Raw genomic sequence first — 144179 nt, forward strand, 5'->3', positions numbered from 1 at the left:
ACAGTGATTCTGCTCCTTCCTCCTGGGCCATGTTCAGAAGGTGGTGGGGGGATGAGTGTTCAGACCAGACCCCTGGGCTCTCACTTGTGAGATGCCTCAGGGGTCCGTCCTCTCCCCCATGCTTTGTAACATCTACATGAAGCCGCTGGGAGAGATCATCAGGGGGTTTGGGCTGGGTGTTCATCAGTATGTGGATGATACCCAGCTCTACCTCTCTTTTAAATCAGAACCAGTGAAGGTGGTGAAGGTCCTGTATGAGTGTCTGGAGGCGGTTGGAGGATGGATGGCGGCTAACAGATTGAGGTTGAATCCTGACAAGACAGAAGTACTGTACTTGGGGGACAGGGGGCGGGTGTGGAGATCTCCCTGGTCTTGAATGTGGTAACTGTGCCTCTGAAAGACCAGGAGGGCAGCCTGGGAGTTATTTTGGACTCACAGCTGTCCATGAAGGTGCAGGTGAATTCTGTGTCCAGAGCAACTCTCTACCAGCTCCAACTGGTATGCAGGCTGAAATCCTACCTGCCCGTGAGAAAAAAATAAAATTTTAGATTGAAACTGAGTTTTGATGACTCAACCATAGCTGTCAAGTGTCCCTTATTTGAAGGGACAGTCCCTTATTCCAGCGCCATGTCCCGCTGCTGTCCCTTATTGATATGTCCCTTAAACGTACCTTAAATGATGTCCCTTAAATTTCAAAGGAAGCAGCTCCTCTCCCTCCCTCCCTGCCAGCCAGGGAGGAGGGAGGCTCCAACTGTGTTGCTTGGCTGTGTTGCTCACCCAATAAGAAGTCTAAGAACGACTGGAGGGTGGAGCTTGCATGCCTTGTGTGGGGCTAGTTAATGCAAGCTGAGGGGTTTTTTGAATGCTGGGCACCATTTTGTTGCACGTGCTGCTGAAACTTTGCAGTGCAAAGCCAGGCTGGGTAGCCATCTTAAGTTGAGGCTGCATAGGCCTTGTGGTGCATGTGATTCAGATTCTATTCAGTTGAACCTCTGGTTACAAAGTTGGTTGGACAGTGTTCTCGAAGCTACCAGCATGAGTTTGACCAGACTGCAGGAGGACAGGAAGACTGGAGTGCTTGGAACAGGTGAGGCTGCAGGTCCCCTTTTTTGGATGCTGGACCCTTATTTTCAAGGCTGCTGGTCCCTTATTTTCAAATCTGTAAGTTGACAGCTATGGACTCAACAAGTGTACAAAACATTTCCCCCCTTGCTTCCTGAAAGCCCAGCTCACCCTGGGACTCGTCTTGATGGGTTAGAACTGCAGAGGTAATAACTTTATAGTTTGTGGCTATTAGAGGCAGAATCTTAGTGTGATGTGTAGCATTTTGTAAGTTAGAAGATACTCTATGAATGCTGTAAACTGCCGAGAGTGGCTGGGGGAACAGAGCCAGATGGGCAGGGCATAAATAATGAAATAAATAATTATTATTATTATTATTATTATTATTATTATTATTATTATTATTATTATTATTATTATTATTGGAGCACTGAAGACAGAAGGGTTCCTTCACTTTAAAGACACTTCAGTATATGTTGATATTTTTGGTTTTTTGAGATTTTACATTTTATTGCATTGTAATGCATTTAGGTATAAAATTAATTTTTATTTTATTGTAGTTTCTGAGTTTTCTATACCACTAGGAGACTCTTTTTAGTATTAAGAGATATAAAATAATAATTAATAAATAAACAAATTCACACCAAGGCTTTATTTCTTTATTTGTCTGTTGTTTAGAAACTTTACATAGTAACCTTAATCTGAGGAGGGTTTCCAACATAGTAACATAGTATACAACATATTATACTTAAACAATATTACATACCTAAGTCTATTTCATAGTCATAAGCACTACATAAGTATATGTAGTTAGTGATTGAACACTATATGTAATAAACCAAGCACCAAAAATAACAGTGGCCAATAAGTCACATTCACAACAATAAACTCCTCAATTCACCCCCTAAAAATAGTACTGCTTGTCTGCTCATCTCAGGTGTAAATATCTACATCATTAATTGCAACCCTCTCACAGGATTAAAGAACTGAAGCCTAGGAATTAGAATAAAGATAAATGGGCTGGAATCATGTCTTGACTTGAGTATTTCCTTCTTGCAGAGCCACCGAGGCTCTTGAATGGGCTGGAGTGCCCAAACCTTGGTGTAGCTGAATCAAAAGTTTCTAAGGGTTCAAATGCCATCAGGTGTTACGATGAGGAGACTCAGTGCATTGAGTTTGTTCTTGTTCATAGTAAGTAGAACTGCCTTGCAATGAGTGGGAGGGGAAAAACAGGTGTGTGTGTGTGTGTGTGTTACTATTTCATTCTGTTTGTGGCTTCCTTCCAGAAAATAGATTATTGTGCCTTTGGGGGAAAGTTTCTTTTTCCTAAAAACATAACTCACCTCAAATCACATTTGCTTTGTATGTATATAGATGAGTATGTATATTTACGGGGTGGGGGTTTGAGAAGGTGAGAGAAATAGTCTGTTTGTTAAATTACAGGTAAAAATTTATTAAAAGAGTGTTTTCACCAGTCTTTAAAAGAAGTAAAATTAGCCATGGAGACTTGATCTGGAAAGCAATATCAATGAAGATGAGCCCTTGCCCCAGAAGAAGAAAAAATCGACTTTTTTCTTTCTAACTTTTAAACACCTCTCTCATATTCATTTCATGTGGTAATTTTCAGATGCTTTCTATACTTGCTCAACATAGTTGTTAAAAATTAAGGTGCTCCTATTTTTTCTTTTGCACACACACATACACACACACACACACACACCGGTTGCTACCAAGATGCTCATCTGACCTTGTCTCTTTTTCTTTACTAGACAACAGTGAAGTTCCTGATAAGGTCGTCAGAGGCTGTGCATCACCAACTTTTTGTAAACTGGCTAAGACATCAGTGCTTAACAAGTACTTTTCAGGCAAGATAACACGAGCACGATGCGGTGAAACTCTAGTTTCACCAAACCAACTCAGCTTTTAAGGGTAGTTAGGAGAGAGCAATGTCTTCTTCAATTTGGATTCCACTATTTTCTGCAACAGTGGAAGTGGTGGTTGCTTTTCTGAACATGGAAGTCCAGAGCAACTGGTATTCACAGTACTCCTGAGGCTTCTATTTGGTGAATGGGATGCAGGGAATAGAAAACTAAAGTAGAAATGTGGGTCTTTGGCTCATCAAAACATGGGATATGTGTAAAAAATTCCTTTGTTCATAATCAAAATAAATTGGTGAAGCAAATCAAAACTGTGCTGTGTGTCTTCATTTATCAAATTAAGAATATTTGGTGGCAGTGGTGATGAAGGGCACTGTTTTTAGAATGAAAAACAATGGGTAATTATGAGTTATCTTATTGATTTAGGAAATGTATATTCCAGTCCATATTTCAAAGAAATCTGAGTGGCTTTCAATAACGTAAATCTGGAATTCCAAGACTGGAATTATACATTCATTCTTATTTATAGAGAAGTTTCAAATATCGGAGACCTGCTGATGGTCATAATCTCCTCAGTTGGGCAACCTTAGAATACACACACAGTATATAACACTTTTATTTGGGTGGATAGTATTAGGATCAAAATATTTGAAGTCCCTACAACTCTTGAAACAAGCCAATTAGAAAGATCTGGAATATATTAGCTAATAAAAATAAATTCATTTTCACATGCTAAATCCTACTTCAATAATGTGCGGAGAGGAATGGTAATATGGAAAAAACTATGTGATAATGGGTGTAATGGTTGGGTCTCTCCCATAGAAGCGAGACAACTCTGGCAGTAATTAACTCAGGTTTATTGCTCAAAACACACAAATCACTCTGGAGCTCAGTCACTCAGTGTCTGCTTCCAAATCAGCTGTTGCTGAGTCTGAGTTCCGCCCCTTCCTATTCCCACATTTAAAGCCCCACTTTCGCTTCCTTTCCTGTTCACACCTCTCATTAATTCTTGTGCACCTACGCATCATGGGATGGGATATTTCCGGTGGCCCTTCCTCTGAGTCCGAGCTTAAACTGTCTTCCCCCTTGAACTCCCCTCTTCTTCTTGTTCTCGGAGCTTAGGCTTCTACTGCAACTAGGCTGCTCCTCCCTCGTTCTGCATTCCTACATAATTACCTCCTACACTCTCCCCCTCTCCACACTCTCCCCCTCTGTCAGCAATGGGATGCAGCTGACAATGGGTGTCTTGACCTTGGACCAACTGATAGATGAGGAAGACTTCTATACGTACAATACATACATCAAATACCATCTATCAGAGGTGGTCCAATGCCAATACTTGCAGCTACAACATATTTTAGTAACTTCGTTTGGTCTGACTACCTTCACAGCATCTGAGACACTTGAAATTTGGAGCAATTGGATAATTAATTTGAAAATCAGTCTGATATGCAGAGTTTAAGAAATGATTGGAATAAAGAATTGGAATGCTCACTATTACCTAGATAGTGGGAAAATTTCTTGGCTTCAGTATCATATCAATGGATCTTAATCTAAGAATCTAATCTAAGAATCTTAATCTAAGAATTATACAACAGAAAATCCTTCTTAGAATCTATTGGTCTCCCTTGCATTTGTATAAGAAAAGTCTATCTAATGTATCTCTTGGTTGGAGATGTATGATTGACAATGCTTCTTTGAAACACATGCTTTTACTGTGTCCTACACTTACTAAGTTTTGGGAGAAAGTGCTGGACACAAGCACTTTCTCCCAAAGAAACTACTCAAAAAATTAAGATTTTCAGAAGCGACTATGCTCTTGAACTATATACCCATTGTATGGAAATTGAAAACAAGAAAGCAAAAATGGATTGTATGGATGAAATTTATAGCATACATAGAGAAGAACTGTACACAAATAAAGACACTCACAGGATTGAAACAGACCTCATAATGTTTATTAAAAACCATTTGGTCGGACTTTGAGAATTGAAACAATATAATACAACAATAAAGGTTGTACATTAATAAAACTTAGACATTTTTATTTTATAGTATTAAGTTCACATAGAATGTAAATATAACAAATGTGTAAAGATAACAGAGAAACCAGAAGAAGGAGGAAGGGAAGTACAAGCTTGATAGATAAAGGTTAAAAGAAATAAGATATGTATTATGATTGTGAAACTTGTAAAACTTGTAAAACCAATAAAGATCATTTTAAAAAAAGGATTCTATGTGCCCTAATGGTGGCCAAGAGACTGATACTCTGGAAGAGCAGAGATAGATTCCCCTCAATCAATGGCTGGACAACATGACAACATTGGTAACATATGAACGGACAGCTTATAGATTTTCTTTGGATAAATTCAATGATATTTGGATTGAGTTTACACAGAATATATTAGGCTACTGACAGTTATATGTGCATTAGGATAATGAAAATATACACATTTGTATATTAACACATGGTAATGTTACAGTATTTTTTCTTTTTCTTTTTTTTTCTTCTCACTCACTTTTTCACTTCTTTTTCTATACCATCCAACATTTCTTGGTGGGAAAGCAGGACAAATACACCTTGCACCCCATCACCTGATATCCTTGCTCTTTCTCCCAGCCCCCCGCTGCCCTAAATTGCCCTAAGTTGCACTTTCTCATCCCTGACCCACCCTAATCCTTCGCAGCCGCCGCCGCCACCTTACCTTCACCAGCTGTCTCTCCGCCATCACCTCCACCATGGCTAGGCCTTGGCCATAGGTCTTCTCGTGAGGAGGTCATGGCTGCAGCTGCCCCGGCCACCCACGAGAAGAAGGAGGAGGTGAGGTAGCAGAAGCGGGTCATTTAAACAGAAGCAGGGGGCATCTGTTCATCTGCGAAGTCCTGCTCAGTTTGGGACAGTTGAGTGGTATGCACTACTGTGAGATTATAAGAGTCTCATGTTCTACCAACTGAGCTATCCCATTGCTTGAGAATTTTCTCCTGGTCAAGTACAAATGTTATTACAGGAAACACAAAAGCACAGAAATCTTTGAATTTATGTATTACATTTAAGGAAGCCTGAGGGGAAAAGGAAACCCCAAATAAATAAAGGAACTAACTATATATGTATAGGTAAAGGTAAAGGACCCCTGGACGGTTAGGTCCAGTCAAAGGCTCATCTCGCTTTCAGGCTGAGGGACCCGTCATTTGGCCCCAGACAGTTTTCCGGATCATGTGGCCAGCATGACTAAACCATGACTATCCAGTATCAAAAACTGGCAGTGATCTACCACACTCTCCCATTGTCATTCTTCAACTTAAACCCTTAAACCCAGCCCTTTCTCTCTCTGAGGAGCCAGCGCACAGGGCTGTGTTCAATTGATTCAGGGTTTGGGACATGATTTCTGACAGATTTTTCTTCTTTAACCAACTTAGCATTTTTAGTCAGTGACGTGATTTCAATTTTCTCTACTTTGGGGCAATAAATCCTTTCAAACCAACAAAAAAAGTGTTCTATGTCTTTATCCCTCTGTTCCACTGAGGAAAATTCCTCACTTCTCTGTAGTGTGGGCAACTCTGCCCCAAGCTGCATCTTCCTCAGTTTGAGAAGTAACATTTCTTTTTCTTGTTTGCTTTCTTTCACCCTGATTCTAGCTTCTTTTTCTCTTTCCATTTCTTTTGCCTGAATTCTAACTAACTGAATTTCCTTTTCTGTATCCACCTTTATTTTCACGAGTACATTTTTTAACTTCAGCATTTCTATCTCATGACTAAGAATCCCCATAGAAGTTTTTCTCTCAGTTTGCACTTCTGCCTGACTATCACCACTCACTTCAGGAGTTTTAGGGGGGAGGGAATCCCTCACAAAATATGAACATGTTGTGGTAAATGATTTTCCTTATGGGTTTTCATTTTGGATCACGGCACTGCCACCAATTAATATGTAGTGGATCCCACTGCTAGCCACCAATTAATAATGTGGTGGACTCACCCCACTAACTGCCCCCTTATTAAACATAGAGCCCACACTTCAATGTGTGCCAATTACACCAAGTTTTACAGTTGACATGAGCTATCATGTGGGGGAGTTGTGTGAGGGAAAACTTAGTGATTAGAGTCTCAGGCAGGAGTTGATTAAACAAACAAGAAAACAATGAGAACTTTATGAAACAAAGTGGATCGGGAAAGGTGTTCTTTCAGGTTGAAGTTAACTTATTTATTTTAACTAACTATAAGATGTCTTAGGTTTAAACACAGTGTTATGGTCACAGCTTCTTTTAACCTCTCTTTACTCAAAATCAATTGCCCACTCTCTCAGCAATCGCACACTCCAAATAGCATAACAGACCCAGGGGATCCCCTCACCGTTGTTTACGGGGTTGGGAGTCTTCTGCACCTAACATAACTCTTCCCTCCTGGCTATACTGAGACCCAGGTAGCCTGCATTCCCACAGATTCTACCTCTCCTGGTTCAGTCACAACCCTCTCAGAACACTCCTGTCTATATACAGTATCTTTCCCAGACCCTCAACACGTTCTCCCTATCCAAGCTGCAAGACTCTGTCCTCTTACTATGGATAGACTCCTCAGTGTGGCTATCTAACTTAACTCAGAACCAGTTTTCCCTCAGTCAAATCCTATCCTACTCCCTATCTCTCCTCTTAAGTCAAGCCATATCTCTTCTCAAATCCAGCCCAATCTAACACTCTCCCTCAGAAACTGCCCCTTTTATTCTCTCTCACAAAGTACTGCTCCACCCTCCTCTGGCTAGCCGTCAAGGTAGCAAATCAGAGAGGGGCTCCAGCGCTTTGGTGGAGTTTCTGAGGAACTGCATCACCAAGACTCTGGTCTGGCTCTGCTGTCCATCATAGAGGGATAGGTGGGGAAATTAAAGGAACCAGGGAAGGCGAAGAAGGGAAGTCATAAATGATTGGCTTATTTAAAGAAATATATGTATGGGGAAATGTGAGTGTGGTTTTGAAAAATGTAACATTGAAAAATATAAGTAAAATTAAACAGGAGAGAGAGAGAGAGAGAGAGAGAGAGAGAGAGAGAGAGAGAGAGGTTGAGAAGGAACTTCTGTTAACAGAGAGTTGGTCCATAGGTGGAGTAAAGCGAGATCAAGACTCATCGTGGTATTTGAACAGAGGGTGGGTGGGTCTGGGAGGAGGAGTTTGACTCAAATATTGCCAAGAAAATTTGTTGTGGGAGAAAAGAACCAGAGAACTTAGCAAAAGGATTTGAAGGATGTGGTGAAAATCTTGACATCTGAAAGACCTCAATTTTTTTCTATTCAGACTGAAGCCTCCAACAAGGGAAAGAGAAAAATATTTCCCCTTGCAGTGCAGTGCTTTACACCTGAAAGTGAAGTGATGAACAAAATGATTGCTTTGCTGGAACATCCCAATGAATCTGAAGAATGAATTGTGGATTGCATACTTCACTCTTTTGAAAGACCTGGAGTGTACTTGGATCAAGTTTGTAGTTACACAGATAGCTTCCAATATATTTTGGGGGCGGGGAGGGGGAGGGTAGTGGTGGTTATGAATGTAATATATTCTATATTTGACAAAGATCAACCCAGAACACAGTTTTTATTTGCCACACCAATTTATTTTGATTATGAACAAAGGACAACCCACATACCATATTATCATGAGCCAGAGCCCCCAAGCCCCACATTTCTACTTTAGCTTCTCTATCCCCTGCATCCCATTCACCATCCACTAAATGTTAGATAGAGGACTCAAGAGTCCTGTGAATCCCATTCACTCTGCACTCCCACCATCAGGCAAGCAACCTCCACCTCCACTGATGCTGAAAATAGTGGGATCCAAAAGGAAGAACACATTGTTCTCTCCTAACTACCCTTCAAAGTTGAGCTGCTCTGAGAAAGCAGAGGATCGTGGCATTTTGCTTGTGTTAAAGTGCCTGAAAATTTATACTGTGGCCTGATTTCATGGCCAACGCACAAAAATCTGGTGTTGCACAGCCTTTGATGAGATCAGCAGAACTGAACGGTCATCTAGAAAAGAGAAAGAATCATGGTCATATGAGCACCTGGGTGGTAATGGGTGTGCATTTGTGTGTGAACTCTCGAGAGATATTTTAACTGTATCATGCAAGGATAGAAAGTATGTCAGAAACACATCATGAAATGAATATGACACAGAAGGATAAATTTAGGGGAGAAATCCATTTTTTTTTTTTAATGGGAAGGTACCCCAATGCTCACAAATTTTGCATTCAGTTCTGGGCTCCATGGCTGCTTAGATATCTTCAGAAGGCTAGTTAAAATACTATTTTAAAAACAGTTTTCACGTAATTTAACCATTATATCATTCATCTCTGTCTTCTCATACACCACCTCCAGAAACCCATAGCTTCATCTATATACATTGATCACAAAGGGGATTTTGACATAGTAATATTTTCACAGGAGGGGAGAAGCTTCCCAACCTCCAATATGCACACAGGAGGCTGGCCCAGCACTCCTCCTCAGTCTTTCGTCATACACCCAACCTGCATAACCTCTGAGTGTCCCAATCTGCCACAGACAGCCCCAGAATTACAGAAGCTATCTCGCTTTCTGATTTGATCCCAGAATGCCCCAGTTTTCCTTTTTCCTGCACTCTGCATATCAGACAATAATTAAGAAAGCTCTCTCTATGTGGGTGGGTGGGTCTAAGTGCAGAAATGGAGTCCTGTTTATACTGAATATATAATACCTGCACCAAATGATGAAAATGGTGAAGTTGGCATTCAAAGCCCTTCCTATCATTTTGAAGGAAAATGTCACCAATCTACTTTAGATTCTTCAACAGCCAGCCACTTTTTAGGAAAAGCATGGGGTGTTTATTCCTTTATTTTAAATGGAGCCTTACATTGTCTATTAAGAAATAAGGCCTGCAGTATTCAATGGAGCTTACTCCCACGTAAATGGGTAAAGATTGGGCAGTCTTACACTGCAACCCTAAGAATTTTTACTCAAATGTAAGTCCCACTTGGTTCAATAGGATTTACTCTCTGGTATGTTTCTGATCATTCTCACAGTTTCTATTATTATTTATTATTATTGCTATCATCATCATCATTGACTGCTTCCGCCACAGAATCCAAACAGATGTGACCAGAAAACACCATTGCTTACAACAAAATCTAAACCATGCTGAAAGGAGAGCCATAGATAATCTCAGAAACAACCCAGACATTATAATTAAAGAAGCAGACAAAGGTGGAGCTGTCGTCATCATGAACAAAACTGACTACATTCAGGAGGCTCACAGACAACTTTCCAATACCGCCTTTTACACAAAATTGGACTCAGACCCCACACAAGAATACAAGAAAGAACTGAACAAGATTGTTAAGGAGCTACCCCCACACATCCAAGAACAGATCCTCACCAACACACCAACAGAACCTCGACCAGGAACTTTCTATCTTCTACCTAAAATACACAAACCAGGAAATCCAGGACGCCCCATCATTTCAGGTATTGGCACTATTACAGTGGGTGTCTCCGGTTATATGGACTCTGTTCTGAAACCATATGCCATCAGTGCTCCCAGCTATGTACGTGACACCACAGATTTTCTGAGGAAAATACAATCTTTAAATAATCTTCCCAACAATACTATACTAGCTACTATGGATGTGGAATCTCCATATACCAACATCCCACACAACGATGGTTTACAAGCTATAAGGAACACCATTTCAGATAAAACCACAGTGGACCTTGCCACCAAACTCTGCCAATTTGTCCTTACCCACAACAACTTCAAATTTGGTGATGACCTGTTCCTTCAGATCAGCGGCACAGCAATGGGCACCCGCATGGCCCCACAGTATGCCAACATCTTCATGGCAGATTTAGAACAACGTTTCCTAAACTCCTACCCACTCAAACCTCTCTTGTACCTGCGATACATTGACGATATTTTTATCATCTGGTCACATGGTCAACAGACCCTGGACACCTTTCACCAGAAATTTAATGATTTTCACCCCCACAATCAACCTTACAATGAATCAATCTATGCAAGAAATACATTTTTTTCTACACTACTATAAAAATACAGGATGGGCGCATAGACACCACCTTATACCGTAAACCAACTGACCGACAAACATATCTACATTCCTCTAGCTACCATCCCAAACATCCCAAACAATCCATTGTATATAGCCAGGCACTACGTTACAGCCGCATCTGTTCCAATTCTACAGACAGAGACTCTCACCTAAGAGATCTACAGCAAACCTTTTCAGAACTAAAATACCCAGCAGATGAAGTTAGACAACAGATCAACAGAGCCAGACTTATACCCAGAGAGAACTTGCTGCAAGACAGACCCAAAAAAGAAAATAACAGAACACCTCTAGTCATCACATACAGCTCCCAAGTTAAAACAGTTCAACGCATCATCAGAGATCTACAACCTCTCCTGGACAATGACAGTTCTCTTTCTCAAGCTCTGGGAGGAAGACCTTTCATTGCCTACAGACAGCCACCCAATCTTAAACAACTCCTAACCCACAATAATACTACAACCAGACTTAACACGGACACTGGCACCAGAGCCTGCAATAAACCCAGATGCCAACTTTGTTGCCACATACACCTGGACAACACCATTACTGGCCCCAACAACATCACACATACCATCTCGGGACTATTCAATTGCTCATCGTCTAACATTGTGTATGCCATCAAATGCCAACAGTGTCCTTCAGCTCTCTATATTGGACAAACAGGCCAAACCTTACGCCAAAGAATAAACGGACATAAATCTGACATCAAGAATCACAAAACAGAGAAACCAGTAGGAGAACACTTCAATCTCCCAGGACATTCTATACAAGATCTCAAAGTAGCTGTTTTACTACAAAGAAATTTCAGAAATAGACTGGAAAGAGAAGCTGCTGAATTGCAACTCATTACCAAACTTAAAACCATGGAGAGACCTGGTTTGAACAAAGACATTGGATTCTTATCCCATTATACATGACTAAGCCATTTCTCACCTTCTCACCCCTTGCCTTTTCCTGTAAGACCTATTACAGTCGTTAAGAGTCGTCAACAGGCTCATCTCAGCTATCTGCCAATCTCCCATTCCCACCACCCTTCTGAGTAATACCCCTCCCCACCTTCTCACTATATAGAAGGATCTGGCAACTTCTGTTTCAGTGTATCTGATGAAGTGTGCATGCACACGAAAGCTCATACCAAGAACTAACTTATTTGGTCTTTAAGGTGCTACTGGAAGGAATTTTTTTATTTTGACTATGGCAGACCAACACGGCTACCTATCTGTAACTATCATCATCATTATCATCCAACTTTTTCTCTGACAGGGGCTCAAGGCAGCTTACATTTAAAATCTTATTTGATTCCGTTTATCTGTGGAAGGTGTACATTCTCCTTTTCCTTGCACATCTTTACAACTATCCTGTGAGGTAGGTTAGACTGAGAGGTTCTAATTGGTTAAAGTCTTAAGGTGATAGACGTATATTTGTAATGACATATTTGTGTGCAGCGAGATCAAACATGGGAGAAGATTCCTGATGTAGAATAGAACATCCCTATTTTCATCTGAGAAATGTGAGAGAGTATGAACCAGGCAAGCCATTCCATCCCTCCTACTCATTGACTGGTAGTGCTACTCACCATGAACAAAAACAAGCTCTATACACTGAGTCTCATCATTATAACACTCGGTGGTGTTTGAGCAATTGCAAAGTCCTGAGTCAGAAGCACAAAAGTTTGGGCACTGCAGTTGATTCCAGGCACGACTCGGCCCTGCCAAAAGCAACCAATAAATTAACACATGTATTGGGTTTCACAGTTGCACCTGAGATGAGTAGACAAGCAGGAGTATTTTGCAGTGGGAAAGTTGTGGAGTTTATTGCTGCCTTGTCAATGTGCTATTGCTGCTTTTTGTGCATTGCTGTTTGTGCATTATTGCTGGGAAGAGAAATAAATGTCCACGTGATGTACCAGTTGTTGATGACTTTGTGCCTGGTTGAGAACAGCTTGGCTCCAAGGGCATGGTGGTGAAACTGAGGTGGGAATAGACTGGAAGGCCATTTAGTGAAATTTCATAGAGTTCCAGAAAGGGAGTCCTCTACTTACAATTCCTGTTTTCTGACAGTGAGAGTGGGGTGGACTGGAAGGGGCACCTAGAAAGTTTGAGTAGAGTAAGCAGAAGATGAAGTGGAGTGGAGGGAAAGTATATGGAAGTTGAATATAAGATATTAGTTCAGCAAGCATGGTGTTTGGAAAGGATTTGTTATGTTAGCTTGTTCATGTTAGCTTTTGTGTTGTACCCCTCTCTGGTATTTATCCTTTATATAGAAAAAAAGGATGCCAGTACTCACCATGAAATCATTATAGGAAGTGCCACACTTCTATTTTTTTTTTTTAAAAAAATATGGTGCCGGTACTGCATACCCTTGAGTACCCCCAGGTTGCTCATTACACCTTATTATTGTTGTTATGAGGTTTTTTTGTGGGGGGGGGTAGACTGTATTCATAGACCCTTTTAACTGGAAGTGCCTTTGAAAGTACAAATTGGAGTGAGCCAGGAGGTCAGCTAGAATGATTTAAAACTGTCTTATGCCTGGGCCTACTGGCTCAGGCTTTCATTGGACTTTCACCCACCCCTGTGTCTGAATGGTCCAGCCTGAAGGTGCGTGGGGGGCAATACAGTACTACAGCCATTGACCATAAAATCAGGCAGTACCTGAGATCCCTTTTTGTTATATTCTACACACTTCCATTTTTTCATTTGGACTTATTTTGACTCAGGAAGCAGAAGTTTGTGTGAACCCCCAAAGGAGGCAAGGGCAGGAGGCAACAGGAAAAGCGTGTGTGTGTGTGTGTGTGTGTGTGTGTGTGTGTATGTGTGTGTGTGTGTGTGTGTGTGTGAGAGAGAGAGAGAGAGAGAGAGAGAGAGAGAGAGAGACAAACCCCAATTGTCTCAACATGGTATTCACCCAGTGTACTTTCTGAAGAAATGTGGTTCCGTAATATTTCATTTCATTTTTCATTTATTGAATTTATATACTGCCCTGAACCCAGAGGTCTCAGGACAGTTCACACTAAAAATGACAATATATAACATCAAAAATAGAAATAATCCAATAACCCCCCCCCCCCAAAAAAAGGAGACACATTTTATTTATTTATTTTTAAAATGATATTTATTGAGAATTTTAAAGTTACAAAGAAAAAAGAAGGAAAAAACAAGAGAAAGAGAAAAAGAAGGAAAGAAGTAGATAAAGGTAACAATTAAACAATACAAATCAATAAAAACCAAAGTCAAAAAAAAATTACAAAACACACAATACATCAAAAGCAAAAAGCAAAAATAAAAAAGGTTAAAAACAAATCCAATATTCCCAAATCCTTAACTTTCATTAACTTATTTCATCGACCTCCTCACACCTCCCTTTTTTGTATTCTAGTTGTTAATTATCTCAGCAAATCCTTTCCATCTTTCACAATATTCTGTCATTACCTTAATCTATTTTAACCTTATCTTACCATAAAAACCCTAAAACTTAAAACTTAAATCTTATATATACCAAATTCTTTTAACCATAACATATTCTTACATAATTCTTTTTAACATTTCTGCTAAAGCCAAATAATTTCATTCCAACATTTTTCTAATACTCATTAATTTTACGATACTTTTCTAAATAAATTTTTAAAACTTTCTTCTAATCTTCATCCATCGTCTCTTCTTCCTGGTCTCGGGTTTTGTCAGTCCTTTCTATTCCGTCCATCTAATCCATCAACCTGGTGTTCTTATGTCCGAGGCTCTTAAGTCTTTTCCATGTCCCTTCTGCAGATCTTCTTCTTGTTTATACTGCCCTTTACTTTGTTTTTTGTTGATCTTTTTCTTATTTTCTTTCCTTTCTCATTGGGGGGTAGGTCTCGGGAGGACTCCAATCCAAAAATATCTCCATCTTTCCTCAACAGATCAGCCCATTCCCCACAGTCCCATTCCCCAGTCAGCACTGTAATCCAGAAAGTATTTAAAAGCATGTTTCAAATTCCTTCCAAAATTAAGAGCCCTTACAACTCCAGAACCCCCTGGTCCACTCCAGATTCAAACTTCAAGAACAGCGGCTTATACTCCTGCAAGGCCTCGGATCTCTCCATTTGTGTTACTTGAGGGTCAACAGCAACCTCCTCCATTTTCTTCTGCACTTGCGCTTGCCCTGTCAAAACAGGTTCCTGGGCTGGTTCCTGAATAGTTTCTATATGGGTATTCGCCATTTGTCCAAAGTTTTTAACTGCAACAGTCATCAAATCCATCTTCTCATGCATCTGCTCCAGCAAAGCACTTGTCTTGCAAAAAGCAAGCACCAAGACTTCTTGTAAACACATTATTATTCAAGGTTAGAGTCTTGTCTCACGATCCTAATCTTACAGCTGTGAGATCCCCAGTTCAACTCCGGCAACAAATTAACAAGCTCCCTCTAGAGGAGACAATTTCTATTTGTATCCATCTTTTGAAAGCAGGACCAACAAAAGAAAATTACTTTCACTTTTCAAATACTTTGTTTCTTTTGATTGCAAGAAGCAACATTGGAGTCAATTTGTTTCTCTTTTTTTACTATCTGTCAAAAGACGTTCCATTCACAGTCGATGAACTTCCCCATAAATTTCTGTCTCTGACACCCCGTTCCCAGGTTTGAGACGGTGGAAATTTATCTTTCTTTACTCTCTCTCCTGCAGGCTTAAACAGTCAAAAATTCCCCCTCTTTTCTCCTGCTTCCAAGAGGGGTTTTGGTGGTAATAAATGAAGGAAATTTAGAACTTTATATACGACTTTCCAGACTTTAGCTTACAAAATTTTTGCTTCAATCTATTTACAAAAAATGGGAGGCAGACTTCCTGTTTAGAGCCTTCCCGCTTCAGTGCCAAATTAAAATGTTTCTTAATCCAATTTTCCGTTCTACTCACGGGTATTTGTTTAGAGTCCAATTGTCCACAGGAAAAGGTCAGCGCTCTCCGTCAACAGCTGTGCGGCTTCACTCCGTAAAAGTAGCGGTTGATTCAAAACACCGCGCCACTCACCCCACGTCACTTCGGATCCCCAAAAAAGGGCTTCCCTGCGAGTAGGGGAGGTGCTCCTGGTGTCAGCCGAATCCCACGTTCCCAGGCTTCCTCTGCCTGGGATTTTTAAAGGGTCTCCACCTTCGCCACGGTGGCAAGACCCAATTTTCACGGAGCAGGTTCCTCTCGGTCAGAGGAACTCCGCCATTGCTGATGGCGCTGACCCGGAAGTCAAAAGGAGATACATTTTAAAAGGTATAGGATGTTGATCTGTTAAGAAAAGGCCTGGTTAAAAAGGGACATTTTTTGCCTGGCACGTAAAGGTAATATTATTTAAAATAGTGAAACTGGTTTGGCTAAGGGGGGGATTCATTAAGTTTTGGGTTTTCTGGAATGAGTAGAGTAATATAGACCAGAGGTCGGCAATCTAAGGCCCAGGGACCAGATATGGCCCACAGGGGTTGTTTAACTGGCCCCCGAGCTGCCCCCGAACCCTGCCGCCCACTCAGCAAGTCCCCATGTGCTGTGCTAAACCGGCGCAGTGTGGCTCAGGGACTCACTTCTGCAGTGCTGCAGTGCTGCCAATAGGAAGTTGCAGACGCTTCCTCGGCGCCTCCTCGGTACCGGAAATAGTGTCTGCGCATGTGCATGTGTGCACAGACACCTCCTCCATGCCTCCTCGGCACTGGAAATAGCATCTGCGCATGCACACACATGCAGACACCTTCTCCACACCAGAACGTGCACACGCACACAGGCGATCTGGCCCGCGGAGAGATCTGTATGGGAGTGAAGCGGCCAAGGCTGCTTAAGCCTTGTCAACCCCGATATAGACCAAGGTTAGCCAACGAAGTGCGCTCAAATCACAATTCCCATCAACCATAGGTAGCATAACTAGCTGCCAAGGCAATGGGAGTTGTAGTTCAGCAACCTCTGGAGGACAGCACATTGGCTATTCTGATCAAGACCCATTTCAATCTCATCAGGCTCAGCTTTCGCTTGAACCACCTTTGTCATTTTCTTTGTAAATCACACTTTGCAGACAGTTTATAATGGAACTCAATGTTTCACACAGTTCCCCAGTAAGATTTCATCCAATTTCAACACTGAGCTTTGAATTCCAGTATAAAATTATAGGATGTCTAAGAAAGTAGGTAATCCCTATTTTCATCATTTCCCACCCCACACTGGACCAGATCTTCACCCCTGGAAGCCTAAGGCATCTCTTCTTAGCCAATAAATCCATGTCAGCCTCTTCCTCCATCAGTTGCCTGCTTTCTTGTTCTGACAGTTCCCTTGAATATTGTCTCCTGTTGGTTTTCCTTTCCCCAGTTGAGTGGGAAAGACTCTCCTCCCTGAAAGGGAGGGGAGGGGTTGTGGTCGGGGCCCGAGCTCCGGCTAGCAGGGGGTGTGGCACCCTGCCGCCCGCTCACCTGGCTGGCGCTCATGCCCCCTCGGTGGCCATCCAACCAGGGGCCACGGAGGGGGCGTGTTCAGCAGCATTTTGCTGCAGCGCCAGCCTTCCCCGGCCTCATTCTTCCTTCCTTCGCCCCTCGCGAGTCATCGGATCAGAGCCTCGCTGCATCTGAAGCCAGGGAAGTATTTGCGTTGCTTTTTCATTCGTTGCGATTAGGCTGAGCGCGTGCGTGGTCGGTTCGCATTTTAAATTTTTCTGCAGCATAGCTTGCTTGATCCCTGCTCGGGTGAAAGCCCACGTGTCCGCTCCCCCTCAGCCGGGCCGCTCTCTGCCACCCATCAGCTGACGCGCGCGCTCCATTTGCCTCGCTTGCTTTTGCTCCCAAACCTCGCGCACGTGCGTGGTCGGTTCGCATTTTAAATTTTAAATTTAAATTTTAAATTTTACAGTAGCATAGCTTGCTTGCTCCCTGCTCGGGCGAAAGCCCACGTGACCTCTCCCCCTCGGCCGGGCCGCTCTCTGCCGCCCATCAGCTGACGCGCGCGCTCCATTCCCCCTCGGCCGGGCCGCTCTCTGCCGCCCATCAGCTGACGCGCACGCTCCATTTGCATCGCTTGCTTTTGCTCCCAAACCTCGCGGCTGAGCGCTAGTCCTCCTACCGGCTGGAGAAGCGTTTTGGGAGGAGAGTCTTTTGGGCGTGATTGATCGAGGGGTATTGAGGAGGTTACTAGAACGTAACATCGCCAGGCACAGAGCAAATTAAAACAGCGGCCATGGGTTTATTCGGCAAGGTTGCCGCCTAGAGGCCTGCGTTTTGAGGCCCCACCCCCCCTCCGATTCCACGGCCTGGTGTGTGTGTCTTGCAGCCTCCTCCCCCTTCCATCCGATTTCCTTTTGCCTGGCTGGGTGCTTCCTTTTGCTGTCGTGTGCGTGTGTGTGTGTGCGTGTGTCTTCTTAGTTCTGCCTCCCTGTTTGGAGCCCCATTCCTGCTGGTAGTGCGTTTTTTGGAACAGAGCAAAGGGGGTTTGGGAGTGTGCGTTTGTGTGCGTTTGTGTGTGTGCCTGTGTGCTCTTGGTACCGCCTGCCTGCTTGGAGCTCCGCTCCTGCTCGTATTGGGTGGTGTGGACCACATTTGAGGGGGTGTAGGCCACCTTTTCCAGGTCTCTTTAATTCTCGGGTCCCAGGTGGGGGTTTGTGACCTTGACCACCCCCCAGTCGGTTCTGCCTCCACCCACCCCCTACTTAGCCGGCCGGTGGTTTGCTTTTAAAATAGTAGCTTCGCCTTCTACAGCTTGAACTATAGCGTGGGGAGGGAGAACCACTTCCTTAATTTGCTCAGAGCGGCAGAGCCAAGTGTTCCCTCCACGTGGCCACCAGCCCTGCGATTTCTTTGCCCCCCCACCTTTTGTCCGTGATTTTTTGTCCTTGGTTTGAAGGGGAATAATTGTTTCAGTGTTGCTGGGGTCTCTGTCCTTGCTGTAGCCCCCGTCTTTCTTTGTCCTTCATTGCTTCCCTCCCCCCCCTTTTTATGGTTTGTGAGTCTTTTGCCTAGTTTAAAGGGGATAACTTGTTTCTGTGTTACTGGGTGTCTCCTAGTTCGCCTAGTCTCAATCCTCTGTGTGCCCTGAGCCCTTTCCCCCCCTCCCTCCCCCCCCCCCCGTTCTCAGTTTAAAGGGTGTTTGCTTGTTTCCTGGTTTGCCTGGGGACCCTGTTAGGGGTTGCCATAGAAACGCCCTTGCTGTTGCCTCTTAAAGAACAGCTATTGTTGTCGGCTAGCTCGTTATGTTGCCATAGAAACGCCATTGTGTTGCCAGCCAGCAGGACAATTTAAATGCTGATGAGTGATAATTAAGCCTATTGTTTCCCAGAGGCACATTTTCAGGGGCTTTTGCCAGCTTATCTTACCTGAGGCAGGCAGAGGATTGCTGAGCTATTGTTCTTTTGTATGAAGAAGTGAAGCTTAGCAGCAGTCGTGGGCCACCTATAGTACCTTGGCTTTATTAATTGAAGTTTAGTGGGAGCGGCTTCTATCCTCACCTGGCTAGCACACAAAGGGGGAGTTATATTTGCTTTACTGCCTAGCGACTTTACAGTGGTTACCATTTCACTGTGTCACTGTCTGCTGGTAGCACAGACAATTTAGCAAAATATATTTGTTTTATCAACAATAATAATAACAAGGTTTAGATAGCAATAGGATATTTGATTTGGTTAATTAGCACAACCTGTATTTTGGAAAATATTAATTGGAATATATAGTAAGAAAGAATAAATAAATAAATAAATAAATAGAAAACCACTTATATAATAAACGGATATATAGACATAATAAATAAACACAAAAAATAAATAAATAGAAATAAATAACAAATAAAATAAATAAACAAAAATAAATAAATAAACTATATATATATATATATATATATATATATATATATATATATATATATATATATATATATATATATATATATATGCTTTCGTAGATTTTCACGGGTACAGGAATGCAGGTTTTGGTGTCTTCGGGTGTCTTCCCGTGTAAGAGTTGGGGTGTCTAGGCGACGTTTCGACGAGGTCTCACTCGTCATCTTGCCTGAAGATGACGAGTGAGACCTCGTCGAAACGTCGCCTAGACACCCCAACTCTTACACGGGAAGACACCCGAAGACACCAAAACCTGCATATATATATATATATATATATATATGCTTTCGTAGATTTTCACGGGTACAGGAATGCAGGTTTTGGTGTCTTCGGGTGTCTTCCCGTGTAAGAGTTGGGGTGTCTAGGCGACGTTTCGACGAGGTCTCACTCGTCATCTTCAGGCTGGTGCTTTCGGCTTCTTGTTACTGGAACAGAGCAGGATCTCAGTGTTTGAGTTCCTATAAATACTGTTGAGGGGGTGTGGTGTATAGCCTCCAACGTTCTGGGCAGAGAGGAAGTTCCCAGGTTAGTGTGTCTTTTCTTCTTTTGTTCATTAATTACTTGAGGGATATCTTGAGTGATTTCTTGAGTGATATTCTGAGTACCACTTAGGAGGGTCATTAGGTGTGGATTAGTTGCTAAAGCTTTCGTGTCTTGACCTCTTGAACTTGTGAAGAGTTTTTTCTGAAAAGATGGCTGTACTGCACTTAGTTGTGCTCTGGCTTGGCTTCGTGTATAGGGGCGAGCTGTGGTTTTGTGCCCTGTGCCAGCCAGATCTGTGTAGGGATTGCAGGGGGGTGCAGCATCCGGAGGTGCCACTATGGTTTGGCTACTGGATGGTGTCTGTAATTTATCTGTGGAGAGGGTCTGGGTTTGGGTCTGGTGTGGTTGATTGGAGATGGCGTTCTGTGTGCCTCTGGTTCTGGTGTCGGTTTTTGTGGGGAGGGCTATTTTCCAGATGTCTGGCAGGCGGGACGTATCGTCACGCTTGTTCATGTTGTGAGGGTGTTTCTCTATCTCGATGGCTTCCATGATTATTCTCTTGTGGTGGTGTTCCATGTTAAAGAGCAATTTGGAATCTGAAAAATTAATTTCGTGTCCTGTTTCTTTCATGTGTTGGTAAAGAGAGGAAGTTTTTTCTTCTTTTTTGACGGCATTCTTGTGTTCTGCGATACGTGCATTTATTCGTCTGTTTGTTTGTCCAATGTACGTGGCTGGGCAGACTTTGCAGGGTATTTCATAGACCCCTTGGTTTTCTAACTGGATTTTATCTTTGGGGTTTCTGAGGATATTGGCTATTTTTTGGTTGGTGCAAAAGGCTGTTTTGATATTGTGTTTATGGAGGATTTTGCTAATTTTATCTGTAGTGCCCTTGATATAAGGAAGGAGGGCTATGCCATTGTTTTCTTCTGTGTCTTGGTTTTTTGGGGGTGTTTCTTTTTGGATTAGCTTCGTAACCCTGTTTTGCTGGTATCCGTTGGCGATTAACACATTTGAAAGATTCTGTAACTCAGTTGTCAAGTGGTCTTTGTCAGCCAGGCGTTTGGTTCTGGAGATGAGAGTCTTGGCTACGGAGTTTATTTGTGCAGGGTGGTGGTGTGATTGTGCATGTAAGTAGCGGTTGGTGTGTGTTTTTTTCCGGTAGATAGTGTGTCCTAGGGAGCCATCAGGTTTTTTGTAGATTAGGACGTCAAGGAAGGGAAGTTGGTTGTTGGCTTCTATTTCCATAGTGAATTGTATTTTGGGGTGTAGGCTGTTGAGATGTGTGAGGAAGCTATCTAGTTTTTTCTTCCCGTGTGGCCAAATTACAAAGGTGTCGTCAACATACCTGAGCCAAAGTTTGGGTTTGTGTTCTGACTTGTCTAAAGCATTGGTTTCAAAGTGTTCCATGTACAGATTTGCGATGACCGGTGAGAGGGGTGATCCCATAGGTGCTCCTTCTATCTGTTTGTATCTTTGTCCATTGTGGATGAAGTACGTGTTGGTTAGGCAGTGGTTGGTCAGGTCCAGGATGTATTCGGGGGGATTGTATTTGTTTTGAATGGCTGTCAAGGCTTCATTAATGGGCACTTGTGTGAAGAGAGATACAACATCGAAGCTCACAAGTAGGTCGTCGGGATGTAGGTTTTGCTTCTTTATTGTTTCTATGAACTGGAAGGAGTTTGTAACGTGTGAAGCGATAGATTCTGCATAGGGCTGAAGTTGCTTAGCGAGAAATTTAGCGAGATTTTGTAGAGGTGAGCCTATGGAGCTGACTATTGGTCTGAGTGGTGTTCCTTCTTTGTGTATCTTGGGGAGACCGTAGAGTTTGGGGCATCTGGATGATTTTTCTCTGGGGATGATTCTTAGCTGGATTTCTTCACTGATAGGAGAGGCTTTTATTTTGGATTTGGTGGTTTTTTCCAGATAGGTGGTGGGATCTGTTTTTATAGGTTGGTAGGTAGGGTCTTGGAGTAGATTTGATAGTTTTGCTTGGTAGTCCGATGTGTTCATCACAACAGTGGCATTACCTTTGTCTGCTGGGAGAATGATTATGTTGTTGTCTTTCCTCAGGTTGGTGAGTGCTTTCTGTTCTTCTTTGTGTAAATTGCTTCTGGGTGGTTTGCTGGAGCAGAGGATGTTGGTGACTTCAAGTCTGATTTTATTGGCTTCATCTGGGTTGATTTTGGTTAGGCTAGCTTCGACTCCGCATATGATGTTTTCCGTGGGGATGCGTCTCGGGGCGACTGCAAAGTTGAAACCTTTGGAGAGTACTTTGGTTTCAGTTGAGGTGAGGATCCTGTCTGATATGTTATGTACTGTTTGTTTCATGGGTTGTTGTGGAGGGTGGCTGGGCTTCTGGCGTTTCTCTAGTTTGTGGAGTTTGTTGGTGTGTGTGTCTGTCTTATGTGCGGACTCCGTTTCAGCTCTCCAAACGGCTAGTTGTTTGCATTTGTCCCAGAGTGCAGGGTGGATTTTGTTACAAAGTTTGAGGTGAAGAGTGAGCAGATCTTTGTTGGTTTGGTTTAGTAGGTATCTTTTCTTATGTAGTTCGTTTCTGATTAGGGATAGTTCAGTTCGTTTCAGGATCCTTTCGGTAGCTGGGGTTTTAGAGTGGAATTTAAGTTGGAAGCATGTGGGAATTAAGTTGTTGTCTCGGCAGTTGCGTAGGAACAAGAGATCACATAAGATGGTGGCTCTTCGGATTTCTAGTTTCTCGTAGGTTCTTGTCAGCTGGAAGGTTTCCTCCCCGTAGAGGTGAGATATTTGCTTTCGTAGATTTTCACGGGTACAGGAATGCAGGTTTTGGTGTCTTCGGGTGTCTTCCCGTGTAAGAGTTGGGGTGTCTAGGCGACGTTTCGACGAGGTCTCACTCGTCATCTTCAGGCTGGTGCTTTCGGCTTCTTGTTACTGGAACAGAGCAGGATCTCAGTGTTTGAGTTCCTATAAATACTGTTGAGGGGGTGTGGTGTATAGCCTCCAACGTTCTGGGCAGAGAGGAAGTTCCCAGGTTAGTGTGTCTTTTCTTCTTTTGTTCATTAATTACTTGAGGGATATCTTGAGTGATTTCTTGAGTGATATTCTGAGTACCACTTAGGAGGGTCATTAGGTGTGGATTAGTTGCTAAAGCTTTCGTGTCTTGACCTCTTGAACTTGTGAAGAGTTTTTTCTGAAAAGATGGCTGTACTGCACTTAGTTGTGCTCTGGCTTGGCTTCGTGTATAGGGGCGAGCTGTGGTTTTGTGCCCTGTGCCAGCCAGATCTGTGTAGGGATTGCTACCATCCAGTAGCCAAACCATAGTGGCACCTCCGGATGCTGCACCCCCCTGCAATCCCTACACAGATCTGGCTGGCACAGGGCACAAAACCACAGCTCGCCCCTATACACGAAGCCAAGCCAGAGCACAACTAAGTGCAGTACAGCCATCTTTTCAGAAAAAACTCTTCACAAGTTCAAGAGGTCAAGACACGAAAGCTTTAGCAACTAATCCACACCTAATGACCCTCCTAAGTGGTACTCAGAATATCACTCAAGAAATCACTCAAGATATCCCTCAAGTAATTAATGAACAAAAGAAGAAAAGACACACTAACCTGGGAACTTCCTCTCTGCCCAGAACGTTGGAGGCTATACACCACACCCCCTCAACAGTATTTATAGGAACTCAAACACTGAGATCCTGCTCTGTTCCAGTAACAAGAAGCCGAAAGCACCAGCCTGAAGATGACGAGTGAGACCTCGTCGAAACGTCGCCTAGACACCCCAACTCTTACACGGGAAGACACCCGAAGACACCAAAACCTGCATATATATATATATATATATATATATATATATATATATATATATATATATATATTAATTAAATAATAATAATAATAAAAAATAAATAAATAGATAAATAAATAAATAAATAAATAAATACACACACACTCTCTCACACACACACACCCTAACAAGCACCACTACACTTGTAGCCTACAAAGCGCACCTTATGGCTCCTAAGAGGAAACGTGCATCTGTAACCACTCGTAGCTCAGCAGAGAGCACGTCTAGGGGACAACAGGGCAGGAGTAATAGTGCAAAGCCCCCCATCTCCCACTTCCTGAACACTTTTAGATCTTTTACAGATGAATACGAACAATGCTTCCCCGATGCGAACCCCAGTCCCCCCTCTTCTCCTGGTGTCATCCCGGATACTCAGGAGTTCCCAGAGAGTTCACAATCTTCCCAATGGGACGAACTGCCTAGTACATCGGCCGCCCTCTTTAATGATACTCATGTGCCGGGGGCGGCTGCAAATTCCAACCCACAACCGGTGCGTACTAGGTCCCAGTTAGGGCGTCGGTATCCGGGTCGCGGGCGTGGGGGGGAGTGACTTCTAAGTCTATTCGTAATAACAATCCTACTGCCCCTAGCTCTTCTAATCGCCCACAGGATAAGCGGCCCAAGGTCCAGTCGCCTGATTCCGCGTCTTCATCGGCGGCTGAAGACGCGCAACAGGAAGAGGAGGGCACCGTTGCTGCCGCACCAGTGGAGAAGCCTTCGGGTAAGAGGCGCGAAAAGAAAAAGCACATATGCAGGAAGAGCAGGTCTCGGAGGGATGAAACGGATGATGATACAGGTACTTCTTCTTCTGAGTATGACAGCGACGCATCCCTAGGTTCCTATTGGGGAAAAGGGGAGGAAGTGTCTGGTCTCCCAGACTGGGCACTGTCAAGGAGGGACAATTGCCATCGTAAAAAGTTCGGGGGGACCCAGGAGTGGAAGGATGGGGCTCTGGTAAAAGATGCCACCGTATCCACCTACTCAACCTCAGATGTTATACCAGGCGATCATCTATGTCCTAAATTACGAGCAAAAATTTTAAATGGTGAGTTTGTTGACATGTTCAAGTTAGTGCCTCCAGCAGAGGAGTTAGGTAGGGGAGAAAAGAGGCCCTCTCATGGTAAGAGAAGGAGCAAGTACCCTTCAGTGCCTAGGACATTTGAAAATTGGCTCGATGGTTTTCAGGCCTTTATGGGAACGATTGTCGCTGCTTACCCCAAGCTTGCAGTTCACCTTGTTGCCTACCTTTCACACATCCGCACGGCCTGTGCCCTCTCGGGGGAGGCTGCAGCCATAAGCTATGACAAGAAGTTCTGTAGGAAGGCATCCAGGATCCCGTTAGCACGCTGGGATCAGATCGAGAATGGAATCTGGTCTGTGGCTGTTGGTCCGTATGTTGAGAAGAGAGCAGTCGACCCATATCGGTCGGCCAGGAGTGATCAAAGGAAGGAGTTTAAGCGTCAGGTATGCTGGGAGTACAATAAAGGGTCTTGCCAAAGGCCATCTTGTAAATTCACACACGAATGCGAAAGATGCGCCGGGGCTCACCCTGTCACATCCTGCTTAAAAGGGGGGAAACAGCCCTTTCGTGGAGGCCGGAGGTTCCATCATCCCAGTTCCATGGGGGCCCCCGCAGCAGGGAACAGAAGGTGAGGTAGTCTTGGAATTGGCCTTTTCCCCTATCAAGCTTGTTCCCCTTTGCAACCTCCTGTCTCTTTACCCGGATAAGGAGGCAGCTTCCTACCTCCGGGAAGGTTTTTCCAGCGGGTTTCGTATTCCCATAGCGGGTTCTTTGACTGCAAAGGATTCACCAAATCAAAAATCATTTAGAGAGAGACCGGAAGTTGCTGAAAGAAAGATAGCAAAAGAGGTGAGCGCGGGCAGGGTAGCAGGCCCGTTCGATAGTCCCCCCATCCCAGATTTGCACATATCTCCACTAGGCATTGTGCCCAAGAAAACCCCCGGTGAATTTAGGCTCATTCACAACTTGTCCTTTCCAAAGGGCGGCTCGGTCAATGATGCCATCCCGCCCGAGTTATGCACGGTTAAATACGCCACCTTCGATCAGGCAGTTAAGTTAATCCGTAGTTTTGGTCCCGGGGCGTTGTTGGCAAAGTGTGATATCGAATCGGCCTTCCGCCTTTTGCCAGTACACCCTGATGATTTTCGGCTTCTGGGTTTCAAATTTCAGGGAAAATACTACGTCGACAGGGCCATGCCAATGGGCTGCGCAGTGGCCTGTTCGGCATTCGAAGCCTTCAGCACGTTCTTGGACTGGGCCCTGCGTTTCAGGGCAAATACCATAGGGGTCACGTATTACCTGGATGATTTTCTTTTCGTGGGTAGAGCCAACACGGGGGAGTGCGCCTCCTTGCTTGAGGCCTTCTCAGCTCTGGCCGAGGACCTTGGGGTTCCTCTTGCTGCTGAGAAAACAGGGACCAGCCACGCACCTAACTTACCTGGGCATCGAGCTGGATACAGTGGCCCAGTCATCCCGTTTACCTGCGGAGAAGATTGAAGCCCTTAAAGAACTAATTCAGAACACTCTTAGGCTTAGGAAGATCACCCTTAGGCAAATTCAATCTTTATTGGGCCACTTTAACTTCGCGTGCAGGGTGGTGTCCCCCGGACGCCCCTTTTGTGCCCGCCTTGCCAGTTTGTCAGCTGGTCTGAAACACCCCCTCCACCGGGTTTGCCTCCCCAGGTCGGTCAAGGCGGATCTCGAGGTGTGGACAGCCTTTTTGGGGAAATACAACGGGGTTTCTCTTTGGCAGGATATCTTGAATCTGTCATCAGACTTTCAGGTCCAATCGGACGCAGCAGGGTCTTTAGGCTTCGGCTTGTACTTCAAAGGGCGCTGGTGCGCGCAACGCTGGCCATCAGCTTGGCAGGGACAGGCCATCAGGCGGGATCTCACCTTTCTTGAGTTCTTTCCAATAGTGGTGGCCGTTCACATCTGGACGGAAGAGTTTCGAGATCACCGAGTGTGCTTCAGGACCGACAACCTGGCGGTGGTGAACATTCTTGCCAGGCAGTCATCTCGGTCTGCGAGGGTCTCCTCCCTCCTGCGGGCATTCGTCCTCCGTTGCCTTGAGTACAATATTTTATTTTCAGCCAAATTCATACCCGGAGCCAATAATGATATAGCCGACGCCTTGTCTCGATTCCAGATTCCTCGCTTCCAGTCGCTCGCACCTGGAGCACAACTGTTGCCCGAACCCTTTCCGGAGTACCTGTGGAACGTTGGAGACGCAAAGTGATACAGGGAGTATTAGCGTCCGTGGCACCTTCCACGCTCAGGTCCTATAAGAAGGCCTGGAGTGATTTCCTGGGTTTCAGGTTTGGGTTGTCTGGGCTGTCACATAATGCACCTCCCACTACTGACGACGTCCTGCAGTACCTGTCCCATCTGGATGATCTCGGACGTGCTACAAAAACTTTAAAGATCCACGTAGCAGCCATGAGCTTCTTTTCAAAGGCAACGTTTGCGCAAGACCCATGTAGCGATTTTCTGATCCGTAGAGCCATTGAGGGTTGGGGCAGGTTGCAACCGCCTAGGGCTGTTGGCCGTAAGCCGATCTCTTACGGATTGCTATCTCAGATACGCGTAAAACTCAGGACAATTTGCTGGTCCAGGTTTGAGGCACGGCTCTTCTCTGCAGCATACGCTATAGCCTTTTTTGGTGCGCTCAGAGTTGGTGAGGTGGTGTGTGAAGCTAGTGCGCGGGGTTTAACTCGCGGCCTCCTGTGTGAGGACGTACAGCTATCCGAATCTGCTGTGTCAGTACTTGTACGTCAGTCCAAGACTGATCAGGCTGGCAAGGGTGTCCTGCTCAAGCTCACGGCGTCGGCCCAGCAGGGCCCATGTCCGGTAAAGGACACGAGGCGGTATCTCTGCCTTAGACCAGCCGTCCCGGGACCGTTTCTGATCCACGAGGATGGGTCGCCCCTGTTGAGGTACCAATTCACTAGAGTATTGCGCAAGGCTATTGAGGCTTGTGGCCTACCCTCCCAGGAGTACGCTGCACATTCGTTCAGGATCGGGGCCGCTACCATGGCCGCGCACCTGGGGTTACCGGCAGAAAGGATAAAAGAGTTGGGCCGGTGGAAATCCAATGTTTATAAGTCATATATTCGCAACTTTGCGCCTACCCCTTAGTCTACTTACCCTTCCTTTTGTTCTATCTTTATCCCCAGCTATGCCCGGAAGAAGCGTGTGGATTTGTGGCCACAGTATAGTCCATTGGGCCCGCGTGCGAGCGGTGAGCTGCAGCCTGGCACCCAATCTTGGTCTGCCACGTGATGTTCGAGTTTCCTGGTTTTCGAGAAGAGGCATGCGTTGGGAAGAACTGATGCCTTTGCTGTGGGAGAAAATAGCCAAGCTCGGCCCTCCCGACATCCTGGTGATTCATTTGGGGGAGAATGACCTCGTCAACAAAAGGAGTGTGGACTTGTTGTCGAGCATAAAAAGAGACTTGAATGCATTCGCAGCCTTGTGTCCCAGAACGACGGTGTTCTGGTCTTCCTTCCTGAAAAGAACTGTGTGGCGCGGTGCGCAAAACTGTATGGCCATTGAAAGAACCAGGAAACTTGTAAATCAGGTGGTAGCCCGTTGGGTGCGCTTTATGGATGGCCGAGTGATTTATAATGACCGTATCCGGATTAGCGACAAAGCTTTATACCGGGATGACGGTGTCCACCTATCGGATCTGGGGAATGACTTTTGGTTAGCTAGTGTCATTAAAAACATCTGGGATTGGTTGCAGCTTTGAGGGTATTGGCGGCGAGCCTTTGGCTCGGGTGGCGGTTAGGCATTGGAATAATGTGTTGCGCTGTGTGGAAGTGCTAGGTGTGGCCATCGCCTATGCCTTCAATTTTTAGGGGTATTCCGTTAAAGGAATCTGGGGGTCGTGTATTCCGTCCGATGCCTGCTTGGCGGGAGGCCTTGGCACGACCCCCGGTGACAGCAGGGGTGAGCCTATAGTTGGATTAGCATCAACAGGCTCCACCTACTGGTGAAGAACCCACTTGTTTCGATCCAATGCCTAAGCCAATACCTTTTCAATTGCTGTAACCAATAAAGTTGTGGCCTTTTCTAGCCCATTAACCTTAATTCACGTGTCCATGTGTCTTCATTTCACTTCGCCTGGGTCGGGTCCTCGAACCACAAGCTGAAATCTTGAATTCTTTATTCAAATCTGGGAGGGGATATGTTGTGGGCTAGGCAAGGGAGATTGATATAGGCTATATGAAGGGGAAAATAAGCTAAAAATACTGGGTAAGACCAGGAGCCTCTGGGCTGTAAATTTTGGAGGGTGGAAGAAGACCAGCAAACAATGATAGAGGGCCTGATAGAGTGCACTTTGGTTACATGAGGTTAGCTTTGGTTAAGTCTTCAAAAAGAGACCCCCCCCCAGGTTCATTCAGACTTGTTTCATGAGACCAAGATTTGTGACGCTAAATGGAAAATTCGAAATGTGTAGAATAAAAGACAAAGTATCCCAGATACTGCCTGATATTAGAGTCAACAGTAGTGGTGCTTCCTGCTTCGGATGGATACAGTTCTCATGAGGACATAGCCATTTACCAATTGTTTCCAGCACAGATGAGCAACATTTGGTCTATGGGCCTCATGCAGTCTATAACAGTTTGCCTACCTCCCATATCTGTTGATTCACCCCTTGCTTTGTTGTGGCAATCATGCTTCCTTCAGCTCATCAAGGTGTTAGCCAGTGTGAAATGGGTATAATTTCCATGAGGATGAAGGTGGATGGGGAAGACTCACCTGATGTAACTTTTCCCGCATTGCCCTCATGCTCTCCTCATCCACACAAATGGTATTTATTTGTTTTTATATGTTCCTATTATAAGTTATTCCATTTATATGCCACTCTTTATCCAAATTTCCCTGGGTGGTGCACATTAAGAACATAATTTATGCAGCATAAAATTAAAAACATACCCTACATAGCCTACTAATAAACAGCATAATTATAAAAAATCATAATAACCTCCCCTCCCCCACATTTAACAGGTGATAGATTTTTTTAATGGCTGAGGGTGAACCTGTCCCTTAAAAATTGGGATCTTCATATTTTTGTAAGTAAATTGACACATCCCGTTTTGATTTTAAACAGGGTACATTTTGCCTCCTTTTTAACTTGGACCTCATCATCTTCAAAACTGTGCAGACAGAGTGTGGGTCCAGTCACCAGTGGGAGGAGAACAAGACAGGTTTAGTGGGAGCTTGCGCAGAGAGAGAGTTGGTCCATGGGTGGAGTAAAGTGAGATTGAGAGTTATTGTATGTAAACAGAGGGTGAGTGGGTCCAGGAGGAGGAGTTTGACTCAAACATTGCCAAGAAAATTTGTTATGGGGGGGCAGAGACCTTACCAAAACATGCAGTGTGTGCCAAAATCCCAAACCCCTTATGTTCCCCCTGTCTTCCCTCATTCCTCATTATACTTAAGGGAAGACCTCTGCTTAATACTTTTTGACTTTAAACAGAGGGACTAGCTGACTGGCCCTTTCCAAAGAAACAATGAAGTTAATTTTGCTGTTTTTCCTTTCAGTAATGCTTGTAATTAAAGATAGCTTCCAAGTAATTGGGGGGAGAAGGGGTTGTTGCTGTGAAGTTCCTTCCAGGTTTATGCAAGTAATATGAAATGTGTGCCAAAATCCCAACCCCTTTGTGTCCCCCCCCCTCTTAAAGCAAAGGTCCAAACCCCATTCCCTATTATATTTGAAGACAATCCTCTGTTTCATGCTTATTGTTTCAATGAAGAGGGACTACCTCGTTGGCCCTTTCTACAGAAATAAAGTTGAGCACCATCTGCTATAAAATTGCATCCATGTTTGCCTCTAAGCAAGCAGCTTTACAAAATAGTTTTCAGTGTTCCCCTCTTGATAGGTAGGGTGGGAAGTTTTTTTGATTATATTTGTTCGAATTATTTATGATATCCTTAAGATATTGGTCACAGCTGAGAGATTTGTTTGAAATATAGACTGGCATATACATTTTCTAAAACAATGAAATAATTAATAATAATCCGTTTGTTGTTCTAAAAACACTGCCCTCCACCACCACTGCCAAATATTCTTAATTTGACAAAGACAGACACAGTTTTTATTTGCCACACCAATTTATTTTGATTATGAACAAAGGACAACCCACATACCATATTATCATGAGCCAGAGCCCCCAAGCCCCACATTTCTACTTTAGCTTCTCTATCCCCTGCATCCCATTCACCACAAAAAGCCAGATAGTGGACTCAGGAGTCCTGTGAATCCCATTCACTCTGCACTCCCACCATCAGGCAAGCAACCTCCACCTATACTGTTGCTGAAAATGGGATTCCAAAGGAAGAAAACATTGTTCTCTCCTAACTACCCTTCAAAGTTGAGCTGCTCGGAGAAGCATCCTGACATCTTGCTTGGGTTATAGTGCCTGAAAATTCATCAATACGAACTGATTTGCTGGCCCTCGAGCACAAATCTGGCGTTGCACAGCCTTTGAAGACCCCATAAGGAATTGCATGGTCATCTAGTAAAGAGAAAGATATATGGTCATATGAGTACCCAGGTGGTAATGGGTGTGCATTTGTGCGTGCACACACACACTAAAGAGACATTTTAACTGTATTTGTTAGGTTGAGAGGTTGCAATAGGCTCACCTCAAAGTGACAGACATATATGTGTGTGACAAGATCAAAAGCGAAAGAAGCTTTTCCCTATTTTCATCAGAGAAATTGTGAAGGGTATGAACCTGCCAAGCTGTTCCACCTCTCTTACTCATTGGCTGCCAATGCTACTTACCGTAAATAAAACCAAACTCTATGCACTGAGTCTCATCATTATAACACTCTGTGGTCTTTGAGTTCTTGGAACATTTTGAGCCACAAATGATTGGACACTTCAGCTGATTCAACCGACGACTTGGCACTGCCAAAAGAAACAACATGTACAGTGGTACCTCAGGTTAAATACTTAATTCGTTCCAGAGGTCCGTACTTAACCTGAAACTGTTCTTAACCTGAAGCACTACTTTAGCTAATGGGGCCTCCTGCTGCTGCGGTGCCGCCGGAGCACAATTTCTGTTCTCATCCTGAAGCAAAGTTCTTAACCTGAAGCACTATTACTGGGTTAGCGGAGTCTGTAACTGAAGCGTATGTAACCTGAAGCGTATGTAACCCAAGGTACCACTATATTGGATTTCATAGTTGCATCTGAGATGAGTAGACAAGTAGGGGTATTTTGCAGCAGGTGAGTTGGAGTTTATTCCTGGGTTGTCAATGTTCCACTGCTGCATTTTGTGCATTGCTTATCATGTATTATCTTTTGTTATGTGTTATGACAATGAAATATATTTCTGTATTATAATGTTATGTAGGTATATAATGTTGTTTACTTTGTTATTGTGTAGTAAACTGTCCTATGATTAAGGGTATTATATAAATTTCTTAAACAATTGATAACTAAATAAAGCCTTGTCATTTATATTTATAATTTATTTATTATATTTATATACCACTTAAGAATTACAACGGTCTCTAAGAGGTTTACATATATATATGTATGCTGCACCCCCCTGCAATCCCTACACAGATCTGGCTGGCACAGGGCACAAAACCACAGCTCGCCCCTATACACGAAGCCAAGCCAGAGCACAACTAAGTGCAGTACAGCCATCTTCTCAGAAAAACTCTTCACAAGGTCAAGAGGTCAAGACACGAAAGCTTTAGCAACTAATCCACACCTAATGACCCTCCTAAGTGGTACTCAGAATATCACTCAAGTAATCACTCAAGATATCCCTCAAGTAATTAATGAACAAAAGAAGAAAAGGCACATTAACCTAGGAACTTCCTATCTGCCCAGAACGTTGGAGGCTATACACCACACCCCCTCAACAGTATTTATAGGAACTCAAACACTGAGATCCTGCTCTGTTCTAGTAACAAGAAGCCGAAAGCACCAGCCTGAAGATGACGAGTGAGACCTCGTCGAAACGTCGCCTAGACACCCCAACTCTTACACGGGAAGACACCCGAAGACACCAAAACCTACATATATATATATATATATATATATATATATATATATATATATACTGAGAAACGACAATAAAATTAATGCAAATTTAACCATAACCACAATTGCTAAAACTACAATACATTGCAGTAAAACAGTGCAATATCAAAAAACAGGAACATATCAGCACAGACTGAAATAACTTTAAAGACAGAGATCCCTCCCCTCTCTTCAGAGCCCCTCTTGCCAAACTCACAAAATACTGCACGTTACACTCAAAGTCTGCATCTCTACAAATAATAAAATACTTGCTTCTCATCTCGTATCACTCATCCCATTGTCTTCCACAAATACACACTACACATCACCCACCAGTATCTCTCACTCAGTAGCCAGCCACTGCTTCCACACAACAAAAGTATACTTCAGAAACCAAAGAGACCAGGAAACTGTTTGCTGACTGGACCGTACAAAATAACAATGCAAATTGCCACTCACAGATATACCTGGCAGCAATCTGGCTCCCTCCCTGGTTGCTGTCTCCCACTCCGGACTCTCACCTGAGGATGGAAGGAACTGTACACAAACATTCCCTGATACTCCTTCCTTCCACCAAGGAGTGTCCTCAGACAATTAAACCCATGAAAGAGGCAATTTTATAAAACTGGACTCATCAAAATCCCAACACCCTTTTGCCTCTGCAGTCCTGCTTTTGTAGTTGACTAGCTAGATGGCATGCAACAGCAACAGCCGGTTTCTATTACTATCTCTGCAGTTTTGCCCAAGAATGATGATTCCCAGGGCCAGCAAGGTAATGCTGATTTTTAGGCATTTCCCATACAAACTAGGGGAATGAATCCTGCTCAGAGCAGCATCATTTGTCTACGTGTAACCATGGAAGATACCTCAAACCCCAATCCTATTTATGCTCAGGGATATATGATTATAAAAGGCTGCAGCTACTTACATCCAAGCTTTTCAGTGTTGCAAAGGTCATATTGGCAGCACTTCATGATACTCTGGTAGAATACATCATTCGCTTTAGTGTAGCTGTAACTTCCTGAAGTACAGTTTATAGCACATCCTCGTTTAGTTTCTACTTTTCTAGTGCCATCTGTGAGAGAGAATGGTAAATGATAGCTAATCCTTAAAGTTGTATATTCAAGAATCACCTTATAAGCACAACGTAATTTCTTCTGCAAAACTCTATGATTTTTTTTAGCATAGTTCCTTTAAAAATTGCACTTAAATGGGACATAATTGACTTGCTTTCCTGCACACAGAAATAGGCAAGGGCATGGAATAAGTTGTTCTACCATCCATCTCTACCTGATATCATCAAAATAATGGATTAATCAGCCTTCAGCTGATAAAGAGCTGCTGTGAGGCTTGAATAAAACATATTACTATTTTCATATATCAGCGCTGTAATGAATGTAGGGGTTGCTCGTGGGTAAGTTGCCGCCACTCCTGGCTATGTTGCCTTGTTAAACCTTTTCTGTCTGGACAGCCCTTCACTTCGTGGCTGCCTCAGTCGCTAGCAGAATCCGTCAGTGGGCGTTTCTTAAACCTTTTCCAGCATAAAAGCTGTTTGACGCCAAGTCTCCTACTACTCTCCCTGCGCGGAAGTCTTCTGCGCAAGGAGGGTGTGGGTAGCGGAGGACCCATGCTCTCCCCGCTGGTGTCCAGCGAAGAGTCCTGGAGCCCTCTCGCCGATTCCCCCATCTGCCCCCCTTTATCCCCGGTGTTGCGCTGATTTCCTTCCCCTGCTGATGAACTACCTCTCCCCCTGCTGGGTCCCTCTCCAGCATCACTTGAGGAGCCTTCCCTCCGCCTCTGGCTCCGATGTCAGTTCCCTGACAAGCGCCATCAGATTCCCCGTTCTGAGGTATTTATCACTCTGTGGAGACTTCTAAATATTGTGGAATGTGACTTCAATGAAAAGAAGCTTGTGCACAAATAGAGGTGTGTTGAAGCAGCATGCAATATGCACACAAACAGAAACATGTGTTGCTATAGCATATGCCTTAGAAGTGTTTTCCAAGCCCCAGTGGGAGAAATCTTCTGCATGGGACCCCTTGCAGAGATAAAGCCATATGTGTGCTGGTCCCGGGGGTAAGGTACCGTGCGTGTAGCAGAGTCCACACGAAGCGGGGCGAGGTCCGATGCAGAGAGACGGGCGGGGAACAGGAACGCTGGAACAGAAGGCTGAGCAGGTAACAGGAACACCGGATGGTCGGGAACAGGAGGCCGAGCAGGGAACAGGAGTACTGGATAGTCAGGAACAGGAAGCCGAGTATGGAACAGGAGTACCGGTTAGTCAGGAACAGGAGGCCGAGCAGGGATCAGGATCACAGGAAGGTCCGAAGCCAACAACGACGTTGCTCCCGCAACCTGGGGCCAGGATGACTGGGCTTTTATCCTCTTCTAAGGTCAGGGGCGGTCCCGACCCCCAGGAGCCCCGCCTACTCTGGCCTTAAGGCGAGCACTCCTCCTGGGGGCAACTAGTTCCCTTCGCCTCTCTGCCCTAAGCCTCTGCAGATCAGGAGAGGCCGAAGGGTTACTGAGCCCTGGAGGAGGCTCACCTGTGGCCACTGAGTCATCAGGCCTCTCTGGGGCCAGGAGGACTTCACCTGGGGCCAGCTCCTGCTGCACTGCCACAGGTGCAGGCTCTTCAGCATCTAGGCCTTGCCCCAGTTCAGCCGGCCCTGGAGGCGGGGACTCCTGTGCAGGCTGGGATTCCTCTGTTTCATCCTCCGAATCGGAATCCCAGGCCATCACACCATCCCCCCTCCCAGGCCCCCCCTCAACCGAGGGTCCGGACCCGGCTTGCCAGGGTACGTCGCATGGAACTCTCGGAGGCAGGCAGGTGCGTGGACGTTGGCCGCTGGTTCCCAGGAACGGTCCTCCGGTCCGTACCCCTTCCAGTCAATGAGATACTGTAGCTTTCCCCTGCGGTATCGGGAGTCCAGGATGCGTTCCACCTCGTACTCAGGCTCTCCCCGAACCAACACTGGCTGCGGTTGGGGACGGTTCGGGTGGAACTCATCGGGTGGGGCCACAGGACTCAAAAGGGACCTGTGGAAGACCGGGTGAACCTTCAGGGTTGCGGGTAACCGGAGACGGAATGCCACAGGAGAGACTTGGTCCACGATAGGGAACGGGCCGGTGAAGCGGGCGTCCAACTTCCGCGAAGGTCGAGAGGGGTGGAGATGGCGAGTGGAGAGCCAAACCAGGTCACCGACGCGAAGTTCCGGCCCCACCTGGCGGTGGCGGTCGGCCTGGGCTTTGTACGCTTCTTTGGCCTGGTGCAGTTGCTCCACCAAAAGCTGTTGCTGGGACTGGAGCTCTTGAAGCCACTCCGTCACTGCCGGGACCGCGGATGCCGGCAGCACCTCTGGAAACAGCCGTGGATGATAACCATAGCTGGCCTGGAACGGGGTCTGCTGGGTGGACGCATTCACCGCGTTGTTATAGGCGAACTCCGCCAATGCCAGGTGGTCGACCCAGTCATCCTGCTGGTAGCTGCAGTAACACTGGAGGTACTGCTCTAGCACCGCGTTCGCCCGTTCCGTCTGGCCATCGGTCTGTGGGTGGTAGGCTGACGAGAGGCAGACCTCTGTCCCGAGGGTCTGGTGCAATGCTCGCCAGAACCGGGATGTGAACTGAACGCCTCGGTCGGACACCACGCGTTCAGGTAGTCCATGCAGGCGGAATACATGCTGAAGGTACAGCTGCGCAGTTTCCTTGGCTGTGGGTACAGATGGACAGGGAGCGCAGTGTACCATCTTGGTGAAATGGTCGGAGAAAACCAGAAGGCAGGTACAGCCACGAGACGAGGGTAAGTCCACTACAAAGTCCAACGAAACCGTGTGCCAAGGGCGCGGTGGAACTGGCAATGGCTGAAGTAGGCCGGGGGGTCGCCCGGTAGGACCCTTGGCGCGACGGCAGACATCACAACCAGCAACGTAGCGAGCCACGTCAGCCTTCAGGCGGGGCCACCAAAACTCCCGACTGACCAAATGGGTGGTCCGATACCGTCCAAAGTGCCCCGCTGCTGGGGCATCATGGGCCATCCGGAGAAGCTCCAGCCGTAGTGGCCCTGGCGGGACGTACAGACGACCGTGGTGCAGCAGCAGGCCCTGATGCAGGACCAGCCCCGGATATTGTGGGCTGGACCCTTCAGCCAGCTCCCGGAGACGATCCTGGGCCCAAGCGTCGACCCGCTGCTGTTCCCGCACCCGAACCTGCAGTGGCTGCGCCTCCTGGGTGGCCAGGAATGCAGCCGGAGGTAGGATCGTGGTGGGTTCTGCTTGCTGTACCGTGTCTGCGTTGTCTTCAGGTTTCCGGGACAGGGCATCCGCCTTCTGATTCTGAGAGCTAGGGATGTAGCGGATCCGAAACTGGAACCGGGAAAAGAATAACGCCCACCGGATCTGTCTCTGGTTCAGCTTGCGGGTGGTCTGGAGGTATTCCAGGTTCCGGTGGTCGGTTCTCACCTCCACCGGGTGTCGTGCTCCTTCAAGATGATGGCGCCAAACCTCAAAGGCCACCTTGATGGCCAGTAGTTCCCGCTCCCACACGGTATAGTTACGCTCCGCTGGGAGGAGCTGGCGGGAATAGAAGGCACAGGGTAAAAGTGGCGCTTCCGGTCCGTGCTGCTGAGATAAGACGGCACCGAGAGCCGTACTGGAGGCGTCAGTCTCTACCACAAAAGGTCGAGAAGGATCCGGATGTTGCAAGATTGACACTCTCTGGAAACAGGCCTTCAACCCTTGAAACGCCTCCTCCGCCTCCTTGTCCCAGGAAAACGGCGTCTTGGGGCGCAGTAGTCGGGTCAACGGGGTGGTGCGGTGAGCATAGTCCGCAATGAAGGTCCGGTAATAGTTGGCGAACCCCAGGAAACGCTGTAGGTCCTTGCGGTTCCGAGGTGCCGCCCATTCTCGAACCGCTGCCACCTTCCCAGGATCCATCTGCACCCCACCTGGTGAGAGTCGGTGACCCAGGAAGTCCACTGACCGCTGATGAAACTCGCACTTGCTGAGCTTTGCATACAGACGATGCTCGCGCAAGCGCTGCAGCACGGTCCGGACATGGCCTTCGTGGCACGCCGGGTCACGGGAGTAAACCAGAATGTCATCCAAGTACACCAACACGTACTTGTATAGCAAGTCCTGGAACACGTGGTTGAAGTACCGTTGGAACACAGCAGGCGCGTTGCACAAACCAAAGGGCATAACCAGGTATTCGAACTGTCCGTACCGGGTCCCGAATGCGGTCTTCCACTCATCCCCGGCGCGGATCCGAATCAAATTGTAGGCACCCCGGAGGTCTAGCTTGGTGAACACCTGCGCCCCTTGCACCCGCTCCAGTAACTCCGAAATAAGGGGCAAGGGGTACCGGTCCGGGATGGTAATTTTGTTCAGGGCCCGGTAATCATGGCAAAGGCGGAGCTCCCCACATTTCTTTTTAACAAAGAGCACTGGCGCAGCAGTGGGCGAGGTAGAAGGCCTAATGAACCCACGCTCCAGGTTCTTGCGCAAGAAGTCCTGTAAAGCCTCGCGCTCTGGCTCTGTTAACGAGTATAAGCGACTCACCGGTAGAGGCGCTCCGGGCTGGAGGTCTATGCCACAGTCAAAGGACCGATGCGGCGGCAGCTGGTCTGCCCCCCGTTCCTCAAACACGTCGTGATAGTCCCGGTATTCAGCGGGGAGCGTTGCAGCAACCTCCTCAGTGGGCGCAGCTGCTAGCATCTCAGTCTCAGCAGGAGAACTGGGGTCTGGGAAGTGTACAGCCCGTTTGACCCAGTCAATCCGCACATTGTGAGCCTCCAGCCAGTCCATCCCAAGCACCAGGGGGAACTGGGGCATGGAGGCAATATCCAGAGTTCGCATCTCACGGTGCTGCTGGAGGCACAGGACCAGGGGCTGGGTCTCCTGAGTGACGGCACCCGAACGCAGGGGCCGTCCGTCGATTGCCTCCACCTGCACCGGTTCTGGCTTGTTCCGCAGTGGCACCCGATGCTGGGCAGCAAAAGCAGCGTCCATATAAGAGCGGGTTGCGCCCGAATCCACCAGCGCATGGGTAAGAATCCATGGCCCTCCTGGAGGGTATAGATGTACCGGAACCATAAGGTGTTGTAATTCAATTGGTGCGGCCCCATTCTGTGCTGTTTGGGACCCCAGGTAGCCAGGGCCATCAGCTACTGGGGTTTGGTGGTTTCCCTGCGGCTGGCGTTTCTCAGGACAGGACCTTGCATAGTGTCCGCTTCCGCCACAATAGAGACATAGATTCCCCTCCCGACGCCGCGACTTCTCTGCGGGGGAGAGGCGTGGCCGCACTGCCCCAAGCTGCATAGGTTCCTCCCATGACTTAGCTGGGCCCGTGGGGCTGCTGGTAGACACTGGGGCCAAGAACTGGAGGTGCCGGCGGTCCCGAGCCTGCCGCCGGTCTTCTAGCCGATCGTCAATCTGTAGACTCCAATGAATAAGGATGTCTAGCGTGGTGGGGCGTTCCATTGTGGCCAGCTGGTCCAGTATCTCATCTGAAAGCCCCTCGAGATACTGGTCCCGGAGAGCCGAGTCGTTCCAGGTCAAGTCCTGTGCCAGCAGCCGGAATTCTGTGGTGTATGCGGCCACCGTGGACTTGCCCTGTCTCAACCGCCGAATCGCCCGGTTGGCTTGACTCCCCTTCTGGGGGTTGCCGAACGCGGCCTCCAAACGATTGCAAAACCCCATATAGTCTGCTAGCAAGGGTGAGTCTTGCCTGAGTAGCGGCAACGCCCACTTGGCCGCCTGATCCTTTAACAAACTAATCAAAAAGTGCACCTTGGTGCGGTCGTCAGGAAAGTTCCGGGCTCGCCCCTGAATATATAGCTTGGCCTGGGCCAGAAACATAGGAAAGCTCCATCAAATTTCTCAGGCAAAGCCACTGGGTACTTGCCAGGAGTCGGGGCGTCGGCCCCAGGAGCCGGTAGGGCTTCTAAGCGTTGCTGAAGTGCCACAACCGCGTCACTGAGCTGCTGCACGGTGTGAGTCAAGGCCTGGTTCTCCTGGGCCAAAGTCACCATTGCAGCCGCCTGGTCCTCCATGGCCTCTGGCTCTTCCCGAACGCACCCCTACGAAGGGGGAGTGCGGGAGTAGGCGGGAGCAAACTGTGCTGGTCCCGGGGGTAAGGTACCGTGCGTGTAGCAGAGTCCACACGAAACGGGGCGAGGTCCGATGCAGAGAGACGGGCGGGGAACAGGAACGCTGGAACAGAAGGCTGAGCAGGTAACAGGAACACCGGATGGTCGGGAACAGGAGGCCGAGCAGGGAACAGGAGTACTGGATAGTCAGGAACAGGAAGCCGAGCATGGAACAGGAGTACCGGTTAGTCAGGAACAGGAGGCCGAGCAGGGATCAGGATCACAGGAAGGTCCGAAGCCAACAACGACGTTGCTCCCGCAACCTGGGGCCGGGATGACTGGGCTTTTATCCTCTTCTAAGGTCAGGGGCGGTCCCGACCCCCAGGAGCCCCGCCTACTCTGGCCTTAAGGCGAGCACTCCTCCTGGGGGCAACTAGTTCCCTTCGCCTCTCTGCCCTAAGCCTCTGCAGATCAGGAGAGGCCGAAGGGTTACTGAGCCCTGGAGGAGGCTCACCTGTGGCCACTGAGTCATCAGGCCTCTCTGGGGCCAGGAGGACTTCACCTGGGGCCAGCTCCTGCTGCACTGCCACAGGTGCAGGCTCTTCAGCATCTAGGCCTTGCCCCAGTTCAGCCGGCCCTGGAGGCGGGGACTCCTGTGCAGGCTGGGATTCCTCTGTTTCATCCTCCGAATCGGAATCCCAGGCCATCACAATATGGTTACTGTGTCCTTTTGGAAGAATTACATGGCTGGTTCATGTATACCCTTACCTCATTTTATCTCTAGCTCTTTGATATTTCAGCACTTAATGAATCAGTTGAATGCATAAAACATCTCTTCCCTGAAAAAAGCGAGTTGATTTCCTCAACATTGGGTGAGATCAGCATTCTGTAGATACCCCTAGATACTCCACAGACAAAATGGTCCCACACACTCAGGTTTAATCTGGCAGAAAGGTTTTATACTCACTTAAAGAGTATTCAACAAAATTTGAAAAGCAACTGCTTCCTTCGATATCACAATTCTCAACTTCTGTGGTTTCACCTTCCACCCTTTTGGTACATATCAATGTTGCAGCTGTAGAGAGCAGAGAGGAGGAGACATTCAGTACATGAGACACTCAGTCCTTGAGAAATGGCATTACATTACCACTTAGTAGATTGACTTTGATCTCAGCCTTTATTGGATGCAATCTTCCAAGACAGACATGATCTGTCATAATGGTTTCAGGATCCATATGTAGTGCAACCACACCGATACACATTTCCCCCTTTCTCACATACAGGAACATCTCAATACACAAAGATGGATAGGCACATAGCCTTCTTCCCATTTACTATTATGCATGCATACATTAAGGCAGGGTCATCCTTTCCCCAATGGGATTTCCGAAATCCTACTGCATACTTTAACAGGTAGAACCTATTATTGGGACTGGTAATGGTGCCCCCTCAGCCAAACAAATAGCTTTCAGGTGGATGAGAAGAGCATGAAGTAAATGGGGAAGGTACACCCAGAGAGTCATCCACATCCACTTTCCACCCATGGTAATTATGCCCATCAAACCTTGCCAAACACTTTGGCCAGTGGGGGAAAACATGATTGCTATAACCGAGCAAGGTGTGAATCAACAGATATGGAAGGAAGGCAACCTGTTGCAGGCTGCATTAGGTCCATAAACCACAGGATGCTGATCTATGCTGGAAGCAATGGGGAGACGGCTGAGTCATCATAAGAGGGGTATCAATCCCAAACAGGTTAGCCAGATCAGCATAGGAAGCACTACAATAGTTGACTCTAATACCAGGCAGTCCCTGGGATACTTTCCTTTTTGTTCTAGCCAATTCCAATTTTCCATTTAGTGGCAGCAATCTGAACAAACCTGGGGGGTCTCTTTGTGAGCAAAGCCAACCTCATGAAACAGAAGTACACTCTATCAGAACCTCTAACATGATTTGCTGGTCTTCTCCTTCCCCTCCAAAATTTAGATATTCCCCTCTAGATACTCCTGAGCTTGTTCAGTATTTTAAGCTTCCTTTTTCCTTCATAGAGCCTATATCAATCTGGATTGTCTAGCCTATGGCAGACCTGCTTCCAGATTTGAAGAAATTATTCAAGATTTTAAGCTTCCTACTCACCTGGGGAAAGGATGACCAAGAGGAGACAAGTACTCAGGAAGGTCTTCATAGTGCTGGAGATCAAAAACTGAGAAGCATTCAGAACAAAAAAGCAGGTGACTGATGAAGCAGGAGGCTGATTTGAAGAGATTTATAGGCCAAGAAGAGGAGCTCGAGGGTTCCACGTGGGAAGAACTGGTCCAGTGAGGGGTGAGAAATGATGAAAATAGGGATTGCATACACTCCAGGACATCCTGTTCTTTTATATTGGAAAACAAAGCACAGTGTTGAAATTGGATTCTTAGGGAACTGTATGAAATTCTTCCAGCTGAATTTTGTATCCCATCCAATGCTGATCGTAGCCACTGAGAAAAGCCTGATTATGTATGAAGTGTGTGTGTGTGTGTGTGTGTGTGTGTGTGTGTTTGTTTTTTGTGTGTTGTAATCCATACCCTTAAACTGCTCATTTGGCTGAATGGTGGAAGCCAAAAGAGGGGAAACTTTCAGTGATTATGGAACTATTTTATAATCTGCAATGGTGGTTGAGAAACTCTGGCTTGGGGGCAAATGACCCCTATGTGCCTCTCTATCTGGAGTCCCATTAGGCCAGAACCTCTGCCTAGGTCACACCCCTGATCCTTCCTACTCCACCCCTCCTCAAGTGGGTGTGTGAAAATATCCCATGTTGACCTGGATCAATGTATAAGAGTGTGTGTGTGTGTGTGTGTGTGTGTGTGTGTGTGTATAGACATCTCTGACTTCTGTGTTAACCATAGAATTCTGGGCATGGAAGGGACCACAAGGGTTATCTAGTTCAATTCCCCACAAAACAGGAACCTTTTGCCCAATATGAGGCTCAGATCCACAACCCTGAGATTGAGTCTCATGCTTTACTGATGGTACTATCCCTTCATTCTTGGCAGAAGTTTGTAGAATGGGTTTCTCACCAGGATCCTACAAAGGGCTATAGCACCCTTCCAGGTGGTAAACCTGAAAGGCATCCTAATTTGATGTACGTCATAGGGTGGCCCTCAATTGAGTGTTGACCCAGCCAATCATCAAGCAGCACCAAAGCTGGCCTAATACCTTTGCAAAGCCTACTTACATCTGTAATCAACAAAAAGTTTTGGCTTATTTCAACCCAACAATGATGCTCTGTGTCTCTGTGTCTCTTTTCCTACCCTCCACTGACCCCACCAATGCCATGCATTTTCTGAGCCTGGGCCACAATGTTGTGAGCCCCTCCATTGTAGGCTCAGGTTATATATGTGTAAATAAACCATATATCATAAAGACACTACAGGCGTGGCATGCGATTTTATTATAAAAACCCTCAATGTTTTCCTTCCTCTCCTTTACTAATAAATTCTGTCATTGCTTAAAACCACATGTCCTGCTGTCACCGATTGAAGCGAAAGCTCTGGAAAAGCTCAAATGGCCGAAATATTGGGAAATTTTGGAACAAGATGGAGATAGATTGAAATTGCAGAGTTTTGAAAAACTAAAAAACAAAGTGTGTGATTGGCTTCATTATTATCAGATAATGGAGGCATACAATTTGGACAAAAAAATCGGCTTCCAGGTGGAAAAATCAAAATTGGAAACAGAATTGTTAGAACCCAAAACTAAGACTTTGTCAAAGATGTATAACTTGCTGTTGAAATGGAATACTCAGGATGAAATGGTGAAATCTGCAATGATTAAATGGGCACAAGACATTGGACATAACATAATGATGGCTGACTGGGAACAGTTATGGACCACAGGTATGAGGTTTACGGCATATAATGCCTTAAGAGAGAATATTATGAAAATGATATACAGGTGGTACATAACCTCTGTCAAGCTTGCAAAAATCTATCATTTGCCCGATAATAAATGTTGGAAATGTAAAGAAACTGAAGGTACATTCTTTCACCTTTGGTGGACATGCCCAAGGATTAAGGCTTTCTGGGAAATGATATATAATGAACTGAAAAAGGTATTTAAATATACCTTCTTGAAGAAACCAGAGGCCTTTCTCCTGGGCATAGTCGGCCAATTGGTGTTAAAGAAGGACAGAATTTTCTTTATGTATGCTACAACAGCAGCAAGAATACTCATCGCAAAGTATTGGAAGACACAAGGTTTACCCACTCTGGAAGAATGGCAGATGAAAGTGATGGACTACATGGAATTGGCGGAAATGACTGGTAAAATCCGAGACCAGGGAGAAGAGTCGGTGGAAGAAGATTGGAAGAAATTTAAAGACTATTTACAGAAGTATTGCAAAATTAATGAATGTTAGAATGATGTTTGATTGAAGTTAAGCGGTTTCTAGCTGTAATGATATAAAAGAATATGGAAAAATTGGATTTTTAAATAGGTAAAAATTTAATGTTATAATATATTAAGATCAAAGATCAGGATAATAAGGAAGGAAAGAAATTGCTGAATTAATTAATTGAATTGGGACACAAAAAAGGGAGGTATGAGGAGGTCAGGGAAACAAGGATCTGAATCTAAGATATGGAAAGGTTGCTTTTTTATTTTTATTTTTTTATTTTTTCTGTAAGTGTACTTATTTTTTTATTCTGTATTTTTCTTGTATTTTTATTTTTGTCTTTTACTTTTGTATTTCTTGTTTTTATGTAATGCCTTTTTCTGAAACTTTAATAAATATTTTATAAAAAAATAAAAATAAAACCACATGTCCTCCATCCCTGCATTGCTCAAATCTCTGCTGTTGTTTAAAATAAAACCTCCTTTCACTTTATTTTTCCCACTCTTCTTGTAGTACTCAAATGCCTCTCTTCCATTCCTCAGCTGCTTCATTTGAGATAGACAAAGGATGTGGAGCCCTCAAATATTCTATAGGACCTTAGCACAGATTCTTGTTCCCAAGAGGAGGTTGCGGAGATGCATCATGATGGAGGAATTCAAGGTGGCTTTCAGCACTTCTGTTGGGATTCTGTCCTGTCCTGGGGCTTTACCACATATCTGAGAGTTGATGGCATTTGTCAGCAAATCAAGGAAGGGAGCTCATTCAGCTCTTCCAAGACAGGTAGGGTCTGGACACTGTCAACCGCTGTGTCAGATGTCGTGTTTCCCCACAAATACAGTTCTTGATAGTGCTCTGCCCATTGCTTTAGTTGCTTGCTGTGGTGTGTGATGCTCTTTCCCAACAGACTTTTCAGTGATGTAGTTTTCCTAACTGTTGGTCCAAAGGCTTTCTTCATGCCTTCATACATTTTGTGAAGCATTTTGGGTGTCAGTAGCGAGTTGAATGCTCTTACATAGCTTTAGCCAATTGTCACTAGGCAACCAGGGCAGATTCCTGCTGTTTGGAAGAACTATGGTGACCCACTGAGAAATTCAGAAGTCAGGAAATAAGAGGATTCTTGTCCCACCTTGGATCAAACCAAGGGCACGTTCAGAATTCAGCATTCTGGTCCCAGAGTGCCTAACCATATTCCTACAAGGCATGTGCGCAATAGCCTTGCCCACATAGGATCTCCAGTAACTAGTAGAAAAAGCTATGGAGTGTAACCCACTAGTGGAGCACACCCACTAGTGGAGCACACCCACTAGTGGAGCACACCAACTTGGCAGCTACTAAATATATTCCTGTTTAGACAAGCCTACCCAGATGCCTAGAAAGTCGAGGTAATTTTAATCTGGCATGTGTGACAGAGACTTGCTTGAATGAAGCAGATGGGCCTGTCCTTGCCACTGGTTGCCCACCAAGTTTCTCTTATGCATAGCAACCCAGGTCATGTGGCGGCGGGGGGGGGGGGTTATAGTGATTTTTAGGAAGTCATTAGTTTGCACCAGGCATCCTATTGGGAAAACCCAGTTTTCTGAGTGCATGTTCTAGAAACTGGGCAATAGGGGCAGTACAGGATTCCTTTTGTTGTACCGACCTCCCTGCTGCACCAAGGATTCCCTGCCTGAGCTGCTTCAGGTCATGGTGATGTTCTCCTGGAAACACCTAGTTTGGTTGGCCTGGGGGATTTTAACATCCATGCCAGAATGACCTTACAAGGGGCCGCTTGGGACTTCGTGGAAAGAATGGCCTCCATGGGGCTGTCCCTGAATAATTTTGGCCCAACTCAGAGTCGCAGACATGCATTAGACCTGGTGTTTACCTCTATGGATATGGGTGATCTGACACTAAGTAAAAGCGAAACAAAAGAAGTGCCATTGTTGAATCACTTCCTGGCGCAACTGGACTTCTCTGCGACTATTATCCTCTGCAGGGAGGTGAGACTGATTTGGATGCAGATGGGTAGCCGTGTTGGTCTGCCATAGTCAAAATAAAAAAAATCCTCCCTGTAGCACCTTAAAGACCAACTAAGTTAGTTCTTGGTATAAGCTTTCGTGTGCATGCACACTTCTTCAACTTCTGTTTCAGTGATCTGACAACTTCTGTTTCAGTGTATCTGAAGAAGTGTGCATGCACACGAAAGCTTATACCAAGAACTAACTTAGTTGGTCTTTAAGGTGCTACAGGGAGGAATTTTTTTATTTTGATTTGGATGGTTTGCCCCCACCACTTAATGGATCCAAATGGTTTCCAGAGAGTGCTAGGGGATGTTTTATCCCATGTTTGTGGCCTTTCAGCTGATTCCCTGGTGGCTCACTGGAATGTGGAGCTAACCAGGGCTATCAGCTGTCTCCAGCAGGTTAGGGACAAAGATGAAAGCTGTTTCCTAGTTCTGCTGGATCTCCCAGCGGCCTTTGATACCATCGTCCACAATATCCTTTTGAATCATCACTGGTAAAAGAAGGTAGTATTCTATCCTGACTTCTGTTTAATATAGTTAGGAGCGTCAGTCTTTCTGCCAGTTCTTTCAGTCCTGTACCCTACCATCTCCCATACAAATACAGTCCATTGCTTAGAAAGAAATTTATTGATGAGGGCTGAGCATCCTCTGGGCCCTAAAAATATGGAGGGTATCAGTTGGGTGAGAGATAAGAATGGGGTTGGCCTGTTTCCTTCAGATGTGTCTCCCATTCCCTGTAACACACATACACACAACCCACACAAAATAACCCCCTCTCCCCCCAACCCCCTGGGTAACAGGATTGCCAGTAGTAATGTGAAAAGGAACTAGTGGTCTTAGTAGACCAAAAACTTAACAACAGTGTGATGCCACAGTAAAAAAGAGCTTACGCTATTCTAGGCTGCATCAATAGAAGAATAGTGTCCTGATTGGGGAAGTAATAATTCCACTCTATTCTGTGTTGGTCAGACCACCTCTGGAGTTCTGTGTCCAGTTCTGGGCACAGCAATTTAAGAAGAGTATTAACAAGTTGGAATATGTGCAGAGGTGGGCGACCCAGATGATTAAGGGTCTGGAAACCAAGCTGTATGAGAAAGGGATGAAGGAATTAGGTATGTTTAGCTAGGAAAAGAGGAGACTAATATCTTAAAGGCTGACATATGAAGATGGAGCAAGTTTGTTTCCTCCTGCTCTGGAGGGTAAGACCCAACTCTATGGCTTAAAGTAACAAGAAAGGAGATTCCTACTAGACATCAGGAATAACTTTGTTATGATAAGAGCTGTTTGACAAAACCAATCCTTTTTCCAAATCCTGCCTTTGCCCTACTGTTTTTGGGCACAGAACTGGACACAGTACTCCAGGTGAGGTCTGACCAGAGCAGAATACAGTGGCACTATTACTTCCCTTGATCTAGATGCTATACTCCTATTGATGCAGCCCAGAATTGCATTGGCTTTTTTAGCTGCCGCATCACACTGTTGGCTCATGTCAAGTTTATGGTCAACCAAGACTCCTAGATCCTTTTCACATGTACTGCTCTCAAGCCAGGTGTCACCCATCTTGTATTTGTGCCTCTCATTTTTTTGCCCAAGTGCAATACTTTACATTTCTCCCTGTTAAAGTTCATCTTGTTTGTTTTGGCCCAGTTCTCTAATCTGTCAAGGTCGTTTTGAAGTGTGATCCTGTCCTCTGGGGTGTTAGCCACCCCTCCCAGTTTGGTGTCATCTGCAAATTTGATCAGGATGCCCTTGAGTCCATCATCCAAGTCGTTGATAAAGATGTTGAATAAGACCGGGCCCAAGACAGAACCCTGTGGCACCCCACTAGTCACTCTTCTCCAGAATGAAGAGGAACCATTGATGAGCACCCTTTGGGTTCGGTCAGTCAGCCAGTTACAAATCCACTGAGTGGTAGCATAGTCAAGACCGCATTTTACCAGCTTCTTTACAAGAATATCATGGGGCACCTTGTCAAATGCCTTGCTGAAATCAAGGTAGGCAACATCCACTGCGTTCCCTTCATCTACCAGGCTTGTAATTCTGTCAAAAAACGAGATCAGGTTAGTCTGACATGACTTATTTTTCAGAAATCCATGCTGACTATTGGTGATCACAGCATTCCTTTCTAGGTGCTCACAGACTGTTTGCTTAATGATCTGCTCCAGAATCTTCCCTGGTATTGATGTCAGACTGACTGGGCGGTAATTATTTGGGTCCTCTCTTTTCCCCTTTTTGAAAATAGGGACAACATTTGCCCTCCTCCAGTCTGCCGGGACTTCGCCTGTTCTCCAGGAATTCTCAAAGATGAGTGCCAGTGGTTCTGAGATCACATCTGCCAGTTCTTTTAATACTCTTGGATGCAGTTCATCTGGCCCTGGAGACTTGAATACATCTAAACTAGCCAAGTATTCTTGTACTATCTCCTTAGTTATTCTGGGCTGTGTTTCCTTTGCTGAATCATTTGCTCCAAATTCTTCAGGTCGGGCATTGTTTTCTTTATCGGAGAAGACTGAGGCAAAGAAGGCATTGAGGAGTTCAGCCCTTTCTGTGTCCCCTGTTTGCATTTCACCATCTTCTCCTCTGAGTGACCCCACTGTTTCTTTGTTCTTCCTTTTGCTACGAACATACCCATAAAAGCCTTTTTTGTTGCTTTTAACCTCTCTAGCCAGCCTGAGTTCATTCTGTGCTTTAGCTTTTCTGACTTTGTGTCTACACGTGCTGGCTATTTGTTTGAATTCCTCTTTGGTGGTTTCCCCCCTTTTCCATTTTTTTGTACACATCCTTTTTTAATCTTAACTCAGTTCAAAGTTCTTTAGATAGCCACCCTGGCTTCTTTAGGCATCTTCCATGTTTCCGTCTCATTGGTATTGCCTGAAGTTGTGCTTTTACTATCTCCCTCTTAACAAACTCCCAGCCATCATGAACTCCCTTTCCTTTTAGTATTACTGTCCATGGGATCTCACCGAGCACTTCCCTAAGTTTTATGAAGTCGGCTTTCTTAAAGTCAAGAAATTGAGTCCTAGTATGCTTGGCTGCTCCTTTCCGCTGTATAGTAAACTTCAGAAGAGCATGATCACTCGCGCCTAATGATCCTTCCACTTCTACCCCACTAACCAGGTCATCAACATTGGTTAGGACCAGATCTAAAATGGCTGTTCCTCTTGTTGCTTCTCCCACTTTCTGGACAATAAAGTTGTCTGCAAGGCCAGTGAGGAATCTGTTTGACCTTATGCTCTTGGCTGAGTTTGACATCCAACAAATATCCGGGTAATTGAAGTCCCCCATTACTACTATCTCCCTTCCTTTTGCATGCTTGGCCATCTGTTCCAGGAAGGCATCATCTATGTCCTCCGTTTGGCTTGGGGATCTATAGTAAACTCCCACAATGAGATCTCTGTTATTCTTCTCTCCCTTAATTTTGACCCAAATGCTCTCACTTTGGCTTTGAGGTTCTAAATCTTGGATCTCTTCACAGGTATACACATCCCTGACATATAACGCCACTCCTCCTCCTTTCTTGTCTGGTCTGTTTCTCTGAAATAGATTGTATCCCACCATTATTACATTCCAATCGTGGGACTTATCCCACCAGGTTTCAGTGATGCCTATTATGTCATATTTAGTTTGCTGTACCAAGAGCTCAAACTCATCTTGTTTATTTCCCATGCTTTGCGCATTAGTGTACAGACATTGAAGTCCATTAATCATTCCCCCGTGTCTCTTATTTAAGGATTTTTTCCTCCCACCACTAGGTCTGCGTGCTGTTTGCTCCATTTGGTCTATGACATTTGGATGATCATCTTCATCAGTTGATAGACTCCTACCTTCATGAGCACTGTCTCCCTCCCCCCACATTAGTCAGTTTAAAGCCCTCCTGATGAGGTTTCTGAGATTTTTGGCAAAAACATTTCTCCCAACCGTTGTGAGGTGCAGCCCATCGCTTGCCAGAAGTCCATCTTCAAGAAACTGCACCTAGAAAGGAATGCTGTGATCACCAATAGTCAGCATGGATTTCTGAAAAATTAGTCATGTCAGACTAACCTGATCTCGTTTTTTAAAGTCAACAGACAGAACAAACACCATTAGGTGTACTGCTGGATAAGTGTTTAATTGTTCTTATATTTGCATTTGCGTGGTGTGTGTTTTTTTAAACCCAATAAAAATGGCTTTTTAAAAAAGAGTTGTTTGACTCCCGTGAGAGGTATTGGACACTCCTTCCATGGAGGTTTGTAAGCAGAGGTAGGATAGCCATGGATATAATGGATGCTTTAGTTGAGATTCCTGCATTGCAGGTGGTTGGATTAGTGACTCTTGGGGACCCTTCCAACTCTAAGATTCTATGGGTCTATGATTCTCCATATTTGAAAATGTGTTTGGTTTTGTTGTTGTTCTTCATCCTCAGCTCATCCTCAGCTCAGTCTTAATTTTTCACTTCATGGTAGTAATCCATATCTGGTTAAGACAAGCCTTTTTAGTCATTTTCCCATAAAATATTTTCAGTATTTCATGATAACCATTCGGATAATAATAATAATAATAATAATAATAATAATAATAATAATTAATAATAATAATAATTTATTTATACCCCGCCACTCTGGGCAGCTTCCAACAAAACTCTAAAATGCAATAACCTATTAAACATTAAAAGCTTCCCTAAACAGGGCTGCCTTCAGATGTCTTCTAAAAGTTTGGTAGTTATTTTTCTCTTTGACATCTGGTGGGAGGGCGTTCCACAGGATGGGTGCCACTACTGAGAAGGCTCTCTGCCTGGTTCCCAGTAACTTGGCTTCTCATAGCGAGGGAACCACCAGAAGGCCCTCGGCATTGGACCTCAGTGTCCACACACTTACCATTTCTCCCTGGATTGCCATTTGCTCTGATTCAGCTTTAAAGAGCAGGTTTTCAGGGAGAACGCTGTGGAGCAAGGAAAAATGTGTTTGGGCATGGAGTTTTAATGCACAGATTGTTTCTGGATAGCAAACCAGCTCTTTATAGGTTCCATTTTCATTTCATCCATCCCAGATACCCACCAATACTGGAGAAAGCATTAGCAAGAGGTCCTGTCTAGTGTTTCCTGAAATACTTTTCCCCTAACTGCTGCCATTTAATGGAACTCCCATCAGAAGTGGTAATATGTCCCTTTAGTTTGTTAAATTGTGAGCTTTATTAAGTTGCAGGCTTACTGTATTTATTTGAAAGTTATAGACTTGAGAACCAACATTTCATATGCCATAATCATTTATTTTCTTATCATAATGATCACATTGGAAATTTAACTGATTTAAATTTTACACCATAGCTTTTTGGAGCTAGAACCCAGAACCCCAACACCAAGAGGATAAAAGAAGCTCAGAGGTCCTGAGGCCTGGCTGTGACCACTAGGCTTCAAACATATGAAGCATTAGAACAATTCTCTTTTCTGGCAGTGACAATACTGTTACCAATACGGACTATATTTCCGAAACCTTTCTTTTGTTTTTCCTTTATGGCACAAAAATCTTTGGTTGCACATCCATGGAAAAAGAATCTATCCCCCTTATTAAAACCTGAAGAAGAAGAAAGAAAGAAATGTTCACATTAGTGCTTTTCCAGGGCCTTTGAGATTGTGGTTGTGTTAGTGAATGTGAATTTTAATAATTCATTTTTATAAAATATACAGCTGAAAAATCTGCAGAAATCCCATAAACACATCTAAAATTTGGAATACAATGTTCATGCAGCCACTGATGAATGGCATGATAACAATGAGGAGGCAGGGGAGGGGAAGGAAAATTGAGAAGCCGAGGAGGCTCAAGCATAGAAGGAAGGCCTGGCATCTGAAGAGGAGGAGGAAGAAGAAGTGGAGGTTGAGAGGAGTAAGTAGGATCGTGATGTTGGATGCCTAAGGATTCCAACCAAATCACAGCTGACGTGCATTTGCTACCCGCCCCTCCTTGTCGTTGTTGTTGTTTTTGGGGGGGAGTAGAAATTATATAAGGGACGCAGGTGGCGCTGTGGGTTAAACCACAGAGCCTAGGACTTGCCGATCAGAAGGTTGGTGGTTCGAATCCCTGTGACGGGGTGAGCTCCCATTGCTTGGTCCCTGCTCCTGCCAACCTATCAGTTCGAAAGCACCTCAAAGTGCAAGTAGATAAATAGGAGCCGATCCGGCGGGAAGGTAAACGGCGTTTCCGTGTGCTGCTCTGGTTCGCCAGAAGCGGTGTAGTCATGCTGGCCACATGACCCAGAAGCTGTCTGCGGACAAACGCCAGCTCCCTCGGCCCATAGAGTGAGATGAGCACCGCAACCCCAGAGTCGGTCACGACTGTACCTAATGGTCAGGGGTCCCTTTACCTTTACCTTAGAAATTATATGGACCACCCCATTTGCTTAGATGTTTGCTGCCTGCCAGCTGCTTGTTTCATTCCAGGGATGAGCATCATTTGATTGTCAAAAAAGTAATGATTTCCTAAGTATGGTGTGTTGGGATGGATAAGAAAGAGGAAGCAAGGTGGTTAGAGGTAGTCATTGTCTTTTGGTATCCAGGCGTTAAAGAAAGGAGGGGGATATATGTGTGTATGTGAACATATGTGGTCTGTGTGTTTTTGTGAAAAAGAGAAGCAAAAACAGTGGGGCTGTATGTATGCATGAGTGTCTTAGTGATAGGTGTCTCTACATCTTTGTAAAGGAGAGAGAGGTAAACAGAGAGGTATGTATATATGCATGTATGCCTGTGAGGGAGAGACATCCTTTTAGAAAAGAAGGATAGAATATTAATGTGTGTGCATTTGGGAGGAAGAGGGAGAGGTGTTTGTGAAAGAGTGACAAAAAGCTAAGGGGGTGGAGTGTACCAATCATGGTTTCCTTGAGACGGGGGAGCAAAGTGAAGTGTACCAAGTAAGACCAGATCAATGAAGTGGGTGGGTTAATGATTGGGGTGTGTGAAAAGCAGAGGTCACCAGTAAGGGGGAGGAAATGAGGGAGGAATGGGAATGTGGGGCGTACAAAGGATAATAAATCATGGAGTAGGGTTAAGGAGCATGTAGGAAAGGGTGATATGAGGGAATGATTAGCTGCTTGTGCGTAAAAGCGTACTCCCTCAGAGTTTGTGCGGCTCCACAAACCTCTGTGCGTGACAGAGCTCCTCAGACATGTCTGCTCTAGTCACTCGTAGAGTCTGACAGTGGCTGCCGGCGGAAGCGCTTCCAGCAAAGAAGCTCCTTGACGGAAACGCGTCTCCTGGATTCACGGCGTGACAGTTTCCGGCGAGGCATGGGTCTCCCCACGGGCGCCTCAGATACCTCGCCACTGTTCTCACTGGAAGCGTCTCTGAGCCCTCCCTCCTGCTCGCCTTCCCTCAGAGATTCACTCCTCCCCCTGCTGGTTCCTGCCTCAGCTGTTGAGTCTCTTTCTTCCTCCCTGAGCCCCTCCGCCTGTTCCTCCGATGGCAGTTCCCTGACATCCACCTCCCCTCCAGGGCCCCCCTCACCCCCTCCCATTTCCTCTCCTCTGGGAGATGAAGGGTAAAAACCCCGAAAAGAATCTTCTTCATCTTCAGACGTCTCGAACAATTCCCTCCATCGATCGCCATCCTGGCTCGCTGAATCCTCCTCCTCCTCGGAATCTGTGAACCCCTCCAACTCCTCTTCTTCGTCGGTGGTGGCAAAGTATTTCCTCCGGAACCTCGCTACGGGCTGAGGTTTACGTGGGAACCTCTGATGAAAAGTTTCTATTAAAACTTCGTCATTGACATCCTCTGCCCTAACCCAGGTGTTTTCCGACTCCGGTTCCCCTTCCCACATTACCAAATACTCTACTTGATCTCCCTTCCACCTGGAATCGAGGATCTCCGCAACCTGGTAGCTGTGTTCCTTCTCCTCCATTGCTGGCCCCCTAGTGACCCTCCCTTCTCTGTCTCCTTTATACGGTGACAGCAACGACCTGTGGAAAACTGGGTGCAGCTTCATGTGGTTCGGTAACCGGAGTCTGAAAGCCACTGGGTTGACCTGCTGCGTGACTTCAAATGGACCCAGCCTTTTGGGTCTTAACTTCTTACAACCCCCTTTGAATGGTAACCCTTTGGTTGACAGCCACACCTGATCCCCCACCCTAATGGTTTCACCTTCCCTTCTGTTTTTGTCTGCCTGCCTCTTATATTCCTCCTTAGCCCTGTTTAAGTTAAGTTGGAGCTGGCGATGGATCGCTTCCATTTCTTCAACGAACTGTTCTGCAGCTGGAACGCTCCAGTTCTCCCCTTCCCCCCCTGGGAAGGCTCGGGGATGGCACCCGTGATTAGCCAAAAAGGGGCTCATTCCCGTGGACACGTTCTCTGCATTGTTGTAGGCAAATTCTGCCAACGCCAGCTTCTCCACCCAATCATTTTCTCTGTCATTCACATAACACCTCAAATACTGCTGGAGGACACCATTAGCTCTTTCCGCCTGCCCGTTGGTTTCTGGATGACGGGCAGTTGAGAAATTAACTTCAACATGCAGTAAGCTCATGAGCTTCCTCCAGAACCTGGAAGTAAATTGTTTCCCTCGGTCTGAAACCACCCTCAAGGGGGCGCCATGCAACCTAAACACATTTTCTACAAACAATTTAGCGGTTTCTTCTGCTGTGACCGCATGTGAGCAGGCTATGAAATGGGCCATTTTAGTTAACAGATCTACCACAACCATGATGGCTGTTTTCCCTCTAGACCTCGGCAGATCAGTCATGAAATCTATTGCCACTGTTTCCCATGGTCTTTCAGGTGTGGGTAGTGGTTCTAATAAACCTGCCGGTGCCCGCCTCTCCCCCTTGGCTCGTTGGCACTGGTCACACCCTCTCACATACTCCCGCACATCTTCCCTGACCTTGGGCCACCAAAATTCCCTGGTGACCAGCCACATGGTTTTGTGTTGCCCAAAATGCCCTGCTGTGGGGCTATCGTGCAGTTGCTTGAGTACCTTCTCCCTTAATTCCCCTTCAGGTATATATAACGCTCCCTTGTAGTACAACACCCCGTTTCTCTCCTCAAAACCTCCGGGTTTGTCTCCCTCCCTCCTGAGACCCCTGAGTTTGTCCTGGGCGTATTCATCATGCACTGTTTCCTCTACCAATTCCCTTTGCCCCACCAATACCGCCCCACACACCCAGCGGTCTTCTGGAATGACATGTGTCTCTTCGGGTGCCCCCTCCCCCTCCAAATATTCGGGTTTGCGTGAGAGAGCGTCCGCCCTAACGTTCTCTGGGCCTGGCACGTAACATATCTCAAAGTTAAATTTGGAGAACTCCTGGGCCCATCTCAACTGCCGTTGGTTGAGCACTCGCGCAGTTCTCCAGTACTCTAGATTCTTATGGTCCGTGCACACTTGCACCTTATGTTGTGCCCCAATTAGCAGGTGCCTCCATCTCCGGAAAGCCTCATGAATAGCAAGAAGCTCCCGGTCGTACACCGTGTAGTTCCTCTCGGATTTGTTCAGCTTTCGCGAAAAGAAGGCACACGGTCGCCACTCTGACTCCTCCTTCTCCGGCTGCAGAAGAAGCACCGCCCCTATGGCTCTGTCAGATGCGTCTGTTTCGACCCTCAGCCTTTTTTGTAAATCCACATGCAGAAGTTGTTCTTCAGAGGCGAAGGCCCTTTTCAGTTCCTCAAACGCTCGTCCCGCCTCCGCCGTCCAAACAAACTTCTTTTTACTGCTGAGACAGTCCGTAATGGGCGCCGTCAGGTGGGCGAAGTTTCGGATGAACTTACGATAAAAGTTCCCAAACCCTAGGAACCTCTGCACATCCTTCTTGGTTTTGGGTGTTTTCCATTCCAGCACTGCCTGAACCTTGCCGGGATCCATGGCCAATCCCTTGTCTGACAGGAGGTACCCCAGGAATTCCACCTCCTTGGTATGAAACTGACACTTCTCCAGTTTCACCCACAGCCTGTTGGCTCGCAGCCTGCTCAACACTTCTCTGACGTCTCTCACATGTTGCTCCTCATTCTCCGAATACACCAACACATCATCTAGGAAGGCGACGCAATTCTTGTAGAGCAAAGGACCCAGTACGTGGTTCATAAACGCTTGAAAACACGCTGAGCCTGCTTGTAATCCAAAAGGCATAACGAGATATTCAAATGCCCCCAAAGGTGTGAACATGGTGGTTTTCCATTCATCCCCTTTCCTTATACGTATCAGGTTGTACGCCCCCCTTAGATCCAGCTTTGTAAAAATCTTTCCCTTCCGCACCCTGGTCAAAATATCATCAATCCTGGGCATAGGGAAAGCCACTGGTTCTGTCACTGCATTTAACAGCCTAAAATCACATACAAGTCTCGGCTTGTTCGTGTGTTTTTTATCCACAAAGAACACTGGGCTACCTCCCGCTGCTTTGGACTCTCTGATGAAGCCTCTCTTCAGGTTCTTGTCAATGAACTCTCGCAACTCCTGCATTTCTCTGTCTGACATGGCATACAACTTGCCTACAGGAAGCTGTGCTCCAGGGAGTAAATTGATCTGGCAATCAAAGGGCCTATGCGGGGGTAGTTGGTCAGCTTCCTTCTCGCTGAACACGTCGCTGAGATCTGCATACTGTGGTGGTACCTTCACCTTCTCCATTACTTCAGTCCCTGCTAGAGTGGCTTGGGCCCCTGCTGAACCCTTTTCCCCTTTGCAGTGTTCTAAGCAATGTGCCGAACCAAAGGAAACCACTCTTTGATGCCAGCCCACCAGCGGATCATGTAGCGCTAGCCAGCTCATCCCCAAAATAATGGGAGCGCCTCCCAAGGTGGCCACATTAAATGCTATCAGTTCTGTGTGCCTTGCCACCCTCATTATCATTGGGACGGTCTGCAAGCTGACTCCTCCTCCCAACAACTCCCTGCCATCGATCGTGGTCACCTGAAGGGGGTTGCTTAAAGGGATAGTCTGTATCTGGTGTTCAGCAGCAAACTCCTTGCTCATAAAATTGCAGGAGCTGCCTGAGTCCAACAGCGCCTTTATTTTTAGGGGGTGTCCATTTTGCAGCTCTAGCGACACTTCAATCACTAGAGCGGGTTGAGGTGCTTCTGGCACGGGCACTTTCACTGCTCTTTGGCCTGGCTGCAGTGCCCCGACTGTGGCAACCAGGCGTTGGCTTTTACCTGCTCTGTTTCTCCCTGCTCTCCTCCCTCAACAGCTCCCACCATCCCTTGCCATTCCTTCCTCTGGGGGCAGACTCTGGCAAAGTGGCCTGGCTGTTGGCAGAGGTAGCATTTCCGGGCGCCCTTTCCCTCCTTCTTAACCCCCTCACTGGGTTTTGAAAATGCGCGCGCGCGCGCTGTTCCGATTTCCATCGGCTCTGCAGGCGGGAAAGCTGGCTCAGGAATGTCTGGAATGCGGAACTCCTTCCAACGTTCCCCTCTCCCTTCCCGCCTCTCCAAGGCTCTTGCCTCCTGGCGCGCTCCTATGGTCAGCGCAGATTTGGTCAGCTGATCCATAGACACCGCCCTGGGGCTCCGGGACAGTTCATCTTTCACAGCCGAAGAAAGACCTTCTTCAAATAACATCTGAATGGGTGCCGCCGATAAATCCCAACCCAATCTGTGTACCAGCATGGTAAATTCAGTCCAGTACTCACGGACAGATCGGCTTCCCTGCTTGCAAGCCATTAGCTGCCTGCGCACCACCCCTTCCTCAATATCGCTGGAAAACATGATATCCATTGCCCGAAAGAACTTCATAGTGTCCTTTAAGACGTCATTGTGCGTTGCCATCAGGGGTCGAACCCAATCTCTCGCCCCCCTCTCAAGATGCCCAATCACGAAAGCAACTCGCGATTCCTCATCAGGGAACTCATCAAACTGCACATTAAGGGCATATTGCATCTCTGTCCTAAAGGCATGGTAATCCTTGGGGTCCCCCCCAAACTTCTGCACCAATCCTGGTACCTTTCTGGGGAACTGAGTGACTCTCCCCTTTTGGTCGGCATCCTGCGCCCTCCTCTCCTCAAGCCTCGCCGTCTGCAATGCAAGTTGGACTTCCAACGCTCGGTATCTTTCTTCCAAGCTTGGACCAGTCCCAACCCCTGCTCCTCCGGTGCCGGCTGGGTCGCTCATGATGCTTTCTCCTGCACAGGCAGCGTACAGAGACTGTCAGACTGCTATGAGGGAATGATTAGCTGCTTGTGCGTAAAAGCGTACTCCCTCAGAGTTTGTGCGGCTCCACAAACCTCTGTGCGTGACAGAGCTCCTCAGACATGTCTGCTCTAGTCACTCGTAGAGTCTGACAGTGGCTGCCGGCGGAAGCGCTTCCAGCAAAGAAGCTCCTTGACGGAAACGCGTCTCCTGGATTCACGGCGTGACAGTTTCCGGCGAGGCATGGGTCTCCCCACGGGCGCCTCAGATACCTCGCCACTGTTCTCACTGGAAGCGTCTCTGAGCCCTCCCTCCTGCTCGCCTTCCCTCAGAGATTCACTCCTCCCCCTGCTGGTTCCTGCCTCAGCTGTTGAGTCTCTTTCTTCCTCCCTGAGCCCCTCCGCCTGTTCCTCCGATGGCAGTTCCCTGACAGGTGAAGTGGAGGGAGTAGCATCCCAAATAGCAGAGGAATCATAGAAAGGGGTCTACCCCTTCAGAAATCAGGGAAAGAGGGAGGGATAGGGAAAGAGAGAGAAGGAGGAGTCACGCGGGGTGGAAAAGCACAATGGAGGAGGGAAATGCACTCTTCAAATGTTTGTAAGAGGTGTGAGAGACTTTCAAAATGTTTTGGATGGGAGTGGGGTGGTGAGTGTAACAAACAGGGGGATATGCCACTTGTCCTGAATAAAAAAGTATGACTATAAAGAAACACTTTCAGATGACACCCAATGTCCGTAGAACTTGAAAGGCCACAGAGAGTACATTTGAGGGCTGAGGTGTTACCCCTAAGTAGATCCGACCTTCTCAGTTTCAGGATGTGGGTGGACCAGAAGGGGAACTTTCACAGGTGACCTCAACAGATGAGTAGGCAAATGTGGGAGAAGGCAGTCCTTGAGACGCCCAATTCCCAAGATATGTGGCACATTTAACTATGTGACACCAGTACTTTGAAGGGAACCTAGATAGTCCTGAGGGTTTCTCAGACTGTTTTGGAACTGGTTTCTGTTTTCAAGAAACTATCTGTATAAAACTTCAAATAGATTTGGAGCTAATTGCAAGCATTTTGCCCCAATCAGTTTCTGCCATTTTGCTTGCTGTTAACAGAGAGATGTGGTCTGGGGAGAGTTTCAAGGTAGAGTTAGAGAGGCCTGAATATTCCCTCTACTGGTGTAAGCAAGTGAGATAAGGTGTGAGCAAGTGACATAAGGTGATGGGCTCTTCCTCCATGTGACACTTTCCCCAGGCAGTATCTTTTTCTCCAACACATTCTCTCTTCCATCCTCCATCACATTAATTCTGAAATCTGGTTGTGGGCAAAGTCTCTGCCAAGGATAGCTAACCAGGAGCAGAGCCCACTGGTGCCTTCTGCCAAATGTACAAAAGCATGCATCCACAGGAGATATCAGAGGAAGTGGGGGAAGAGACAGAGGGGCTTCTTTCTCTCACTCATTTATATTAGAGACTGATATACTAAGTGCATTGACATGTAAAAGAAACTTTGATTATTGTTTTTAAAAACAGATTCAAAAAAGAAGAAAAGCTTGCTTCTTACTTTTCTGGCAACATAAAATGGGGACAGGGAAAAATAAAGGGGTCAGCATGGTTTTCCAAGGTAATGTGCAGGCTTTGTTTCCTGGTTCAGTAGCAATCTTACCTTCCGTAAGAGCTCCCTCAAAACGAACACACTGATTTTCATTCCCAAGACAGTTGACGGTCTTATCACTCGTACAGTTCTGAAATTTGGCAGTGAAGCAGGCTGGGCACTGCATACCATTCGGTGTAAGAGCATTGTGATTTGGAACTGCCAAAATCAAATCTATATTCAGTATGTGTAATGGTTTTATCTGTCTTTATATCTACAATCTCTGCCATCACATATACATTTATTATCTCATTTGCTTTTTATGTGCTGCTAAAAGGTCTTTCCCTTTAAAGGTTTTTACAGGGCAATGCTCGTCTGGAAGATAACTCCAATAATATATGCTTGCAACTAATTTTGGGTGCATTCATTATTGTATTTGCAAACTTTTCATCTTGTGTTTTTAGGGATAAGCTCCAGAAGAAGGCTGCTGGTGGTGGAGGGATTGTGGTGTTGCTACAGCAGAGTGATGAGAGCTGGCTAAGCACACAAGAGGGCTGAATTAAGCCTCCATCTTCACACATGAAGATAATGATACTTTTTATCACCTTCCCCAAAAGATAGGTGTTAAGTATCTTCTATGGGTTAAAATTGAAGTTTGTCTATGGGAAGATGTTGAAAAACCTTAAACTGCTACATTAAATTCAAAAGAACACACACACATGGACAAACACACACTCCTATATACAGTTGTACCTCGTTTTGTTGCCAGGATCCGTTCTGGAGCCCCGGCTGCTAGCCAAAAAATACACAGGGCAAAGTGATGTGTCTGTGAACACATGGGGAGCAGTTACAGATAGGTAGCCGTGTTGGTCTGCCATAGTCAAAATAAAAAAATTCCTTCCAGTAGCACCTTAAAGACCAACTAAGTTAGTTCTTGGTATGAGCTTTCGTGGGGAGCAGTTTGCACTTCTGCGCATGCATGAAGCACCATTTAGTGCTTCCGCGCATGCACGAGCAGCAAACATGGAAGTAACCCATTCCAGTACTTCTGGGTTTGCCGCGGACGTTCGCCGGAATGGGCGCTAGACAAGGCGGACATTCACGGAGGTATTAGTGTATACACAAAGAGAGTTGTGCATTGACCCTCTTTGGAGGGCAGGAAGGAGGAAAGGACCTTCTTCAAAAGGGATCCTCCCAGAATGGTCCTCCTTTTCAGTGTTTCTCCTTCTCACTCATGGCAGCCTCTGCTTCCTGTCTGCCTGACAACTCATCCCCAGAAAGCTCTGCACTGCTCAGCCCTAGATCTAGCCATCTGAGGCTGTCTCAACCCCAGTTGAATGAGACTAAGATCCCTCAAAAGATGCCCAGTTTGGGTTGCGCCTTGGCTGAATCTGGAGCACAACGATAATATGTAGGATATTTTTTAAAAGATGTAGACACTTACTTGTGAGAGTTTCATTGTTGCACAGGTCACTGCTGCAGCAGTGGATCGTCATGTCAAGGAATTTACCCCGAGTTGAAGTGAAGCTGTAATGGCCCGAATGGCACACTTCAGACGCGGCACATCCATAGAAAACTTCCTCTCTATTAGCAACTGTGAAAGAGAATTTTATAAGAAATGCCTAGAACTGGGGCAAAAAATGCTGGTCTATTAACTCCAAATGTAGTTTATTTGTAATGTTTCCCATATTCTTAACTGGCTGAATGGGGGACATTTCAGACTAACCATATTGAAAGTATTATTAAATTTAATAGACAAGGAGAAGGGCCACTACTTTTTGAAACAACAGGGCTGGGGATTTGTTTATCTTGAAGCATTTTTAAAATAGAACTATTCCATTTAAACTTGTAAAAAACATTTCATTTGAAATAACGCAGAACTTCCTTTCAGAATTCTGCAGACTGCATTCTGATATATCCTACAAACTTGAAAACAGTTTGCAGTGTTTTCTACTGCTTGAAAACAGTAACAGAGTGGTGGAATTGTAAATTAATTTAAAAGTATTGGGAAATGATTTATAATAAATTGAAAAAAAAATGTTTAAGATAACTTTTGTGAAAAATCCAGAAGCCTTTTTACTAGGCATTTCAGGTCAAGATTTGCCAAAAGAGAAGAAAAAGCTTTTCATGTATGCTACAACTGTGGCCACGATATTGCTAGCACAAAGATGGAAAAGTGTTGAAATACCAACCAAAGAAGAATGGCAAAGAAAATGGATGGAATATGCTGGGATGGCAAATTAATGGAAAGACTTCGAGACAAGGACAATAGAGATTTTAAGAAAGACTGAGAACCATTCATGTCATATTTACAGAATCAATGCAAAGAAATGGACTTACTTGCAGGGTTTGATTAAACATTTGCAATTAACAAAATAAATGTAGGATGAGCATGTTTAAGTGATAAGAGAGTAATAATAATAATTTTTAAAAAATTAGAGAATAGAAACAACCAATAAGCAGGGAGAGATAATATGCCCCCCAAAAAAATAATAGAGGAAGCTCAGGGAAGTCGTGGAGGGGAGGGGGAAATTGGGGAGTGGTATTTTTGTTATATGTGATGATATATTGATGCTAAAAATGTAAAATTTCAATAATAATTTTTTTAAAAAAAACAGTAACAGAGTGGTGCTCCGCTGAACTCATATTGCCCAGTTCAGCAATCTCAGCAGTGTGCTTGCATCACATTGACCTCTGTCTCGTTGCCCTTCCCCCTCTACCTCCAAGGATGCAGCAGTGATGTGGGCAATGGAAGGTCAGGTGAGCACCATTGACCCATCCAACCAAATGGTACGGTTTAGTAGCATATATCTGCATATCACAGGTCAGGGGTTCCTTGGGCTTCCGACTGTCTTCACAATGTCTTTCCAGAGATGTCATGAAAGAAGATGTATGGTGGTATTTCCTTGAAATCTGACTTACCCTGACCTCGGCAATTAGCTGATAATGACTTGTGAGTGAGTGGGGAATCTATGAGCAGAATAAGATATGTGACAAATCTTCCAAAATATGTTAGTTAGAGGGTTGCAAGAAGCAGGCATGGGCTTGCTATGGTAGCCCCCCTGGCACCAAATTCCAGGCAAATAACAAGGCCAATGGAAGTCATAGTATTCCAGCTGAACTATTTAAAATTTTAAAAGATGATGCTGTTAAGGTGCTACACTCACTATGCCAGCAAGTTTGGAAAACTCAGCAGTGGCCAGAGGATTGGAGAAGATCAGTCTACATCCCAATCCCAAAGAAGGGCAGTGCCAAAGAATGCTCCAACTACCGCACAATTGCACTCATTTCACACGCTAGCAAGGTTATGCTTAAAATTCTACAACGAAGGCTCAAGCAGTATGTGGACCAAGAACTGCCAGAAGTGCAAGCTGGATTTAGAAGAGGCAGAGGAACCAGAGACCAAATTGCAAACATGCACTGGATTATGGAGAAAGCTAGAGAGTTCCAGAAAGACATCTGCTTCTGCTTCACTGACTATGCAAAAGCCTTTGACTGTGTCGACCACAGCAAACTATGGCAAGTTCTTAAAGAAATGGGAGTGCCTGATCACCTCATCTGTCTCCTGAGAAATCTCTATGTGGGACAAGAAGCTACAGTTAGAACTGAATATGGAACAACTGATTGGTTCAAAATTGGGAAAGGAGTATGACAAGGCTGTATATTGTCTCCCTGCTTATTTAACTTATATGCAGAATTCATCATGCGAAAGGATGGGCTGGATGAATCCAAAGCCGGAATTAAGATTGACGGAAGAAATATCAACAACCTCAGATATGCAGATGACACAACCTTGATGGCAGAAAGTGAGGAGGCATTAAAGAACCTTTTATTGAGGGTGAAAGAGGAGAGCGCAAAATATGGTCTGAAGCTCAACATCAAAAAAACAAAGATCATGGCCACTGGTCCCATCACCTCCTGGCAAATAGAAGGGGAAGAAATGGAGGCAGTAAGAGATTTTACTTTCTTGGGCTCCATGATCACTGCAGATGGTGACAGCAGTCACGAAATTAAAAGACGCCTGCTTCTTGGGAGAAAAGCAATGACAAACCTAAACAGCATCTTAAAAAGTAGAGACATCACCTTGCCAACAAAAGATGGAGGGCACAAGGAGAAGGGGACGACAGAGGATGTGATGGTTGGATGGTGTTCTTGAAGCTACCAGCATGAGTTTGATCAAACTACGGGAGGCAGTGGAGGACAGAAGTGCCTGGCGTGCTCTGGTCCATGGGTCATGAAGACTTGGACATGATTAAACGACTAAACAACAACAACAATATTTCCTGAAACCTTAAAACCTTTGTTTAGAGGTGAACCACTGGAATACTCCTCTTGTGTTTTTTCCTTCCTCAGTTCTCCACATTGTGAAGCATTATTTCAAAATTACCTGAGGTGGGACAAGGAGCCATGACAGTGTGGAGCACCTTGATCTTCCATCCATTCATTGCTCAACATATGAATACTATTTACGGAACCAGTGAAGAAACTCTCAATTGTAGTGCAGTTCTTGGCACTGATTATATTTGGTTTATAGTCCAAGTTTCTTATCCTGGTCTGATAGCCAACTGTAAACTGGTTTTCATTAGTTTGGGGGTGCTGCAGATCTCTATATATTGCAAATCAAAATGGGCATCCAAAATGGATCACTGGTTGTGATAAGATGTTCTTTCTTTATTATTTTATTTTTAGATAACCCAGTTACACATGTTAGCCATTACTCACTGCAGGGATGGGCAAGATGTGGTCCTCCAGAACTGGTTGGACAATATCTCTCATCTTTCCAGAGTATTGGCCATGCTGGCTGCAGCTGATGAATTTCAAATTCAAGCACAGCTGGAATGCCACTTCTTCCTCACTTCTGCTTTTGTGCATCAAAAGGGAAATGATTAAAATATAGGTTAGACTTACCTGAATTCGTGTTCAAAACACCGGCAACACAGAGATTCTGTCCAGGTTTACATTCCGAAACATTTTCGGCTGAGAGTTCAGTAGTGTTGACCGCAGAGATGCATTTCAGTGGTACAACTACTGGCAGGAGAGAAATATTAATGCAAAGCTCTTTCTTTCTTTCTTTCTTTCTTTCTTTCTTTCTTTCTTTCTTTCTTTCTTTCTTTGGTGTTTGTGGTTTTGTGAATAATGCACAGAGAAGAGGAGATTGCAGATCCAAACTTTTATGAAACATGAAAAATCAGTATACAGTGGTACCTCGGGTTACATATGCTTCAGGTTACATACGCTTCGAGTTACAGACTCCGCTAACCCAGAAATCGTACCTTGGGTTAAGAACTTTGCTTCAGGATGAGAACAGAAATCGTGCTCTGGCGGTGCAGCGGCAGCAGGAGGCCCCATTAGCTAAAGTGGTGCTTCAGGTTAAGAACAGTTTCAGGTTAAGAACGGACCCCCGGAACGAATTAAGTACTTAACCCGAGGTACCACTGTACAAGTATGTTAAATATGTTTAATTAACAGGGATCCAATAAACCTTTTGAATAATGTTTCATTTTAGTAAAATAAAATAAGGTAAACACTCATTAATTAGTGCTGTTGAAGTCATTAGCTAGAAGTAATAAGTTTTACTATTTCCTAGGTGTGGTGTAGTGCTCAATCCTCTCCTGTCTACCACCAATTTTCCTCCCACTGGATCTCTCAAGTAAATACTCCACTTCTTTGAGTCTTACACAATTCTTACACAACCATTTATTATTTGGTGAAAGTTTAAAAAGATTCATTTTGGTCCTTTTTCATAACACTAAAATTCTTGAACATCCACTGAAACTATGCCCATGCTATGCATAATTTTATCAATGTTGTTGTTGTTGTTGTTGTTGTTGTTGTTGTTGTTGTTGTTGTTGTTGTTGTTGTTGTTACTAATACTATTATTATTATACCCCACTCATCAGCCACTCTGGGCAGCTCACAGCATATAAAAATACTAAAAAATCAAGCATTTAAAACTTCCCAATACAGGGCTGCCTTCAGAACGTTTAAAGGGACTCACTTTGGTCCTTCTTAATATAACATTAGAACTCTTGATCACCCAATGAAGCTGAAAGATTGCAGACAGACAAAGAAAACTACTTAGCCCATGCTATTCTGAATTTATCAATGTCTTTTATAAACTCTACCCGCCTCCAATCCAGGCTAACACACTTAAAGAAGAATAGGAAAAGGACCTGCCACAATTGCTATATATAGTGATGAATTGAGGGAATTGCATTATTCAAGAGCTGTGGATGCAGAGATTAGATATGAAAGGAAGGCTTCCCTTTCTAGTGAATACTTGCTGCAGTGAGACATCAAAAGAGAAAAAATCAATAAAAAAACCACTCTAATGCAACAAAGGCAGCCTCTATAACACCCCATACTGGAAATCCTCAGGGATGATATAGAGAAGTAACATCATCCCAAGGGCTTTAGAGGAGTTACTTAAAGGTTGTTGAGCACCAAATGGATGACAACGAAAGAAAACACACCAGAGTAAATTTAAGGAACTGCAGAAAGTGGGGGGAGGAAGTCAAGTTTTGAAATGTTAAAATGACTGTAAAATTATTGAAATGTATAAACCTGAAAATCATAAATATTTTTTTTAAAAGAAAACACACCAGAGTGCCCAGTCTGCAGTGCTCACAAAACAGTGGGAAAGGGGAGGAAAGGGCCAAAGAAATGAAAGAAAATGGAAGATTTCCTTTGGAACAAAGTAAACACAATTCCACATGTTCTATATTCTCTTGGTAGTTGGGAGTAAATACCATACAAATATTTTACATCGGCTCCATATGCCCATTTTTTCAGTTGCATATAAATGTTAACCCAAAATCATTAAGAAGGTTAGATGACTTAAATATTGTCTCATCTTCACAGTACAATGGGTGTAAGCGCAGTGGAAGAAACAGGCAGAATGTTCCAGAGAACGATTTCATCAACCCTCAGTAATGACCTCGAAGCCCTACTGAAATACCAAATCATATATAATGTATTTTTCAGAAACACAAAGTGATTTTGACAGATAGTACACGTCTTCGATACCCAGCTTGGCATCAGGGCCAAATGAGCCTCAGGGCAATATCTAGGAACAACTGCTTCAGTATAGCATAAGAATGGATACAAATAGAGACTTGTGTTTACCAGCTCTCTGCTTCCCTGAGTCTTAACTTGTATCCCCATATTTGGGCTGCTCTGGATGCTCCCTGTTATCTCACTGTCAGAACTGCCATTCAGTGTGTCAATTCATGTCTAAGTTGCAGGGAGTTGGGCTAGGTGATCCTCTGAGACTCTTCCTACTCTATATTTCTATAATTCAATCTTGGAGCAGTTTAAAAGCATCCATGTGATATGCTAGGAAACATGCCAAAAATGAAATATAGGATACCAAAGAAATGAATAAACATTGAGTGAGAAAGCTTTCCCATGTGGTGATGCTGTAAATCAAGGGAAATCATAATCCCTGACCTTTCACTCTTAGCTCCTGACAACTCTTCTTCTGAACCCTCACACTGGGCTAAATGATGCTTGCTTGTTGCTGGCCATTGTTGCTGGCCATTGTTTTCTGGATCATGGACAACTCCAAGAGAACAACGTGCACAGCTGAAGGTTGGTGCTAATCTGAGGTCTTCTGTTGCTGCATCTTTTTTTAACCCTCCTCAGCACCTCCCATCATGCCTTAAGGTGATGGCTCCCCATTTGTGGAGTCCTATCCCCACTGGGCCTTGGGATGCCACTGGTGTTCTGGGCCTTGCATCCTGACCCTTCTTCCCACATCCCTTCTTGTTGTACTGAGCCAGCAGCACCAGCTTTTCTTACTTGTGGACATCCTTAGGCAGGCAGGGCGAAGGTTGTAGGGCCACTGGACAAGCATGGTGGGGTGACATAGGTGAATTGAGCATGCAAAAGGCATCTCTGAGCTTCTTGGTTTGAGTTCTATAGGCTCCTAACCACTACGCTCAGGTTCTGTATCAGGTACCTAGTTCAGTTCCCCTGAGATTGTTGTATAATTCATGGACTCAGTCACATCACCTTCCCCTCACACTGCGAGGGAGGCCAGGCACATCACAACTGGGCTCTCTTTCTTTCCAAGTTGTTTTCCCCCAGTATGTCACAAGCAGTGCCACCAAAAGATCCTGTTGATCTTCAGGGAGACTGGAAGAATACCTTTCTCATGCATACAGTAGGTGTCATGCATGTTTAAGCTGTTTATGTGGCACATGCCTGTGGCATTGCCACCATAGCAAAAACATGGCAAACAGGCTCAAGGCAGAACAGTGAGCAAACTAGCCTGCCCATCTCAGGTGCAGTAGAGCACAACCTTTTGTGACAAGAGAAGAAAACTGGGACTCAGCTATATAGCTGCAAATAAAATGTTTTAAATGTGTTGTAAAGTGCAATATACAAATGTGACACAGGCTAGTGGGTGACTAGGAAACTGGACATGGGAACTTAGCAGAAGTTTATGGGTTATTTCTCTTCACTCAATTACCTGAGAAGCTGAGTCTCTCCCATTAGGCCATTTTGCTCAATGGCACAGGTAGAGTAGCAGGCATGAGATCACAAGAAAGAGGACACACACCAGACATACAGTTGTTTTCAGACTTGTGCTTCTTTTAGACCTAGACATCTCAAGGCCTGTTATAATTTAAGAACCTTTCTACCACATAAGGTGTGCTGAATCACCTTCTTGGGCGGCAGAGCAGTGAACACAGGCTGACACTGCAGGGCTGGTTTAAAGCAAGGTTTGAACCCAGTGAGAAGGCAGTTAGGGAAGGCTCTGTTGTGCTAGCTTCTGTATTGCAATAAGCAAAGGAAACTTCATTTTGGTGCATGTCTTTTTTTGGGGGGGAGTGTGAATTAGGTAAGCTTGGTCATTGGTTGTCAGGATGCTGTCAGTGGCTCCCAGCTGGTTGCCCAGGAAACTGTAAAGACAAGGAAAATTTTATTCCAGTCCCTTTTTAGTATTACAATCTCTACAGAGAGAGGCTATAGAACCCAGCCTCTTGGATAATGGCATTGTCCTGCGTGAACCTCCACCCCGTCTCTCCCACTTCCTCATTCCATCATCATCATCAACAACAACAACAACTTCTCTATGGATGTCACTAAGTGCCCTATGCCTTCGAGCTCTTTGCTCTCCTACTTTTAAAACTCGCAGGGTTATCGAAGATGGAGGGTCTGGAATGCTTTCTAATGACAACATGCCAGCCAGCAGCTGCTGCTCCTTTCCCATGATTTTCCAACTTCCCCCTTCATGTGCCTCTGAGCAAACCCCTGTTGAAAATCTAAACTGTCTTTCCCTTCCTCTTCCTCCTCCCTGGAAGGGCCAGGATAGGAAGGCGGTCTTCACCATTCCTCCTCTGCCCAACCTCTAACAGTGGTAGAGCATCTGCTGTGCATGCAGAAGGTTTTAATTTCAATCCCCAGTAAACTGTCAGGATTCTCAGGCTGCAGTCAGAGGTAACTGGCCTCACTCCAGGCATTCGGCTGAGATCCTTGTTGACCTTCCCGTCTGCGTCTCCCGGCAGGATACAGGCAAGGTCACAAATCGGCGATCCTCCTCAAACGTGAGAAGAACACATCCTCCTCCCTGCTTCCCCAGGGAGGGGAAAGAGTCAGACAGAAATCTATTTACATCGTTTTATTTCTGTCATTCCAGCAGTACAGAGAGACCCGAAAACCTTGAAATAAGCAACAGAAGGTTTTCTATTGAACAGCTTCTCAAAAGGAGAACTTCCCAACTCTTTTGAGACCTTTCTCAACCACACGTGAACATAGGACATTAACGACTCCACCCAATATTCATGTGGCAAATGTGAACTAAGCAATTGCGCATTCATCCCCTTTTGCAATTCTTTGTTCACCCTTACACAGACACCCCTGTTCCACGCTTCCGCCGAAACAGCAACCTGGTGGTTAATCCCTTTCTCATCCAGGAACTTCTGAAAATCCTGTAAAAGAAAAATTTGCTTCTCATCTGTGAAAAGACAATCGATGTTAGCATCATGCATATTTTTAACCTTGTCACAAAACTCCTGAAACCTTTCTAAGGTTTCTTGTGGTTTCTGCATCATAAAAACCCAGACAAAATTTGAGAAACAATCCACACACACAAGATAATATATTGCATTGCCTCTAGATGGTGCTAGAGGACCAATCACATCAGCATATACCTGCTGAAATGCTCTGTCGACCCTGGCCACCTTCCGGGCGCTCTTGGTCACACCTGCAAGAGAGATCATGTTAGAATCAGAAGAATTACACTTCATGTAATCACTTTGATCAAAAGTCAACAAATACAGTCCATCTTTCTCTTTGGCAGAAAGATACAACTCTCCATCTTTGTAGATCTTGCAGCTTTCATCATCATAGGACAGTTTCAGTCCTTTCTTTGCAATCTGCGAAAAACTCAGCAGATTAAACTTCAAACCAGGAACCAAGTACACATTGTGTATAGTCAAGTTCAGACTCTCAAGATACACAGTCCCAATCCCGGTCGCTTCCAACTCCTGGCCGTTGGCCTGTTGCACAGTGAAGCTTTGCTTCTTAAACGTCGAAAACAGTGCTCTGTGTGGGCACATATGAACGGTCGTGCCAATGTCCAGAACAAATGAGTTCCCCACTTCTGGTATGGCTTTTAGCGACATCAAAGCCTTTGCAGGTTTCACCTGAGACTTGGTATAACTTTTGCCTGATGCCCCAGGCTTTCCAGAGCTGCCCTTAGCTCCTTTTGACTGGCGTGGCTTTTTACAGTTCCACTGAAGATGCCCAGTTTGTCCACAATTGTAACATCGGACAGCGCTCAAAGCTACAGCACGCTCTCCAGTAGCTTCAGCGGTGGGGGAGTCAGAACCCTCTGCTACTCTCCCCCTGTCCTTCACATCCAGTGCAACAAGTCTGTCGTGTTCATTAAGGACCACCGCACACACTCTCTCCGCGGTCAGGTCCGCCGCCGGTAGGGAACCAAGCTGACTGGCAACGGATTTGTAAGTCCAATTCAGGCTGTTTATCATCATGAAGCAAAACACTTCCTCCTGTAGACGGAAATTGCGCTCCACCATCTGTTGGCGCAGGAACTTCATTTCAGTCAAATGCGCTTGTACATCTCCATCAGGCGCAAGCCTCAGATTGGTCAGCTTCTCAAAATACAGCAACGCTGAAGAACCAGCATCCCTCTGATGTGTTCTACGTAGCGTTTCCCAAATCTCTTGCGCATATTCTAAATCCTGAATATGCACCAATTGGTCATCTGAGACACACAGAATTATAGCCGTCCTGGCCTTTACATTCTGTGATTCCCAACCTTGCGTTGGTGCTGCAGGGATGGGGTTTTCAATCACCCCAAAGAGCCTCTGATTATGCAGCAGGGCCTTCATCTTTACAGATCAAGATGAATAATTGTCATTAGTCAGGGGGGGGGGTGGATAAGGCAGGCCTCCCCCCTTCTTGGCATCCATTTTGAATCCAAGCCTCAGCTTTCTCTCTCAAGCCTGCTCTAAAATCCAACAGTTGTTTTCTGCCTTTTCTAAACTTGGCAGAGAAACTGCAAGCTGTCTCTCAGTCCTTGCACAGCAAAGAAGATAGCCAAAACAACTTTTTCTCTTCCCAGGCTCTTGCAGAGCCAGCTGCACAGTCACTATTTTTCCACTCCACTGACGAACGTTGCTTAGCAACTGTGCATACCAATCTCTGAACAGGAAATCTTATCAACCACAAGAATTCCTGGCATGCAAGCCTCCTCTTTCAGAGCTGGCTTTTTCCAAACGCAGCTCCCATGAACCAGAGAATGAATCAATCTGCGTTCACACTTTTAGCCCAAAATTCAGCATACCTTGGGGCTCCGTTGCTTGGAAAACACCTCCTCTCGGTGTCCAGCCGTCTGTTCAGCTTCTGGCTGCACGCAGACATTATCTTCCTCCTTGGTGCAGAGGATGACGATCCATCAACCTCTCATGCTGATTTATGATGAATCAAAACCACCGGCATTGCTACCATTTGTCAGGATTCTCAGGCCGCAGTCAGAGGTAACTGGCCTCACTCCAGGCATTCGGCTGAGATCCTTGTTGACCTTCCCGTCTGCGTCTCCCGGCAGGATACAGGCAAGGTCACAAATCGGCGATCCTTCTCAAACGTGAGAAGAACACACCCTCCTCCCTCCTCCCTCCTCCCTGCTTCCCCAGGGAGGGGAAAGAGTCAGACAGAAATCTATTTACATTGTTTTATTTCTGTCATTTCAGCAGTACAGAGAAACCGTGTCTGCACTCTTCAGTCTCCAGCAGTAGACTCACAGCTCCACCCCTGCACTTCCAGTACAGGTCACATGACACTCTGAGCTAACATCCGGTGCTCAGAACAGTAAATAGACTGTGCCTTTGTTCCCACGGTACAGTCCCAGACATCAACATCCTGTTTGGCTTTCCAGCCACCTACATCTTGCTCTTGCATTGATGCTTTTTCCTGACATAAACCAGGTAAGACTTGGAAATACCCTTCTCAGAAACACTGAACAGTTTCAGCAAGTCAGTGTAGACAATCCTGGCCTTTCTGCTAAAAAAGATGAAGATGAAGGAAAACCACTTTACATCAAAGTGGTCTTGTTTGTTCACTCCCAAAATTACCCACATTTGTTCAATCAAGTGCTCAGACAGAGCTCTGTCCCAGATTGTCTCAAACAAGCCCTCATAACGGGGAGCAGTTTCCCTGTCTAATGTTGTGTAATTTCTATTCCAGCCTCGTTGACAGCAGCCCTACCAATTCTTTATGAATTGGCTAGATGCTGCCCTATAAATATAGTTTTGAGGGTATGTTAAATTACATCTGAGTGTTATTTTTCTGAACTTCTAATGGACTTATAAGATTTTGAAGATTCTTAAATTGTACCCTTTTATCAATAAATTTTTAACATCCTAATTCACCAACACAACCACTCTTTCCAAGGTTAAAGGACTAATATGTACATTGATTTTCATTTGCCAGATTTGCTCACTTCTCCAGGATGTTTAACACCAGATTGTTGTGCCTACAGGAAAATAGGAAACAATCCTCCGGGATATAAAATCACAGCTGACTTAAATATTTTCATCAAGGAGCATGCTAGTAACTGTTATAATGCTTCACAAATGTCACACTAGCCTGACCTTGAAAGGTAGTTAGGATACAGTATAGCCTTTCTCCTTGTGAATTCCCCGATTTACTGTGTTGGGAAGGGGATTTTGAGATCTGGTGGTGAAAGCCATGCCTCAGAACTGCTGTGTCTTCTCTTTCTTTCTTTTTTCCATACGGTGGAGGGAAATGGATTGGAGTGGGATGGAGAAGTGAGGGTAGGAATTTGGGGGGTTGTGGGTTCTAGTTCCAAAACTCTATAGTTGGTAAATCAATGCAATATGGTATCATATAACCCCAATGCAAGTCTTTCAAATAAATACAAGGATAATTGGATAGAAACAGGTGACATAACAGGGTTACAATCTTGTTGAGACTGTTATAGGCAAGACTATTGACCCTACACATAGGATGAATATTAGAACTAAAGTGTCTATGATGCTGGTCTCAGCCCAAATTCAAAAATCTGCACTAAAAAGCATTTCTGAGAGAAATGATAGCTCATTTTGATACTTTGCGTGAAGAAGACCCCAGCGTTTATACCCGGAACCTCCAGATGGGCTGAAAATGTCCCATTTCAGAAACATTCCAGTTTCAAAATTATGGTGCAAGCACTGATGAGGCACAACCCCTCACACTCATCCAAAGAGCCTAAGAGATTACCTGCAGTACACCAACAGAGAGTTGTTCTGCAACTACAAAATGGCTTCTAGTCTTCAAGTAACATTGAACTCTCTGTCTGACAAACATAATCTCACTCTCTCCCACCCCCACCCTACCCCCAAACAGACAGATATGATCTAGGGACACTAGGGCTGATCTTGTTCACCTTTAGCAGTTGTGCAAAGATGAGATTTCCAGAGGTGTGACTTTCATGACAACTCGCCTTATTCCTCTGGGACAGCCAGAAGTCTGCATATGTTTGCAAATACATCAAAGAGACAAGCAACAAAATGTTGGGAGTGCTGCTGTATTTTTGTTTAAGATATTCTGTACTTCTGTACAGCAGCTAATGGGACAAGGAACAGTGCGGTGCATATCATCCTCCTTCATCTCACAGACATTACGCAATCTCTGCCCAGCCCAGGACATTTGCTCAATCAGATTGCAGGTGATAGTTTTGTAATTGTGAAGGGTTCTGTTTAAGGGGGGGGGCTTTTGCATGTGTGCAGCCATGTAGGCATCAGAGCAAAGCATCATCATGGTACTCCTTAGCTCTTATGTGGTGTAACCACCTGCCATTTGAAAACATCCTAACCAGATTCTACCTGTTGTGTGTACAATGCTTGAAATATCTCAAAATTCCAAATTGTGGAATTCAGACCCACATATTGATTGATCATGTAACTTCATTCTAAGGCCTTTTCTTCCATGCCTGAGTCGTGGGACTTTGCATTAAAATATTTGTCAATATTGCCACACTCCAACTGTGTAAAGGTAAAAGTAAAGGGACCCCTGACCATTAGGTCCAGTCGTGACCAACTCTGGGGTTGCGGCACTCATCTTGCTTTATTGGCCGAGGGAGCCAGCGTACAGCTTCCGAGTCATGTGGCCAGCATGACTAAGCCACTTCTGGCAAACCAGAGCAGCGCATGGAAACGCCGTTTACCTTCCCGCTGGAGTGGTACCTATTTATCTACTTGCACTTTGACGTGCTTTTGAACTGCTAGGTTGTCAGGAGCTGGGACCAAACAATGGGAGCTCACCCCATTGCGGGGATTTGAACCGCTGACCTTCTGATCGGCAAGCCCTAGGCTCTGTGGTTTAACCCATAGTGCCACCCAAAACCTTGCACCACCCACGTCCCAACTGTGTAGGAGCATGTAATTGTGGTGTGCGGGGTGGGGTAGGCTGTCTAATCCAGTGTTTTTCAACCTTTTTTGGGCAAAGGCACACTTGTTTCATGAAAAAAATCACGAGGCACACCACCATTAGAAAATGTTAAAAAAATTAACTCTGTGCCTATATTGACTATATATAAAGTAATTCTCTTGAATAGGAATCAAATAAACACAAAGAAAGTATTTTATAATTACTTTATTATGAAATAGTAAGTAAACAGAAATATGAAAAATTATAAAATACTTTATTCAGTGCGCAACCTGGGCCTGTTTGGCTGAACACAAAGCCGATATTCTGGCTGGAATCGAAGAAAGACACACACATAGCTCTTCGTCAACAGCTCTCAGTCTCTCTCTGTATTTAGTTTTTATAGCAATCATGCTTGAAAAGCTCATCTCACACAGATATGTAGAGGAAAATGGGAGCAATGTCAAAATAGCTTTGTTTGCCAGAAGGGGGAACTCCTTGGCAGTATCCAACCAAAAACTGTCCAAAGGTAGATCAGCAAAACTTAGCTTGAAACCACAATTTTGTCTCAGTTCAGTTAGTTCCTCCTGCTCCGGTAAAGTCATGTCCTTTCCACCAACTGATGCTGAGCTATAAGGGTCCCTAACCCAGTCAAGGCATTCAGTGGAGACTGAAGAGAAATAAAATGACAACTTCTCCTCGAGAGTTTTTAAATGTTTAACTATTATCTCACACAGTGCAGCAATGTGAACACCTTGCCATTGCTTGGTGAGTGTGAACATTTCAAGATTGCACCTGCGGCCTGGTCTGGATCCGGATGCGGTCTCTCTGCAGTGCCGACTCCCGCTGAGTCCTGGTCTCTGTCCGTCTCCTTCTGCTCCGGTCCTCCTGGTGACTCGAGTCGCGACGTCTTCTTCTCTCTGCTGCTGCGCACACTGTGCTCGGGCAGGAAGGAAGTCGGAAGATGATGTCCTACTGTGATAGGTCCAGGCTGGAGTCTGGACCAATCACAGCCCGGACATCAGAAAAGTGGAGGGTGTCCCCCTGAGAAGTGCCAATCAGCCCCCCTGCTGGCCTATGGTGGGGTCAACCCCCCCCCCCATACCCAGGGCACAGTCCGGCGCCTGCCTAGTGGGCGAAAATTTGACTTTTTTTAAAAAAAAATCTTTTGGATTTTTCAATTTTCCCACGGCACACCAGGCAACAACTAGTGTGCCGCGGAACAGTGGTTGAAGAACACTGGTCTAATCTAACACCTAATACAATGCTGAAAAGCCAACATTAGAGCATCCCCAACAGATGACTGTCCAGCCTGTTCTTGAATAGGTCCTGATTTCTGGCATATGGATTAGTTTGGTCCTATTCAAAATAGTGTGGCTAAGGGCAGTCATCACCGAACAGGTAAGATGTTGCAAATTATCTCTCTACCTGCTGTGTGTACAAAATGTGAATTATCTCTATATTCTAAAAACATGGAATTGAGACACACATATTGATTGTTTTTAGCAATTTCATTTTATAACCAGAGCGTCTGCACCACCAGCGTTCAGCCCAGAAACTGAGATCTAGCTCCGAGCCCCTTCTGGTGGCTCCCTCATTGTGAGAGGTGAGGTTCCAGGGAACCAGGTAAATGGTTATCCATCTATGCAAACCAATAAAACATACATTGTTGAAAAAAAGGGTTAGGTACCAGAAAATAAAGATGGTTTCTGGTAAATGAAGAAATATATGACATATGGATGAGGTTTGTGCTGAAGAAGGGATGTGAAACAGGTGTAAACAACTAGATTGGTTCAGTTTAAGGCAACATGGCTAAAGGCAAGCAGATCAGATAACTCGAAGTATCTTCACTCCTTTCCAACAATCTGATGCAACTGGAACAAGGAGGAATGAAATTGCAGAAAGTGATTTCATCAGCTGTTGGTAAGCACTTTGGAGTCACTGTACAATCTTCAGTATATATCTCTTTGCCCCTGGCATCTATCAATACTCCTCAGCTATGAAGAGAATTGCCACCTCTTTAGTTCTTTTTCTGGGGCATGGAGGATGATAAAAATATATTCTCCTTCCAACTGAGTTAGACCCCACAGCAAAGACTGAGGCAATGGCTCATGTAAATACATCCCTTTATCCAATAAAAACCTAGCAGCTCCTCATAAGCTTTGGACATCTTAATAACAGCGGAAGTAGTTGATAAGTCTGTAACAAATGATGGCTGGCAGTTAGTCACTGGAGAACACTGTTGGGAGCCACAGCATTTTGAGAAGAGTCTAAAAAACATATTTGCAAGCTATGGAAGCATTGAAGTGTCTCTATTTTCCAGGCACAGTCCTGGATTTACAGAAGCCGTCCCAATTTCTGATTTGATCCACTTTTCCTTATGACGTCCCTATTTTCGTTGGAGGGTATGGAGTTATCTGACCCCCCCCCCAAGCCATCTGAAGGCAGTTCTGTATAGGGAAGTTTTTAATTGTTTAATATTTAATAAGTTCTTTTATGTTGGAAGCTGCCCAAAGTGGTTGGGGCAACCTAGTCAGATGGGTGTGGTATAAATAGTAAAAATACTATTATTATTGAATAGGAGAAATGTTGAAGGATTGGATAGCATTGTGAGAAGAGATTAAAAAAGCATTTTTGCAAGCTATTCAAACATTTGCTTGTTTGCTTGTTTGCAGCAGAAGAGTCAAAACACTAAATTGGTTTTTCTCTTTTGATGGTGGGCATAATCAGAAGGCCTCAGGTTGGATGGCCATCTGTTATTTAAGATTTAGTTGAGAATCCTGTATTGCAGCAGGTTGGACAAGATGACCCACAGGGTACCTTCCGACTCTCCATCTCTATGGTTCTCCCAAAATGTGCATGTCAGACCCAAAGTGCACTTCCAATTCATACCAGGAGTGAAATACTGGCTGATTCCTGAAAAGTGTCCTAAACTCAATAATGCCTCAGTGTTTTTTCTCGCCAGCTAACTCCCTTGCCCAGACTCGATGCAAGCCAGCTGCACCAATTCCTGCCCACTCCTTCTTCCTATTTCTCTCTGTCTCATCCCCATTATTCTTATCTATCTGTTCTGGAACAAGAACAACAAAGGCATACACAAATCCCCATTTCCCAAATTTCTGCTTAGGCAGTAATAAATGGTATTATAACATTGTGGAGGCCTTTCCATATGGAATAGCTGTGTATTTTACTTCCACATAGGAAATTAAACTTTCTACCTTAACCTTATTTCCCTATACCCTGGCTGTCCGCTTCACTGCCTTTGGCGCATCCCACTGCTGGGCTACACTAATGGCCTTTGGGATAATCTTCAGCTGAGCCAACAACGTCTTCCTCAACTGCTGTTTTGCACATTACCTGGTGTCTTCCACTTGACTGGAAGTGGAAGTGACTAAGAGTGGCTGAGAGTATGGCCTTGTTTGTGTAGTTTGTGGAAACAGCTGGCTCTATGCTGTGTGGGTGCTTTATTATCACCAGTAATTCTCTTAGACACTAGTACTTCAGCTTTTAAGGTCTCTAGTCATCCCTTTCTCTCTCTGGGAATGTGATCACCTCTATGACAGGAGAATCAGTTTTACTGGCTGAAGCTTCCTGTGCATCTATGCAATATCAAGCCAAAGTGGTTTAAGAGTTCTCTTAGATTTTGAAGTCATTTTACCTGCAGATCACTCTATTGCTAAAGTCTTACCAGAAAGAATCTCATATCCAAACTTTCCTCCTCAAAAAAGAAATCTTTTCATGAAGAATTTTATGGGTGATTTCCATGTAGGTGACATCCTGGTTTTGCCCTTGCCTTTTTGCCCGCAGATGCTTTCTTTGTTGTCTTTACCATTTGAATTGTAATTAATTACATAGAAAAATATTTTTGAGAAGTGTCTGGCAACAGTTAATGAAATCAGAGATGAATATTTCAGCCAATTTCAACACTATGCTTTGTATTTCACTTTGTTCCTTTGAGTCTTCTTGGCGAACACACAATGCCCATCCCAGAGCTCAATGATCCTTTTGTTTCCAAGTGTAGCATGTGGCAAGAATTCTTGGCCTATAAATCTATCCATGTAAGCCTCTACCTGCATCAGTTCTCTGGCCTATCTCTGAGTTTCATAATCTATAGAAAATGATGAAGGCACTTCTAAGCTCATGCCTTCTCTTAGTGCTGCTCTCTCCAAGTAAGTAGAAACCAGTAGAATTGGATTCTTTTTATCGTCTTTAGAGGACACTGGAAATGCTTGCTCCTTGGATGGTAATGTGAGTGAGGACAGGAGATGAATTTAATAGAGAGCAAGGACTGCTGGGTTACAAGGGGATGTAGGGGAGAGTCAACTCAAGAGTTTAAGCACTTAAATCTTGGCAGCCATGTACAGTCTGTTATAAACATGCATTTATCTGATGAAGGAATCTGATTAACCATATTTAGGCCTAATAAGTGAAAGCTACAGTTTCTGGATTACAGCCATCTAGATTATATTACTATTAATAAATTCATTCAATCAATCAATATAATTTTATGTTTTATACCCAATGGCCATCACAATACAATATAAGCACAAATTACAAAACTACAAAATGGAAGGCATAACATGAAAGACCAGACACTGTCCATATTTTTATTATTTTTTATTTTTATATTATTATTATTATTATTAAAATCCTTTTGGTCAGCACATCCCTAGGGTTTGGCACTTGCACTATCCAAAAAGGTTGCCCTTATCTTTCTTGCTGTTACTGCAAATAGTGCCACCCTATAACCATTTATCAACATCTGCCAACAGCCATTTAATTTTTAAAACATCTGGTTCACCTTCTAAGGTGGTAGGGAAGATAAATTTGGCTCTGAGTGAATCACACAATGAGCAATACAGAATATAATGTAAAATTTATTCATTTATTGAATAAATTGAATAAATATTCTTTATGAAAGAGAGGGATAGAATATTTATTGTGTGTGTGTGTGTGTGTGTGTGTGTTGGGGGGGAGGGAGAAGGAGGGGTTTGTTGTCTCTATGTGTTCATGAAAGAAAGACAAAAAAGTTAATGCACGGGAGTGCACCAAACAGTTTCCTTGAAGCGGTGGGAAGAAAGTGAAGGCCAGGTCAATGAAGGAGGGGGATGAATGATGGGGTGGGAGGGAAATACTGTGTACTAGAAAGGGAGGAGGGAGGAGGGATAAGCAGAGAGAGAAGTGTCCCAGATAGCAAGGAAATAGTGGAAAGCTGTGTACCAGGGCAGCAATCAGAGTACTGCATTTTCCTATATTTCTTATCACCATTAAATCATAATATGTAAATTAACTATAATAAGTAATACGTAGTCATTTTAACCTTACAAAACTTCTTGTAACCCTACTAGCGATGTTAATTGTTTACAGTTGTCTTTCAAATATAACATAAATTTCTTCCAGTCTTTCAGAAAAGTCTGATCCTGCTGGTTCCGGATATTTCCCATCGGTTTTGCCAACTCAGCATAGTCCAATAATTTCATCTGCTACTCTTCTTTTGTTGGTAAATCTTGATTCCATCTCGGGGCTAATAACATTCTCGCTGCAGTTGTTGCATATGAAAACAATGTTTGATCCTGTTTGTGTATTTCTCTGCCTACTATACTTAACAGGAAGGCTTCTGCGTTTTCTTAAATAAACATATGCTTCAACATTATAAGTTATTATAATATATTATGAAGACAGAAGTGCCTGGCGTGCTCTGGTCCATGGGGTCACGAAGAGTCGGACACGACTAAACGACTAAACAACAAAACAACAAATAATATATCATTTCCCAGAGGGCCTTCACCTCCTTTTAAACCCACCACATATGGTAAAAAGTACCCTCTTTTTCTTTACATTTCCAACATTTATTATTTGTTCTATACATTTTTGCTAGTTTCACTGGTGTTAAATACCATCTATACATCATTTTCATTATATTTTCTGAAAGTGAACTATAAACAGTAAAATTTATTCCATCTTTCCACAATCTTCTAACTTTATATTATGACCAATATCTTTTGCCCAATGTATCATTACAGATTTTACTTCTTCATCTTTTGTATGCCATTCCAAAAGTAGCTTATATATTTTTGACAATATTTTAACTTTGTTACTTAATATATCTATTTCAAACCCGGATCTTGTAAATTCAAAACCATTTTTCTTTTTATCTTCTTTAAATGCTTTATTTATTTGAGGATAATGCAACCAATAATTTACTAACTCTTTTATTCTCTCATAGGGTTTCATTTTCCACTGGTTATCTACCTCTATCAACAAATGTCTGTAGGTGTCCTATTTTGACTCCAATTTTACCTTTTTTACAGTTGTTGCCTCTAACAGTAACAGCCACATGATGTTTTACATTCTAGTGAACTCTTGTATCTATACCACACCTCATAGATTGATTTTCAAATTATGTGGTTCAAAAAACTTTTATGGACTTTTACCTTCTCATATCATAAACAAGCGTGCCACCCAGTGGCGTAGTGTGGGTTGGCAGCACCTGGGGCAAGGCAAGTAATTTGCGCCCCCTAACCCGTGGATTTGCGCCCCCTAACCCTAACCCCAGATGTTGCGCCCAGTGCGGCTGGCCCCCCCTGCACCCCCCACGCTATGCCACTGGTGCCACCGAAATCTTGTGTCATATCCTTCCAGATCTAATAGATCTGTGTGTTTTTTTAGCAATATTCAATCCCTTAACCAGCATATGTAAGAAGCTTCATAATACAATTTCAAATCTGGCAGGGAGAAACCTCCTCTTTCTTTAACCTCTGTAAGTAATTAAATTTTTATTCTTGTTTTTTTCCCTTGCCAGATAAATTTTGTAAGTCTTTGCCACTCTTTAAAATTGCCAACAGTTATTTCTATAACAATAGAAAAAGAAGTTTCTGGCAACAGCTAATGAAATCAAATATGATTAATTTAGCCCATTTCAAAACTACACTTTGAATTTTAATATGTCCCTCTGCTCCCAAATGTTGCCCAAAGCATGAATCCCTGCCCTATAAATTTATCCAAGTAAGCCTCTACCTGCATCAGTTTTCTGGCCTGGTCAATCGAGGCTCTGAGTCTCCTAATTTTTATAAAAAGATGAAAGTACTTCTGAGCACATGCCTGCTCTTGGCCCTGCTTTCTCCAGGTAAGTAGGGACTAGTACAATGGGATTCTTTTTATCATCTTTAGATGACACTGAAAAGACTTGCTCCTTCAGAGGGAAAGCTCTGGGCTTTGTAGTATATATTTGCAGCTTTGTAGCATGTATCTGCATATCACAGCTCAGGTGTTCCTTGGGCTTCAGACTATCTTCACACTTTCGTGCATCAAAAGGGAAATGATTAAAAGACAGGTTAGACTTACTTGTATTTGTTTTAAAAACACTGGCGACACAAACATTCTTTCCAGATTTACATATTGAAACACTTTTGGCTGAGACATACTGTAGGTAATGTCAATCACAGACATACATTTCAGCAGTACAACTACAGCTAGGAGAGAAAGATTATTGCAAAGTGATTTCTTTCTCTCTTTTGGGTGTAAGTTTTCTTAATAATGCACAGAGAAGGGGAGAGTATAAACTGAAACTTGTATGAAACATTAAAAATAAAATAAAAGTATATTAAATATGTTTAATTAACAGGGATTCAATGTTAACAAACATTTTGAAACCAGAAGATCTCTCTTCTAATTAATGCAAGAGGATTCTGGAAGCTTCTTTGTGTGAAACAAACAAACAAAATGTTAATGATGTTTGGGCTATTCCTTCAGAGAAGCTGAGTACAGCTGGCTTAAACTGGTTCTGTTATCTTTTTCTGTCAAGATCATTCTGATTCTAATAGTCAGGCCAGAAGGAGCCTGGGTTTCATTCATTTCTACAGTATCCAGTGTTAAGGTTTAGTCTTATTATACGTTATTGTAAGTTTAAGTTAAGTCCGCTGCAACTAAACTTCTTATGGACCGTGCCAATCCTGAATGTATTGGATTTGTGACCATTATTCTCCTTTGCCTTCAGTAGTAGTCAAGTTCTGCTGGATCAAATACAATTGCCTCTGGTCTATTTGTTGGGAATCCAACAAAGTTTTTTAGTCTGCTCACTTTACATTGGAGTTCTGCTATGGATCAATATGAGTAGAATACAGGACACCCCCCTGAATCTTACACAATTATTAAACAACTATGCATTATATGGAGAAAGTTCAAAGGGGTTCACTTTGGTTCTTTTTTATATAAAATTAGAACTCTTGAACATCCAATGAAGCTGAAAGATTCAGGACAGACATAGAAAACTACTTTGCCCATGCCATGCTGAATTTATCAATGTCTTTTATAAACTCTGCCCACCTCCAGTCTTTGCAGCCAGATATATTTACTATTAAGCTATGGGAACATACAAAGGAACTTTGGCTATCAAGGAGTTGCATTGCTTAGCAAGGCTAACACACCTAAAGAAGAAAAAGAAAAGGACCTCCCTTAATTGCTATGGTCATGTAAACCATATAGATCTGTTGCGAAGGAGATTGAGGCAAAGCTGCTGACTTCTTTAAACTGCTCTGCTGAGGGGAGTATGGTTTCCCATGCCTCAGCTAAGCACCTTAATGGGCAGCATGGATGGATACTACAAATTATGCTTCTAACACTGGAGGGCTCACTATCTTGATATGAAAAGAAATGAAGATGAATAAACAACAAATGATTAGGGATTAAAATGGACGCTAATTAATTTTGAGTGTGACAATAGTTGATATGGAAATAATGATGATCAATAAATATGGGCCAAAGGTAAACTCCCCTAATAAGTTTCACCAATGCTTTAGTCATCTGAGTCATAGTGCATATGATAAACTTACAATAAGTGGCAAATTTAATGAAACAATTATTCCTAATCTTGATAGAAATACTCCACTATGAATAAGAAGACTTCTTAGTCTGAGAAAGTCTCAAAAATATATTCAAGAGTTGAATTTGGCTGACTCCTGGCACTTAAGGCATCCCATCAAAGGGAAATTTTCATTCAATAGTCAAGTAAAAAAAATAAAATTCTTTCATGTTGGACTTTTTCTTAATAACAGTGGACATGCACCATCAAATTCAAGACTGTAATATTGATGTATGTTGGGTATCTGTAAGTATCTCAGGCAGGCAAACAAGCTCCGATAAGAATTAATGAGCCTCTTGGCAGGTTTATGGTACGTTTATTTACAATCAGCACAGAGAGAGCTACATTGAGCCCGCCATTCTTGGCTACGAGTTGCTCAACCTGAGTCTCCGCCCCTTTCACAACACGAAGAGCGCCAAAGTCCAGTCCTTCCTCTCTTGTCCTTCTGTTGCATTTTAACCCTTTCAGCTCTTCTGGAATGGGGAGAAGGTGGGTGGACTTGCCCCTCAATCTCAAACGAAGTGAACATTGCCTCCCTCCTTGTTGCATAGCAACCCCCTCAAGGCTGTCTATTTCCTCCCCCCCCCCCGACTGTGAGCTTCCTGAGTCTGCTGCTCTATCTGCATCTGGAAACTCTGGAGGAAGGGGCCCCAAACCAACCCAGTCTTGCTCTATCTGTGACTGCATTCCCTCATCTCCAGAGTCAGACTCTTCCCACGTGTCCAGGTGTCCAACTCAGCTACATCCCTGACACCATCTGATCACAGTGCAATTACCTTGGGTTGGAAACGTCATAGCATAGCTAAAAAATCAAGAAGCTTGTATTTTAATGTCTAAATGTCTAAATACTTAATGCTAAGCAATTGGATTGAAGATATATACAAACTTGCTAGACTTGAACAAATTGTGTACAATTGTAGACTTGGCATGGATGAATTTAACAATATTTGGAATTCATTTTTATAAATGCTATATTAGGTTAAGGTCTGGTTAACTACAGTAACAACCACTCCCTTTTTATAATGTACACAATATGCTTTCTTTCTTTCTTTTTCTTTTTTATGTTTTCTACATGGGTACTATTTCTTGCTTCTTCTTTTTGTGTCTTTAAGAACTCTGTGCTCTTGTAATATGTGTGTGTGTGTGTGCATGCACATGTATCCTTGTCTGACCATTCCTTTTTCTTCCCCCACGAAAAGCCACTCTTCAGTGTTCAATTGGAGCAAATGTCAATTTGGGTTCTCCCTGGATTGCTGTTTGCTCCGATTCAGCCAGACAGGCAGGGTATAAATATTATTATTATTATTATTAAGCAGGTTTTCTTGGAGAACACTCTGCATCAAGAAAAAGAGTGCTTGGACATGGAGCTTTAATGTACACACTGTTCCTGGAAACCAAACCAGCTCTTTATAGGTTCAGTTTTCAATTTGTCCATCCCAGATACCCACCTGTGCTAGAGAAGACATCAGTAAGAGATCTTGTTTAGTGTTTCCTGAAATACCATTTCCTGAACTTCTGCCACTTTATGACAATAAGATGGTAATATGTCCCTTTATTATAATTTTTTTGCAACTCCCATTTAAGAGAACAGCTAGTGTTCATGTATGAGAACTGCTCTGAAGTGTAGCACCGCTTAAAGTGGTTTTTAATACCTTTTTTTGCATTTCTGTTCAAACCAGCTGCATAGATACTTTAATCCAAGTTCTCCCTCAATGTGTTGGGTCAATAATTTTGGCCACAACAGTCTCTCAGCCAAATTGTAACATCATTGTGTTTTCTCCTTCTAGGATAATTTTATTTTTATTTTTCTGGATGATGTGTTCTCTTACAACCGGTTTATAAGATAGAAGCGTTTACAGTGGTACCTTGGGATGTGAACGGGATCCATTCTGGAGCCCTGTTCACATCCTGAATGGAATGTAAGACGTGACAGAGCGTCTGTGCGCACGGGTTGCATTTTACTGCTTCCGTGCACGCGCGTGACGTTATTTTGAGCGTCTGCACATGCGCGAGTGGTGAAACCCGGAAGTAAAGCACTCCATTACTTCCGGGTTGCCACGGAGCGCAACCCAAAAGTGCCTGAAGCACATTCAACCCGAGGTATGACTGTACTCAAAAACTGTCAATTCTTTGCTTGCTTACTGTTTTACATTAAGAGACTTAATCTCAGGGTTGTAAATTTGAGTCCCATGTTGTGCAAAAAGGTTATTGCATTGCAGATGAGCCTTGTGGTCCCTTACAATTTTACAATTCTGTGATACAAAATATTCAAGTCTGGATTGCTTCCATCAGGAAATACTTCATCATTCAGAACTTCAGTAAGACTTAAGCAGGGGTCATGTTCTGGGGATCAAACCTAAAGCAAAAATTTTATGTGGTTAAAACACATTGGGTACAATGGCAGGTGGGATTGCCAAAGTTCTTCCCCCAGACACCTGCCACCTTTCCACCTACTTTTATCTTTATTTATTTTTAATTGGCCAAGCACATAAAGCTGAATGCAGACAAGTTAAATATGCTTAAGTTATGGGCATACTGTATTTATTTGAAAGATATAGATTTGAGAACCAACATTTTTCATTTGCCATAATCATTTATTTTGTTTTTCATAGAGGTCACATTGGAAATTTAAATGATTTAAATCTTACACTTTAGCTTTTTGGAATTAGAACCCACAACCCCTCCACCAAATGGGAGGGAAGAAGAGTCAGAGATCCTGTGGCCTGGCTGTCTCCACTAGATCTCAAGCTCCCCTTTCCCAACTGCAACATATTGTGGAAACCACAAGAAGGGAGGCTATTCTGCATCCCATTCTTAAAATTCAGGCTGGTATGAGTTTTCTGAAGCATCATAACATGTCTCTTCTGTGGAGTAGAGGGTATTGTCATTAACAAAGATAGCTTGGAGAGGATGTGTGTTTTCATCACTGATGGAACAAAACTCTGTAGTTGCACATCCTTTAAAATTAATTCTCCGCTCATATTGCAAACCTGAAAAAGAAAGAAGAAATAAAGAAATGTTCATATAAGTGCTTTCCCAGGTCTTCAAGATTGTGTTTGTGAATGGGAATCTTAAAATTCATTTTTATAAAGTATACTTCTGAAAAATCTGCAGAAACTCATCTAAAGTTGGAAATACAATGTTCATGTAGTCACTGATGGATGGCATGTTGGCAATTAGGAGGTGAGGGAGAGGAATTTGAGAAGGAGAAGCATCTCAAGTAAGATGAATGGCCTGGCAACTGAGGAGGTGGAGGAAGCAGCTGAGGTAGAGGCTGGGGGGAGGGAGAAGGAATGTGATGTTGGCGGCCTCAGAAATCCATTCAAAATCAAAGCTGACAGTGTACATTTTCTAAGACCTCCTGTTGTTTTGTGGGGTAGAAAGTAGAAATTTTAGAAACCACTGCATTTGCTTAGCAATTTGTTGCCTATCAAATACTGTAGAGTTGCCATATTTCAAGAAGTAAAATCCAGGACAACCCAAAATTGTTGAGCTATTTTTAGGAAGACCCGAAAATTATTGAGGTTTTTTAAGGAACCCCTCCAAAATTGTTGAGCTGTTTTTAGACAAACCCTGGAATTGTTTAGTAAGAGCCACAAGATTCTTTGAGTTCTGGGGCTTTTTAATGCATTTTTTGGCATGATTTAACTCCCATTGCTGAGATATTTGCCCGGTTTCCATATGGCAGCCCTAACTGCTGGCTTCATTCCATGAAAAAGCTTTCACTGATCATCAGACGAGGAAGGAGTTGGAGGGCAGATTAAGAAGGAGGGAATGAGATCGTGAGAAGTAGCCATTTCTTTTGTTATCTAGATTTGAGAGAAAGAAGGAGATAGACATATGTGTGTATGTGTATATGCATGTGTGGTTTGTGTGTCATTGTGTTAAAGAGAGACAGAAAGAGAGGGGTTGTATGCATGCATATGTGTCTTTTTGATGGGCTGTCTCATACCATTCAACCATTTCAGACCCAAAGCTGGGACATGTGTCTTCCAGGACATGCTCTCTGACGAGTCATGTTTACAGGCACCCTGCTCTCACTCTGAAAAGGTGCTTTTATCAGGGTGAGATCTCACCCTGCACCCCAAAACACAGTCCCAGTAAAAGCACTTTTCTTCAGGGTGAGAGTGCCAGGAGAGTGTGCAGCACGAGTGTGCGTGAGACATGGTATCCAAAATGGCTGCTGTGATTTCGCACAAGAAAACAGTCAGTCCAATTTTTGGGGACACCACTTGGCAGGTATGCTGTCTTTGCACATTTGCAACAGATAGAGATATAAACAGAAAGTGGCACAGGATGGCTTTGTGATCTCTGCATGTTCGTGAAAGAGACACAAAAGTTAAGGGAATGCAGGGTAACACACATAGTTTCCTATAAAGCAAGTAAGACCTGATCAATGAAGTAGGGGGATTTAACAATTGGGGTGGGTGGAAAGTAGAGTGTACCAAAAAGGGTTGGAGAGGGAGAAAAGGGAAGGTGGAGTGTACAAAGGATATAATACTTGTTGTGAATTAAAAAAGAGAGTACAGTATATAGAGTTTTTTCAGCAGGCACCATAGGAATGCCATGGCGAGTATCTTTGAGGACTGAGGTGCTGCTACTAAGAAGATCCAAACTTCACTTACCACCTTGTCAATTGCAGTATATGGTGGCCTTAACAGGTGAACTGAAAATATGAGTAGATTTATGTGGAAGAAAGTAGTACTCGAGCTGCCCAATTCCCAAGATGTGTGGGAATTATAACTATATGCCACCAGTACTTTGAATGGAACCAAGATAGTCCCGGGGGCCTCTCATATTCTTTTGAAACTGGTTTCAGTTACAGTGGTGCCTTGCAAGACGAAATTAATTCGTTCCGCAAGTTTTTTCTTCTTGCGAGTTTTTCGTCTTGCGATGCACGGTTTCCCATAGGAATGCATTGAAAATCAATTAATGCGTTCCTATGGAAACCGCCTTCAGACCAGGTCCGGGGACAGTCTGTCCCCCGACCTCTTCTGAAGGCTGGGGGGGCAAGGGCTTTTCTTCCCACCCCCAGCATTTTAAAAACCCCGGGACAGCGGAGGACTTCTGTCCGGGGCGATGTAAAAGCCCCTGGGAAGGCAGGCAGGGGGGACAAAGACTTTTGCCCCCCGCCTGCCTTCAAAAGCCGTCCGGGACAGCGGAGAAACGCGCTGCCTTTCTCCGCTCTCCTGGGAAGGCAGGCAGGGGGGAGCAAAGACTTTCGCCCCCCCGCCCGCCTTCAGAAGAGGTCCAGGACCTCTTCTGAAGGCGGGCGGGGGGCGAAAGTCTTTGCCCCCCCCCGCCTGCCTTCAAAAGCCATCCGCGATAGCGGGAAGCGCTTCCCTGCTATCCCGGACTGCTTTTAAAATGCTGGCGGTGGGGAGCAAAGCCTTTCGGCCCCCGCCGGCCTTCCTGGACCTCTTTTAAAAGAGGTCCCCGGAGATTTCCCTATGGGCTTTCGTCTTGCGAAGCAAGCCCATAGGGAAATTCGTCTTGCGAAGCGCCTCCAAAACAGAAAACCCTTTCGTCTTGCGGGTTTTCCGTCTTGCGAGGCATTCGTCTTGCGGGGTACCACTGTATTTAGAAAATATCTGTATAGGTTCAGAAAAAAGATTTTGGGCAATGGTATAGCGTGCTTTCCTGGTGCCCGGGAGTCGCTTCACCAGCCCTCACTGCTGATGCAACCAAAGCGATGCCAGCCCCAAGCCGCTTTGTGAAGCTGATCCCAGCCTATCAAAGCAGCTTGGGGCTGGCAGGGTGGTGTGAGAAGGACAGAACAACCATGCACTCTTCAAGCCCGGCAGATCAAAGGGGGCGTGGTTGTTGCGTCCTTTTCATGCCACCCTGTCTGTCCTGAGATGCTTTGTGATGCTGGGATCTGATCTGAATAATTCACTTGGCTTTGTAAAGTGTTACAAGGCGGGCAGGGCAGCGTGCTCCTGGGTCCATCACCCCGGCAGCCCCATCCTCCAAAAAAACAGGTGCCTATGAGGGGTTTTTTTTGGGGGGGGGGTACTGCAAGCATTTGTTCTAATCAGTTTCTGCCATTTTGCTTCCTCTTAACAAGGGAATGTGGTCTGCTGAGAATTCCAAGGGGCAGTAATAGAGGCCTGAGGTTCCCCTCCACTGGTGTAGGCAAAGAAGCAGGTAAGAGAAGGTGATGGGCTCTTCCCTCACATGACAATTTCCCCAGTCAATGTCTTTTTCTCCAGCTGGTTCTATCTTCCAGCCTCCTTCATCTTTACTAATTCTGGAACATTCCTGTGGGCAAGGTTTGTGTCCAAGGATAGTCCTCCAGGAGCAGAGCCCACTAGTGCATTCTGTCAAACGTACAAAAGCATGTACACCCACGAGATAACAAAGGGTGATGGGGGAGAAGCAGGGGGGGGGTCTTCTTTCTCTCTTTCATATGTATTAGAGACTGATATAGCAAATCTATGGGCATGTAAAAGAAACTTTGGTTTTAAAACAAGAAAACAGATATTGGCATTCAAAGAAGAAAAGTTCCTTGTCACATTTCTGGTAACAGAAAAGAGGGAAGGAGAGAAAGAAAGGGGTGAGAATGTTTTCCCCATAGGATTTCTTTCCTATCTTAGTAGCAATCATACCTTTTATGAATCCTCCTTTAAAATGAACACACTGATTCTCATTCCCAAGGCAGCCAATGGTCTTTGTACAAATAATTTCCGAGTAATTGAGGCAGGCTGGGCACTTCAGTCCATTCGGGGGAAGAGTTCTGCGATCTGGAACTGCCAAGATCAAACATACTGTCAGAATATGTGATGGTTTTATCTGTCTTTATATCTGCATATTATATAGCTGTAACCCTTCCTAGGATATTTTGGGTTGGGGGGCAGCAGCAAGCATTCTTAGATGAGAAGGCTGATCTAGACCCATTCCAATCTGGGTTCACATCTGGCTATGGGACATACAGCATTGTTCGCCTTTACCAAATGTGGGACAAAGGGGTTTGTGACCTTTCTTCTCCTTCTTGGTCTCTGTGTGGATGTTGATGTCATTCATCATAGCCTAGAAGCCAACTCCAAGGGGTCAAGGTCTCTTTGCTCTCCCATAAAATCTTTAATGGGGCTGGAGTTAATGTGTATTGCCATTCAAATGGTGTCTGTGTGCTCCATCTTGTGATTGATGTGGGCCGGTGCTTACCCGCCCCCAATGTTAAAATTGGAACCCCTGGATCATGGCACCCTCCTTTGCTGGTTTGCAGGGTTTGAATTGCATTCTGTGCTACATTGGTTTCATTTCTATCTATGTGGAACTGTTTTCCACAATGCAATTTAGCCTCTGTGTGAAACCATGAAGAAATTGTGAGGGAAACAAAAGTGTGGGTTGGTGCTTAGCATCTATAGGAAACCAATATATGAAGCTTTCTTTCTAGAGGGGAGAAATGACTCAGGAGTGTGCCTATTGAGGATTCAATTAATCCAAGCCTTGCTCCCGCATGCTACAAGGGGTGAACAACAACTGCCTCTTGGCTGTGAGACCTGGAAGACATGCTTTATATGTTGCAGGCCTTTTCCATCTGGCCTGAGATGGTGCCTTGATTAATTCCTGCTACAAAAGCTGAGGCTGCTAACCAGTCTCTTCAGCTGAGATGTTGTTTGAGGTTTCTTCCAAAATGAAACTGGCTTGATGGTGGCTAAGAAGGTGAAATATTTAGGGGTTTACATGACATCTAAGAATCTGAATTTGTTTAAAGACAATTATGAGAAATGTTGGTTAGAAGTTAAAAAAGATTTAGAAATATGGTCAAATTTGAAGCTTTCAATGTTAGGCCGAATTGCAGCTATAAAGATGAATGTATTGCCTAGAATGTTATTTTTGTTTCAAACATTGCAAATTCTTGACAAGATGGACTATTTCAAGAGGTGGCAGAAGGATATTTCGAAATTTGTCTGGCAGGGCAAAAAGCCCAGAATAAAATTTAAGATATTAACGGACGCAAAGGAAAGAGGGGGATTTGCCCTGCCGGATTTACAATTGTACTATGAATCAGCAGCGTTCTGCTGGATAAAAGAGTGGATGCTCCTCGAGAATACAGATATCTTGGATCTAAAAGGTTTTAATAATGCATTTGGATGGCATGCATATCTATGGTATGATAAAGTTAAGGTGCATAAGGCCTTTAAAAATCATATTGTCAGAAAAGCATTATATAATGTCTGGATTAGATATAAAGACTTGTTGGAAAACAAAACTCCTAGATGGTTGTCGCCTTTGGAGGCTAAAGCTGTGAAAAAACTCAATATGGAGGCCAAATGGCCAAAGTATTGGGAAATTTTGGAACAAGAGGGTGATAAATTGAAACTACAGAGTCATGAGAAATTGAAAACTGTTGTACGAGACTGGCTCCATTATTTTCAAATAATGGAGGTTTACAAACAAGACAGGAAAATTGGCTTCCAGGTGGAGAAATCAAAATTAGAAACAGAATTGTTAGAACCCAATGCTAAGAATTTGTCAAGAATGTATAACTTGTTGCTGAAATGGAATACACAAGATGAAACAGTTAAATCGTCTATGATTAAGTGGGCACAGGACATTGGTCATAACATTATGTTTGCTGACTGGGAACAGTTATGGACCACCGCTTTGAAATTTACGGCATGTAATGCCTTAAAGGAAAATATTATGAAAATGATTTATAGGTGGTACATGACCCCAGTCAAGCTAGCAAAAATTTATCATTTGCCTGATAATAAGTGTTGGAAATGTAGAGAGAATGAAGGTACCTTTTACCACCTTTGGTGGACGTGCCCGAAGATTAAGGCTTTCTGGGAAATGATATATAATGAAATGAAAAAGGTACTTAAATGTACTTTCCCTAAGAAACCAGAGGCCTTTCTCTTGGGAATTGTCGGCCAATTGGTGTCAAGGAAAGATAGAACTTTTTTTATGTATGCTACTACAGCAGCAAGAATACTCATCGCAAGGCATTGGAAGACTCAAGATCTACCCACCCTGGAAGAATGGCAGATGAAGGTGATAGACTATATGACATTGGCTGAGATGACCGGCAGAATCCGTGATCAGGGGAAAGAGACGGCGGAGGAGGATTGGAAGAAATTTAAAATCTATCTTAAGAAATATTACAAAATTGATGAATGCTAAAATGTTGAGGTTTTTAGAAAAAAAGGAGATTGCAGCGACAAAAGATTAAGTAAAAGGAAAGAATAATAAGGAACAAAGTTGATAAAATTAAGTTTAGAATTTGCTGAAATAATTTTGGAAATTGGGATGTAGAAAGGGGAGGTTTGGGGGAGTCGGAGGAAGTGAGGTTTATGAAAAAAGGATATGAAATTATACATGTTTGTTTGTTTCTTTATTTGTTTGTATTGTTTATAAAAAATGTGTAAAACCAATAAAAAAAATTATAAAAAAAGAGATGTTGTTTGAGGTTTCCTTTTCCCTTGGGAAAGGAAGTGCGCCTGACAAAAATGTTCCACTTTAAACTGACTGAAATCCAATACCCTTTTAAAATGTATTGGGGAGAGAGGGTTATTGGATTGCTTTTGTTTTTTATTATGAATTTTGTATTTTCATATAGTGGTCTTATGTTGTAACCGCCATGGGACCTGTGGGTATAGGATAGTACACAAATTTAATAAATAATGATAATAATAAATAGGTCTTGCAAGGAGTGCATCTGCATTGTGCAGAATCAAATCCTTCCACATAGCAGCAGAAGGATCTCATCTGGTATGGTGCTCCTTTGGGGGGCAGAGAGGGGTAAAGGACCAGCTCCTTCAAAAAGGTAGCCACTCAGGACATCCCTCACTTTCAGTTTTTCTCCTTCTTCTGATTCATGACTGCATTTCATTCTGGCCTGTGTGACAGCTCATCCCCAGATGAGCTCTGGGCTGCTCAGTTCAGTCTCTAGTCATCTGATGCTGCCTCAACCCCAACTGATGGAGGCTTAGATCCCTCCAAATATGCCCAATTTGGCTTTAGATTGGGCCTTGGCTGAATCCAGTGCACAATTCTAAAAAATAATTTTTATTAACCGACCAATCAAATCAAATCACATTACATCACATAAATTCCAAATTACAAAGCCGAATTTTAAATTTTTGTTGAGGGGACCCATATTTCAAGTTCCGAAGGGGGATTCCGATCATCTTCTTGCTACTGCGTTAATATCAAAATCAGTCTGAATAAAGTTCATAATTCCATCCAGTCTTATCTTGTTGTTTCCACATCTCATCTTGTTCGTATATTTTTTCTTTTTTTCTTTATGATCTCTTCTGATAATCTCCTTAAGCCGATAAACACCAATTATAACCCTTTGTGGATTTTTCCGTTCGTCCAATCCTCAAATCGAGATGGTTTCCATATATCATCGCTTTCATAAATAACATCGCTCTTTCCATCATCTCGCAAAACTGTCGTTCTTAAGTCCCTCTGAGGAGTCTCACCCACAATATAAAAACAGCTCTATTTCTCCTCCCAGACTTAAGTCCTCTGACAGAGCTTGCCAACATGGCGACGGTATTTTTAACTGCAGTCATTTCAAAGCTCTTATACTTTCCACGATCTTCTTAAAACATGCTTTGGTTAGAAAATTTATCTCCACACAGTCATAAATCCACAGCTTAAGTCATTAAAATGACATTTCTGACTTGTGGGGGTGGGGATTCTTGGTTAATCACTTAGAGGGGGGGAAAGGAAAAGTTTTTCCCCCTCCCCCGTCCAGTCCTTTTGCCATACCAAACCTTGGCGTATCTTCTCATGATTTATCTTGTTCCTCCAACCCGTCTTATTTATCAGAGATCTCTTCAGTTAGCAGTCTTTACTCCCCCTCCTTCCTTGAAATATGTGCATTCGCTTCCTCCTAATAGTTTCTTTTGAAGTTCTTGCAGCTAGAGGAGCGAATCAGAGACAGCGTCCAGGAGCGCCGAGATCCACAGGAGGGCATTCTGCCTAGTGCCCCCATCCCCACAAATTCAGGGGTGGTATAGGGCACAGCAGGCAAGGGCAGCCCCCCCCCACAACCTTGGCTATTTACTCCCATCACAGCCTCCTAATTACCTCATGTGGGTCGGAGAGATGTTATTGTCAGCCATCTTCCGATGCGCCCCTAGTGGCCCCCCTCCAGTGCACAATTCTAATATCTTATTGATACAACTATAAGCTGCACCCACAAATAAGCCACACCTTTAAAATTCCCAGCACGGCTGACCTGAATATAAGCCACACTTTAACATTTCAGAGTTGCAATTTGGGGTAAAAGTGAGGCTTATATTCAGGCCAATAAGGTATGTAGGATAATCTAAAAAGATGCAGACACTTACGAGTGAGAGTTTCATTGTTGCACAGGTCAGTGTTGCAGCAGTGAGTGATTATCTCAAGGAATTTACCACGAGCTGAAGTGAAGCTGTAATTGCCTGAATAGCACAGGGCAGATAAGCCGCATCTATAGGAAACTGCCTTTCTATGAGGAACTATGAAAGAGAATTTTGAAAGAAATTTATGAAAGAAAGGCCAAGATCTGTGGCAAAAATGCAGGTTAATTGTTTCTGAATGTAAATTCATTATGATATTTCCAATTTTACTAGTTGGTTGAATGAGGGACATTTCAAACGAACCATATAGAATGTATATTAAATTGGATAAGCTAGGAGAAGGGTCACTACTCTTTGAAACAAGAGCTCTGTGGATTGGCTTTTCTTGAAGCATATTTTAATAGAACAGCTGCATTTAATCTTGTAAAAGACATCAAATTTGAAATACTGCCATACTTCCCTTCGGTTACAATCTGCAGCCTGAATTCTGAAATGTCCTGCACGCTTTAAAACAGTGTGTAGTGGTTTCTGCTGCTTCAAAACAGCAGCAGAGAGAGTGGGGGTGCTCCACTGAACTCATCTTGTCCAGTCCATCACTATCAGCAGTGTATTTGAACTGCACCAACCTCTGCCTCCTTGTGTTGGTTCTTTCTCATCATTTCTTCAAGCTATGAAGAATTATTTCCAAATTCCATGAGGTGGGAAAAGGAGTGTGGAGCACCACTGATTGCTCAACATCTGAATAGTATTTATGCAGCCTGTGCTGCACTGACTATGCTCAGTTTATGTTCCAGGTTTATTGTCCTGTTTTGATAAACAAGCTTAAGCTGGTTTCATTGGGGGGGGGGGCTGCAGGTCTTTAGCTCTTGCAAACAAAGCCAAGCTGGAGATGGGCATTAAAACTGGGCCACTTGTGGTGATCAGACTGATTGGATTGATTTTTTTTGTTTGTTTTTCAGATTTCCCAATTACACATGTAAGTCTTTCCTCACTGCAGGGATGGGGAGGATGTGTTTCTCCAGTGGTTGGACAACATATCCCATCATCCCTGACTCTGGGCCACGCTGGCAGCAGCTGATAGGTGACGTTCCTCACTTTGGCTTTCGATCATCGAAAGTGTAATGATTATAAGACAAGTTAGACTCACATGCATTTGTACGGAAAACGCTGGAAACACAGACTTCTAGAGGTCCACACTCTGCAGCATTTTCGTCTGAGACTTTAGTAATGTCAGTCGTATTAATACATTTCAGAGGTACTACTGCAGACAGGAGAGAAAGATTGTTGCAAAGTAGTTTCTTTCACAAAACACTGGCAACACAGACATTATTCCTGGATTTACATACTGAAAAATTTTCAGTTGAGAGCTTAGTAAGGTCATTCGCAGACATGTGTTTCATAGGTACTGCTCCGTACAGGAGAGAAATATTATTGCAAAGTGGTTTCCTTCCTTCCTTCCTTCCTTCCTTCCTTCCTTCCTTCCTTCCTTCTTTTTCAGTTGAGAGTAATGTTTAGTAATTTCCTACCCACTGGATCTCTCAAGTAAATACTCCTTCCCACTGAGTCTTACGCAATTCTTAAACAAATCTTAAACAACTGTGTATTATATAGAGAATGTTTAAAGAGATTCATTTTGGTCCTTTCCCCAAAACATTAGAACTCTTGAACATCCAATGAAGCTGAGAGATTCAGGGCAAGGAAAACTAATTTGCCCAGGCCATGCATCATTTGATCGAAGTGTGTCAAACTCTGTGAGGTAACTGCTCTACTCAAGAGCTGTGACTGCAGAGAATAGATCTGCAAGGAAGGTTTCCCTCTCTAGTGAATATTTGCTGCAGTGAGACATCAAAAGAGGAGAAATAAATAGAAAGCGCTCTATTACAGCAAAGGCAGCCTCCATAGCTCCTTGTAGCAGAAAGACTAACTGATGACATAGGGAAGTAACGCCATCTCAAGAGCTTCAGAGGAGATACATGAAGGTTGTGAAGCACTGCAAGGGAAGAAAGCACACCAGATTGTCCAGTCTGCAGTGCTCACAAAAGAGTGGGAAAGGAGAGGAAGGGGGGAACATTTTGTGAGGGACAAAGAAATGAAAGAAAATGGAAGGTTTTGGTTTAGAACAAAGGAAACAAAATCCCCGCATTAGAGAAAGTGTAGCCTGGCTCTCAGCTTTGAAACTGTAACTGAAAAGTTTTCAGTTTAATGTCACTCCCCAATATACATTTCAGTGTTAATACTGTAGGTATGAAAGAAAGATGAGTGTAAAGTTTCTTTATTTATCTCCTTGTGGTGTTTGTAGTTTATTAAAGATTTTAAAAATGCAACAGAATGTTAAATATGTTTAATTAATTGGGATTTCCAGGTGTGGTGGAGTGCTAAACCCTCTCCTACCCACCAAACACTTTCCCTCCCACTATAACTCACAAATAAAATCTCCGCTCCTTACACAACTATGACTTATATAGAGAAAGTTGAAAGAGATTCATTTTGAAGTTTACAGTTGAGAGTGTACTAATGTCCCTCCCAGATATATATGTCAGTGGTACTACTGCAGGCATGAAAGAAAAATGAGTGTAAAGTGGTTTCTTTCTTTATTTCCTTGTGGTGTTTTTGGTTTTCTTAATAATGCACAAAGGAAAGGGGGTTCTAAATTGAAAATTATTATGAAAGATTTAAAAAATGCAAAAGAAAGTTAAATATGTTTCCAAGGGTGGTGGAGTGCTGAACCTTCTCCAGCCCACCACCCATTTTCCCTCCCACAGGATCTCACAAATAAAATCTCTCCTTACACAACTATGAATTATATGGAGAAAGTTGAAAGAGATTCATTTTGGTCCTTCTTTCATAACAATAGAAATCCTGAACATCCAGTGAAACTGAATATTGGAAGATTCAGGACAGACAAAGAAAGTTGCTTATTTACACAGAGTAGAGGTAAACTATGGGAATTTCTCTGATAAGAAGTAGTGATGGCATTAAAAAACAACAACAACAGAACTCAATTAAAAATAAAAGCAGAGAAAAAGGCAAGAAGGAAATCTTAAAAACAATAATGGACAATGAACAAAAATTAATCAAGAAACCAGATAATTTAAAAATAAAACAGACCATAAAAGCTCTGCAAACACAATTTGCGATGATAATAAACAAAGAGGTGGAATGGTATATAAAAAAGCTGCGACAAAGAAACTTCAAGTTTGCAAACAAATCAGGAAAATGGCTGGCGTGGCAAATTAAGAAAAGAAAGGAGCAGAATACAATAAATAAAAACATCATGGAAGGTGAATAGATAGTCAATCCAAAGGGTATTAGGAAAGGATTCTTGGACTTTTACAGTCATTTATGCAATAACAAAGAGAAAAATAATATGAGGAAAATAGAAAGATTCTTAAAAGAAAAAAAGGTGCAGAAGATCCCGACAGAAAAGAAAGAAAGGCTGAACGCCCCTATAGAAATGGAAGAGGTTAAAGAAGTCATAAAAGAGTTGAAAAAAGGGAAAGCTCCAGGACTAGATGGATTTACAGCAAGTTATTATAAGGAAATGAGACACACCATTGAGAGAAGTTATGAATAATATTCTTAAGGACAGAGAAATGCCGGAGACGTGGAAAGAAGCTTTTATTACACTTATTCCAAAACAAGGCTTGGATTTGACTCAAGTTAAAAATTATAGGCCTATTTCATTGTTAAATACGGACCATAAAATCTTTGCAAGTATCTTAGCAAAGAGGTTGAAAAAGGTGTTACAAGAAGTTATACATAAAGATCAAGCGGGTTTCCTTCCTGGCAGACAGATGAAGGATAATATAAGGAATATAGTCAATCTGTTAGAATATCTGACAGCCAGGAATGAGAAACAAACAGTGTTAATATTTGTGGATGCAGAAAAGGCCTTTGATAATATATCTTGGGACTTTATGTTAAAAAAATTAGAACACATGGAGGTGGGAAATGAATTTTTTAATGGAATAAAAGCGATAGACACTGAACAAAGAGCTAAGCTGATTGTAAACAATATGACTACGGAAGAATTAAAAATATCAAAAGGTACGAGACAAGGATGTCCTCTTTCACCATTGTTATTCATAATGGTTCTGGAGATTTTCCTAAATTCAACAAGGAGAAATGAAGCAATAAAAGGTGTGTCAGTAGGCCGTAATGAATATAAAGTAAAAGCCTTTGCTGATTGTCAGGGAACTGACATCAGAGCAAGAGGCGAAGGGGAGGCTCCCAGATGATGCTGGCGAAGGACCCAGCAGCAGGGGGAGAAACAGCTCAGTAGAGGGGGAAGCAAATCAGCGCAACACCAGGGATAAAGGGGGGCAGATGGGGGAATCGGAGAGAGGGCTCCAGGACTCTTCACTGGACATCAGTGAGGAGAGCCCAGGTCCTCCGCTACCCATGCCCTCCCTGCGCAGAAGGCTCCCGCGCAGTGAGAGGAGGAGGAGACTGGGTGTCAAACAACTTTTATGTTGGAAGAGGTTCAAGAAACGCCCACTGACGGATTCTGCCAGCGACTGAGGCAGCCACGATGAGAAAGGGCTGTGCAGTCAGAAAGGTTTAACAAGGCAAATTATCCTAGAAACGCACCAGTTTATGCACGAGTAACTCATACCCATTACAGCAATCCATCAGTCCCTGAAAGTGGCTCGTGCGTAGCAGCAGACAGGCAGCATCATGAGCAAAACCGGAGAAGCGAACGCCCAGGAGGGAGCAGCTGGAGGGCAAACTCTGGTGGAGAGGAACCGAGAGTTGGAGCAGCATGTGGCCATTCTGACGGCACGGCTGGACGAAAGGCGGTCTCAAGATGCACAAGTCAGGCCCACCCCCATAGCAAGGAAGGTACTGGGACTGGTGCACAAATTTGGGGGGAAGCCGCAGGACTATAGTGCGTTCCGAACGGAAATAGAGTACGCATTGGAACTGCAGCATGACGATTTTGCAGACGATGGCGCGTGGGTGGCATATATTGTAGGTCACCTGCAAGATGGGGCTAGGGAATGGATCAGGCCCCTTATGGCGATGCAGAATGCTGCCATGCAGGACCTGAGGAAATTCTATCAGGCGATGGACGCAATGTTTTCCAGTGATGTACAACAAAGTGTGACTAAGCGGGAACTGATGAACTGTAAACAGGGGAACCAGTCAGTTAGAGACTACTGGTCGCGCTTTGCCATGATAGTTCACCGCCTTGGGTGGCAACTGGACTCTGAACCCATACAAATGTTATTCTAGGAGGGGTTGTCCCCACCGGTGAAGGATGAGCTTTCCCGCGCACCCCGCCCACAGGGGATGGATCAGCTGACCAAGGCTGTGCTTGCGATTGGCGTACGGCAAGAAGCACGGGCCCAGGAGAGGCGGGAAGGGAGAGAGCAACGTTGCCATGACTACTGCATTCCTGAAATACCAAGGCAGCCTTCCCCACCAGCGGAGCCAATGGAAATAGATGGGGCACGCACGCGGGAAGTTTCAAATGCCAGCGAAGGGCGCAAAAGGGAGGGAAAGGATTGGAAAACCACCAAGAAGTGTTTCCTTTGCCAGCAGCCAAGACATTTTGCCAGAGCCTGCCCTCAAAGAAAGGCCTGGCAAGGAATGGTGGGGGCCACAGGGGGCGAGGAGGAGGTGGCAAAGGAACAGGAACAGGGAAACGGGAACGTTTGGCTGCCACTCAAGGGGCACAGCAGCCAGGCCAGCACCCAGTAGGAGTGCCCCAACCAGACCCCCCCCCAAGGCGACAATAGCCATTGAAGTGGTGCTAGAACTCCCGAACGGGCACCCAGTCAAGGTGAAAGGGATGCTGGATTCAGGCAGCTCATGTAATTTCTTCAGCAGAGACTTTGCATTAGGGCACCAGCTCCACTTGCTGCCTTTGGATTTCCCCTTGCAAGTGACCACCATTGATGGCAGGGAGCTTCTAGGAGGGGAAGTGACACACCAGACCCCACCAATGAGAATGAGGGTGTCCAGGCACTCGGAGACCATCGCCTTTCACGTTGCCTCACTAGCAGTGCCCCCAATAATATTAGGGATGAGCTGGCTGGCACAACATGATCCAGTGGTGGCGTGGCATCAGAGGACAGTCACCTTTGGGTCAGCTTACTGCCTGGAACACTGTTTAGGAGGAGAAACCCCAAGGATGAGTGTGGCCAGGGTGGCTGGGATGGCTGTGGAGCGGAAGGGAGAAGTGCCACCGCAATATGCAGATCTGTGGGAGGTCTTTAGCGAGAAGGAGGCAGATAGACTGCCACCCCATAGGCCCTTTGACGGCCAGATCAACTTGCTCCCGGGGGCTCAGCTGCCAGTGGGTAAGTTGTATGCCATGTTGGACAGGGAGATGAAGGAGTTGCGGGAATTTATTGACAAGAACCTGAAAAGAGGCTTCATCAGAGAATCAAAAGCTGTGGGGGGCAGTCCGGTGTTCTTTGTGGACAAAAATGACACTATTAAACCCAGGCTCGTTGTGGACTATAGGGCCGTCAATTTGGTGTCGGAACCCGTGACCTTCCCAATGCCCAGGATTGACGACATTTTAACGCGAGTGAGGAAAGGGAAAATTTTTACCAAGCTGGACCTCAGGGGCGCATACAATTTAATCAGGATGAGGGAGGGGGATGAATGGAAGACCACAATGTTCACACCCTTAGGGGCCTTTGAGTACTTAGTTATGCCTTTTGGATTACAGTCGGGCTCCGCCTGTTTTCAAGCTTTCATGCACCACGTGTTGGGGTCTCTGCTGTAAAAGAACTGCGTAGCCTTCTTGGACGACGTCTTAATTTACTTGGACAATGAGGAGCAACATGTTAGAGACGTCAGGGAAGTGTTACAACGGCTGCAGAAGCACCAGTTGTGGGTCAAGCTGGAAAAATGTCAGTTTCATGCCAGAGAAGTCGAGTTTCTGGGGTACAAGTTGTCTGACGAAGGCCTAGTGATGGACCCAAGCAAGGTGCAGGCAGTGCTGGAGTGGAAGGCTCCCAAAACCCGGAACGACGTGCAGAGGTTCCTAGGGTTCAGCAACTTCTACAGGAAGTTCATCAAGAACTTCGCCCACTTGACAGCGCCCATCACAGACTGTCTCAGTAGCAAAAAGAAGTTTGTGTGGACAGAGGAGGCCCAGCAATCCTTTGAAAAACTGAAGAAGGCGTTCGCATCGGAAGAACAACTCCTGCACGTAGATCTGGAGAAACCCATGAGGCTAGAGACCGACGCGTCCGACAGAGCCATCGGGGTGGTCCTTTTGCAACCAGGGAGGAGCAAGCAGGAATGGAAACCGTGTGCCTTTTTCTCGAGAAAACTGAGCAAGTCGGAGCAAAACTATACTATGTATGACCGCAAACTGCTAGCGATCTATGCGGCCTTTCGTCGTTGGCATCATCTATTGATAGGGGCGCAACAACAGATCCAGGTTTGCACAGATCACAAGAACTTGGAGTACTGGAGGACCGCACGAGTACTCAACCAGAGACAGATTAGATGGGCACAGGAGTTTTCCAAGTTTTTCTTTGAAATCCGATACGTGCCCGGAGAGGAAAACGTAAGAGCAGATGCTCTCTCGCGTAAACTGGAGTACTTGGAAGGAGAGGGGCTGCTGGAGAAATGACACGTGATCCCCGAGGACCGATGGGTGTGTGTGGGGACTTTGGTGGGGAAACAAGAACTAGCCGGGCTGACCAGAAATGACATGTTCGCGCAAACTAAAATCTGGGAACTCCGAGACGGGAGAGGAAGCCAAGAAGGGTTTGAGAAGAAGGAAGGGGTACTGTACTATAGGGGAGCGCTGTACGTACCGGGGGAGACCCTGAGGGGAAAGGTACTCAAACAACTCCACGAATAACCCCACAGCTGGGCACTTTGAACAGCACAAAACCATGATGCTTGTGACCAGGCAGTTCTGGTGGCCCAGGGTGAGGGAGGATGTACGGGAATATGTACGGGGTTGCGACCGCTGCCAAAGGGCAAAGGGGGAGCGGGCCGCCCCCGCAGGTTTACTGGAACCCTTACCCACACCGGGAAAACCCTGGGAGGTGGTGTCCATTGATTTTATGACAGATTTGCCCAAGTCCCGGGGAAAGACAGCGGTCATGGTAGTGGTCGATCTACTGACAAAAATGTGCCATTTTATAGCTTGCTCACATGCCGTAACGGCAGAGGAAACAGCCCGGTTGTTTGTGGAGCACATTTTCAGGCTGCATGGCACCTCCTTGAGGGTTATCTCCGACTGCAGAAAACAATTTACTTCCCGGTTCTGGAGGAAGCTCATGAGCTTGCTGCAGGTCGAGGTGGGTTTCTCGACGGTGAGACACCCGGAGACCAACGGGCAAGCAGAAAGAGCAAACAGTATGCTCCAGCAATACCTACGCTGCTACGTCAGCGAGAGGCAGAACGATTGGGTAGAGAAACTAGCGCTGGCTGAATTCGCATACAATAACGCGGAACACGTGTCCACGGGAATGAGCCCATTCATGGCCAACCATGGGTGTCATCCCAGGGCCTTCACGGGGAGTGGGGAGGAAAACTGGAGCATACCCGCGGCAGAGCAGTTTCTGGAAGAAATGGAGGCCCTGCACCAGCAACTTAAGATGAACTTGTAAAGGGCCAAGGAAACTTACAAGAGGCAAGCAGACAAGCACCACAGGGAAGGGGAAACCATACAGGTGGGGGACCGGGTGTGGCTGTCCACCCAAGGGTTACCTTTCATTTTTTTTTATTTTTTTTTTATAAAATTTTTTATTGCGTTTCTTTCCATAGGTGAACAAATTTGTTTGGACAACAATATACAAGAAACATTTTCCATATATATAGAAAAAAAAACATAGAAAAAAGAAAAGATCATTATAAAATTTTCTCGACAACTTTTTGGACCTCCTCGCATCCTCTCAGCATTGCGTTCATCATTCTAACCAATTCAGCAATTTATTATCTTATTTCCCGACTTATTATACCTTTGTATTTATTATGTTACCAGTTTCAAAAATTTGTAATTTAATTTTAACACTCTTAATAAACATAATATTTTGTTTCTAATTTGTCTCATTTTTTTCCCATCAATACTTACTTTATCATTTACTTAAAATAAATTGCAGAAGCATAACGTTTCTTAATCGTGCGCAGTCTTAGCACTCAAACAACTTATAATGTTTTTGCAAATAGTCCTTAAATTTTTTCCAGTCCTCCTCCATTGTTTCTTCGCTCAGATCTCGAATTCTGCCGGTCATTTCTGCCAACTCCATGTAGTCCATCAGCTGCGTCTGCCAGTCCTCCAGTGTGGGTAAATCTGGTGTCTTCCAGAACTTTGCGATAAGAATCCTAGCTGCTGTGGTTGCATACATAAACAAGGTTCTGTCCTTCTTTGGCACCTTCCGGTCCACCATGCCCAATAGAAAGGCCTCTGGTTTCTTAGAAAAGGTATATCTGAATACCTTTTTCAATTCATTATGTATCATTTCCCAAAAGGCCTTTACTTTCGGGCAGGTCCACCAGAGGTGAAAGAATGTCCCTTCTGCCTCCTTGCATTTCCAACACTTATTATCAGAAAGATGGTATATTTTAGCCAACTTGACTGGGGTCATGTACCACCGGTATACCATTTTCATAATGTTCTCTTTCAAGGCACTACATGCCGTGAATTTCATACCGGTGTTCCATAACCTTTCCCAGTCCTCAGACATAATGTTGTGTCCTACATCCTGTGCCCATTTTATCATAGCAGATTTAACTGTCTCATCCTGGGTGTTCCATTTAAGCAGCAAGTCATACATCCTCGAAAGTACCTTAGTCTTTGGTTCTAGTAACTCCGTCTCCAGTTTCGATTTCTCCAACTGGAAACCCACTTTTTTGTCCATTTTGAATACCTCTTGAATTTGAGCATAGTGTAACCAATCTCGCACCTTACCTTTTAATTTGTCCTGGCTTTGGAGCTTCCAATTGTCTCCAACTCTTTCAATCAGTTCCCAATATTTTGGCCAATAGGCCTCCATATTGGGCTTTTTTTTAGAAATCTTGGCTTCCACAGGTGATAACCACCTCGGGGTCTTGTTTTCTAATAAATCCTTATACTTCATCCAGACGGCAAAAATTGATTTTCTGACAATATGGTTTTTGAACAATTTATGAACCTTCGCCTTGTCATACCACAAGTATGCATGCCAACCATACACATTATCAAACCCCTCCAGATCTAGGACATCGGTGTTTTCCAGCAGAAACCAATCCTTCAACCAGCAGAAGGCTGCAGCTTCATAATACAACCTTAAGTCCGGCAGGGCAAACCCCCCTCTTTCTTTTGAGTCGGTTAGTATTTTAAATTTTATTCGGGGCTTTTTGCCCTGCCAGACAAACTTAGAAATATCCTTCTGCCATTTTCCAAAACATTCCATTCTGTCCACGACCTGAAGGGTTTGAAATAGAAATAGCATTTTTGGCAAAACACACATCTTTATAGCTGCGATTCGGCCTGACAAGGTAAGTTTCAATCTTGACCAAATATCCAAATCCTTTTTAATTTCCAACCAACATTTTTCATAGTTATCTTTAAAAAGATTTAAATTTTTGGTGGACAAGTATACCCCCAGGTATTTCACTTTTTTAACCACACTTAGCTCTGTTTCTTTCTGATACCCCTCTATCTCTGTAGGTGTCAAATTTTTAACCAAAACCTTAGTTTTTTGTTTGTTTAACTTGAATCCCGCCACCCGGCCAAACTCCAGGATAAGTTCCAAAACTCTTTTTGTGCTAGATACTGGCTCCTGTACTGTCAAGACTAGGTCATCTGCAAAGGCTTTCAGTTTGTATTGTTTCGCTCCGACCTCTATACCTTGCACCAACTGGTCCTCCCTAATCATATTCAGCAATACCTCCAGAACAGAGATAAATAGCAGAGGGGATAAAGGGCACCCCTGTCGTGTCCCTTTTTCAATTAGAAGTTCATCCGACACCACATTGTTCACTATCAACTTGGCTTTTTGCTCTGAATAAATTGCTTCTAGTCCATTTTCAAACCCCCGTCCCACTCCCATCCCCTTCAAGTTTTTCTTCATAAACATCCAAGAAATATTGTCAAATGCTTTCTCCGCATCAATAAAGATTAAAGCAGCCCTTGTGTTTCTAATTCTCAACAACTCCAATATATCAATAATGTTCCTGGTGTTATCAGACATGTGTCTACCAGGGAGAAAGCCTGCTTGGTCCTTGTGAATTACTTCGTTTAAAACGTTTTGAAGTCTACTTGCTAAAATGTCTGCAAATATTTTGTAATCCACATTCAGGAGTGAGATGGGACGGTAGTTCTTGAGCTGAGTCTTTTCCTTCTCTGACTTAGGAATCAATGTGATGAATGCTTCTTTCCACGTTTCCGGTGCCCTTCTCCCCTCCAAAATCTGGTTGCAAACCTCCAACAACGGTTGTATCAAACAGTCCTTCAAAGTCTTATAATATTTGGAGGTGAGACCATCTGGGCCTGGAGATTTGCCAAGTTGCATATTCTGGATGGCACCTTCAATTTCCTGTTGAGTTATTTTACTATTGAGAATTGATCTTTTATCTTGACTTATTTTAGATAGTCCATTTGTCCTCAAGAATTGGTCTATTTCCGATTCTTTCTGAGGCCCCTGTGCATAAAGTTCCTTAAAGTATCTGTGGAAGCACTTTCTTATTTCTTCTGGTTTCTGAACTATTTTTCCTTGAATCTCCAGGTTTGTGACTGTGTTTAACTTTTGTCTTTTTTTCAATTGCCAAGCTAACAACTTTCCACATTTATTTGCTGATTCAAACGATCTTTGCTTCATTTGTTTAATTTTCCACTCAATCTCTTGATTAATCAATTTCGAATATTGTGCTTGATGGAATTTAATCTCTCTTAGCACCTCTTTTGACTTCGGATTAGTTCTCAACTTTTTCTCTCCTTCACTTATTTTCTCTAGAATTTTTTCCTTTTTTCCATTCCAAAATTTTTTCTTTATTGTATTCTGTTGTATCAGAAACCCTCTCATTACAGCTTTGCTTGCGTCCCAAATTATTCTTTTCTCCACCGTAGTGTTCAAATTTATTTCAAAATAGTCCTTTAGCGTTTTTTGGGCCTTCTTAACAATCTCTTGATCTCTTAGCAAGGTGTCATTCATTCTCCATCTGAAGGATCCAGTTGGGAAAAGTCTCAATTCCATTTTTAAGGCGTTATGGTCGGAGCAGGTTTTTGGGCAGATTTCCACTTTTCTCGTTTTCGGGGCCAGCCCTCTAGATATCCAAATTTGGTCGATTCGTGTCCATGACAGATGGGCCTCAGAAAAGAAGGTTCCTTCCTTACCCAAGGGGTTCCTTGTCCTCCAAATGTCAATCAAGTCCATATTGTCTGTCATTTCAAAAAAGGTTTTAGGGAGTCTGCCGTCTGTTGTTAAATTTTGATTTTGAGATTTGTCCATATTTGTAGACACCACCCCATTCATATCTCCCATCACGATAATATTAGAATAGTCCAGGTAGTCCATCATTGTCTCATGCAGCTTCTTATAAAATTCTGATTTTCCATCATTTGGCGCATAAACTCCTAATATCAAAATCTTTTCCCCTTGTGTTTGGATTTCAATTGCGAGAATTCTTCCATGATCATCTTTAAATAAGAATTTTGGTGATAGGTTCTCCTTTGCATAAATTACAACACCTCTTTTTTTGACTTTGTCTGATGAGATAAATTCTTGACCAAGTCTTTTATTAATTAATACTTTCCTATGGAGCCTGGTCACATGTGTTTCTTGAAGGCATATTACATCCAATTGTTCTTTTTTCAAAATATGGAATATCCTCCTTCTTTTTTCCGGAGAATTCCCGCCATTTATGTTCCAGCTAAGTAGCTGCAGAGACATCTTGTTCTATTTTAAACGTTCTTAAGATGGGGTGCCTTCCTTTTGCCCAGATCCCGAGGGTGCAGGCGTTGGCCCGCTTTCAGGCAATATTGGTGCTGGTACAGCTGGAAGCCAATCCACTCCTTTTTGGAGATCTTCTCCGTGGTCGTGAAGGAACTTTTGGTTATCTTCAGGTGTTCTAATTTTAACCTTCCTTTCTTTGTAGGTGAAAGATAGTCCTTGTGGAAACTCCCACCTATAGGGAATTGCGTTGTATCTCAGCAATTTTGCTAGTTCTGAATAGGTGGCTCTAAGATCCAACAGCTGTTTCGGGATATCTCTATAGATTTCCACCCTTTTGTCTTGTATTTCAATTGCTTTTTTGAAATGAAGACCTAGGATCTTATCCCTCTCTTCCTTTGATCTTAAAATTATCAAACAGTCTCTGGATCTATCTTTCTTTACCACTCTTCCCAGTCTATATGCCGAAACAATCTTAAAATCTGTGTCTTCCTTTAAACCCCAGAACTTCGAAAATTCTTGTGTTAAGTATCCAATCAAATCTCCTTGCTCAAGTTCCGGGATGCCTCTCAATTTGATGTTGCTCTCGCGATTTTTCAGTTCCACCATTGACAGATAAACTTGTTGTTCACTCACCTGTCTGTGCAGGGGCTTAACTTCTCCTTTTATTTCTTCCACTTCTTTTTGTAGAGCTCCCACTTTCTGGATTGCTTCTCCAGCCAATTCCCGATTTTCCGCTGTAGCTCCTTGCAAATTCTCTATAGCTTGTGTATGCTGGGAAACTTGATCAGTCAATTTTTGAATCGAGGAAGTTGCTTTATGTATCTTCAGAGACTGGTCGTCCACCTTCTGGTTTAAACTTGATAGTTGCTCCAATATTTGTTTAAGTAGTGTATCCGACCCACCTGCTGCCATATCTTCCTCAGTGGACTTCTCAGTTGTTTCCCTTTGTTCCCTTTGGGTCACCAGTACAGCTGGAACCGACGATCGACGTCCTTGGGTCAATGTTGTTTGTAGAAATTGTGCTGGTTTCCTTTCCTTTTCTTTCTCCTTAGCCTCTTTAGATTCCTTAGCTTTAGATGCTCTTGTTCTCCCTGCACCACTCATTACACATCTGTCAGTGTTCAAGGTCAAATTGTCTATTGTTCCATGGGAAAGACAAATTCAATTATAAACAACCGGTAAAGTGGAATTCAAAACAAAAGTCAGTTCCCAGGATCTTATAATCCGAAAGCCCTGTAGGGGGAGTGCCACCAAGTTTCAAAGACAAAGAAGGAAGTAGTCCGCCATTAAAATTCCAGAAATTTTTGGCTCAGTAAGTTCAATATCCAACAGTCCCTTCAAAGATTCAAAATTCCCCAGAGCACCTTTTAAAGTCCAACAAAGTTTCACAGGGGGTGCTTGCAACAATGTCCCAACCAAACTTTCCTGCTCAAATGTATCAATTATACTCCAGCAAAGTTTTCACAAAATTTGCAACTGTTTCCGCAGTTTAGCACAGTCTCTCTCTCCGGCAGCCCGACGATCTGACTCTTTAAAAATCACCCCAGAGGGGGGGGGGAGGTAGGAGGAGACCCCCCGTTACTCGTTCTTATAATCAAAGTCCCTTTCCACCTTCAGTTCAGCAGTAAAAAGGGCAGATTTAATAGCACGAAAAAGTTAAAGCTTCCCAAAGTCCCGTTTCAAACGCTTCCGCTTTTTAAAGCTTTGCTTTGATCTTGTCAGCAATGTCGGAAGACGGACTTCCCTTTTTTCGTCTCCCGCTTTCAGCCAAATTTACGAAATTATTTGCCAAATTTTAGTCCCCTTTACTCACGGGTATGTTACTTGTAGTTGATGTTGATTTTAGGAAGAAGGATCAGCGCTCATCTGTAACAGCCGCGCGGCTTCACTTCCGCGGAAAGAGCGATGAACTCACAGCACCGCCACCCCTCCTTCACTCCGGGTCTCCTTACGGGGTCCCTTCTGTGTTTTCGGAGCAGCTTCTGGTGCCCGCCGAGTCCCACGGCCACGGGCTCACTCTACCCGTGGTTTATCTTGATGGGTCGTCGCTATGCCGCAGCGAACGACCCTTTTCCGCGGAGCCCCTCTTCAGAGCTCGAAGAGGACCGCCATTACAGTTTCGCGCCGCCCCCGGAAGTCCCAAGGGTTACCTTTCAAAGGGGGGTGCAAGAAGTTGCAGCCCAGACGGCTGGGACCTTTTGAGGTAACACAGCAGGTAAATCCCGTGGCATTTAAGCTCAAGTTGCCTGATAGCATGAAAATACACCCGGTGTTCCACAGGTCCCTGCTCTCACCACACAGGGAGGGGCAGGGATTTCAGGGGCAAGAGGAAGAAGTCACCACACACCCGCAGGTAGAAGAAAGGGAACACCATCACAGGGCCACAGAAATACTTGACTCAAGGTGGCGAGGGCGCCAGGTGGCGTATTTGGTAGCTTGGGAGGGGGAACCTGGGTCCGAAAACACGTGGGTTCCCGCAGAAGCCTTCAATAACAGGTATCTGGTGGAGGTATTCCATCGCCGGTTCCCGGAGAAACCCAAACCCCTAGAGAGATTCTGGGAGGAGCAATTTGGAACCACAGACGATGAGGAGGTTTTTGAGGGATTTTCTGACTCCGAGGAGGAGGGAAGAGAGGTTTTGGAGGAAGAAGAATCAGACTGGGAGGGCCACCCCGTTGGCAGGTATAAGAGCGGGTGGTAAGCGGGTTTCGAATCCACAGAAGATGATGACAGTTCCTTCTGGGGGTTCCCCGCCTTGACGGCCGACGAAGGGGATGAAGTTGATTTCACAGGTCGGTGGAGGGGTCCTGGAGGGGTGGAGGGGGTCCTGGGGGGGAGGTGGATGTCAGGGAACTGACATCAGAGCGAGAGGCGAAGGGGAGGCTCCCAGATGATGCTGGTGAAGGACCCAGCAGCAGGGGGAGAAACAGCTCAGTAGAGGGGGAAGCAAATCAGCGCAACACCAGGGATAAAGGGGGGCAGATGGGGGAGAGAGGGCTCCAGGACTCTTCACTGGACATCAGTGAGGAGAGCCCAGGTCCTCCGCTACCCACGCCTTCCCTGCGCAGAAGGCTCCCGCGCAGTGAGAGGAGGAGGAGACTGGGTGTCAAACAACTTTTATGTTGGAAGAGGTTCAAGAAACGCCCACTGACAGATTCTGCCAGTGACTGATGCAGCCACTATAAGAAAGGGCTGTGCAGTCAGAAAGGTTTAACAAGGCAAATTATCCTAGAAACACACCAGTTTACGCACAAGTAACTCATACCCATTACACTGATGATCTGGTAATAACAGTGGAAGAACCGCCAGAAAGTTCAAAAGTTGTTTTGGAGGAAGTTGAACAATTTGGTCAAGTGGCAGGGTTTATATTGAATAAGAAAAAAACTAAAATGTTAGCAAAAAATATGGATCAAGGTATGATAGAGACAATGCAACAACAAACAGGGATAGAAGTGGTGAAAAAAGTTAAATACCTGGGAATCTGGTTAACCCCCAAGAGTATTGGTTTGTTTCAAAATAATTATGTGCCAGTGTGGAAGGGAATAAAGAAAGATCTAGAGGTGTGGGGCCGAATGAAGTTATCCTTTTGGGGGAGAATTTCAACAATTAAGATGAGTGTGCTGCCAAAGATGTTATTCTTATTTCAGACAATTCCAATAATGAAGGGGACAGCGATATTTAAAGAGTGGCAAAGAGCAATTTCAAGATATATCTGGCAGGGTAAGAAGCCAAGAATTATGTATAAATTATTAACGGATGCGAAAGAAAGAGGCGGCTTCGCCCTGCCAGACTTGAAATTATATTATGAAGCTTCATGTCTCTGCTGGCTGAAAGAATGGATAAAGTTAAAAAATACTGAGTTATTGGACTTAGAAGGTTTTGATAACAGATTTGGCTGGCACACATATCTATGGTGTGAGAAAAGAAAGATTCATAAAGGTTTCGAAAACCAAATCTTTAGAAGATCTCTCATAGAAATATGGGAGAGATATAGAAGTTTATTAGAATCAAGAACTCCCCACTGGCTATCTCCGTTAGAAGTTATGAGTCTTAAGAAAGTCAATATGAGGGGGAACTGGATTACATATAAAGAATTGATTATAAAGGAAGGAGGAAAATGGAAAATGAAATCCTAAGTGAAAGAGTATGTGTATGATTGGTTGCATTATTATCAGGTTAACGAAATGTTTTAAAAGGACTTAAAAGAAAGAGGTTATGAGGTAAAAGAATCAAAATTTCAAATAGAAATAATAAACAATGAAAATATAATTTTGTCCAAGATGTATAAAATCTTGCTAGAATGGTATACAAAAGATGAGGAAGTTAAATCGGTTATGATCATAGAATCATAGGATCATTGAGTTGGAAGAGACCACAAGGGCCATCGAGTCCAACCCCCTGCCAAGCAGGAAACACCATCAGAGCACTCCTGACATATGGTTGTCAAGCCTCTGCTTAAAGACCTCCAAAGTAGGAGACTCCACCACACTCCTTGGCAGCAAATTCCACTGTCAAACAGCTCTTACTGTCAGGAAGTTCTTCCTAATGTTTAGGTGGAATCTTCTTTCTTGTAGTTTGGATCCATTGCTCCGTGTCCGCTTCTCTGGAGCAGCAGAAAACAACCTTTCTCCCTCCTCTACGTGACATCCTTTTATATATTTGAACATGGCTATCATCTCACCCCTTAACCTCCTCTTCTCCAGGCTAAACATGCCCAGCTCCCTTAGCCGTTCCTCATAAGGCATCGTTTCCAGGCCTTTGACCATTTTGGTTGCCCTCCTCTGGACACGTTCCAGTTTGTCAGTGTCCTTCTTGAACTGTGGTGCCCAGAACTGGACACAGTACTCCAGGTGAGGTCTGACCAGAGCAGAATACAGTGGCACTATTACTTCCCTTGATCTAGATGCTATACTCCTATTGATGATACACTGGGCCAGAGATTTGGGTTATAATATACAGTTTAATGATTGGATAAAACTGTGGAATGAAAATATAAAATTTACGGCATGTACTGCGTTAAAGGAAAATGTTATGAAAATGATTTATAGATGGTACAACACACCTGTGAAACTGGCAAAAATGTATAAAACATGTAATAAGTGTTGGAAATGTAAAGAAAAAGAAGGAACATTTTATCATATGTGGTGGGATTGTAAGAAGGTGAAGGGCTTCTGGGAAATGATATATAATGAGATGAAAAAGATGTTGAAATATACGTTTGTTAAGAAACCAGAGGCTTTTCTTCTAGGAATAGTAGGAAATGAAATAAATAGAATGGACTGTAAACTTTTCCAATATGCAGTAACAGCAGCGAGAATATTATTGGCCCTAAAATGGAAACAGGAACAACTGCAGACGCTCGAAGAATGGAGAATGAAACTGATGGAGTATGCTGAACTGGACAAACTAACAGGAAAGATCAGATATATACGAGATCAAAAGTTCATTGAAGACTGGGGAAAATTTTCAGACTATCTGAAATGTGTATGTGATGAGCAAATAACGCTAGTGGGGTTTCAAGAAGTTCTGTAAATGATAGAGGAATATTGTATTGATGAAAACTAAGTGTGTGAAGGTTTATAAAATGCAATATAAAATTAGGAAATGCGTATTTTAAAATTTGAATAATGGATTATTGTCAGAGAGGTTGAAGGAAGTCTAAAAGAGAAAATATGTGATAAATTTAGATTGGATACTATAAATGTATATTGGAAAATTTAATAAAAAATTAATAAAAAAAGTAGTGATGGCAACCAAGGTTATAGTTTTAAATGCCGATTAGACAAATTAAAGAGGAATGAGGATAGCAATTACTACTTTGATGACTATATTCTACGTTCATAATTGAAAGTAGTATGATTCCAAATGGCAGTTTCAGGATAACACAGTAACACAGGAGTGGAAAGTGCTGTTGTACTTAGGTCTTGCTAAGCTGCTTCCCATAGTGCCAGAGTGAAATACCTTTTGTTACCCACTCTGTATATGTTATGCATAATTTAATCAATGTCTTTTATAAATTCTACACCCTTCCAATTATTCCAGTCACATGTATGTATTGGTGAGCTATGGGGTGTAAACATGAGCAAAACCTTTGGCTAGCTGATCCAGGAGAAGGAAAACTCTGATCCTGAACCTCCTCTGAGATTATAAAGAGTGCTAGTTGTCAGATTTCCACTCACCTGGGGAAAGGATGACCAAGAGGAGGGATGTGCCCAGGAGTGCCTTCATAGCACTGGAATAAGCAAGAGCCAGGAAGAGCTGGGCCACCAAAGGAAACTGATACAGAAAAGAGTCCATTCAGAGGTATTTAAAGGAGAAGGAAAGGGCCCTGAGGAAAACACTTGAGAAACCTGGTTTCTTGGGATGTGGGAAGTAGTGACTATTTGTCCTAGAACATGTGATCCCAGATTACAAAGTTTATCAATGAATTGCAATGAAATTACTTTCTGTAGATTTATTAAGTTTTCCAGACACAATTTCCAATTAAAAGGAGCCTCAGGGCAGCACCTGGGCAGAACTGGTTTGATAGACTGGAGGAAGGGATACACATAGAGACTTGCTCTCATCATTCTCATCATAGTATATCTAATTTTATGTTGATTTGATTATTTCATTATTTATACCTCACCTATGTGGCTGGGTTTCTAGTATTTTATTTTGAGGGGTAGAATTGCATTTGTCTATTTGAAGCTTTTTATTAGAATGAGGTCAAATGAGAGAAGACCTACTGAAGAATTAGGAGTTATTTCTGCTGGTCCTTGGTTAGATCTTAAATGTACATGGAAGAAAGACCTTCATATACAAATAAATGGTATGCACCAAGGTCATATAAACCGTACAGAGCAATCTCGATTGATAGGAGTGAGCATTCTAAGAAAATCCTACCAAGATGGCATTGCACACCCATGCAGACTCCCCATATGAAATCACAATCTTCTCAGAACTGCTGGAGGGGCTGTGGAAAAAGAAAAACCCTTTCCCACCTATACTGGGACTGCCCACACTTATTCAAATTCTGTAAAATGGTTTGTAAAAAAATGCAAAAAACACAAAAACCAAAAAACTACCCCACACCAAAATTTTAAAAGATCCCATTCCACCTTCAACACAACTTTTAAAAACACAGTTATGCCGTGACTGTTTGAAAGGTTTCCACTCTCTTGATTTCTTGGCATTGATTCTGTTGTCTGCTGGAATGCCAATCGCACCCATACAGAAAATTTCACAGAATTTGAGAGTTTGGGTTTCTTCTAAAACTATGTGGAGGTCAACATGAATTACTTGACTTCCGGGGAGGCGCCTCCGGTAATGGCTGAATTCCTCTGACCGGGAGGAATTTGCTCCATGGGAACCTGGGTCTGGCCGCCACAGCGAAGGCGGAGACCCGTTAAAATCACAGGCGGGAGAAGCCTGTGAGCGTGGGATTTGGCGGACACCTTTTGCGCCTCCCCCACTCGCGGGGAACCCCAGTTTTTGGGGCCCCGGAGCGACGTGGGGTGAGTGGCACGGTGCATTGAATTGTCTGCTTTTTCCACGGAGCGAAGCCGCATAGCCATTGCCGGAGAGCGCTGACCTTTTCCTGTGGACAATTGGATTTTAAAAGTGGTTACTCGGCCCCAGACACACTGATCAGATGCTTGGAAGCTGTGGCTGGATGGTTACGTGGGAGCCGGTTGAAGTTAAATCCTTCGAAGACAGAGGTCCTCTGGCTGGGACGGGACGATATGGGATTGAGGGGGCAACTCCCATCTCTTGCGGGGATGCAATTAGTGCCAGCACCGTCCATTAAGAGTTTGGGTGTAATCTTCGATACCTCCCTCTCCATGGAGGCGCAGATTGCAGCTATAACAAAGGCGGCATTTTTTCGTCTCCGCCAAGCTAAGCAGTTGGCTCCTTACCTCTCTCGCCCTGACCTAGCCACTGTGATCCATGCGACGGTCACCTCCAGACTGGATTATTGTAACTCGCTCTACGTGGGGCTGCCCCTGAGACTGACCCAGAAACTCCAGCAGGTGCAGAATGCCGCAGCGAGACTCCTTATGGGGTCTTCGCTGCGGGATCACATTCATCCGGTGCTATACCAGCTGCACTGGCTCCCAGTGGAGTACAGGATCAGGTTTAAGGTGCTGGTTTTAACCTTCAAAGCCCTATATGGCCTAGGACCCTCATATCTACGGGACCGCCTCTCCTGGTATGCCCCACAGAGGAACTTACGGTCCTCAAATAAAAACATCTTGAAGGTCCCAGGCCACAGAGAGGTTAGGCTGGCCTCAACTAGAGCCAGGGCTTTTTCGGCTGCGGCTCCAACCTGGTGGAACGTTCTGTCACAAGAGACAAGGGCCCTGCAGGACTTGACATCTTTCCGCAGGGCCTGCAAGACAGAGCTGTTCCACCAGGCCTTTGGCCAGGCCACAGCCTGACTCCCTCCCTCGGCGATCTTTACAATACTTTAGTTTATGGTTGCCATCAATTTTGATTTTAATTAATTCTTATGATGTTTTTATAATGTTGCACTATTTTAGTGTTGTTAGCCGCCCTGAGCCCGGCTTCGGCTGGGGAGGGCGGGATATAAATAAAATTTATTATTATTATTATTATTATTATTATTATTATTATTATTATTATTATTATTATTATTAATATTATTAGTACCCGTGAGTAGAGGTTAAGCGGAAGAATTGGATTTCTAAATGTTGAATTTGCCATTGTAACGGGGAGGTTCAAAACAGGAAGTCGGCCTTCCCCTTTTGTAAATAGACTGAGGCAATGAAGCTGCAAGCTGGAGTCCTGGAAAGTCTTTTGTAAAAGATTAAATTCCCATCGGTAAAGAACAAAACCCCCCTTTGGAGGCAGGAGAAGGGGGGGGGGAGTTGAGGACTGAGTATGCCTGCAGGAGAGAGCGAAGAGATCTAAAACACCGCCACTCTGACCCTGGAAACGGGCTGCTAGGAGGACTGACGTATTGTGGAATGTTCATTGACAGCGTTTAGAACGTTCATTGACAGCTAGTTAAACAAGAGAAATACATTGTTTCTACTGTTTCCGGCGGTTTCAAAAAGGAGTAAAAGTAACTGAAAATTGAAACTAACTTGAAACTAATTTTGGATTGTTTAAAAGAGGATACTATTGACTATTACAAATAGAAACTGTTTCCCCCTAGTGGAAGCTTTTGAAACTTGTTGCTTTACAAGAGTTGGGTTAGGGAAATTTCCAGCTGCAAGTTAAAAACCGTGAGACTCTGGGACTGACCTTGAATCTTCTAAGTGTTATGGTTAATGGAAGAGGAAAAACAGACCAGTCAACTGCTGACAAAACATTAAGGTCTGGGAGGACTTGGCAATAATCCAGGAGAGGTTCACCACCAGCCCCCCCCTGCTCTTTTTATTGCAGCCTTTGTACCAGTATATGTAAAACCAAGAGAAATGTTGACAGAAGAGGCCCTAGTGGCTGCATTATTTAAGATAAATGATTCATTGGATCAGCTTCACAGGAAAATGGACACGATAAATGCGAAAGTGGATGTTCCAATCACTAAAATTAACTTAAATATAGAAAGTATAAATAATACCAATATAGAAATCACCCAGAAATTGACACAGGAACCGATTTCGGTACGGCAAACTGCGGAGGAGGCCAGGGAAAAAGCTGTTGTTGCTGAATGTAAAGAAACACAACTGGAGAGAAAGAGAAAGAGAGCCCCAGCTATACAGAAGCAACTTGATGAATATAAGTTGACGCTTGCGATGACTGAACTTAAAGAAAAACAGACGAATTTGAGGATTAGAGTTCACCTTTGGTGGACATGCCCAAGGATTAAGACACTTTGGGAGATGATTCATAACGAAATGAAAAAGGTATTTAAATATACCTTTTTGAAGAAACCAGAGGCCTTTCCCCTGGGCATGGCTGGCCAACTGGTGTTAAAGAAGGACAGAACTCTTTTCACGTATGCTACAATAGCAGCAAGAATACTCATTGTGAAGAACTGGAAGACACAAGATTTACCCACCCGGGAAGAATGAAGCAGATGAAGTTGATGGACTATATGGAACTGGCGGAAATGACTGGCAGAATCCGAGGCCAGGGAGAAGAGTCGGTGGAAGAAGACTGGAAAAAGTTTAAAGACTATTTACAGAAATACTGTAAAATTAATGAATGTTAGAAAAATGTTGGAATGAAGTTACCGTATTTTTCGCCCCATAAGACACACTTTTTCCCCTCCAAAAATGAAGGGGAAATCGGGGTACGTCTTATGGGGCGAATGCCTGCAAGCCTCGCGCGCCCGGTAGGAGGTCCCACCGGGTGCGCGAGGCTTGGGGCAGCAGCCTGTCGCCCGAAGCACGGGGAGCCCTCCGGAGGGCTTCCCCTGCTTCGGGCGAGTGTCAGCAAGCTTCGCGCTCCCAGCAGGAGGTCCCACCGGGTGCGCGAGGCTTGGGGCGGCAGCCTGTCGCCCGAAGCATGGGAAGCCCTTGGGAGGGCTCCCCCTGCTTCGGGCGAGAGTCTGCAAGCCTCGCGCACCCGGCAGGAGGTCCCACCGGGTGCGCGAGGCTTGGGGTGGCAGCCTGTGCTTCGGGCTCCCCGTGCTTCGGGCTCCCCGTGCTTCGGACTGCTTGCGCGCACGCAGAAGCTTGGGGCGCACTGAGCTCGGCACGCCCCAAGCTTCTGGTGTAGCGCAGCAATCCGCTAGCCCTGGGAGAGCCCCGCGGCTCTCCCAAGGCTAGCGGACTGCTTGCGCGCACCTAGAAGCTTAGGGTGCGCTGAGCTCAGCACGCCCCAAGCTCCTGGTGTAGCGCAGCAATCAGCTAGCCCTGGGAGAGCCCCGCGGCTCTCCCAAGGCTAGCGGACTGCTTGCGCGCACCTAGAAGCTTGGGGCACGCTGAGCTCAGCACGCCCCAAGCTCCTGGTGTAGTGCAGTGATCCGCTAGCCCTGGGAGAGCCCCGCGGCTTTCCCAAGGCTAGCGGACTGCTTGCGCACACCTAGAAGCTTGGGGCGCGCTGAGCTCAGCACGCCCCAAGCTCCTGGTGTAGCGCAGCGATCCGCTAGCCCTGGGAGAGCCGCGCGGCTCTCCCAAGGCTAGTGGACTGCTTGCGCGCACGCAGAAGCTTGTGGCGCGCTGAGCTCAGCACGCCCCAAGCTTCTGGTGTAGCGCAGGGGTCCGCTAGCCCTGGGAGAGCCCCGCGGCTCTCCCAAGGCTAGCGGACTGCTTGCGCGCACCTAGAAGCTAGCGGAGACCTTGCCGGCACGCAAAAGCTTGGGGCGCGCTGAGCTCCGCACGCCCCAAGCTCCTGGTGTAGCGCAGCGCACCTGGGGGGGGAATAATTTTTTCCCCTTTATTTCCCCCCCCCCCCAAAAAAAACCACTAGGTGCGTCTTATGGGCCGGTGCGTCTTATGGGGCGAAAAATACGGTATATGGCTTTAGTAGAAATGTTATAAGGAATTAAGTATAAATAGATTAATAGAGTATTAAAGGGAAATATAAGATTAGAATATGTTAAGATAATTATAGGATAGAAAACAGAGGAAGATGGAAAGGAATTGCTGAAACAATTAATAGAAGTGGAATACAAAAAGGGAGGTGTGAGGAGGTCGTGGAAATAAGGGAATGAAAGTGAAGACATTGAAATTGTTTTGTGTTTTAAATGGCTTTTGTCTTGTTTTGTTAATCTTATGTTCTTTCTTTCTTTTTTTGCTTTTCCTTTTCCTTTTTTGTTTTTCTGTTTTATTGTGTTTAAATGGTTGGAAAATCAATAAATATTATTATTAAAAAAAAGAAAATCATGAATTACTTGTTGCCAAAGGCTTGGGAGACCCTGAAAATTTATGTTCTATTGGGTGGGATTTTATCATATATACAGCCTTTTGGGGTTCCCTGTTCTGGACCTCTTCCCTTTTGGGGGCTTCTCGGGGGCACCTGACGCTGGACTCGCACTCTTGCCCTTCCTTTAATCCAAACGTGCACTTTCTGAAGGTCCACGGAGGGAGGGAGAGATGGGGGCATCTGCCGTGTTCCAGCCCACCCCATAATCTCTCTGGCACGGTGCACCCCCCAAGTCCGGGGTGGCGTTGTGGGGGTGGGGAGGCCTTCAACAGGTGACAGGAATCGCCTTAATTCAGGGCAAAAGCGGCTCCTCTTTCTAGAGACGGCTGCAGTCAAATTTCCAGCCCCTTCTAGTCCCGCTCCCCATCTCCGCTGCCTTAAATATATTAAATTATACATATATATTTTATATAAATATATAAATATATATACAGCAAATACAGGTACCCAAGACTCCCTCTAGATGAGAAATTTGGCTTTTGTATTGTTCTTAAGTACTTTCCCAAGTAAATATTACATCCCTCCTGGATATACTGCACTGCTGTTTTGTACATCTTTTGGGTTTTCGTACTGATTTAAAATTGATCAATAAAATAAAAATAATATTGAGGAGATAAATATGTGTTCCAGCTTGAGCTCCTTGGAGAAAAACGGGAATATGAGGTATTAGTGGAGGGGTAGGGCCTTGGGGGGTAGTTTTTCTTGGGTAGTATGTCCACCTTTGGTCCTCACCCAGCACTCAACTCTCCCCTGTGGGTCATAGAAGCTGTCAACATTCGACAGCTGCCACATCCTGGGAACAGCTTCAACTGGCTGGCTAAGCAAAGTGAGAATAGTTGATTGGTCCCAAACCCTCAGTGAGTTGGGACTTTCCTTACATGCGGTAAAAGGCTCCAACAATTTGAGTGGACAAAACCCATCATGGGTCCAGCAGTCAAGAAAGTGATTCCTGAACATGTTGTAGAAGAAAGTGAGGGACTGATGGCTCTGGTTACAACCTGAGAAGGTAGCTGATCCAGGTGAAGGAATACTCTGATCCTAAACCTACTCTGTCTTGTGGGATATATTTACGGGGGGGGGGGGGCTAAGAAATAAATCCTACACAAATCCAGAGTGGAGTCCATAAGACAGTTGGACGGCATAAGGAAGTCCTTATGGCAACTCCTGCACCCAAGCTGGTGCCATTTTGCACCCATTTTGGTGTTGCTAATGCAGCAGTCCAGGTGCACTCAGTTGACTCTCAAGACAGACAGATGCCAATAATAATAATAATAATAATAATAATAATAATAATAATAATAATAATAATTCGTGCTTTTTAAGAGAAATAGGTGCCAGTAGTCACCATGAAGTTGCTGCAGTAAGTGCCACACTTTAACCATTTGGAGGGAGGTGCTGGTACTGTGTCCCCTTGAGTACCCCCCAAAAAAACCGGAAGAAGAAGAAGAAGAAGAAGAAGAAGAAGAAGAAGAAGAAGAAGAAAGATTTTTTTGTCACTCTTAATCTACAGATCTCTGGGCACTTGGGAGTAAATACCATGAAAATATCTCACATAGTCTCCATATGCCCAATTGTTTCAGTTGTATATCAATATTAACTCAATTGTGGGTTCAAAATTACATAGAAGATTAAATTACTCAAAGTATCATTTCATCTTCACAGTATAAGGGAGGGTGATGGCATTGGAAGAAACAGGGAGAGACTCAAAGTGGCATCCAACAAAAACAAAAAGACACATATCAGTGTTGTGCGATGATAACTTTAGAAGTGTCTAAATCTGTGAAGTTTGGAAATATTCAGTCTGCCATATTGATTCATAATGGCATCTGATGGTTTCCAAATGTACACCACAATACACTCCTCACTCCAGAAACCATCATGCCAAATTTTGTGAAGCAGTAATCAGTGCAGTTTGGAAAAGCTTGGCATGACATTTTTATTCAAAATGGCATCTGATGGTAACCAAACATGAAATAAATCTGGTTTCTTCACCTTGAAAACTGTCATGCCAAATTGACATCAATGTCTCAAGAAGAGTTTAAACGCATAGGGAACAGATGGATGGAGAGATGGGCAGTACTTTAATCAGTCCTGAACTGCTTTCCAAAGAAGCAGGTGTTAGTAAAATGATGGCAGAATTGGTTTGACAACATTTAATAATAGTTACTAGAATAGTAGTTGCAGTTTGACGCTGAAATAGTTCTCCTTGGGAGCTCTGGCCTTTTGCAAACATGTTATGTGCTTCTACCTCTCTTTCCTATCAGGATAAGAAAACCTGCCTGGATGCTTTGTTTGGAGAGATTCCCAGTGAGTGCAGATGTCACCAAAGTTTAGTTAGAGAGACGTGGAACATATGAATGCTGTAGGCACTGAATATGGGATTTCAAACACGTGCAAATAACAAGCTTGGTTCAACTGGAACAAGGAGAAATAATATTCCAGAAGGCAATTATAAAAGCTCACTCTAATGACTCTGGCTCCATTGCCCAATATTCAGTGCATACTGCTGTGTCCCTGGCACAGTTCAAGAACCCTGAGCTATGTCCAGCTTTGCTACCTAGGTAGTCACCTGTACCAGACCGTGGTTACATTGATCTGGGGCCTGGGAGATCAGAAAAAAGTATATGCTTCTTTGAACCAAGTTAAACCCATACCGAGTTAGAGGAAACATAGGGGCACTGCGTCAGCATCAATATGTTGCTCTATCTATCAGTGTCTTAGCAACTTCCCATAGTTCCTTGGACATCAAGTTAATACATAGGTGGTGTAGAATAGCACAGCAATTGTACAAATTACTTTTGGATAGCACCAATGTTTAGAAAGGTTTTAGTTAGAGGCAGACATGCCATCACTTGTGGTGGGACTGTCGAAGAATAGAAGTTTATGGGTGGGTGGAAATACATTCAGAAATTTCTCATATTATATGGGAAAAATTAATCCCTGTCAAGTTTTTAATTGCAGGAAGGTTATCAAGAGCTAGATGATGTTACATACTTGTTTGACAGTGTTTTGGTTTGGTGCACACATTTGGCACCACATCTGAAACGGGAAAGAGTGACATAAAATCTATGTTGCACATATTCATAGTCCACCCAGATGATTTTGAATTACCAGGTTGAGCTCACACTGCTCGGTCAACCTAGCTGTTCAAAAGCACGTCAAAGTGCAAGTAGATAAATAGGTACCGCTCTGGCGGGAAGGTAAACTGCATTTCTGTGTGCTGCTCTGGTTCACCAGAAGTGGCTTACTCATGCTGGCCACATGACCCGGCCAGCTGGCCAGCTCCCTCGGCCAATAAAGCGAGATGAGTGCCTCAACCCCTGAGTCAGTCACAACTGGACCTAATGGTCGGGGGTCCCTTTACCTTTACTATTACAATGGCAATTTTTTTGTGGATGGAGCCCTGCCCATGGGCTGCTCTATCTCATGTGCAGCTTCTGAATGTATCATTTTGTTTTTTGACTGGACCGTAAGGAATAGAGCTTGGTGACATCAGATTTTCAACATCGTGATGTATCACCAGCCACACATTAGGATCTGGAGATACATCACAGTTTTAAACACCAAGCTGCATTTGACCCAGCTTCGCAAGGAGCCTGGCTGAAACTGCCCCCACTCTCACTGAGGAAGTGGAGGTGGCTTCACCCCAGCACCTCACTGAGTCAAGAATGACACAGCTTTTTTGCGCTGCTGAGCTGCAGGGTGCAATGGCTCCCACCCCCAGCTGAGCAAGCCGCAATATCCCTCTGGCTTGCAGGCCAGCTGGAAGGACAAAGGAGTTGTTGCATTGTAGGATCCTACTTGCCTGTTGTTCTAGGACCCAAGCTTAGTACATAAACCCCTACTCTCTAAGTTCCCATTGCTCCCAGAAGGTTAGCATTCCTAGTCGTTGAAGTATGCTGGTCACCTACGTATGCGTTGTGGTCTTGGGTGCCTCTCGGTAAAGGTTTTCCTGGTTCTGGCTCTTGCTTTGGGGCTGCCAGCTGTGATGGAGCCGTTGGGTCCGGTGCTGCTGGTCCATTCAATCGTGGAACTGGTTCTTGTGGCTGCTCAGCCTCAGGGGTCACTTCTGGACTTCCTAGTTCTGCATCCCTTACCCGCTTCTCCTGCTCTATGGGCCTCACCCTTCTGCTATCCCCTTGGGATTCCTCTGTCCAGACCTTCTCGCTGTCCCCCCCCCCCCCAGGAATGACCACCTTAGTTGATATCAGTGGCATTCAAATGCAGCGAGGCGGTACTCCCAGTCCCCTTGGTGGGCCCGTGTATACTGGTAGCTGGTGAGGAAAATCGACCACCTGAGGACGCGGGGTGACAGTACCTCAGGGGTCTGCTTCTTGGGGGCAAATAGGCCAAGCAGTGGCTTGTGGTCTGTCACGACGGTAAAGACCTGTTGCAGGACCTTACCCAGACCTTAACAGAGTTCACAAAAGCAATCAGTTGCAGGCAGGTTGGACGAAACAGGAACCAGTAATTTGTTACTTATAGGTGTTTAATATATACATTGGACTTCAAGTTACTATTCACAGGAACAGAACATGGATCTTTAACTAACTCTCTCACCACATGACTCTTACATTAACACTCAATTCTCAACGCTCTACGCTCTACTAACACATTCGAGTCAGAAGGCCATAAATCATTATTCCCGTGAGAGAGCTTGACCAATCCTGGAGCTGTCTCCAGGCCTCTATATCTCCAGGCAGATTTTACTCCTTTACACTGCCTTGGCTGTCGGCCAACACCTAACTGACTCTGTGTTAAGCTGCACATATTCAAAATCCCAACATGCCCATACAAGAAACCGTGAAATTTATTTACTTCCTTCACGATTGCCAGGCACTCTTTATTTGGGAATAATTCTTCTGGAGTGCATAGGGTCTGGGAAAAGTAAGCTACTGGCACCTCTCTTTCATCCAGAAGTTGCAACCTCTTGTCAAAGTGCTCCAGGACTGAGTTTGAGACAAGCAGATCTTTGACTGCTTGAAACACAGCCTCCTGGCACTGCCCCCACAAACAAGGGGCCCGCTTGTCAAGCAGTCTGTGTAGCAGCTCCGCTACCACTGCCTTGTGGAGTAAGAAGGCATGGTCAAAGTTCAATAGTCCCAAGAAGGCCTGGAGTTCCACCTTACACTTAGTTGCTGGGGTGTCACAAATAGCCTGCACCTTGTCCCCAGTTGGGTGGACTCTATCTATCTGTGTCCACCGTAAATCCTAGAAAATCCAACTGTTGCACTCCTAGCAGACACTTACCCCGCTTCACTTTGAGGCCGACAGTCTGGAAACGGTGCAGGACGGTGCAGAGTCAGCCCCCGAACTCCCCCGGCATGGCCCCAGTGACCAACACATCGTAGAAGAAGAGGGTGATGCCGGGAATTCCTTTGAGGAGAGAGTCCATTCAATTTTGGAATATGGCTGGAACCACGCTGACACAAAATTGCAGATGCTTGGCACGGAACACGCCCCTGTGAATTACAATCGTCTGTGCCTCGGAAGTGCCCTAGTCCACTGGCCTGGGCCAGGTCCAGCTTGCCAAAAATCTTAGACCCCGCCAGGGTGTCGAGGACATGGATGACCACTGGCACCGGGTATGTATGAGCCGTAAGGGCATTGTTTGTGGTACATTTGTAGTCTGCGCAGATGTGGACTGAGCCATTGAGCTTGACGGGTGTGACGATTGGCGTTTACTGGGGGTGTTAGGCACCAGCTCAAGCACTCCTTGCTCCACGAGCCAGTCTAATTCATCATTGATGCAGAGTTTAAGGGTGAACAGGACCTGGCAGGCCTTGAAGCTGATGGGCCGTACGGCAGGGTCTAGTTGTAGGCCAACGGGGTACCAGTATATCATCCCAGTGCTCTGTCAAAAACCTCTGGAAACTCTTTGCAGATGGCGTCCACATCCACATGGGAGCTGGTGTGGTTCACCCCAGTGATGGCTAGCCCCAGCGGCCCAAACCACACCAACCCCAGTAAGCTAACATAGGGCCCCGTGAACACAATCAAGTCCAATCGCCGCTTCGGCCCTCAGTATTGTACATTGAAGGTTCCCACCCCCATCGTGGGGACCTTTGCATTTTTGGAAGTCCCGGAGGGTGAATGGGTCAGGCCTAATCACTGGGAAACAATTTTCTTAATGTCCGTGCCGAGATTATGGAGTCTGTATCAAGCTCCATGCAGCACGGGGCTCCCTCTATCTTTACCTCGATGTAAAATGTTTCTGCATTAGAAAGAGGCAACTGGTATACCTGACTTTCTGTGATCTCCGTTGAGTTGCCTTGGTGTATCGGACCACAGGGCCTGGGACTCTTGGTCAGCCATTTGGTTTGAAACGTCGGGCGGGGGGGGGGCATGGCACACCCAGGCGATGTGCCCCACTTTTCTGCATTGTCGGCATTCTGAGTAGTGGAAATGGGAAGTCCTCCGTTCATGGCTCTCCCCGCAGCTTGCACAGTTCCCCTCTTCTGAACGAGGCTGTCTTGGTGGGCATGCAGCTTGTGAGCGCTGCTGCACTTGGTGCACATCCTCCTGGTTGGATTCTGAGTCATCAGTGAGGTCCTCGTGGTGGACCCTCAGTTGGGATGACATGTTTGACTTGAATCCTTGCGCTGACCTCTCAGCAGCTTCAGATGCTAGAGCCTCCTCTAGGGTGACCTGGAACTTCAGGTCCTTCTTGGCGTAGAGGCGCGCCGCTGCAGGTTCTTGTCCATCAGGCCACCCACGAAGCTGTCTTGACTCAGGTTCTCCAGCTCTTTGAAGTTGCCGAGCCGGGCAGCCTGGCGGAGGGAGGTCACATACCCAGTTATGGTTTCTCTGGGGGCCTGCCGCTTTGCATAGAAGGCGTTGTGACACGCTACCACCGAGGGTTGTAGTGAGAAGTGCCCCTTCAGCCATTCCATTATCGTGTCATAGGGAACGGTCGTGATATTTATGGGGGCTCGGAGGGCTCGGGCGATCTTGAACGTTTCTTCTCCACAGATGCTGAAGAAGGTCGCCCTCTTCTTGGCTGCGTCGGTGACATCCTTTGCCTCCAGGAGGAACTGGACCAGTGAAATATACTTGGAGTCTTTTTTTTTAATATAATTTTTATTAACAAACCAATCAAACCACATTAATTCCAAATTACACAGCCAAATTTTTTGTTGGGGGTACCCATGCTTCGAGCTCAGAAAGGGATCCAAACATCTCTCTTGCTGCTGCTTTAATGTTCACAGTTCTGTCCAAATAGTATTCACAGTTCTGTTCTATCTTCTCTTTATTATTTTCCTCATCTTCTTGTTGTTGTCATATATTCCTTTCTTTGTGACCTCTGGTAGTCTCCACAAGCGAGTTGAAAACAGACGTTGTTATATCCTGTGTGGATTTTCTATTCCTCCAAGAGCCATATTCAAACAGACAGACGCCATTTCTGCACTTCCGTACAAAACATTCTTAAATTCTGCCCATTAATCCTCACAGGCCAGTCAGTTTCTCTTCAATCTTCTTAGGGGGTTCTGCCAGGTCAAACTCACAGTCTTATATAATAGCAAGCCACGGTCTCCTCCCCCTCGATCATCAATCCTGTAGCCAGGCCTGCCCTAACGAGTCTCTTTTTATAACTGCATCATTCCAAAGGCCTTTCATTCCTTTCCAAATATTCCACAAGCCATGTCTTTGATTAGTAATTTATTTCCACACAGTTCTTAATCATCCTGCTTGTAATCAGTAATTGTAACGATTCTTCTTGGGGGGAGGATTGCTGGGTGCTCACATAAGATAAAAAAAGAAAAGCCCCCCCCCTTTCAGTCCCGTTGCAACATACTGACCCTTTGATGTATCTTCTTCTTGATATATTGTTGAATCCAGCCCGTCGCTCCACTTCACAGAGGTCACTTCAATTAGCATTCTTAACTCCCGATCTTCACTCAAAAAATGTGCATTTGCTTCTCTCTAATCGTTTATTTTGAGCTCCTGCAACCAGGCCGCGCAATCAGAGACAGCGTCCTGGAGAGCCGTCTAACACGAGGGCTGTGCGCCTAGTGCCCTCACCCCCTTCTTTCGAATCCGGGGGTGATTTATAGCAACCACAGGTGAGGCAGCATTCCCCATTCCCTTGGGGTAACAAGGGAGGCTGCATACTCCCATATCAGCCTCTTAATTACCACGTGTGAGCCAGAGAGATGGTATTGTTGGCCATCTTCCAATGTGCCCCTAGCGGCCCCCCAAAATATACTTGGAGTCTTGTAGTGATTTCATGCTCTTTATTGCAGCTTGTAAAACAGTGACTGAGGCAGACAGCTCAGCAGGATCCCATCCTTGTCACTAGTGAAATATACCTGTAGTCCTGTAGTGATTTCATGCTCTTTATTGCAGCTTGTAAAACACTGATTGAATTGCTCCCCAAACCTCAGACTTTTATATACATTATTTACACAATGAGTCCCATCTGATTGGCTGATTCTGCTTCCCTCCTGGAGCCCTATTGATCTTTTCCTGCAAGCCAATCAGTTGTTGCATTCTAGGATCCTTCTTGCTTATTGTTCTAGGATCCAAGCTTAGTACATAACATGAGCATTATACTGCTCCTGCCCCCCCAGGTAAGCAAGCCCTGACGCCTCACTGGCTCATGAATGAGGCACTGGGTTCTGCATAGCTGGGAGTCAGGAACAGTTTAACAAAGCCCCGACCCTGTCTCAGGCTCACATGAGCCGAAGACGGGGTGGAGGCTTTTCAAAACTATGAAATTTATGAATTAAATAACAAATATATAAAACCGCATTGATGGGTATCTGGGATGGACCAAGGGAAAATGGAACAGAAAAGAAGCTTCTTTGGTTTTTCATAACTGTGCCGCAGATAAATATAACTACAATTTTTGTGGGAGTGGTTAAAAAGGTTTGGTTTAACTATTCTAGTATCTGGGTAGCTGACACTGTTTTTTCCTTCTGTTTTCTTTTGGAACTCATACTTATTTTTTTCTACATCTGTGTAACACAGAGAAATAGTGGATTATCATTTGTTTTGGCATGATAGGATGTGCTATTCTCAAGACCTCTATGTGGTATTTTATTTAGGTTTGTATTTTGTATTTGGGTAGTAGCAGTGTGTGCCTGTTGACGTGAAAGCAACCAAGCACCTTGGGGCATCTTAAGCATGAGAAGCTGAAAAGAGAGACCCAATCTCAAAATGCTGAAAAATGTTGACCCAAAACAGTTGGTTGGACAGTGTTATCGAAGCTACAAACATGAGTCTGACCAAACTGCGGGAGGCAATGGACGACAGGAGTGCCTGGCGTGTTCTGGTCCATGGGGTCACGAAGAGTCGGGCACGACTAAATGACTAAACAACAACAACAACAACAACAGTTCAGCCTAAATTTCAGCCTAAAAATTTCTATATGCACAAATTAAGCTGTTATAAATGCATTTAGCCTCAGAGGTATGGGTACAATTAAGTTTCTGCAACGTGGACATTGTAGTTATTAAATACATATATTCAGTGTTGTAACCAGATCATTTGTCTTTCAGAAACACAAAGTAATTTTGACAGATAGTACACCTCTTTCATATTCAACTTGGCATCAGGGCCACTTGAGCTTCGGGGCAATACGTAGGAACAATTGCATCAGTAAAGCATAGGAAGGTATCCAAATGAAGACTTGAATTTCTCAGAAACCTCACATATAACATGGGAATTCAAAGATTGTTCATACAATTGGATGGACATTCCATGTAGATTATCTGGACCCCTCTTCCACTCACTCCCAGCATTCATTTTGCAGCAATGAATGTCACTAAACACATTCACAGCCCTCCTGAAGATCAGTGCATAACTCAAACCATCTTCTTGTACCAGCTCTTGACTTCTCTGGGGCTTAACTTGTATCCCCACATTTGGGCTACTCTGCATGCACAATTTTTTCCTTACTATCAAAACGGCCATTCAGTGTGTCAATGCATGTCTAAGTTGTGCACAGTCATTTCCAGACTTGTGGTTGGCACTTCTGAATGATTTTCCCAGGGCCTCTTATTACTTGAGTATTTGCCATGGGTTGTTATATTTTAAGAAATATAACCTTACCACATAATTAATGGATACATCATATAAGACAGTGGAAAACAAGTTTTTTCAAATAATTAAAATGATAATCAGAGAAAAACAAGGTGCTATCATATTGTTGAGAGACTGTCATAGAGAAGTCTATTGACTCAACATGCTGGAGGAATATTTAAACTAAATTATCTATGAAGATGGTCTCAGTCCAAATTCAAGAATCTGCATTCAAAAGCATTTCTGAGAAAAAATAATAACTTCCGCATGCTGCTTTGCATGCAGAAGACGCCAGATATGAATCCCCAAACCTCTGTACAGTATAGGGCTGGGAATGTCCCATTTCAGAAACATTCCAGTTCCAAAATTATACTGCAACCACTGAAGGTATCCAGCCCCTCACATCTTACCAGCTAGCATAGTTAATGGAACAGAGAGACTGTAAGCCTACAAAAAAAGTATAGTTGGCTAGCGAGATTCATATGGGGGTAAGCCGCCTCTGACATCACTGGACATCATCCCCGCAATATTTTCACAGGCTGAAAAGCTTCTCTGCCACTGCAGTAGATCCGTAGAAAGATGTCCTGCAACTACAAAAGGGCTTCTAATCTTCAAGTAATATTGAACTCTCTGCATGCTCTATTTCATGAACAAACATAATCTAGGCGAAAACTGAGCTCTTTAACCTTTAACAGTTGTGCAAAGCTGGGCATTTCCAGAGGTGTCCCTTTCATGACAACCCACCCTGTTCCCCTGGTACAGCCAGGAATCTGCATATGTTTGCAAGAAGCATGCTGTCATGTCTATAAATACACCAATGAGACCAGCAAGAAAAAGTTGGCAGTGCTGCTCTTCCTCAGGAAGCCCATTCTCCCCCCCCCCACTGCCCACTTTACATCTTTCTAGTTCAACTGTCACACAACATTCTGGGGCTACTGACATGCTCAGTTCTCATTGGGCTCTTTGGAGTTTGGGTGTTATTCTTTTCTTTGCTCTTTCTTCTCCTTTGTTTTGTTTGCTTAAGATCTTTTGTACAGTGGTACCTCGGGTTACATACGCTTCAGATTACATACGCTTCAGGTTACAGACTCCACTAACCCAGAAATAGTATCTCGGGTTAAGAACTTTGCTTCTGAATGAGAACAGAAATAGTGCTCCGGCGGCGGGGCAGCAGCAGGAGGCCCCATTAGCTAAAGTGGTGCTTCAGGTTAAGAACAGTTTCAACTTAAGAACGGACCTCCGGAACGAATTAAGTACTTAACCCGAGGTACCACTGTACTTCTGCACAGCTGCTAATGGGACATGGAACAGTGTGGTGCATATCATCTGCTTTTATGTCATCTGCAACTGCACCACAACCCAGGACATTTCTTCAATCAGTTTTGAAATTGCAGCATTCTCTTTAGGCAAGGGGACGTAATTGTTGCACATCTACAGCCATTTTAGAGTGGCAGCAAAGTGTTGCAATCACAAGCCTTGTTATTTCATTTTCGTAATTTCATTTTAAGGCGTTCTTCTCACATGCTTGTGTTGTTGGTCTTTGCCTTCAAACATTTATCAATAACTCCACACTCCACCCCTGTAGAACCATGTATGTTTTGTGTGTGAGATGGGGTTCTGGGAGGTTGTCTAGTCTAACATCCTATCCAAGGCAGAAAAGCCAACATTAGAGGATCCCCAACAGATCACTGTGCAGCCTGTTCTTTAATAGCTCCAGATTTTGGGCAAATGGATGAGATTCATACAGAAGATGGGGTTCGAAGCAGCTGTAAGGCATTAGCTTGGTTCCATTCAAAACAGTGTGGCTAAGGGAAGCCATTACAAAATTATTATAATTATATAATCTGACCAAACAGATCAAGTGTCACAAATTATCCTCTCTCTTTCACAACGATCGTATGCAATTAGAACAAGGAGGGTCAAAGTTCCAGAAAATGATTTCATCAGGTCTCAGTAATGACTTTGGAGTCATTGTCCAATATTCATGACACAACACTGTGTCGCTGGCATCCTCCAGTACCCCTGAACTATGTCCAGCTTTACCACATGAGCACTTAACCTGAGCTGTGCCTTTAGGCTTTAGCTACATTTTGATCTGGGCCCTTGAAGACCAGAACTTTGCCCTGGGAACTAACTTTGTTTTTTTTTTTTTTAAATATTTTTATTGGGTTTTCACATTTTATATAAACACAAACAACACACCAAAACAAACATAAAAAACAACGAACATGAATAGTTCCCGAAAATCTTATTTTCTAACCCTAGTCCTTGACTTCCCCCCACCCCCTCCCCTGCATCCCTATTCCCAAACTTATGTCAGCAAGTTGGCATTTCTTCCATCTTAATATTAGTCCTTTTATAAAAAAACAAAAATAAATTTTCCCTAAGTTGGACCCCAATTCTCTTCCCTCGATTTCTCATTTTTTCTTACATAATTTTCTTAATACTAAACCCCCTGGTCTTGAGTGTTGTTTAAATTTGATACTTCCCTCCCTCCCCTCCCCGCTTTGCGTCCTTTCCCGAGACATGTCCAAATTAACAGTTTTTAGCCTGGATTCCGGATATCCGAGGCTCTCAATTCTCTTTTAGTCCCTCTCCGCCGGTTTTGTTGGTAGTCCTTTTTGTCTATCATCGAGTCTCGAAAGATTTCCTTAACAATCAATCCAATCAGTCCATAGTCTCTTCCCATATTTAAAGGCAACTGCTGAGGAATTTCCACAAGGCCTAAGTCTTGCTGATAGTCAAAATCAAAGTCTATGTGGAGGCCCCAATTGTACTTCTTCATTTCGAGCTCCTGAATTCCATAAAGTCCCAGGGCCTCCACTTTCATCTTCTGTATCTTTCGTAGGCTTAGAGTGGATTTAATCCAATAGTCTCCTTGCTTGTGTTCTCCAGATGTCGGCTTCTGGTTAGTACTTTCCCAGATAACTTGTTCTCTTTCTTGTTTTGTCTTCTCCTCTTCTTTGTTTATTGTTTCAAATTCAGCTGTGGGTTCTTTCTCACTCAGGTCCTCATTACTTTCAGCAGAACTACTTGTTTCCAAATCCAAGGTCGTCAATTGTTTACTCATAGCTGTAGTCTGCTCCTGTAGGGTTCCCACCAGTGAGAACATTCTTTCGATTTCTCTCAGTATCTTTCCACCCACAGCCATTGTAATTCCACAGAATTCCCCCTAGAGGGAATCTGGTTACTGAGTAACCTTTTCTCCAACAATCCTCTGTCCTATTATTGTTTCTTTGTTTCTCAAAATTTTAGTTCAATTGTAACTCCTTTTAATCCGGAGAGGTCTTAAACAGCAATTTTTTTCACTATTAATAGTCCATTTGACAGCTTTTGACAGCTGTCAAATTCTGCTCCTCTATACAGGCTCCAAAGCAGGTCGCTCCCGGGCCCGGGAGGGAGGGTTGTTTACCACAAAACAAAGACTCTTCCAACACTCCACTCTCCTGCTCAAATTTACCTTTCTAAATCTTGGAAGTTACTGTCTTTTTAAAACTCACCCTTTACAGGGTAGGCACTCCAGCTTAGTTCTTATTTCGTTGCTCTGGATCGTCTGCAAGGGGGGGTGTGGGGACTTCCTTTTAGCACACCCCCCGGTCGTCTCAAATTCAAAAGGTAAAAGTTTTAAAGTTCAGTTCCAAATTACTCACGGGTTCTTTTTTCAGTCCGAATTTCAAGGAAGGAAGTCAGCGCTCTCCAGTTATGGCTCGCGGCTTCGCTCAGCGGCGGTAGCGGTCGACTCTCAGTGCCACGCCGTCCCCTGTATCCCCTCCGTAGCCTTTAAAAAGGCTCATTGCGAATCAGGGGGGCGCTTAAGGCACCCGCCGAGTCTTCAGTCCGCAGGCTTCCGCGCCTGCGGTTTTTAAGGGTCCCCGTGTCGCCGGCACGGCAAAGACCCATCCACCGCTGAGCCGATTCCCTCCGGAGCTCGGAGGGAATCCGCCATTTCCCGATCGCGCCAACCCGGAAGTCCAGGGAACTAACTTTGTACTTGCAAGTATGCTGGACCCCACACCAAGTGAGAACAGAGATGGAGCCACTGGTTCATAGTCAACATGTCTCTTAATCCCTCAATAAATTACTTCCCATGGACCTTGGATATTCAGGTAATGCATAGGTGGCATAGCAAACCGGTGAACTTCTCCCCCATTAATTTTGGAATAGTGTCAATGTGGTGGAGCTATTCCAGTTATAGAGAGACATACCACCATTTGAGATGGGGATGCCACAGAATACATTTTTTGGTTTTGTGTGAAGAATATATTCAATAATTTTAATATTCTGTGGCAGTGTTTCTCAACCTGTGGGTCCCCAGATGTTGTTGGACTACAACTCCCATCAGTCATAGCCAGCATGATCAGTGGTCAGGGATGATGGGAGTTGTAGTCCAATGACGTCTGGGGACCCACAGGTTGAGAACCGCTGTTGTATAGGACCAAATTGATTTTACCCCACAGTTGTGTTTCCTTTCATACTTTACATGGTTAAGAAGTCTCTTAAGAGAACAGATCACTTTCTATACTTGCATGATGCATCAAGATTATTGGTTGTCCAAATGTTGAGTTAATTACATGTTTAGGGAAGAGAGCAAAGGTATGAAAATGTATGAATATTGAATATAACTGAGAAAATAAACCATACTGTAACAGTGCTGAAAAGAAAGAAACAACAGGTGCATTTTATGCCATCCTGTGGCCATTTACTTCGTAACCTAGCTAAAAGCATCTAAGCAATGTGCTATCAGCAGAATCATCACAAATCTGGATGTCGTCACCTGTTTGATGCTTTAGTTGAAGATGACCACACTCTGGATGGATGCTTCCATACAAGGCTGATGAAATAACATAGAAGAATTTTGTTGAAAATTTAAAAGAAGAACAAATGTTTGAAAAATATGGATACTTATGTGGTAGCTGGAGAGATTGCAGAAAGGGTGTTGTATTCTGCTTTTGTGTAGCTGCTTAGTGTTGTTGTTTCTTTGTTATACATTTATAAAAGCCAATAAAATATACATTGTTAAAAATGGTTCAGGTATCAGAAAATAAAGAAGGTTTCCAGTTAACAGAGAAATATAATGCATAAAGATGATGTTGTTACTGAAAATGGGTAGTGAAGTGGGTGTAAACATCTAGCTTTATTCAGTTAAAGGCAACGTGGCTAAAGGCAAGCAGATCAGATGCCTCAAAGTATCTTCACTCTTTGCCAGCAATGTGATGCATTGGAACAAGGAGGAATGAAATGGCAGAACCTTGGTACCTGTCTATAACCCTGAGCAATGCCTAGTTTTACCACCTCAGCAGAGCTTTTTTCTGGGGCCTGGAAGATGATAAAAAAAAATATGCTCTTTCCAACCAAGTTAGAAACCATGTAAAACAAAAGCAAAGGCAAAGGCAATGGCTCATGGTAAATGCACCTAATTTCCAATAGAAACCCATCATCCTTTTTAAAAAAGAATACCAATAAAATGAAAGACCTTTAGGAGTCCTGCTGCATGAAACAATAATGTCTGAAAGCAGCGGCGTAGCGTGGGTTGTCAGCACCCGGGGCAAGGCAAGTAATTTGCGCCTCCTAATCCGTGGATTGCGCCCCCTAACCGCACGCCTGGCACCCCCCCTCCACAGTGGGCGGCAACCCGGCGGCTCGAATCGGATTCGCACAGCCAGCACTGCAGTGAGAGAGAGTGAGTGAGCCAGGTAGGGGCAGAGAGCTGCGAGTGCAAGCACCCCCCCCCAGATGTTGCACCCGGTACGGCCGGGCCCCCCTGCACCCACTGTCTACGCCACTGTCTGAAAGGAGCAGATTGTATGTTTCTATACCCATTGCATTAGGAGAATAGAAATGGGGCAAGATAAAAAAGGGGGGATTTCGGTAGGGCATCTTTTTAATTTATAATTTAGGAACCATGAATTTCATCAGGGGAAACAAATTGTATGTGGAAAATGTAGTCTAAGGTTTCTAATTCTGATATTACTGGGGAAGCCTACCTTGCGAGGAGAAAGTAGGCTTTAAGTTGGCCTTCTATCTACCTCCTGAAGGAACTGCACACCAAAATAAATTTAATTAAGAAACCACAGGAGCCCACTTAACTTCCCTTTTTCCCTATGGGAGGATTACCACTTCCCTGACAGGAGAATCAGTCTTCCTTGTTGAAGCCGCCAGTACCTTCAGGCACTATGAAGCCATGATGGGTTAAGGGTTTTCTTAGATGCTGAAGGCTGAGGGCTACTCTTCTCAGCTGAGGGCTACTCCCTTGCTTACTGTCTTACCAAGTCTTACCAAGAAGTATCTGATATCCAGACCTATCTCTTTCTCAGAAGACGAATCCTTTGGAGGAGGATATTTCGGGGGGTTTCTATGCAGGTTGCATCTTGGTTTTGCCCTTGCCTTTGTAGTCCCTTGATTCTTTCTTTGGTGCCATTACAATTTAAATTGTACGTTAATAATAAAGAAAAAAAATGCTTAGAGGTTTCTGGCAAGAACTAATGAAATAAAAAATAAACAATTAAGCCAATTTCAACACCAAGCTTTGAATTTTGCTATGTCCCTCTGCGTCTTCTTGGCAAACACACAGCCCCCACTCCCAGACCTCACGGAACCATTTGTTCCCAGGTGTTGCCCACAGCATGAATCCTTGGCCTATAAATATCTCCAAGTAAAAGCTCTCCCTGTATCAGTTCTCTTGCCTGGTCCATCTCTGAGTTTCCTGATCTTTCAAAAATGATGAAAACACTTCTGAGCCTCCTCTTGGCCCTGCCTTCTTCAGGTAAGTAGGAAACAATAGAATGGGATTCCTTTTGTCATCTTTTGATGACTCCAGAAATGTTTGATGCTTGGGCGGGAATGTGAGAGAAGACAGGATATCAGCATAATAGAGAATAAGGACTGCTGGCTTACCAAGGAGAGTAAACTCAAGAGTTTAAGCACGTAAGCCCTGATGACCAAGTATAGTTAGTTGCAAACATGTATTTCTATGATGGAGGAATCTGATTAATCATACTAATAAGTGAAGGCTACAGTTTCCAGGATACTTCGGAAAACCGTTCTATCTAGAATATATTATTATTTATTCATTAATATATGTATTGCTTCATTCCCAAATGGCTTCTGTCCTATTTAGAAAAAAACAGCAACAAAAAAATCTGCATCTTTTTTAAAATCCAGAATGATTAAAATATACATCATAGTTAAAATATCCATATATACCACCCTGATTAAAAGGTAATTCTCTCTCTCTCTCTCTCTCTCTCTCTCTCTCTCTCTCTCTCTCTCTCTCTCTGTGTGTACGTGTGTGTGTGTGTGTGTGTTTGGGTGTGTATATATACATTCACACCAACCATTACCTGCTTCTCTAATATCGTTGCCCTTAGTAAGTGTTCTCTAAGCCAGGCTCCCTTCAAAGACAAGAGTCAAGTAATGGGGAAATGGTGTGTGAGTGAGAAAATCTCAAGTACTGGAGCAGGAATGAGCATTTCACATATAGTTCCTAACTTTATTGCACTAGCCAAAGGCCATGACAAACTTGTAGGAATGGTATTAATAAAATAATATAGAGCAGACAACCATAATATAAGCCAACATCCATAATGTATGGGAGAGAAGATACCAGAGAAATCAACAAGCTTAATTTTACCTTGATTTCACATTAAACCTTACAATCACCAAAACAACTTATAGCAATCTTATCTAATTCCTTTTCCTATTAATTTTTTCAGTCGTTGCATAGACGGGCATTCTAAAAAGCCATTATTGTCTTACAAAAGAAACCAAACTATTTCTTCTGGGGTGTTGCTTTTGCAAACAAAGGTTTCAGAAAGTAATCTCTTAGGTTTCTATTTAAGGAGACATTAATAACAATAACAACAACAACAACAACAACAACAACAACAACAACAACAACAACAACTTTATATATACGCCGCCCTTCCCGGTTCGAAAAAACGGGCTCAGGGGGGCTAACAATAAATTTAAACACTTAATTGATGCAACAAAAAGAGCTTAAAATACAGTATAAAACATGAATAACAATAAAATCAGAATTCAAAAATCAGTTTAGGGGGAAATCTATCCAACAAACATTAGATGATCACCAGGGCTAGCTGGCTATTTGGGCCAGTGAGGAGACCAGGGGGGATTTAGCTGTGGGATCCCAGAGCGGGTAAACTTCATAAAAAGGGGAGGGGGAGGGAAGGAAGGGGAATAAAAGATCAGACTAAGTTCAAATTGAAAGCCAGGTGGAATAACTCTGTCTTACATGCCCCACGGAAGGAAGTTAAATCCTGCAGGACCCTGGTCTCATGGGACAGAGGATTCCACCAGGTCGGAGCCATCACTGAGAAGGCCCTGGCCCTGGTGAAGGATAATATGACTTCCTTAGGGCCCAAGACCTCTAAACTATGATTATTCATGGACCTTAAGCTCCTCTGCGGGGCATACCAGGAGATGGTATGAGTCATGAATTCCACCTGAGGTGAATCAGAAATGCAAAGCCTCTGCATACAGGACCTTGTTATAGCAGACATCCAATGCTGTCTTGGGCTTCACTTGGAAATGGAGCTCAACAAAGGCATTTTTTAAGGAGATTGTCAAACCTTTGATGTGATAACTATCTCTAGAAAGCTTTGTTCTCAGGAGTGGATAGCAAGGGGAAGTCTTGGCATTTCTAAGTAGTTGCAGGTCCCTTAGCCAGCACTTACTGTACTCAAAGTCAAAGACCATAAGAAACTTACAGCAATAGTATACAAAAATAACACAGACAAACATCCCTAATCTATAACAACACCCATGATGTAAGAAAGAGAAGATACCAGAGACACCAACAAACTTAATTCTAGCTTGATTTCAGATTAAACCTAACAATCACCAAAACCAACTTGGCCCCCAATTCCATATAGTACAGCACAGGAAAATGTTGCATTGGCATAGAAGCAATGTAACACACACACACACACACACACACACACACACACACACACACACACACTTTAATTGAGCACATTTCACTCTTGCCTTACTTGTGGGCCACCTAGATTCTGTAGGAATAAAAGCTGCTGGTGTTACTAGTTGTAGGGTGTATAGTTTCAAAATCATTTTTATTCTGCACAGTTTCAAAAACTTTAAGGAAGTTTGACTCAGACCCCCAGATTTCAGTGCCATAGAACATTTCAGTAAGCACTTTGCTACAAAGTATCTTTAGGACAGCTTCATTCAGCAGCCCTCCCTTACTGTAACAGAATTTCATTAATGTGCCTTTGGTTTTTGGTGCTTTTACTTTCACTGCCTCAATATGACTCTTCCCAGAGAGGGTTTCACTAACAAATACACCTAGGTAAATAAATGAGCAGGTTTCTTCTGTAGTTTCTTGATTTAAACACAATTTTTTACTTTTGACTGTGTTCTCCTTTCACACCATGAAGCAGGGCTGTTCACAGTGTAAAATCATTGGCATGTATAAGGACTGAGATATTTCTGTTCCTTTTCCTATTTCTTTTTTCAACTGGTGCATAGAGGGGTACTCTAAGAAGGTTGCAGTGGCTAAATATGGCAAACAGTAGTTAATATGAACATTACAGCTAACACACATCTGCCCTTTTGCATGACACCTTTTGCAGGACACCTTTTCCCATATTATAGTTCTTTACTATCTCAAGAAATCTCTTCCACCAACCTTTCTCCTTTCTACAGCGGCATTTATTTCATGCGTTCACTGTCGTGCAATGAATACCTCATGCAAGGATAGCCCGACCAGAGTCTGCATTGATTTAGACACCTGTTCCTCTGGTGTTCTGAGTAACAACATAGGTGAGCTGAATCTTCTCACTTACTCTTGGTCGCCCCAAGGAATGACTTTCTTGTGTAAATTAGCATAATTTATTGCCTTTATAGCCCACAATTTCTCCAAGGAAATGGTTCTTCTTTTATGCATTTAACCATGTCTGGTTTATGATGCTGAGAGGCAGGGTCTCCCCAAGGTCACCCAGTGAGCTTCATGGCTGAGTGGGGATTTGAACCCTGGCATTTCAGATTCCAGTCCAACACTCAGCACCCATACTCAGTCACATAAGGTGGTACCTTTCCATCACATGCATCACATCAGAGAGATCCTGGCATGCATCAGCCTGGGGTTGACTAACCTTTGGCCCTTTAGACATTTCTGGACTACTGCTCCCATCCACCTCAGCCAGCATGGTAAATGGCTAGAGATGATGCAAGCTGTCGTTCAGTAAATTCTTTAGGGCCACAAATTAGCCAACGCTGTCTTAACTAGAAGTCCACACTACACCAGAAGCAGTGAACTCTGGTTTGGTTTTGCTTTGCCTTCCATCATAAGGCAAAGTATTCAGTTAAATATATTATTACAATTTCAATGCATGCATCATTTTGGGCACCTACAAGTTCTTTCTCTCTTTGCTGTTACACCAGCTGTTCCAGATGAGATATAATGGAAAAATGGTTTCAAGCAACCCTATCTCTCCTTCTTGCATTACTTGAATGAACATCCTGTGAAAGAAGAGGTGTGATATGATGTCATGCTCAGAGAATCCCCTGTCGCCTTCAAATTCTTGAGAGTGGTGGGAAACTCAGAGTGCAATGACACTAAGACTAAGTCATGCATCTAAACTGTCTGTGAATTTTGGTGCGATTCTTGGGATTGCTGGCTCAAGAGCAGCCACATCATCTTTTTATCCTGAGCATCCTGTGATTTAAGCACACAACAATGGGCTATATGGCCCCTTGGCCTCACAATGATTCCTGGAACATTGGTCATTCTAGGTTTCAGCTTCCAGATCTCTCTTCGTCTGCATGCCCATCTGAGAAATCAGGTGATTTCCCCTAATACAAAGTAACTCTCTTGGTTGTTTGAACTCATAAAGCTGAGTGGCATTCAAATAAATCCTACTCAGAGTATACAACTGAAATACCACCCACTGTTTCTATGCTTGTTTTTTCTTAATATTTGCATATTTGTATGCACTGTTTGCTTGGAGAATTATGGATTTTGAAGGAGAATTGTGTTTTGGTTCATTTCTTGGTTCAAGAACTGTGCATTATGCAGTTTCTCACTGAAGAAAAAAAATGTAGTTAAAGAGAAGTATCATTAAAAATAAATATATTTGGAGGGAATTAACCAATTTTTTTAAAAAAAATTTTTTGGCGTATCTTGTGATTTATTTCCTTTTCTTCTTTTCAGTTCCACATTATGAATTGTTATCTTATCAGGGATGTTCGTCTGCCCGTTATTGCCACTCAGGTGATTACAGCTTCAGTGCAGCTCAAGGTAAATTCCTCCAGCTGAAGCTCTCCTGCTGCCAAACAAGTGGGTGCAATAAGGAACCTGTCCACCGTGAGTATCTGCATCTCTGAAGGCCAAGGGCTTATAAAAACAGTGTTTTTTCTGGTGGAACAAGCTGGGACATAGTCTGGCCACATTTTGTGGGGAAGGATACAGGAGGCCTTGGGGACCCCATCAGACCACCTCCTTTCTTAAGCTGATCAAATTCTTCCCAGGCTTGGGAAAGCAGGCATGAGTCTGAAACAGGATCTTGGAACCCTGCTGCCTCCAACCCAAATCCAGGTGGGCTTTGGGGAGGTGGAGGGAGCACTCTCAGACCCTGTCAGAGCATCATGCCTCCTGACCAAAGTTGAGCAAATGCTTCCTGGTCTTTGGGAAGGAGGCACTAGGCTATGACAGGAGCCAGGAACCCTACTGCCTCCTACCCAAAGCCCCCCATCTCCAGCAGAGGGGGCTCGGTGTCAGAGCACTTGGGCCAGTAAGCCAATGACAGGGGTTTCCCCGCGGGGCTGATAATCAGTTTGCGATCCTTGAAGAGGGCAACGTAATTGTGCCAACTGCCTCTCTAGGTCGATTCACTTGGAATAAATTCTCAGTAGACATATGTAGAAGTGTTAGAAACCCTTTGGCATATCCCTTTATTTTTGGCATGTGTGACAGAGACTTGGTTGTATGAAGCAGATGGACCTGTGCTTGCTGCTTGTCCACCAGGTTTCCTTTAGGCACAGCAACCTAGGTCATGTGGGTGGGGAGAGGGGGTTGCAGTGATTTTTAGGAAGTCATTAGCTTGGACCAGGCATCCTATTGGGAAGACCCAGTTTTATGCGTGCATATTCTGGAAGCTGGGCAAAAGGGGGAGATAAAGTTGCTCGGATTCAGAAAGAGGTAGACACCAACCATATGAGTAGGGCTGGGGCAGGAGAGTGCAGAAGTCCTGTTTAGTCTAGTTGCATGGGATAAATTCCAATCTGTTACCTCCAAGGATGTGGACAGGATGCTTGGACGAGTGAAACCAACCACCTGTCTCCTTAAAAATGAGCCGGGAAGGTCTGGGCAATGGCCTCTGCAGGATGGTGAATGCTTCCCTCGGTGAAGGAGTCTTCCCAGCCACACTGAAAGAGGCGGTCATTAGACCACTTCTTAAAAACAAATCTCTGGACCCAGCTGATATGGCCAACTATTGCCCAGTCTCAAATCTTCTTGGGCAAGGTGATTCAGCGGGTTATTGCTGAACAACACCATGCATGCCCGAAAGATGCACACCATTTGGATCCCTTCCAATCAAGATTCAGACCTCATCATGGGACAGTAACTGCCTTGGTCAAGCTGGTCTATGATCTCCAGCGGGCTAGGGACAACGATGAAAGTTGTTTCCTAGTTCTGCTGGATCTCTTAGCGGCTTTTGACACCATTGACCATAGCATCCTTCTGGACCATATAGAGGGGCTCTCACTTGTGGGGTTCCTCAGGGTTCTGTCCTATCCCCCATGCTTATATTATCTATATGAACCCGCTGGGAGAGATCATCAGGGGTTTTGGGCTGGGTGTTCATAAGTATGCAGATGATACCCAGCTCTACCTTTCTCTTAAAATCTGACCAGGTGAAGGTCCTGTGTGAGTGGTCGGAGGATAGATGAAGCCGAATAGATTGAGGTTGAATCCTGACAAGACAGAAGTACTGTTTTGGGGAAATATTGGGCAGACGGGTGTGGGGTCCTGAATAGGGTAAGAGTGGCCCTGAAGGACCAGGTGCACAGCCTGGGAGTCATTTTGGACTCCCAGCTGTCTATGAAGACACAGGTCAAATCTGGAGTGCAGGCTGAGAATCTACCTGCCCGCAGACTGTCTCGCCAGTGTGGTGCATGCTCTAGTTATCTCCCGCTTAGATTACTACAACACTATCTATGTGGTCCTACCCGGAAACTGCAACTAATCCAGAATGCAGAAGCTAGACTGATGACTGGGAGTGGCCACTGAGAACATATAACACTTGAAAGACCTACATTGGCTCCCAGTACGTTTCCAAGCACAATTCAAAGTGTTGGTGCTGACCTTTAACGTCCTAAATGGCCTCGGCCCAGTATACCTGAAATAGTGTCTCCACCTCCATCCTTCAGCCCGGACAGTGAGGTCCAGCATCGATGGCCTTCTGATAGTTCCCTCACTGAAAGTAAGGTTACAGGGAACCAGACAGAGGGCCTTCTTGGTAATGGCGCCCTATGGAATGCTCTCCTATAAGATGGGAAGTTTTATTCTGTTTTTAATGTTCTTTTGAAAGCCACCCAGAGTGGCTAGGGAAACCCAGCCAGATGAGGAGGATAGAAATTAATAATAATAATTATTAATATCATTGTCAACATCATCATCATCATCATTAATGCAGGGCATAATTTGGAGGTAGCCTGTCCAGCTTGTGTCAGCAGCTACTAGAAGGCATGAAAGAAATCAAAATAAAAGTACAATAAAGAGAATGGGGAATGAGGTGTATCCATATGCTGACTGTAGGTTTTAATTATGGTAGTTCCTCCACGTGAAGATCTTTCCCCCAATGGACGACAGTGCCCAGCCTGCTTCAAGACCACCAATTTTGGTAAACCAAAGGATAAAAGTTGCCCACGTGAGGGGTATGTCAGCTGCCTTGCCAATGAGACCAAGTGCATTTATTATTATAGTCTTATTGCAGGTGAGTAATATTGCCTGCTTCTGTCTCTTTCTCATTTCCGAAAAGCAATGACTGATATTTGTGTACAGCTTTGATTTCTTTCTCTGAGGGAAAGGGCAATGCTCTAGTCCTGTTTTGGA

The 144179-nt window shown here is 44.3% G+C and overlaps 1 protein-coding gene and 2 long non-coding RNA genes across 3 annotated transcripts; 2 read left to right on the top strand and 1 right to left on the bottom strand.

Annotated features, from left to right (window-relative positions):
* Positions 1 to 905: 905 nt before the first annotated feature.
* On the top strand, positions 906 to 3419 carry LOC308590640. Its single transcript, XR_014009830.1, has 3 exons — positions 906 to 1087; positions 2122 to 2253; positions 2832 to 3419. It is a non-coding gene; the product is annotated as an uncharacterized lncRNA (long non-coding RNA).
* Positions 3420 to 17461: 14042 nt separating this feature from the next.
* Positions 17462 to 29258, top strand: LOC308590729. The gene is made up of 2 exons (XR_014009889.1): positions 17462 to 17555; positions 29130 to 29258. It is a non-coding gene; the product is annotated as an uncharacterized lncRNA (long non-coding RNA).
* Positions 29259 to 52057: 22799 nt separating this feature from the next.
* Positions 52058 to 114493, bottom strand: LOC308590559 (phospholipase A2 inhibitor and Ly6/PLAUR domain-containing protein-like). Its single transcript, XM_081200708.1, has 5 exons — positions 114424 to 114493; positions 65244 to 65360; positions 61780 to 61929; positions 60408 to 60554; positions 52058 to 52232 (listed from the first exon to the last, which is right to left on the bottom strand). Exons 1-5 carry the CDS (start codon positions 114470 to 114472, stop codon positions 52072 to 52074), a joined length of 624 nt encoding a protein of 207 aa, XP_081056834.1. The 5' UTR covers positions 114473 to 114493; the 3' UTR covers positions 52058 to 52071.
* Positions 114494 to 144179: the final 29686 nt, after the last annotated feature.

Source organism: Podarcis bocagei, assembly GCF_964188305.1.
Source record: "Podarcis bocagei genome assembly, chromosome: 7".
In the NCBI taxonomy this organism is placed as follows: domain Eukaryota; kingdom Metazoa; phylum Chordata; class Lepidosauria; order Squamata; family Lacertidae; genus Podarcis; species Podarcis bocagei.

Bases quoted from the DNA above. Each gene is read 5' to 3' on its own strand.
- LOC308590559 (XM_081200708.1), bottom strand. From the start codon at position 114,472: ATGAAGGCACTCCTGGGCACATCCCTCCTCTTGGTCATCCTTTCCCCA. The intron at 61,930-65,243 runs GTAAGTCTAACC...TCTCTTTCACAG, and splicing joins TGTTTTGAACACGAATTCAG to TTGCTAATAGAGAGGAAGTT. The intron at 52,233-60,407 runs GTAAGATTGCTA...CTTCTTCTTCAG, and splicing joins TGAGGGAGCTCTTACGGAAG to GTTTTAATAAGGGGGATAGA.